Source organism: Lampetra fluviatilis, chromosome 30, assembly GCF_964198595.1.
Source record: "Lampetra fluviatilis chromosome 30, kcLamFluv1.1, whole genome shotgun sequence".
NCBI lineage: Eukaryota > Metazoa > Chordata > Hyperoartia > Petromyzontiformes > Petromyzontidae > Lampetra > Lampetra fluviatilis.
In genome coordinates this window covers 1066533-1202449 of record NC_136304.1, presented here as the reverse complement: position 1 = coordinate 1202449, position 135917 = coordinate 1066533, and the positions used below count along the sequence as shown (strand labels likewise).

General features: G+C 45.6%; 1 protein-coding gene across 1 annotated transcript; it reads right to left on the bottom strand.

Moving 5' to 3' along the window:
- Positions 1-80626: 80626 nt before the first annotated feature.
- On the bottom strand, positions 80627-102615 carry LOC144943289 (transmembrane protein 121-like). The gene is made up of 2 exons (XM_078870659.1): positions 102222-102615; positions 80627-81706 (listed from the first exon to the last, which is right to left on the bottom strand). The coding sequence occupies exon 2, from the start codon at positions 81659-81661 to the stop codon at positions 80627-80629; it is 1035 nt and encodes a 344-aa protein (XP_078726785.1). The 5' UTR covers positions 81662-81706; positions 102222-102615.
- Between the last annotated feature and the right edge of the window lie 33302 nt (positions 102616-135917).

The following is a 135917-nucleotide window of genomic DNA, read 5'->3' as shown; positions in this document are numbered from 1 at the left end:
CTCATGCGAAGGAGTGACAAAGATCGTGGCAACGAGGAACCATGTTGGGTGCTGACGACGTGGGGAGGCCTTCGCTGATGGAGATGATGCTGCATAATGTCTGCTTTACAAACAATATTACCGTAGGTGCTGTCAAGAACTACCCCGGTGTGTGTGGAAAAAAACATGTTTTTTAATTCCGTGCAGCTCCTGTTACATAACCATCAATTGCATTGAAACCGCCAAAGTGCGTCTGCGTGTCATTTGCAATCCAAGGATAGAGTGGCTGTGAGAGGGAGTGCGAGACGAACATGTGAAGTGTGAAGCACCCTCATTGTCCTGAAATATAAATAAACAGCCATAGTTCGTATCAAGGGACGCGGTGCGGAAAATGTCCAGCCTCTATGGCTTGGACAATATTTCATGCACACTCGATAAGGGTGCGTGACTCAAATTTACACTGAACTTCTCACACGTCGTAGCTTATCGCAGTATTATACAATTCCTTTACGCACCTCTTAGCTTATCACAACTCTTAGCTTAGTACAGTACAACTTCTCGAAGTCCTTGACTCTGCAAGTGACTAAAAATAAAAGGAAAAACGTAGAATAAAACTTTCAGCGATATTCAGTCTGCCTCTGCAAGACGCAACGCTACGCGGTTTATTACAGGGGCCACACCCCGGAGTTTGCCTCTGCAAGGCTGATTCGTGTGATGTTCGTGTCCTGCTATAGAGGGAATTCTTCCCTAAGACACATCAGACAGAGCCCAACGCTCCTCTCACTATCACGCCCCTCGAACATGCATCTGCTTAGTCGAAGTTGACCCTTTGCTATCATTGCCTGGATACCCTGACGTCAGCAGTTAGCAGCTCGGCCATACTTCCCCTCTTCCCCCGAACGTCATCCCAAGGCTTGCGAGCATTCAGCTGCACTCAATTGCCCCTTGAATATATATTTTGACTCGTAGGAGCTGGCCTCGAGATTAGCCATGTGACGTGGGAACGACCTCTCTGTCGAGCCTGGTTTACCCAGTTCGATCCTCACTCAATGAACGCAGTGGCGGTTATCTGACCGGGTTATAATTCCCCCCTTAGGTTGACTCAGTCGAAGTATGAATACCTGGTCTGGCATGTAAAGATTGCCACTGGGAAGACAAAGGCGGTCGGGTGTGGCTTTGGTTGTACCCCTTGCATTATCATTAAGTTTTACATGCTTAACCCAGATGCGTGACAGTAATTGTTAATAAGAATATGCAAAATGGTCATATTAAACCTTTTGACCTGAGCTGCATCGTCATATAACAGTACATGCTATCATCAAGTTAACGTTTAATACCATGATGTTTGAAAGTATGCCTATGCGGTAGTGCTCACTTTAAACTTTATACATTTTCCAAGCCAAGGCTTGTGAACAATGAACTTCCCAGATGCCGAGTCACCTTTGCGTGAGGGGCAGCTGAAGCAGCAGGGGTTGCCCCCTTTGGCCTTTCTTGTCTCAAGGGAGGAGTTTCACAGCCTTACGTCACTGCGCTTTTTTAGAACGCGTCTAAATCCAGATATATGTCAACAAAACTATTACATTAAAATTAGGCAAATCACTCTTAATTGTATTGTTTTGGAAAAGGCATATGTACAGCACACTGACACGGTGAGCCAGAAGCAAACCATGATAGGAAAGATTCATGAAAAAAATGTATCTGACTCGGGGCCAAGCAGGGCCATGGAGAGGGGCTAATGACGCATTCATTGCACGTGGTGCGAGTCGGCACACTGTGAGGGAAACATTGCACGGTGGCAAAATGGATAGCGCCCGTGGTCAGGTCCCTGGGTTGGTAGCTCAGTGTTGAAATACTGCATCACTGTCCATTCAAGTTATTACAAACTTAAAAGTGTTCTAAAAGGATATGTTGCAAAACAGAATTTTTTATTTATATTTTGGCGAAGTAGTTATTTTGCCAATTTTCAATGTTGACCATACACATGCTTAACTTGGAGCTCAAAATATAATGCATGAATTATAAAATCTCTTCAAATATTTCTCACTATCTGGTCAAAGTTACTTCACAATCGAATGCAGCCAGAGGAATCACTTAAGATTATAAAGAAATATCTGCACCTACAACTATTATGTACTCTCAAAACTTTTCTGTTTTAGCAAACAAGTTGTACCAATTATAGTCTCAGACGAATCCTGTATATGGAGCTGAATTAGCTCAAATTTGGCACAAAATTGCAAACTAACAAGACCAAATGCTATTGTAATCGCTGTCATTGGCAAACAATTGTGGAAAATCGTCATTCAATAAAAGAAAGCATCTATAACACGAAGCTGAATTTTGGGTTAGTTTACATGCATGCGGCAATGCAAGCACTTTCCTGTATGTCACGACATTATATTTCCCATATCAAATATTGATTATCTTTGAAGCATCCTACTTCATGGGAACATTGTATGTATATTAAACTTCTTTCACACCGTACGTAACCAACTGTGCTAATTGGAGGTGCGGGGGAAGGAAATCGAAGGCGAAAGCATTGTTCGTTGTGGAACAATGCACCGACGTGCAACGTCACATACCTGCCTTGACCAATGAAGCCAGCGCACCCCCAGTCCATTGTTCGGCATTGTGTAACTCTCATTTCATGTGGACATCCACAACTGTGACCACTGCACATGCCAAACTATATCCCAGGCCCCAGCGAGGTAGATATGTGATGTTGTGCTGTATTACAGAAATATGTTAAGGCCAAATTTATGCTGATCGTTTCACAGCAAGGACAAATATCCTTAATTTGTTTCAAATTTCCATTAGAAGTTAAGCTTAGAAATTAAAAATACCCATAATTATGAAACTTGGCAGCAATGCTAAGTGGATTTCAAAAGTAAAAAAACACTTCCTTTGTGATGCATAAGGTCAGGGTAACAATCACTGCAGATTACGAGAGATTAAAGATCACTTACTCCCTAATGCGTTTTCACTGCTGAATTGGCGCGTTACATTTCTTTGTGTTTTTCATGAGAACACCCCACATTGTGTACGCTGATGTAGATTAGTATGTCCGCTGTATATCACTGCACGTTTTCACAAGCACACATCGAAAAATTCGTACTGGGAGGCAAACCCTCTGGTAGACGCGCACCTAATTCATTCCTCACCCCGACGCCACGTGTGCGTGCGTGCCCGTTGTCTTTTTGCCGTTTGCCTTGCTCACAAACCCGCGCATCTGCCTCGTAAAGTAGCCGGGCAAACTGGCCGATGCTTCATGCGTGTTTTAGAGTGGACCTTGAGGCTCGTGGACGATGAAACATCTTCTGCGTTTGATCTTTAGCAAGGTTGTTTTTTTTAGTTATTTTGAAATCTACTCAGCTCTCCAAGCGTCATCGGGGTTGAAGGTTAAGCGCATGGCTCCAAAAGGGCTTGCGGCGTGACTTCGAGCGATGACGGGGGACGATATTGTCAGCATTTCTTTTTGGCATGATGATAACATTTTATTCTTTAGCTTTACAATGACATCTATTTGAGATATTTTGGTAGCCTTTTCAGCATGTCCCAATTTCCGTTTCATTATTTCAAGGATGGCTTGGAGAGGTTTGGATATATGGTACTATCAATCATATTATGTGAAATACTAATAGATTTATAATTCAGCTGAGCTCATATACCAACCTCTCACAAACCAAGACTTCAATTAAACATATGCGTCAAAAATAAAACACCACCACACAAAAAAGGAACAGCAACACGAGATGACACGAAGAAATTCGTCCACATCATGTCACCCACTCGATATGTTCAGACACTTTTAGCAAACGCAACTGGAGGAAGCAAAGTTGAGTGAAAAAACAAACTGGTCAATGGGCTGCGACCATCAATATATTGCTACGCTTGAGACCATGGTTTCTAGCCATTGTGTGTCTGGTTCACGTTCAAACTAATAATCACAGTATTCGAGGGCCCGTTTTGAAACTTGATGGATTTTGTTCAATAAAAATTGCAGGGAACTACACAGTTTTGGAGCGACATTGGGAAGCCGAATAATGTCATGTAATTTTAAACAATTCCCAACTAAACTGAATAAAGTATCAATACTATGAATGCTGCCCAGGGCATATTATTGGCGCCAATAATGTGTCTCGGCATGCGAAATTATGTTTAGTTCGATTATAGGTTAGGTTCTATATCATGGGTATATTGCGACGACACAGATGTTATTTGTGACACAATGTGTCACAGATGATAGATATAATGAACGACTTATTGATGTCTGTTTTCATTTGAAACCGACGACGACGACTCTCGTGATGAAAGCTGACCGCTGCTCACCGAGTGAGTGCGACTGGGAGTGGGAGTATCTGCAGACCTTGGGATAAATGCCGGAAAGCCTGTGGCTATTGGGAGGATCACAGCCACACACATGCCATTAAAGGAACATCACAGAATAAAAACCCATTGCAAAAAGTGTTCACTTCATATGAGCAAAAAGTGTTATCGACCCATGGGAATAATATCCTTTCATCTGCCGTGTAGGTGGTTCCACAGCGTTGTCAGCAAAGGTAGACCACATCGAAGCCAGATATGATGTTGACCTGCTTAAAACAACAAATACTTTTCGTGAAGCTTACATAGGCTGTTTTAGGAAGTGATGTTAGCGAGCACCTATTTCGGTTGGCAAGGCGCACGTAGAAATTGGGGCGGTGTGCACAGCACCACTCCCGGCCACCTTCGTCTTCCCAGTGATAATGTTTACAGAGTGCACCAGGAATTCATTTAAGGTCGAGTAGACCTAAGGGAAGCCCGGCACTTGTATTGTATTCACCTTTCTGGTCAGCGCGGTTTGGTTAAGGGCATGTCCAAGGAACGATGCAAATGTCACTCATCATTCACGTTAACCAGGAATAAAACCCAGGTCACTGGGTATGGAGCGCAGTGCATCACTCACCGCAGCACGGCACTAATCTAAGAGTGCTCTATTTGACTACTCGAGTATTCATGAGAAAGCACAACGATAACTATTTCTCAAAACACCTTGTATACTCACGAGCATAATAATATTACTGTACATGTACAACGCTAGCATGTGTGGTTTCGCAAAAGGGAGGTATGCAAATGCTCCACACAACGTTTTGTTAGTGCGCAAACCAAGGGTGCAATCAGCCGTCGGGGGAAAGAAGTGCCCACTCACTTTTCTGGGATGGGAACATTCCGATTACTATATTTCTTGGAAACCGAGAGTCTTGTCGGGTGAGGACAAAATAATTTCCATGGTAACGAAACGTGTCCGACTGAATGTCACGCCTTGAATAAGCACGCACCTCTACTTGGCCACCCCGCGTGGATGTGTTTATCATTAGACAGAGCACTTGTAGCCTCGTGCCCCTTGGCTGTACGTCTCGACCTGTCTGTTAGAATACGCAATTTGGCACATCCGACCGACACACATCCGCCCCGACCGTTGAGTCGATCAATTGTTCATTAATTGCGAATATCTTCATTCAGTTCGTTCAACGTTTGTCCGACTGATGCGTTCACGCAATCGATCCCAGTAAAACTATTTAATTAATTCCATTCATTAATTGAATTCATGCAGGGTGTGACTGTCATTTTCGATAGATGCATCCGACACCTTCACACATGCTCCTGCACCTCTCGGTCCCCATCCGGCCAGGTGGCTCAGCGCTACAGCGAGCGGCTCGCAATGGAAAGGTTGTCAGATCATATCCTGATTGGGATCCACTCAGCCTATTATCCCTCCAGGGTCAATAAAGCAGTGCCACTTTACCACTTGCGCGGAAGTCAACAGCACTTATCCTATGGATAGACTCACCCCCGCCGTAGGAATGTGGAAATTATAACACTGGTTCAGGCCTGCAAACGTGAGATGAGCACCACGTAAATGCTCATCAGAGGGGGGTCTCGGGGAAAGGCCACAGAAGGGACACACCGAGAACCACCAAAGGGGGCGTGGCCGGGGGCGGAGCCAGGCCACGCTGACAGTACAAGAGGGGCCCCTGGAGGGGACCTCGGGGCTGTCGTGTGGAGTGAGATTTTTATCGTGCTGCTGAAGTCTTCACCATCCTAATCGTCATCTTCACCATCCTCGTCGTCTTCATCCTTCTCGTCGACTTCACCATCCTTCTCGTCGACTTCACCATCTTTCTCGTCATCTTCACCGTCCTTCTCGTCGTCTTCACCATCCTCGTCGTCTTCATGCTTCTCGTCGACTTCACCATCCTTCTCGTCGACTTCACCATCCTTCTCGTCGACTTCACCGTTCTTCTCGTCGTCGTCTCCGTCTTAACTCAACATTTCAAGAGCCGCAATGCACTGTGTGGTGAATACGAGACCGGTGGCGGTCCTTGATGAACAACGTCACACGAAGCAGTCCCTAAATAGCCAGAACATTCAGATTTGGAACAGCAGGTTGACAACCCATGGTTTAAACGAATAGTAAACGCTTATTCATAATAAAGTTTTTGGGTTAGATCGCATTATTTATAAATGTGTCGTAACCCTCCACCACCCGACACGGCCAATCAGCAAAAAAGTGTCACGTTGACAAAGACAAATAGTTCACTACTTTAGCCCACCGGTGTGTTGAAGCGTGAAACCACAACATTCACAATTTTTTTTTCGTACGACGTTTCGCTGGTAATTGCATCCAACATCATCGGGCAATTCGCCAGAATGGTGAGGCTCTGCTCTTGCTTCCGGTCTGAAATAGAGCAGCAGCAGGGTGACGTCATCATTTAACTCATCAGGTGCAACGATTTGAGGCGGAAGTTATTTTAATTATATACTATATTAGTAATCAGGCAATTGTTACGATGTGAGTTGTAGATTAGTAATCAGTTGTAATGTGTGTTATTGTAATTATATGCTACGTTAGTAATCCGTTTATTGGTATTTGTTTCCCCTATAAGGAATTGTAATATGTATTCTTTAATAATACGCTTCCAGGCCGCACTTAGCCTGTAGCTGTCTGAGCGGTTAAAGTTATTTCTGTTTCTCTCAATTTCAATGAATTCTCTAATTAGTCTTTGCCAGTAGTAATTAGTTTTACACAACACTTCAACGTTATCAAAATCAATTGAGTGTCCCTGTTGGCAAGCATGTTCTGCCACTGCCGACAGTTGTGTTTGAGATAGTTTCATATTGCTTTGGTGTTCTTTTAGTCTTACACTAATGTTACGCCCCGGCTGGCCGTGTCGGGTGGTGGAGGGTTACGACACAGTTATAAATAACTTTATTATGAATCATATTGGTCGCGAAAGCCTACGTGTAAAAGCGAAGTAAACGCTTATGTAAGTATGTATGTTGAGCCTCTTTCTCACCATACGTGGTCAACCGTGATAATCGGAGGTGCGGTGCAAGGACAACAAACTAGACACAAAACAAAAGGAATAACTAACGGTACGCTGTGGTTTTGTCGTCTAGCGTGCACTGTGCTCCAGCTCTCAACGTTTCTTGACTTGGCTAATAATTATATCAGAAGGACCAGGGGACTGAGCCTTCGGTTGTGGGGGTGGGCGGGGGGTTTACCCCTAGGGCACTGATTCAAGCCCAGGATTCCAGTGGCTCAGGTCCCATGGCCAAGGGCTAGCTGAGTCACCTGCTTACACCGTATCTGCTTTTTTTCAATTAGGTTCAAGAATCTAGCAAATGCCAATGCTGAAGTCCTCCTTGCCAAAATACATATTCCTTAAAAAATGGCAACAGGACAAATTGCACCAGGACATTATTCAGATTGCCTTGTGACATATATATGTTTCATACATTTCCAATATTCAAATAGATATGGGCGGAAAACATTCCAGTGGTTTCTGAAATTGAAAATTATGGAGAAATGATGACACATCGCAAACATCGTTCGAGACAACACGACGGCTTAAGTAGACCTTCATCCAGCAGTGGATTAACAAATATCGATGATGATGATGATGTAGGACCTTAATTCTTATGTTTTATTGTTCAGAGGCCAGATAAACAAATATCCATTCTATGTCTTACTTCTGTATGGCATTTGGAAAAAGCACCAGGCTACAACTGTATGTTGAACTTACTCTTCGGTTATTTCGGTAAAGTCACGTAGTTAGACTTTACCGAAAGAACCAAAGAGTATGGATTCCTGCAGTCACGAAAGCTTCAAATCTATGTTGAACTTTTTAAGCCATTCCACGGCATTCGGGGTGGTAATTCAATGGGGTAGTCCGCTTGTTCCACCGGCATATGCGAGTTGTATTGGACAGTCATCCGTGACATGCGCCTGATGATTTGCATCTCACCACATTTGCCGATTGGTTGAGTGAGTGTTTGGTCTCCCAGTTATGTAAGAAATATCAACACCTTCCATGTGTTGACCGTACTTGGTTCAGAGCGATTCCCAACTGTCAAAAACACCCTCGGATCCTTTCAAGCATTCAACATTAACAGCGGTGTGGGTAGGAGTACGTTGTTTCATGCAACCAGCAGTAGGATCTGATATAACTACCCAACCCAAGCTATTAATATTTTGATACTGTACTTATGCTGTGTCTTAGAACTAACCACACGGAGACGTCGGCTGGAGGCAATGCCTTTATTGTAACAACTCTTAAACTATGTTAACACTACTCTGTTAAATACTACAGTAACACGAAGGGTTACGGCCCCGTTCACCCGATAGCCTAAGGGAGAGACTGCCTCCCTTCTAGCATACTCTACCCACTCCGGGCTACGCACACGCTGGTCCCTTGCGACGGTGGCTAGGGGAAGGCTGGACTGACCGATCCACCCAGGGTACGGGACTCACCCTGGTCCGCTTCAACCCCGGCTTAGCGAGAGCCTCGGGGAGGGTCCCAGGGGGTCCGAGCGACCTCGGCTCCGCTACAACCGGCTTACGAAAGCTACGGCTGAGGGTTCCCGGGTCGTTGGTCCAGTCTTCAGATCTTCAGATGTCTTCGAGCTTGAGTTGGTGAGTATTCTCCGGCCCATTCAGAGGGCCGGCCTTTTATCTCCAGGTCGGGGTCATCTCTCCGCTCATGACCCCCCCTCCAGAACCTTCTGGAAGGTCGTAGAGGGTCTTAATTCTTAAGGGGTCTTAGGAAGTGGTGGGGGGCCCCCATCCCACTCAGCCCCCAGCCCCTGGGGGGTCTGGGGTGTCAACCTCCGGTCACGGAGGGGCGGGGTATTGACCTTCGGTCAACCCATACCCACCTCGTTCTCTCTTGGCTGCCCCCTGTCGGCCCGTGAGCGTGGTGGCAGGTCAGCTGCCTACAGCGCCTTATTATGGCGCAACGCTTACATTGCCTTTGTATTGTTCGCCTTTTGGCGTTCTTTGGTCTCACACTAGCTAATAATTTTCAAAGACAATGCATATATTATCAGAGCATCTTTATTTGCATGTGTTGCCACAAGTATGCCTGGTTAATGCAGACTTGCTGTCTTGCAAGAGGTATTTACTTGGTGTTCGGACATCTTAACACCTCCTGTTTGATTTCCAGAAAGTGTAAAGTCTATTAACATTGTTTTTTTCTGATTTTGATACTGGCAAAGAGGTCCCATAAATAGGACCTGAACTGCCTCTTTGTGACTAAGGCAATCGTAGCTCATGCCATGATTGAAATCGTTTCAAATTATCTCCAGAAGACCCGACTTCTTAAGCATTCACTTCTCCAATGATTGGGCTCCTGATAAAATATCTAATGTAACCGGTCCTCACAACAAATCTCAAACCTGACACTGAGAACAAAGCCATAAAATTAAGATTAAAGCCATAGCAAACTGAGGTTTTTGGCATTTGTATTCCAGGATGAGGATTGAAACGGATGCATTCATCCTCTGGGCACGAACACTCCCGTACAACTAATGATTCATATGTACATTATTACTATATGTATGTATGTTGAACTTCTTTCTCACTGTATGTAGCCAATCGAGCTAATCGGAGGTGTGATATTACTAACATACTGATTACAGTAAATAGTCCCCGATTGAAAATGTATTATAAAAATAATAAAAGCTCTTTGTCAATCCTCTGCTGGATCAACACCTCATGCCATTCATGAGAACAAGTTTGACCATTCTTCTGTTTGACCATACTTCCCGTGCTGGGTGCTGTAGGATGGTACAGGTAGGGAGGCCCAGGACATCTTTGTAACTCGCTCACCACCCATGGTAGCCGTTTCTATGAATTAAACTCCGATCACCAGGTTAACAGTGTGATTATTAAATTACATAAACCTAGCATGTAATAATGTATCAAGTCACTGATTGCGACTGATTTTGGCCACTCACTACATGAGAAACTTTGCGACTAATAACCCATTGCATAAAACGTATGCAAATGTGTTGTATTACATGTTGTGCCGTTTGACTAACAGACACAAAACAAACACAGTGCATTTTGGGCAGATATTACAAATGGTACAACGGTAGAACGCACAAAACTGTAGATTTTTGTAATTAATCGTTAATCCAAATCATGATCATTTGAAACTGAACAAGAAGGTGTCTCTGAGAGCTACATTACACAAGAATAGCATCATTATTTGTTATTGACTTCCAGTGCTTTGACATTATAAATAATGCCCCACTTATATGGGATAGTTTAAGCATAATTATCAATCTACTGCTGAATGATGGCTTCCCCCTGCTATGTTGGTTACTGGTGGAGGTTTTATGACCATACTTCACAACACTGGTCAATACAGATTTGTGATGGGGGTTGCCCTGGATCGATATAGATATATCATTTTCCACCGGTTTTATCCATGGCTGGAAATTCAACTCGGCAAGCGGGGCTCATAGTGCATGCCTTAACCATTACGTCACTGATCCATCCCCAGATAATGTGAGATGTACTAAATACAACATGTATCCTGTAAATAGCTTTTATAATCAGGGGGCATCTTAATACACTTGGTTGTCAAACTCAGGTCTTCATGTCCCACCACGGTGGAGGCTTGTAGTGTTACACACATGGCTCTTAATTCGTGTAGAATTAGGTTTCATGATGTTTGCGGATTTCAATGATGAGGCACAAATGCCAAAGTGGAATGCCTCTTCGTGATCTTCGAAAGGCAAGGCCCAACGATATGTGAAGGCCATTCGTCTTTTCCACGAGTTCAAGGGGAGAATGTACGTGATCAATGGCCCGCCAATTTTGTTCCACCAACTGATCCTGCGTCTCAATGTCCACAGTAGGCGAACTCTGCTGATAATACACAGAATGTAAAAACCAGTCCAGAGATTTGTTATTTATACCAATCAAATGTTTCTGAAAGTATACACTCCCAGAAGGTCCTGTGGCTGATTGGATGTGTAAAACATACTTTTGCCTATCTATGTGGATGGACAGATATGGGAAGGACAGGTATTGTCTGATCATTTATTTTGTCCCTACACCATCTGGTTAAGGAGCTTTCCCTGCAAAGATGGAATCTTGAAATTATTGGCAGAATTTTATGCAGATCGCGAAAACAAAACAACAACGTATTCCAGACTCTGTGTCGCAAGACGTTAGAGATGTCAAGATTTGATTACTTGTGCTTAGCACTTCACAGTATGCAACAACATGTGTGACTCTAGTCACAAAATCATTACGAGAAAATTTAACACCTCCAGATGTGGATTGACATCTCAGTCATTCTAGCCTTCAACATGTGAGATGAAACTGATTTCAAGAAATGCAGAGCCATGACACTTGCATGACATGCATATACTCTGTTCCAGAGGTGGGACAAAGTCATTGTTATGCAAGTCCAAGTCGAGTCGCAAGTCATCAAATTCATGACTCGAGTCTGACTCGAGTCCAAGTCACATGACTCGAGTCCACATCTCAGAGGTGGGACAAAGTCATTGTTATGCAAGTCCAAGTCGAGTCGCAAGTCATCAAATTCATGACTCGAGTCTGACTCGAGTCCAAGTCACATGACTCGAGTCCACATCTCATAGGTGGGACAAAGTCATTGTTATGCAAGTCCAAGTCGAGTCGCAAGTCATCAAATTCATGACTCGAGTCTGACTCGAGTCCAAGTCACATGACTCGAGTCCACACCTCTGCTCTGTTCAATAAGATGATGAAGAACTAAATAGTTATTATTTTAAGCGAGCCACTCATGACAGCAAGTCTGTTATTGCAAAGGCTTTCTTGCATTGACCATATACATGCTATCAGAGCACGTGAAAGACAATTGATATCCAATTGTGTCCAGCTTGTGACGAATCTGCGAAGACATTTCAATTGAATTGAAGTGGTCAACTGTGCTCTCACAAATTCGGACCTTAATAAATAATAAAAGCACATGTAGAAATTATTTTAAAAAAACAGTCATAGAGTTGAAGTGGCTACATTGACATTGCAAGGAGACAGAAACATGAACGTAAAAAATACATATAAAGTACTTATACAATACATATAAAGTACTTATACAATACATATAAAGTACTTATACAATACATATAAAGTACTTATACAATACATATAAAGTACTTATACAATACATATAAAGTACTTATACAATACATATAAAGTACTTATACAATACATATAAAGTACTTATACAATACATATAAAGTACTTATACAATACATATAAAGTACTTATACAATACATATAAAGTACTTATACAATACATATAAAGTACTTATACAATACATATAAAGTACTTATACAATACATATAAAGTACTTATACAATACATATAAAGTACTTATACAATACATATAAAGTACTTATACAATACATATAAAGTACTTATACAATACATATAAAGTACTTATACAATACATATAAAGTACTTATACAATACATATAAAGTACTTATACAATACATATAAAGTACTTATACAATACATATAAAGTACTTATACAATACATATAAAGTACTTATACAATACATATAAAGTACTTATACAATACATATAAAGTACTTATACAATACATATAAAGTACTTATACAATACATATAAAGTACTTATACAATACATATAAAGTACTTATACAATACATATAAAGTACTTATACAATACATATAAAGTACTTATACAATACATATAAAGTACTTATACAATACATATAAAGTACTTATACAATACATATAAAGTACTTATACAATACATATAAAGTACTTATACAATACATATAAAGTACTTATACAATACATATAAAGTACTTATACAATACATATAAAGTACTTATACAATACATATAAAGTACTTATACAATACATATAAAGTACTTATACAATACATATAAAGTACTTATACAATACATATAAAGTACTTATACAATACATATAAAGTACTTATACAATACATATAAAGTACTTATACAATACATATAAAGTACTTATACAATACATATAAAGTACTTATACAATACATATAAAGTACTTATACAATACATATAAAGTACTTATACAATACATATAAAGTACTTATACAATACATATAAAGTACTTATACAATACATATAAAGTACTTATACAATACATATAAAGTACTTATACAATACATATAAAGTACTTATACAATACATATAAAGTACTTATACAATACATATAAAGTACTTATACAATACATATAAAGTACTTATACAATACATATAAAGTACTTATACAATACATATAAAGTACTTATACAATACATATAAAGTACTTATACAATACATATAAAGTACTTATACAATACATATAAAGTACTTATACAATACATATAAAGTACTTATACAATACATATAAAGTACTTATACAATACATATAAAGTACTTATACAATACATATAAAGTACTTATACAATACATATAAAGTACTTATACAATACATATAAAGTACTTATACAATACATATAAAGTACTTATACAATACATATAAAGTACTTATACAATACATATAAAGTACTTATACAATACATATAAAGTACTTATACAATACATATAAAGTACTTATACAATACATATAAAGTACTTATACAATACATATAAAGTACTTATACAATACATATAAAGTACTTATACAATACATATAAAGTACTTATACAATACATATAAAGTACTTATACAATACATATAAAGTACTTATACAATACATATAAAGTACTTATACAATACATATAAAGTACTTATACAATACATATAAAGTACTTATACAATACATATAAAGTACTTATACAATACATATAAAGTACTTATACAATACATATAAAGTACTTATACAATACATATAAAGTACTTATACAATACATATAAAGTACTTATACAATACATATAAAGTACTTATACAATACATATAAAGTACTTATACAATACATATAAAGTACTTATACAATACATATAAAGTACTTATACAATACATATAAAGTACTTATACAATACATATAAAGTACTTATACAATACATATAAAGTACTTATACAATACATATAAAGTACTTATACAATACATATAAAGTACTTATACAATACATATAAAGTACTTATACAATACATATAAAGTACTTATACAATACATATAAAGTACTTATACAATACATATAAAGTACTTATACAATACATATAAAGTACTTATACAATACATATAAAGTACTTATACAATACATATAAAGTACTTATACAATACATATAAAGTACTTATACAATACATATACCGCGGTAGAAGAATCAAAGGTTTCAAGGCTACTCATTCAGTGACACAATGCGGTGTTTTATGAAAAGTAGATTGGAGAAATAAAAACACGTGGATAAATGGTGAAAGCATTAGCCATCTCAAATTTGCTGATGACGTATTCATTCTAATGACCCATTTTAATGTACATATGTTGAGCTTCTTTCGCATCACACGTAGCCAACCGTGCTCATTGGAGGTGCAGGGTAAGGACAACAAACTAAACACAAAAAGCAGATCAAAATAAATTAGTGTTCAATCTAGATTTTAAATGCATAGCTCCAGTGGGTTTCTAATATCGGAAGGAAGAGCGTTCCAGACGGCCGCAGAAGCGCATCTGAAAGCGTGCAATGCAGTGACTGTCTGTCCATGGCCGGCCAAAAGCCACTGTGGGGATGACCGGAGTTCGTAAGATGGGTTATGCTCCTTCACGATATCAGCAAGGTATTGTGGTTCATTTGTGGCGAGAACTTTGTGTGTAATGAGTGCGAATTAATAATTCACAAGATGTTATTGAAGAATCTACATCATGGGACCTCCTTTGCCAGTACCAATATATGATAATAGGTTTTCCCTCTTTTTTCTGGCAACAAAACAGGTGTTAAGATGTTTAAACACCAAACTGAAACCTTTTACAAGGAATCATGTCTGCATTAACCACAATGCTTGTGGTGAGAATGCAAACAAAACACATACTCTGATAATATATGCATTGTCCTTGAAACTTATTGGTCCATCCATTTTGGCGTACTCTGGTCTAACACCGTTTGAGACGAGGCTCAAAAGAAAGCTGTCTCTGGTGTGGACCAATCAGTTTCAAGGACAATACATATTATCAGAGTATGTTTTTTGTTTGCATTCTGACCACAAGCATTGTGGTTAATGCAGACATGATTCCTTGTTAAAGGTTTCAGTTTGGTTTTTTAACATTGTAACACCTGTTTTGTTGCCAGAAAAAAGGGGAAAATCCTATTTTAGTCGTGATTGAAGAACTTAAGGAAGATGGAACATCTAAACTAAAGATAAACATACGATAAACAAAAGTCACGTTCAATAAGTTCGCTAAAATTCAAGAAGAGATAAATGTTGGATGGAGACCTGCAAAATAAAAACAGAGTACGAATATCTGGGGAAATTATTGAAGATGCAAAAGGATAAAAAAAATGTTTTAAATAAAAGAGGCAGACAAGAGAATGGAGTATATATTTTAAATAGAACTAGTTGCGAGCAAGATATCAATGTGCCTACGAATCAGTAGTAGTAGTGGATTAGTAGACTCTTCGTGATTCTTTGTCACGTGTAAAATCAGTAGATGACACATGGATCGAAAACATACGGTGAGGAACAATATGGAACAAAAAGGAAAAATACACAAGGAGCATGGATAGACGCAACCTGGGAATAACACTGAGAGATCAACGCAAATCAGAGACGTTTTTACTTTCGAACAGTGGACTTGGACAGGACACATTGTTGGTAGGAGAGATGATAAACGGTTAACAAGACCAGTGACGGAGTGGCTGCCGAAGTATGTAAAACATAACCGCCATAGTGGATTAGGAAAACACGACTGCTCAAGTCGCTTCTCTTCCCATCTCACCAGATAACTTTCCGCTCTGATTTGACATTTGAGGAGCGCCTTCCCTGAAGGCACTGGACGTAGTTTAAGAGACGGTGACATAAATGTGTTATTGAGATGGCAGGAGCGTGGACGGATTGATGAATGAGTGACCGCCGTAAAGGGGTACTTGGGGATTACGAAACGATAGGGGGAGGGAAGGGAATGGGCAATAAAGAAGAGGTTGGAGCTTTAAGAAAGGAATGAAAGGAGGCTCAGGAGGGGAACTGCTTCATGGAGAAGGGAAGTTGATTCCGTTGGGAGGCGGAAGGGAGAAGGAGCGAACACGGGATTGGGCACAGGGAGGAGGGACAGAGAGAGAGAGAGACAGTGAGAAGATTGGGGATGAAAAGGATGAGAGGGGACATAGAAGGAGATGAGAGAAGCGAGGGGAGGTGAGACTGTATATTCAATGGCAAAAAGGGGCTCGGCTGCCATAGAAACCCTGTCGGCCACCAGGTGAGGGGCTAGGCGGAAGGAAGGTATGTGGGGGGGGGGGGAGAAGGTGATGGAGGGGTTACGGGAATCTTCTAGGGGGTTCTAGAAAGGGGGCATAGCCGAGGGCGAGCGAGGCTGCACTAGCGGAATAAAAGGGGGAACCCGGGTAGGACTCGGGGCCGTTGTTGGAATTGACCCCTGGAGCCCGTCAAGTGCCGTCAAGTCTTCGTCATCATCTACAACATCGTCTTACCCTCGTCTTCAGCGTTGTGCGTCAGGCAGCCTGTTGCTGTCCTGACCCAAGTAGAGTAATCCCCGTGTCTGCGAAGACCTCCTACCGTAGCATCTCTGAAGTACATCTCTACACGAGTACAGCACTAACCGGTGTGGTGCAGAGCAAAGCCACAACATTTACAATCTGAGTACGACGTTTCGCAAGTAATTAGTACACGCAATCGACAGGAGGCAAACAAATTTGTGTGCATGCATAATGTTCGTTGATTACCATATAATAACCCAACCGGCAATGGATACACATTGCCATGTATATTCACATTCATTAATCCCCCCCCTCCCACTTCGCTCAAGAAGGGCTCACAAGTGATGTCACCACATCTACCCCACTATTTAAGGAACGGAACAGGAGGATTTCTCCACAAATCTGGCTGTCGCCTGATGAAGCTAGTTGTGATTACTGGCGACACGTCGTACTCAGATTTTAATGTTGTGGCTTTGCTCTCCAGCACACTGGTGTGCTGTACTAGTGACGAATTGGCATGTTCTGTTTACGTGACAAATATTACTGGCTGTGTCGGGTGGTGGAGGGTTACGACGCATTTATACTTACGCGATCTAACCCAAAAACCTTTATTATGACGTTAAAAGAGGTTTTGCGAAACGCAAAATCACTAATTAGCATTTTTATGTACCGCGATGATAATTGTCGCTTTTTTCCCCCACAATGAAATCTGATCACGCCTTTCCCGCTACAGTACTTTGATAAACTGTTTAGCGCACGTATGATTTTAATTTAATTCGACAATTTATATGCATTTCACAGCCTGTTCAAGGAAAAAGCACCTTACGACATTTATTAAATTACCTGTGAATTTTTTTGCCAAGGCAGCACTTAATTTTATATTATATCAGCAAAATGTCATTTATTTTTTACTTGACTTCGTTGCATTTTAAAACATCTGTAGTAAATCTTGCGCGTCGAAAAACCCGCCATGGTTTCACGGTTAGCGCAGTGGCCTGGCAAAGCGGAGGTCGCCGGTTGAATCTCCCGGCACGGCAGTTGGAACAACGGGGCAAGTTTTTAACTCCCTGGCCGTATTCATCGATGTAACGAGTTGGTTGGTTGGTTGGTTGAAAAAGTGTGGGTGCTCCCACATATTTCAGGACGTCTGGCCAGTATGGAATAGCAGGACAATATGCCCTCTAGAAGGGCTCTCTAAAGCCCCCTTTAGTGGAGACCCTTCCGTCAGAGGGGAATAAGTAAACAATTGCAGTGCTGCGTCTTTACGTTATATTACGTGTGACGTTACACGCTAGTCATGCTGCTGAGGAGTAGTATTTCCATTACGATTAACGTGAAATCTAACTTGTTAATGAGCATTAAAATTCCTGGAAATTTAGCCAGAATTGGGGCAATGTACCCGAGGGAGTATCAATCAGGAAGCTGGTTTGTCAAAGGATAACAGTCAAGATTGTCACTTTCTATATATTTTTACTTTCACTCCAACTGTGTTTGACATTTTTCACGTGTGGGCTCTCTTAGCTCGCTTACACGTCTTAATTCGTAATTTAAAATGCCATTATCAATCTGGAAGATTCAAAAGAAACGTTTAGAGACGCAGACGTTCATGCCCGTTGAAGAGGTGGTAAAGAAAAGGCACAGAGCTCTGGAGAGCCTCTCTGCATATAGAGCATTTTGACCCACTCGGCCACGCTTGGAGGAGGCAGGCGTAGCCACACTTTGCCCCACCAAACATGACCTGCCGAACTGTGGTCTACCCCTTTGTACTGCTGTGTGGACAGATGTAAGTTGGGGGGGTTCAAAAACTTTCTCTAACCAATTCCCTCTGGACTGAAAGTGCACTGTGCTATTATAGGTGATGTAGATGGGAGACGTAATAGTCGAGATGAACTCCGCAACCTGAGTTTGATTCTCGGCTATGGCTAACATCTGTCGTGAGTGACATCGGAACCGGTCCAGGCCCTCCGCCTTCACAACGCGCTTTGACCAACGATAAAGGTTTTGGTCCAGGCTGGCTGCCTTTGATCATCACGCGTATCTTTAGTGCATATACGTGGAGGAGGAGGCTCGTGAAGGATGCTACTGGGCATTTGGAGGCATTCGCCGTCCCACAACAGTGGAGGGCGGAGGAGCGATGCTCACAGCAACGGAGGACCGGGTGGCTAGAACGTAGTAAGTTTGCACATTGGGGAGCACAAGTGATGAACCTGCCAGTCAACTCAGTCAGTCAACGCATGGCACCTGGGTCTGTCACGTGACCTCTTGTCAGCAAGCCTCTGACACTTCACGTGATGTGGTGCACATCTGGTAACGGTACAGAACTTCGGAGGCGAGGGATTGGTGGATTGCTCTGTTGATAACAATAAATGTTTGCTTTTGATATTGCGCCCTGGGGTGTCCCAGGCCACGAGAGTAACATGTGTTATTGTCGTCTATGAATTACAGGTGAAACAGCGTAACGGGGGTTTCTGTAGAACTTTATAGTTATTTCTAGAAAGTTCTGAGCTCCGACCACTGAGAAACGCAGTTTTGTTTCATTATCCCTAAAAATATGGGAATATAATGTTCTGATTGGCTGTTAAGCAGCAAACCGTTGATAGTTAAAGTTTCCGCGACCTCTAAGTTTATACAATAAAAGGAGGAATCTGGCATCATTCAGTTATTTTTATCTGCAACTATTGGAGGTGGAATTTAAATCTTTGTCACTCCACCTACTTGACCGGTATTGCTACCAGTGTTAGATAATGTTAAATGAAGTGTAATGTGTAATGAATGTCAAAGTAACGTAACTGTAATCTTAAATAATGTTCCATAGTAGAAGTTTATTTGAGGCAAATAATGTTATTTTTAAAGTAATTGCGGTTGTGAATATGCCAGAGGACGCGTTACCTTGAATCAAATGTTAAGACACTGTTGAATGCAGCGGACAGAGTTAATAAAAAAAATTCAGAGCGCTCAACGAAGCGGACATTATTTAGTGTTACACTCATTGTGGGAGCGCGGGGATCTGGGATTGTACGACCGTAACAGCAGGTGCATCTCCATCGCTGGAGCACGGTGTGTCGCTGGCATGTCCTCTGAAGAGAGCGCGGGGCGGCGTTCCAGCGTGAAGGGGAAAGATGAAACACTGCAATTCACCATCTCCACAGGTTCTCCGTGTGGTCCTTTTGACATATGCTGTTGTTGTTGTAGTATGGTAGCGTTACGCGTGTGCCGCGCGGAGGTGGGCGATGGTCGTGCCCCCAGCAGCCGCCGCTGACACTTCACACGCAACAAGCGACTTGCATAAATATCTCAAGGGGCACCCCCAAGTGGCAGCTGTGGGCACTAACAGCACCTGGCCTGCAATTGAGGGCACTACTCTGCCAGTAGGATGCAATGATTGCTATGTGAAAATCCAATTGAGTGGTTTTCGGATATTTTTTTGAATTTTGTAAATTCGTACCATGACCCTAGGCACCGCAATGGTCTACCCGTTTCGAATGACGTTAGCTCAATGCACACCGCAGTATTAACCGGGGTGGCCCTCGGGTTCCATCCGTGAGACACTGCAATGAGCAGCGGTGACAGCACTCCCTCTGCTGGGCGATGTCCTCGCACCGCTCTTCAGCTCCTCGTCAGAGTGCACAGCCACTGAAACACACCTGGGTTGACATAAATTTGTAAATGTTTTGATTGTCTATTGTTCAATTTAGTTTACGTATAATTTTTAATCATATTTTACTCCATGACCTCTGCTTGCCTAATTTAGTAACTTTCCTTTGCTAAAGTTGTATTCAATATATATTTTTTTATGTTAATCCTTACGATCCACTCGCACAGCGTGGGGTGGGCCTTAATCCAGCAGTGGATTTAAGCAGCCCAAAAACTATAGTACTAATGTAATTAGAACGGTGTGATTTAAAGCTTTCGTGACTGCAGGGATTCATCTTCTTTGTTCTTTCGGTAAAGTCACGTAGAAAGGAAATAATAAAATAATAAAAATAAAACATAATAAAATACAATTCTTACGACGTTTCGGCCACAACGCAAGCAGCCGTCCTTAGGTGAAGAACAGGTCTGTCGGAAAGACAGCATCTAAATGAACACCACCAAGCTTGGCAGCGTATATTTAAGCTGGGTTAGAGGAGCAAGGGCGCATTGACAAAGGAATTTGCATATCAACCGAGGAATTTAGCATATTTATGGAAAATGCAGATATGGGGTTAGTCACTACTTGTGGAATGCGTAGGAGGTGGGGGGGGGTCTCAAAGTCATATTATGCCCGTGCATCATGTAGGATTAGCATCAACAAAGGGAGGAAGTAGGGTTAGCAGTAATAAAGGGAAGGAATTTTAATAGTAAGGAGATGCAGCAGCCAAACCACCACATAAAAAACTAAAATATAAATTATATTAATATCATCAATATCATCAAACTATATAAACTACATCAATATCATCAATATCATCAATATTGATGCAAATTACAGTGCGATTTTTTTTTTACAAATGTTAGCGCCTTGTGTGAAACCTATTCAAATCGTTATTTTTTTCGGTGTATGTAGTTTACATTCGTTATAATTCAAATGTGCAAAAATATATGGTGTTCTTAAGTTGTTCATTATGTAATGCGGGCGTAAACGACCTTCCGGATGTGACGTCATGGGGGGGGGGAGTTACGTCACGTGGGGGAGAGGGTTCAAGTTTAAAAGGGGAGAAACCGGAAGAGGAAGGGGAGTTGTCGGGGACTGGGATAGAGAAAGGCCACGTAGGGCGGAGGGTGAGAGAGTGGCGAGATCGCCACATACATAGAGAAAGGTTGGGCACCGTCGCCCAGCGGTGACCGACCCCGGAGAAGCGGGAGCAGCGAGGAGGCTGCAGAGAGCAGCCGGGGGCCTGCAAGGGAAGATCGGCAGCGGGGGTCTGCACGAAGAGTTCAGCAGCGGGACTGCTACGAGATAGAAGGAGGCTACGAGAGCGACAGCAGCCTGGGGCTGCCAAGCGGAGAGTCTTAAGGGGAGAGCCGTGTGGGAAAAGTATATGAACCCAAATAAAGGACACGGAGACAGATACAAGCGGTCGAGTCCTTTATTACAATTATATAACCCAGATCACCCGTGCAAAAGAGGTGATGCTGTTTCATGGGTCTCAATGGGTTTATTTCATCTCGTTGTAAAATAAATTATACCTTAACTCCAAAGTGTGTGTGTGTGGTGGACAAAGCCTAATTGATTTGCTCAGTCTGTCAACGCCGTGAGCATGCTGATATTGGCATGCTCAGCCCCGATGGCTGCATTATTCCTTGATTTTAGTCATTGGTGTTATAATGTAAGCATTTACTGTAAGCTTTATTGCATTGCTCAGGGAAAATTGTATCGGTAAAGTAAACTATTTGTCTTGTAGGTGTTACATACTAAGTGTTGGGCATTTGTGCACATTTCATTGTATATAGAAAGCGTTCTTGATATGTCTTTATTGATGTAACATGCGGAATATAAATTAATATTGATTGATTTATGCAACCAGTTATCTCGTGAAATTGGTAGAAAGATATTGCTTGAATAAAAAATATATTTCAAAAAGCATTAATTGAAAGTGTAGCCATTTTATTCAAAGAAAGTGAAGTGAACATGTCCAGCAATTAAAATTAGTTGTGTTAAATTATAATAAAATTACATACGTAAAATTGCGTTTACCACTTTAGCAAATCCAGCGATAGATCGAATGTGTTCTTTTTTACATTTGTTTCATATTTTAATGTAATTTCCATATTTGACAGGATTCAGAAGCCAAGTACAATTTTCATTGTAATTAGTCAATTAAAACCATAATACTCTTGAGGTAGACCTTATTTATATCCCATTTTCTGCAATAATTTTGTGACGGAAGAGGTAAGTGGATATGTCCAGTTACGCATGGATTTTAGACGCATTAGCCTCATTACACATTCATAAATGGGTCATTAAAGTCAATGGGAATCAAACAACAGACAATTTATAGGGCCAACTGACCACGTGAACAAGGCTAAATTTGGGAAAGCATTGACATTCTCGAAAATATATCAATTTTAAACACTGCGATACCTGGAATTTTCAGATGATTCAATGTAATATTATTCAGTGGAAACTGATAAAATCACCCAAGCTCTGCACGAAATATAAACCAGAAGGTCAGGCATGAAAATACAGACGCACACAGAGACTCATAGTTCAACTATTCAACTATTTTTTTTATTGTACCAGGTAAAGCCGTCTCAGTTATACAACTCTTTTTCAGAAACGACAATTTATATCTCGACGAAGTGGCGTATCACGTGGAAATGTATAGCAGCCAAATAGCTCTCAAAGGGTGATGTTGATTCTACCCGTGGAGGGAAAAATCGGAGGACCCGGAGAAAAATCCACGTGACCACGGGGAGAACATGCAAACTGCACATATACAGCAGGCGTCAGGATCGAACCCATGAACTCCTGTATACCAGGCGAGGTAGTTAACGTCTCGCCCCCGTGACTCACGCAGGGAGACCCACCGACTCACGCAGAGGAACTGACGCAAACAGAAGCCCACAGACTCACACAAAAGCCATGGAATCACAGAGACCCAGTGTGGTGAATTTCCCCTGGGTCCTCCACTCTCGTAATAAAACAAGCCAGACACATATATACAGGGTGCTTAGAAAAATGTTAACACTTATATGTCACTCTCGTTTTTAGTGGAAAAAGAACGGATAATACACTGTAACGTGAAAACAAATGTAATGTTAATAGCTTCAAAAAGTCATCATTGTCAACACTTCCCTGGAATCTTCTCCAGGTGGTCTCCACAGCTTGGAGGCACATTCATTGAGGTCTTGTTGCAAATTCTCAGGAGAGGTAACATTGTTTTGAAGCACCCTGTATATAATTGGCCAATCATCCCAATGTATCAGGGTCCTCCTGAAAAGAGTGTTGATGATGAAATAAATTATCAGTGAACCACGGTTTCAAAAGAAGATTATTTCCAAAGAAAATTAATTGGAGGAATGAAGACGTAGATGCAAGTAAAATAAAGTATTTCCCATTTGGTATTCGTTGACTAAAGTCGTAATAACAACCAAAATGTATTAAAGATAGGAAATTTTTGAAAAACGTAATAAATAAGGTTGCAAAGGTTCGCTAAATATGAATAACAGTCACGCGCAAACAAGTTTAATGAACAAACGAAAACGAACATATGTATGTGGAACTTCTTTCGCACCGTATGTATATACATACAGACAATGCAGCAGCAATTTCCCATGGTCTTCTATAGACACTTGGCATGGATGGGCTTTAGCCTTCCATATCATGTTGTTTTGTGTATGACAGCAACAAGGTGCGTACGTTAATGTATTATCTAAATATTCTTATTGTGCTCAAGGGCAGCGGTGTAGGAGGAAGAGGAGTGGTCACGTGTCTTTTTTTAATCGAGATTCTCTGAAATATGCAATTTAGGGTGCTTAGCGGATCCCAGGTGGAGGATGGAGTGGGAGCTCGGGTGAGCAGAGGATACGGTGAACTCCACACCGCAGCTTTAATCAATGCATCTTCCCCACTGCTTAGCAGCATTCTATAACACCACGCACACAGACTTGGAAAAGTGCCTTGTGTGGCATCTAGCTCCGACTACAAGTCCGGTGAGAGGTAGCAATTTTCTGTGGGCTTCAATGCCCTCAGCATCACAAAGTACCACGACAAATCTCTATCATGCCAATGCCCGGCATAGCCGTAAAACTAATTTAAGGATCGTTTTTGATTTGCAGATGACTATAGCCAACACTAATATGTTCACATATATCAGGAAAGGAGATGTTGTTTAGAGATATAAAGGAGGAGGCTTCAGAAGTCGAACTTACTGAACACGCGAGCATAGAAAGTTGTGCAAGAGATACATTTAGGCAAAATAAATGGGCATCATACGTGAACACACTGACAAAACTGAATTAAAGCTGAAATGCGCACAGAGAAGCATGGATTACTGCATGCTTATGATTACACTGACAGGCATAAACAATAACACGTGGATCAGACAGCGAACTCAAATTAGAGAAAGCACATCATGTATCGCTCGCCAAGGGAAAGCGAGTGGACTTGAGCAACACGCGCTGCTAGATAGGGAGAGAGGGGATACACAAACTGGTGACAGAATGTCGGCCATGAGGTAACAAGCAGGTGAGTGAGTGGTTTCTCCTCAAATCTTCTGAATAAAAAATTACAATCCTTGATTTTTAAAAACAATTACAAATGTCATTTAAAACATGCACGCATATTTGTGTTGTCTATTTATTGCTGAGTAGGCAGAGAAAATGTAATTCTCCCCCCTGACAACCAGTTTCACCGTTTGTTTTGCTTACCATTCGGTAGGGGCTTGAACCCAAGATATCATTTACATTGTCAGCAGCCAGCTTTACATTGGAGACCCCGCGACACGACAATACCACGACACATCGTACGAGTCCACAATACCTGCATCGTCCGCTTTGTGAAGCATCATTTTATTATGTATGGATGTTGAACTTCTTTCGCACCGTATGTAGTCAGTTGTGTTAATCGGAGGTGTGGGGGAAGGATAACAAACTAAATACAAAAAGCAGTTCTAAAGAAATGAGTTTTCAATCAACGTTTATAAGTGCATAGCCTCAAATGAGTAGCCACAAGGGAGACAAAGGCGGTCAGGCGTGGTGCTGGCCACCCACCATCTTGTGTGGAATGCGGTCCTTCCTTAGGTGCTACTCGCTAACAGCACTTGCCCCAATAGTATCTTCGTGTGTGCGTGTGAAAGTGTAAGAGCTTACTGATAATTATTAGTAAGCAGCGCTCTGCTCTCGTCATACATTGCTCGCGGAAGTTCTGCGGGTTCCTGCCAGTGCCAAACGAATTCACAAAGTTACGAGAAAACGTATATCGCGGTAGTGCCATATTGTGAAAATTTGTGTTGTAGCGTCTTGAGAAAAATGGCATCACGGCTGCCCTAGCCACGTGCACTCGCGGTGTTGTTAACATTGTACAACTGGCTCAGGATAGGAGTATTATGTAATACGAATGATTTTTGAGGATATCAGAGACATTAAGATAATATTAACGTGTAATTAATTGTAAGGTATGTCTTGTTTAATTTAAGAGGGATTATATGTCCCGTGAAGCGGATGCTATTTTTTATCTGAATGAGGCATTTATTTAGCGAATTGCTAACATACTTTTAAAACCAGCCTTGGCAGATCACTGCTAAGATAGTGCCATTATCGGAAACAACATCTGCATCCCTTTGTTACGTGAAAAACATTTCCCAACACAGGTAAATTGCCATGTTGATAAACATTGCTCTGTGCATTTACCTTCAATTAGCACTGTAGAAATTAATGATTATGATTGAATGCCTAGCCGTGCAATTGCATAGCTATTTAACATTACCGTTAGAGTACATGCTAAGCTCTACAGATAGACCGATCATTCGTTTATCCACCTCATATCATGTTATTTATGTTTATGATAATTTTTGATATCCATTGCTAATACGGTGTCTTCGTCTTTGTTGTTGGCAGTCGTTTGGTGCATTTTAATGTTGTGTAAGCTGTTTCCGTATTCGTCTGAATTTAAATCACAACATACACCTGGGTGTGGGTCAAGGACAAAACTTTGAATTTCAAATCAAGATTCAAATAAATCATTCACTTTCCATTGTTCTCCGGAAGAAGTGCTGTCATCATGCAGTTGTTCAGAATCATCTTCTGGAACACGGGTCCTCCACAGCAATACATGGGGCCCCACGTTGGCGAGATGTTAACTACCTCGCCTGGTATACAGGAAGTCGTACGTTCGATCCCGACCCTGACGCCTGTATATTCAGATTTTGCGTGTCTCTCTCCCCGTGGTCGTGTGAAATTTTCTCCGGGTCCTCCGGGTTTTCCCTCCACATTTGGAATCGACGTGTTTCGAGTATTTGGCTGCTAGAATTGTCCACACAATATGCCACTTCGATGAGCTGTCATTTGTGGTGAGGTAGGTCGCTTCTGAAAAAGAGCTATATAGCTCAGTGGGCCTTACCTGGTACAATTAAAAATAGTTTAGTTCGTAGTTTAGACCACCCGGAGAATCGAAGACACCCCCAGCAGGGTCAGAATGATCTCCCAGAAGCCATCTCTTCCAGTTCTAAATCAGCACTTTCATAACCATCTCCCTTCGAGCGATCTACAAAGCAACACTATATTATCCAAATAATACGATGCTCTTTATCCAGCGTCCACGCTATATATAATTACGTTCACATTTACACTCTCGTTTCCCGGCTTTTTGAGGACTGTGTTTAATCTGAAAAAATAGTTTGTTTAGAAATTACGCAACAGTTTGAGGTCCTTCTTATATTCCAGAGCGTCTAATAATTCTGAGAATGCAGTACCTCGTTTGCTTGACGCATCGCTTTCGTTTCGTTGCCCTTGCTGCGCTTTCACGATGCCAAATTTGTGTTGATCCATGCCTCTGTTGAGAAACAAAGCAGACGCTTACCCAAGTAATCATCCCAACGTGGGGCCAACGGTGGCATGTAGTGTGACCCATTGGACTAAAATTCGGCCCAATGTTCCTTCTTATTGGTTCTTTCGGTAAAGTCACGTAGAAGGGAAAAAAAATGGTAAAAAATAAAACATAATTAAATACAATTCTCACGACGTGTATTATTTCCCTTCTACGTAACTTTACCGAAAGAACCAAGAAGATGAATCCCTGCAGTAACAAAAGCTTTAAATCGAAATCCAACGTTCCTTGTTTACTGGGCCATTTGGACTGATTTGCCGAAGTGTCTAAAAGCAATTGCATCTCACGACTGTACCAATGCACGCAATAGCTTAGCGTTAAACTATTTTGGGACAAACTGCCACGTCAAAATACGTGGTGAGTTAAGTTAACAAAGAATGCTGCAAAGGTGGGCTCAAGATGAGCAGGAGTAACAGACGACGCAAGTATAACGAGTTAGCTCAACACAAGGAATCGTTGGAGGGATACTGCTGGAAAATAACAGCGTTGGGGTAAAAATGACGGGAAAATTAATCGAACGAGAGAAGGTTGGAGTGTTCTTTAGAAAAAGGTAAATTTGATCATTAGAAGCAACGTAGCATTACACCTTAAAATAGGAACCTTCTCAACATGGGTGCATATTACTCGCCGTGATATATTGTCAGTATGTCGGATCTGGTAATGAACTCAAATCAGCGACGTCGCACGTGCATACTGCTCACCGATATGCGATGAGGCAGGACACTTCCTGACAAGGGGCTGATGGCCCATGGTGGGAGACCGTGGCAGCCAGAGGACCGAACTCCCGCCACGGAAATAGAGGGACGAGTCGCTCATTTGTAAGATCGAGATGGACTGTGGTGTCAGTGGGGGAGTCGTGATGACATGGGGAACCATTCACCCAATATGGTTGATGATGATGGTGGTGATGATGATGATGGTGGTGATGATGATGATGATAATGGTGGTGATGATGACGGTTTGAGTGTTATCCCGTCGTGCATGTTGGGGTTTTTTTCTTGTTACCACAGCTTTGCAGTTTTACTCTCGCACTTTAAAGCATGTCGTGTAATTGCATTAGCATACAATTATATAAATCCGATCTCAGTTAGTCATTAGCAGGTTAAAACAAATCTATCTGGATCGGATCAATATAATTATGAATTAGACTGAATGAGTTTCGTCTTTAATTATTAAACAAATTCACACGTTCATCGGATATACAGTTAGAGATGGCGCAAGAGAAAGGTGGAGAGAGACGGAGCTCTATAGCGATACAAGTTTTGCTGGCTGTCTGGGTGGCTGGGAAGGACGGATGGACGGTTACTTGGCAAATGACGTGTGGGATCCTAGAATAAATAAATTATATATATACCTGAATCGAGCACCTATAATATTTAATACGTTGGTATGAGCAATAATGAGGCTGCTAAAAAAAAAACGCATTCATGCATGCAACTTCATCTCCAGTGCCGAGCTAGAGGATACAGAAAGAAACGCAAGCTTTTAATGAACACCATTTTCCACATAAAGGGGCTTTGTGTTCTGATTATCAAATCCAAAATTAGAAATATTCAAATCATAAATTAATGGACAATGCTTCTAGAAGGGTTACACAGACCACATAAAAGAGCTTGCTTATTCACATTTTTAGTTAATTAGTTTTACTATGGAAGTTCTAATATAATTACATTCTTAATTACAGGATACTTCGCAATGCATGTTGCATGAAAATATGTAATTAATATATTTCCGCAGTAATTATTGACTGATACGATACGTGAATTTCAAATATCCTAGGAAATTCTAAGTCTCGCTTTTGTAGGCTATGCAGCTACCACTGCATCGAAAGCCCATGATGTATGCGGAAGTCTTTCATTTCAAGTTCCAAAAACACACATTTACATCAACACTGAAGAGAGTTAAAACCCCTCTGGCTGACAATTATTCCTTGACAACGTGTATCTGTCTCTGCCTTCCCTTGTTAACAAACAGAAGGCTGACTAAGAACGGGAGGAGTCCCTACAATCCGTTCAGACGTCGCTCGTCACTAACGTGAGCCATGGCCTGACATGAACTCAGGTTAAAATAGTTTCGTGCACGAACAACTGCATCGCTGCTCTGCGCACGCTTAATGATCACCACATTTCAATGCAAAGATGTGAACAAATTATGCCGTGTCCTTGAATCTTCTGGATTTCAATGCAGCTGAACAGACATTTAAAAATGTAAAACATATATCTATATCTCTCCACACACAACGCAAGTAATAATGTGATGGCCGTTTAGTGATTTCAGTAAAAATCATGGTTAATGAAATTTCCCGGATTTAGCATTGAAGTGACAAAATAAAGAAATAGCCATCCACCGTGCTAATTCGCACCCCATTTTTTTTAAGCCTTAACAGTACATTACACGTGTTTTTCAAAATGTGTCTCTATTCAGTGGGGTTGATTCCCCATGATGGCGAACGTGGCGGGGAGGGTTGACGCGAGTTCAGGTTTCACTCAGAGAGGCCGGGAATGGGCATCTGTATTCGGGTGGTCGCAATTAATTTGTCCCAAGATCTCGTAACGGTGTTATATGTTGACCTTTATTTCAGTCTACCGCACAATGTTGATGGACCTGCCTCTCCCTGAGCTCAGCATCCAGGGCTTACAGGCAAATACGTTGCAGGCAACGTACTTATTTTGTTTAATTTTGTTTTATTTCTAACTACGTGAACATACCTATTACTCATATGGTCTGGGATGTCGACAAGAATATAACATGTTATCGCACTTTAAATTGATAAAAATGTAATCATGGTTTAAATGGGTGTAGCCATGGGATTTTTTTTTCATTTTCATCAACTTGCTCCATTTCATTTGCACAGTTACCAGTGGCACTGCTCTCCTCATCGCCAGAACAGCACCCACGCGAATACTCGCAATCTCGCCATGTATCTTTGTCTCATAGTTGCCTTGACTCTCATATCGTTGTGCTTGTTGTTTGTGTCCTTCTCCGTTTGTGGCCTTGGAGTGCGCTGTACACCTCTACGTCAAATAAAATGTTGCCATCACCCGACATAAACACACAGTGTTGCATTTGTGCTACGCATTGTTAATTGCTCAACAGATCTTAGATATGATTTCTAAATAAATTGGTGCAATGCATCATAGAGGACATATTTGTTCACTGAAACAGTCTAATTTCTGTCCAATGAAGCCTGTCTGATCATCATCATCATTAGCCATGGTCAATCCACTGCTGGATGAAGGCCTCCCCCAAGTTGTTGCAGTCTCTCGCGATCCCACAGCATCCAGCACCTGCACACGAGCTGATGTCGTCATCTCTACACCTCCTATTCACTCGGTAGACGTACTCTCGGATGTCATCACTTGGCTCCCACTCGGTTATAATCGCCGACTCTCAACCATCGCCCTCCCTCGTGACGTGTCCTCTTGCCCTTCCTTCCCCCGCACCTACGAATCGCACGGTTGGCTACGTATGGTGCGAAAGAAGTTCAACATACTTACTTACATTGCCCAAGTCCCTTCAGCAATATTAACTATTCCATTCGCTCTATGTCTTTAACACGCATACGTTTCATAATCCACCAGTTCTTCGTTCCATTTCTCCGTGCAATGTTTCCTGGCATGCATCTCTCGATACTTTTTCGTGCACATTGCAGCTATGGTTCCACTTTGTTATTTGGTCACGTTTCTGAACCACATCTCCGAGAAAGTGGCAGCAGGTAGCAATGTCAAATTGTCCTCGCGACAATCTGAAGTGAACATTCATCACTCTTTCGTTAGTCAGCCTGACATTGAAGACTGCAACGCGCCAGCAGCCCTAAACAGTGGCATGATTCAAGTGAATGAGATATGTTAAATTCAGCTTCCAGAAAATGTCAAGCACCCTAATTATTCAATACTATAAACTAATCTAAACTGTTTATATTTTACCAGCCAAGGCGCAACTTAACGTGGTTATGAATATAAATTACTGCCCCTGTGAATACAATTGGAAGGTGGGTTGTTACATAACAAAAACAACCATTTGGATGCCAGACCTTCACAGTGAACACATTACATTGATAACTAACACGCAGATTGGCTCTCGATAATTGTGACTGCGTAACACAGAAGCTCGGCTGAGATCATGAAACTCGCCCCATTGTAACAACCGCCGCATTCGGAGATCGCACCGGTCACCTCTCGATCACAAAACCAGCGCGCCAACCATTACACAACAGCAGCAGCAGCATCGCTCTTACGGCGTTCACACCCAAGCCTGATGGGCTTCCCACTCGGAGCCTGCACGACCATTTGTCCATTTTGTTCACCAAGCAGAAACGAAGTCTTTCCACTCTCTCGAGACACATTAGAGGAGAAAAATTGGTGCACAAAAAAATTGTAAATTTAACAACAAAAAGTAATGCTCGTGGGAAAAAAATGTGAATTGCAGTCTGGAGCAATTTTCAGCAAAATGTTTGACTGCATAATGAAACGGGAATTAGGCCCCATGCAGTGATCGAATTTGCAGCGATCATAAGGGAGAACCGCGGTTGATTAAATAAATAATATCTTGTTTAAACCCGTCAAAAATATGCAAATGACACCTTGAGAATTTCCCTTCAGAAAAAGATTTAGTTTGAAAAAGGAATTTTTCATGACCTTACGGATTTAATCATTTTGCATTTGTCAGGTGCAAAATTCACCTGAAATCCCATCTCAACTCAATCATTCGAATGCCCAACTGTAATTTGTCTTCATTTTATCCGAATGGACCGCCTGCTGACAGCGGTCGTTGTGCACACAAAGGGACACGGCTCTGGCAACTGGGCATTCGCCTGCCAGTAGGGGGGCAATGTCGCTCTTGATTTTGCCCATTCGGCTTTTTCTAATTTGGCTAATTTGGCTAATTTGGACCATGACACCGATACACACCTCTTTTGCCTCTCTGTGCCGTGAAGAAGAGCCACTGCCTGAAACGTTGCCTATTATAATACTACTTTCAAAGGTCACAGTGTTATTGACAAATGCATTTTGTTGTTAATTGTGCCTGTGCGCCACTGCCAACACAGTCGTATCAAGAAATGATGTTTAATTTTAGACCAGATGAAAATAGCACTGCAAGACGCCTGAGATATTTGCATCATGTTTTCTCTCCTGCATCTTAAAGTGTTGTCTTAACAGAAGACCTGTTGTATTCGGCTGATGAAATGATGTACAGTAGTTTTACCAACGCATTAAATTTAGTTTTAAACATAATGTCCTCAATTGAAACTAATTTCTTTACAACGGCTTTGTATGTGTGCCTTGTTGTCCTTCTCCGTCACCTCTGATCATCACGTTTGGCTACGTACAGTGCGAAATAATTTAAACGTACGTACATAATACAATGTCCAAGGAGATAGAGCGATGAACGTAACTTGTGTGCAGGTGTCACGTGGATTATTACATCGCTGGATCTTGAAATGTGGCAGCAGTTTTACAAGGCTTTCATCTAGCAGTGGATTAACCAACGCTGATGATGCATGTCACATTTACATGAAAAAGAGCTTTTGTAACATGCGCAAGCGCGCACACCCACACAACATTGCTGAGAAGGCATTAATGTAAGGCACTGTACAGTATTTACTACTATTCATAATAAAGGTTTTTGGGTTAGATCGCGTTATTTATAAATGTGTCGCAACCCTCCACCCCCCGGCATGGCAATCAGTAAAAAATGGATCACGTTGACAAAAGACAAATAGTTCACTACTTTAGCCCACCGGTGTATTGAAGAGTGAATCCACCACATTTACAATTGTAGTACGACGTTTCGCTGGAAATTACATCCAGCATCATCGGGTAATTTGCCAGAAGAGTCAAGCCATTCACCTACTTCCGGTCTTAAATAGTGCAGGATGACGTCATCGTTGTTGAACCCCATCAGGATTCGAGATCAGAGGCGGGGGTGGGGGTGATGCAATTATGTAATAGATCAGTAATCAGCCACTGAGCATGTGACTAACCTGTAAGGAATTGCAATGTGTTGTGTATTACTTAATGATACGCTTCCAGGCGTATCATCAACTTCAATTGATTATCTAACTAATCTTGGCCGGTAATAATTAGTTCTGCATAACACTTCAACGTTAGCAAAAATAAATTGAAGTCCTTGTTGGCAAGCATGTTCTGCCACTGCTGACAGCTGTCTTTGGGAGAATTTAATGTTCCTTTGGTGTTCTTTTACTCTTTCGCTAATGTTACATCCCGTCTGTTCAATATAGAAATTGATCCAATATACACCTTCTGTTGATAACTTAAGTAATGCATCTGTAGTACAAGACATTAGTTTAGAATTTTGTGTACCGTACTAACTCTCACTTTAATGTTTTGCTCTTGCAAAACACGGGCTAATTTGTCAGTAACTTCGAAAATATGTTCGGGTTCATAGGTCTAACCTCCGCTGTGGTGAACCACGGATTATGGGATCTCCGATGCGGTCTGCCCATATCAACTTGGGTTGTTTGGTGTCCGCTTTAATTGTCGTAAAGGCATAATTGAAAGGGCATGGGAAGGGTTCCGCCGAATGGAACGTGAAACGTATATTTACCATATATAATCACGTTGGTATTCATGAACATTAAAACACATTTTGATATTTAGGAACATAGCAGAAGGTAAGTCGGCTTGATGTTGGCAAGTGGTCAAAATTAATAACAGAGCTGTAGCCCAGGAAATGGGATGCATCGGAGAGTACTTTTCCGAGGAGATGGAGCAATACAATCAGCCCATGCACAGGTGCTAATTGGATCACATAACAAGCTTGTGAGAGATGGTGATTGCTTGGGGTGGTCTTCATGCAGGAGTCGATTTGTCATGGCTGATGATGATAACTCCATATGAAAGTGCTCGCTCTAAATTTGACGTCACAGTTCGCTACTTTTTCATGGATTCATTATGCTACTAACAAGCAATACTTCGTGAAAAAAATTCTAGAATTATTCTCTGCCATTTTTGACACTCATATAGTAAAATAACTTCACTCACAATGCCACACTTAAGCTAAAGGTAATTTTAGGTTCCTGTGGTTAACAATAATGAGTACATACCAATTAGGTTTAGGAAGGCAATGATTATTGATCCCTGCACAATGTTCATGTTAAGCTATGAGTGGGAATGACAGTCTATGTGTAAAATAGTGATTTAAATATTTACCCATTAGTTGCATGATTAGCATGCACATGACATGGACAATATCAGATGACGTAAGGTCTGGAACCTCGTGGTTATTTTTGATCTCACCTTGACTTTTGAGTGTCATGCAAGACATTTGACTGAGGTCTCCTTTTTTCACCTGTGAACTATTTCACGCATTTGATCAATGATCTCAATGCCGCATTAGGAGACTGGTGGTACAATGATTTTCTTTCATCAATACTTGATTACTGTAATGCCCTGTTTAGTGGTGCCGCTATGGGCAGGAATTCCACACAACTCCCCCTCTGCCCCCCCCCCCCTCTCTCTATTTAAGGCCTCGACACAGAGACGTTGTCTTTCTGTGTGTCTCTCTCTGTTTGTGTCTGTGTGAGGCTCTCTCTGCTTGTGTGCCTGTCTGTGTGTCTATGTTTTGTGTCTCTCTCAAATTTAGCAATCTTTTGGAGTAACGTAATCAACCAGGTGGGTGTTGACTGTTGTGTTGGCCGACTCTCTGTGTTGTGTTGCATTATATTTCCAAGTTTATTATGTTTTTTTGCTCAATCATTTGTACCTGATGATTGTTGCTTGTGTTGCAATCGAAACGTCGTATTATATTATTATTTAATTTCATTTCTTTCCACGTGACTTTACCGAAAGAACCAAAGAGTAGACTCTTGCCTGTTAATTCATTGCTCGCGATGTTACTGTGACTGTTACCGTGACTATTACCACAATTTTAACATGACCGAAGAAGCGAAGGCATTTCGTAGTAACACTTGTGTGTATAAAAGCATTTTGCTCTTGTATAATTTGAAAAAAAAATTCTAGAATGCCTTGGCAACAGAATAGAAATGTGTGATTCACAAGCATCACTGGAAACGTCAATAAGCAATTTTAGTTTTGGGGTAGAGGGATATTGCCCAAATTTAAAGTAGAGAGAGATAAAGACCAGATGACCCTGAATATTTATTTATATTTGGTAGCAGCATTTCACAATGGGATGCTTGAATAAAGACTTCAAATAATAAAAAAAACGTTGGCATAGCTTTAGTGTTCCATTGCGAGAGTACGCACACAATTCACTAAAGATACAACAACGTTGCCTTGTATTTGTCAAGCCCCACTGAGCTGAAAGAGGTTTGGCCAATTACATTTAGGGTTGTGTTGTCACGTGGGAAGGAACAAGGAACACCTCAAGAGAATACGCATACATATGCGTATGTGGTACCATATGTCTTCAAGTCTTCACCATATGCTTTGGAAAGGACTTTTGGAAAGCATAGCACTATCTATAGATGCAATATTATTAGTAGTTGTAGCCTAGGTGGTGTGTAATTGGTTTAATTACTCAACAAATGAAAAATGCAACTTGTGAACGATACAATATGTTGCTTCCCTTATTTTTGACCCTTTTCGAGCAGTTCCCTGTTCACGTAACATGTACATTATACACCGATAAAAATATATGTTTGTGCTGCGACTTCTGAAACCATGGTTGTAACTTAAAAACTCCACTCGATAACATCTGTACCATCACAAGACACCCATCCTGCAGAAATAATTACAATCTGAATCTATTTATTTTCGTGATTAAATTCAGAAAATGTTTCCATGTGTAGTGTAATAGCGCCGCCTATTTTCCAGCAACGTCAACTGCAGTGGACAAACAGCACACACGCCGGTGAGCAGATACACTGGTGTGTCGGCAGAGGAACTGGGGCAAGGGTCACGGAAGACCCCATCTGGAAGCCCCTGAAATCTGCTCGTGGGTTCGAGAAGGGAGGCATGGCCAGGGTGGAGCCAGGCCGCGCTGGGAGCATAAAAGCAGCTGAGAGCGGGGAGCTCGTGGCTGCCGGTTCTGGGAGTGGACTCGTCCCTTCGTCGCTGTCGTCGTCTTCGCCGCCTTCGTCACTGTCGTCTTCGCTGGATATTGCACGGCCGGATAGTTGTTGGCCGTCTCGGTCAGTGCCGTCGGTGTTACACGGTCAGGGTTGTGTTTAGGCTGGGCGAGACGACTAGGGAGAGCACGAGGGCGAGCCTGTGAACCTGAAGGTGTTCATAAAGAAGGTGCTCCTGAAAAACCTTGTCTCCCACTTTGCTGACACTACACAGGTATCAAAGGTGTTAATAGAATTGATGCCACCACATTTGCCTCCTTGGCATGAAATCTCCAGGCCTGACTTAACATACCCCTCTTGGAATGTTTGGTGTCACCATGGTGGGACAATCGATCCTCTAAGGTTGGCTACGTATGGTGCAAAAAAAATCAACGTTCAAGACATCCAAATGTAAAGAAGCTCATTCGCAGGCTCCATTTTCTAGATGATTTATTTCATAACAACGTATTTACAAAGCCAGAGTACGACTAACACATTTCACAAGGCTATGACTATCTGCAGCGCCGGTGGTTTCCACTAGATTAATCTCGAACAGTCCTTCTTGATCGTTTCTACCATGTAGATCTCGGACAGTCTTTCTTGATGGTTTCCACCATGCAGATCTCTAACAGTCGGCCCCGATGTCGTCTACCTGCAGTCGTCCTTCAGTCCCCGAGCCTGCGCGCTGATCGCGGACCTCGCTCTTCCTTATGTACCCGCTCAGCCACGCCCTGGTAACTTCCAGCACTTTAGATTATTCCAGCAGACTCCACCGTCTTCTACTTCCCTTCTCGAACCTTCCCTCGTACAGTACACTGACCCCAATAGAACCCTCGCCATGTGCACTACCCTACACATACAATCTCCACAAGAGCCAACCCTCCATGGCAAACGGAAAAATTCGCATGAGCGCATCTCAGCTCAAATAAACTCAGAAATGAAATGTCTGAATTCCCAAAAATATTGACACCGCTTTATGTCAAACGCTCCCCAAAACCACTACCAACCGACTTGAAACACTAATCCCCTCCTGTTGTTGTCCTCCAACCACACCTATTATAGCGGTTGGCTACATACGGTGCGAAAGACGTTCAACATACATACACACATACATTCCCTGCCACTCTCCCCCTTAAATCAATTTCCATACCTCCCGACCATCCCTTACATTTATTACGTTTTCACTCGTCGTATTTTGTAAAAATGCAGGTCTTGGCCATCGAGTGATAATGAAGATACACTTATGTAAGTGACAAGCTCAACTCAATTGCCACATGTGCCTCACCTCACCACTTGAATGTGCACTGCCTTTTGTGTGCGTGTTCGGAAATATATATTGCAAAGATGTTCTTTCATCTGCTTGTGGTGGGGTGCGTCACAAGATTACCGCCTACAATGAACCCCAAAGACAAAGATCCTCCGTATAGCCTTAACAGACTGTTGGGGAAAGTGCTGTCATGGAGCACCTATGAAGGCCGGAACGGTACACGAGGGGGTGGGTGGCCAGCATCACGCCAGATCGCCTTCATCTCCCCAGTGGCGATGGTTACACACCGCACCAGGTACTCATTTGAGGCTGAATCAACATAGGGGAGGCCCAGGACCGGTTCAGACAATCGTCACTGATGTTGGCCGAGAACGGAAATCGAACTCGGGTCATCGGGACATGCACGCCATCTGGTCCGAAATGGATTGATTACTTAAGATAGTCAGGATGGAGCAAGTAAATTGATTAAATACACGCGGTGAAAGGAAATGCACAAATGAGCAGTCACTTTTACCGCGAATTATCTTCTAAAAAAATTGCTGGAGTTTAATTTTATGCTTAAATATTGCCTGTCAGCTGTTCAGAAGGCAATCGATGTGAGTACATGTCTATTATGAGACGGATGAGGCGAGGAATGTTGTGGCAAAATAGGGTAAGCGATGTGGAAGTCCGAAGGAGTCACAGCAAGTAAGAAGTATTGCAGTTGTGAGGAGGAAGAACACATTTTTCTGGGTAGGACATACGTGCCAGATGGCATCGGAGTGGTCTCCACGAGTCTAGAGACCAAGAGGATGGCCAAAGACCAGATCTCGTGGGGGTCACGTGTCCACTGTGGAGAAGGGTTCAGGATCTGGCCGCAGGCAGACAGCTTTGACGAGGTGTGTGAGCATCAACATCTTGACCGTTGAGCGGGCAAACCACAGAAAGAGCAGACGCGTATAGCAGTTGTATCGATTGCGGTTGTTGGTCATGCCTGGCGATATCGACCCATTTCAGTGAGACAATACAAACAATGCAAGGTGAGGAAACTATTCCAGATCATCACATCTCATTTGTCATTGTTCCCGTGAAACTGCTAAGGTGTCGGTAAAAGTGGCAAGCACACAAATAATCACATAAACGTGGCATGGTTGGCTACGTTCGTATGCCTGTCGTACGCCTGTTGGCGTCCTCTGGTCTAACGCCGTTTTGAGACGAGGCTCGAAAGAAAGCTGTCTCTATCTTAATTTAGGAGCTTTCGTGACTGCAGGAATTATTCTTTGGTTCTTTTCGGTTAAGTCACGTCTAAAAATAAAATAATAAATTAAAATAACATATTACGACGTTTCGATTGCAACACAAGCAATCATCATCAGGTATAAAAGAAATAGCAACAAAAAATCTAACTAGAAAACTATAGACAGACATACAAGCAGACAGACATCACAACGGCACACAGAGAGAGGACACACATCGGCACAAAGAGAGGGGTTGTCTCTATGACGGTCCCTTAAATATAGAGAGGGGGGGCGAGAACGGAGAGAGGGAGGGGCAGAGAGAATTAGCATATCAATGAGTGTACGCCAACGTACTGCTGCTGCTGCAAGTAAGATGACAATGTGGAACGCGCACGCAAAATTGAAAACTAGGAGACAGGCACACGAAAATTAAATAACCCAGCAAAACATCTTACTTGCAGCAGCAGCAGTACGTTGGCGTACACTCATTGATATGCTAATTCTCTCTGCCCCCTCCCTCTCTCCGTTCTCGCCCCCCCTCTCTATATTTAAGGGACCGTCATAGAGACAACCCCTCTCTTTGTGCCGATGTGTGTCCTCTCTCTGTGTGCCGTTGTGATGTCTGTCTGCTTGTATGTCTGTCTATAGTTTTCTAGTTAGATTTTTTGTTGCTATTTCTTTTATACCTGATGATGATTGCTTGTGTTGCAATCGAAACGTCGTAATATGTTATTTTAATTTATTATTTTATTTTTAGACGTGACAACCGAAAAGAACCAAAGAATAAAGCTGTCTCTGGTGTGGACCAATCAGATTCAAGGACAATGCATATATTATCAGAGTATGTGTTTTGTTTGCATTGTGACCACAAGTATTGTGGTTAATGCAGACATGATTCCTTGTAAAAGGTTTCAGTTTGGTGCTTTAACATCGTAACACCTGCTTTGTTTCCAGAAAAAAGGTGAAAACCTATTCTCATATTTTGGTACCTGCAAAGGAGGTCCCATGATGTAAGTTGAACATACATACATACTAAGATCCCCCATATTGCCTTAACCGACGTTTGGGGCAGGTGCTGTTAGCGAGCAGCACTTGTGAAGGCCAGCACAGCACGTGACTGTGTGGGTGTCCAGTACCTCACCCGGTCACTTTTGTCTGCCTAGTGGCGATGTTTACACACCAAACAAGGTACTCAATTAAGGCTGAGTCGACCTAGGGGAGGCCCAAGAATGGACGGTTTAAATATCTGCCACCGTTATATTGGTCATTAGCGGGAATTGAACTGTTCGGGTCACTGGGTTCGTATTGCAGCGCACTACTACTCACCACACATATCCTGTAGCGAATGGACATGTCATCAAGGATTTTAGCTATCCATCAAACAAAGACGGTCACCGCATCGCTATACACTACACTAGACACGACTATACACTACACTATACACTACTATACACTATATACTGCTATACTAAGTTGACAACTCGTATCTTTAGAACTGTTGGTTGTTGTTGTGTTTAGTTTGCTGTCCTTCCCAAGCGCCTCTGATGAGCACTGTTGGCTACGTACGGTGCGAAAGAAGTTCAACATACATGCATACATACAGGGAGCGTGCGGGCGAACGTGTACACATACAACACAGTCATACATATACATATGTATCCAGCAGTAGCAGGAGCAGCATGTACACGTGCACGCACACCGACACAAAATTACAAACGTGCTTGGCTCGTCAAAGCAATATGACCCGAAAACGGATCATGCACAGCGCTGAGCAATCAGTCTCTCTTGCACGATCCTACACTTCAGTGCGCCTCATTTGATAGAGGCTTATAAATTGCCAACGCTTGATTAGCATATTGAGGGGGGGGGGGGATAGAGTTTTATTTATTTTAATCGCAGCACAAACACATTGCAAATCTGCGCGGTAGAGGCAACGATACTAAAGCGTGGCTATATATGAATATAAGAAATACGTTTGAGTCAGCTTAATGGCATATAAAATGTACGTTGAGTCATTGGTTTTCTCCAAAGCAGGTGGTGTCAGCTGAAACACATCTTCACGACCGTTGTTTGCTTCTTTAAACATGCATTTTTATCATCGTATGTTAATTTCGCATTGACAGCAATGAGCTTTAGGTTAAATCTATAGAATGCTAGTCAACAATAACAGGGCAATTGTCTGTACATTACCTGAACTGTTGTTTTTATATATTATCGTGGGGCAGTCGTGGAGTACTGTGAAACCCAGCAGTGTGGTTTAATTTCTCAGCCCCGACTAACATCGGTGGCGAGTGATATCTGAACCGGTCCTGCCGCCCTTCAGGAATAGTTCAGACATCAAAGGCAAAGATCCCCGTATAGCCTTTAACATACTGTGGGGGCAAGTCCCATTAATGAGCACCTATGAAGGCCGGCATGGCACACGAGGAAGTGGGTAGCCAGCGCCACAATTGGCCGCCTTTGTCTCCCAAGTGGTGATATGTATACATCACACCAGGTACTTGGACATCGAGCACATACTGACCAGCATTGTGAAGTATGGTATCAAGCCCTCATGAAGGATGAAACAAGGGAAGACTCTCACCCAGCGGTTGATTGACAGTGGCTTTAAATTATAAAGTCCATCTTAACTTAAAGCTTTCGTGACTGCAGGAATTAATATTATTTGGGTCTTTCGGTAAAGTCACGTGGATAGGTTCAAATGATTTAATTTTTTATAAGTTGAACCTATTTACGTGACTTTCCCGAAAGACCCAAATAATATATATAGTCCATATTATAACTTATGCAGCCATGGGTCGTTAACTTGTGAACATTGTATTCCAAAAATCTGTACAAAGGCCCTCTATTATACAATTAGCACTTCAGATTAGCACGGTTGGCTACCTATGTTGTGAAAAAAGTACAACATACATAATCCTAGAAACTAAGCTCTTTTAATTTTACCAGGTAAGGCCCAGTGAGCTATATATATATTTTTCATAAGTAACCTGGCCATAAGTGATAGTTCATGAAAGTGGCTTAACGCGTGGAAAATTATAGCAGCATAAAATACACGTGACCACGGGGAGGACATGAAAACACAAACAATAAACAGGCATTGTCAGCGTCTGGATCGAACCCACGACCTGCTGCATACCAGGCGAGAGTATGCAGGAGGTCGTGTCATTTTATTTTAATCTGGACGAGGAGCACATAGGTTCGAGAACACACGCATCGTTCAACTGTTCAGAAAAGTCAGCGGGCTTTGGCAGCGCACATCGTGGATAGAAGGGATGAGGGATTATGGTCGAGACGAATGATGGAGTGGCAGCCAAGGAATGGATCACTCTTGAGATGACCACCACCAAGTCGACGGGATGATGAGATCAACTCAGGTGCAGGGGCAAGACCGGCCGTGGCATCACATGGCCGTGGGAGATGGCTCCAGCTTGCGGAAGCCTTCATCCAGCAGTGAATTGATCATGGCTGTTGATGATTTCACTTCATGTTCATAAATACAACCACATTCGCATGGTAACGTTTCAATCAGACTGAAGTGACACTGTTGGAAAATAAGTCAGGGGCAAATCTCCATATCATTAAAGAAAGTAATTTTATATGTTATGCGATTGAATGTTGTGCTCCAACAATCACACATCCTCTCACCACGCTGTGTTTTTTTACGAGGTAAAGCCTACTGATCTATTATCTCTTTGGTCACACATGATAGCTCATCCAAGTGGCTTATCATTACCATATGTGGGAATTATAGTAGCAGCCAAATCATATAAATGCATGATGGCACTTTGAGTGGCAGATTTGTGTCAGAAATGTGTCACGTGTTAAATCAAAAATTAAATCAACTTGACTAATGGGGGAGGGCAAAACCGGAGGACCCGGATACAAACACACGCAACCACCACGGGGGAGAGAGACACGCAAACTACAAATATACAACAGACATCGTTAGAGTCGAGATCGATCTCATGACCTACTTGCGTACCAGGTGTGTGAGATAACATCTCGCCACCAGCGATGATAATTGATTATGATTTGAATAAAAACAATGTAAGAATTGCACAAGGATGACAATGTTAAGCGTGAAAACCCTTCACATCACCTTTGTCTTATCGTAGCATTTGCTAGATATTCGTATGATATTTATTACACACTTATATTCAATTTGCTGCGTTGTCTGTTAACATTCTTTTTCAATCTTTGACGCTTAATATCTTCAGATCTACGAAGCCGAACGAGCTGAAATTTCCTACACAGTCTCGTCTCGCGTGACAATTAAAGATTTTGTTAAACTAACCGGTCCATGTCCCGCCGATCCTTTACTTAATTTTAATCATTAATCCTCGCTCATTTGAACTCCCCCCCTCCCCCTTTTGATATCTCGAACGGTCGAGTCCAGCCACGAGGCCAAACGTTTCCGCCTGTTTTGGGAGCCCCTGGCCAATGAGAGGCCGCGCTTACAACGCCGCTCGTCATGGCGCCGGAAAGGCCACTGTGGTTTCCTCTGAGCGCGAGACCAACAATTACAAGAACAATAATCATGACTACTACTGCTGAAATAATTGCATAGTTATAATCTTTATAATATGTATCATTGTTTTGCTTTGCCACGCCCATTCCGACGCGCGGAGGGCAACATGGTTATTTATGCTGAAGTTGAGCGAGCAGGTGAGAATCGTGATCACGTTTTACAATTAAATGTCCGAATGTTATCCCTATTTTGATTGATAACATTTTCTAATTATGGTTGTGGATATAAATGCTTTAGATTAAAGTGCTTAATCTGCGCACGTTGAATACGGTCTCGCGATATGCACTGTTGTCCGTTTGCGCGCATTGTGAAAGCATTACAGTCTATATGTCTTACCGTCTTTCATACAGCAGAGCTTAATGATTGAAAATATGACAATTAAACACGTTATTACATGTGGTGGTGTTCTAAATCTCGGCATTATGTTTATTCTAGTGGTAATAGCCGTGATGCGTGCTAACTGCAGCGCTGCACCTTTACCTTAAATGTGTACATACCGCAGAACTGGAGAGTGTGAGTGTGGTCTTAGTAGTTGTTGTTGTTGTGTGAGTGTGGTCTTAGTAGTTGTTGTTGTTGGTGGGGGTGAAATGAACAGTGCCCTGCGCTACGAACCTCACGAGTGTTCAGCTCCAGGGCATCATTGGCAAGTGACGTATCGCTTTGTGACGACCTCTTCGGGGTTCACTCAGCCTGTGTCAACTCTTAGCAGCTAGATTAAGTCCACTTCTGCATAACGGCCTCCCCAATTTTTATGATTGAAAACTCTTTTCTTTAGACCTTCTTTTTGTGTTTAGTTTTTCGTCCTCACCCCATGCGTCTCCGATGAGGCACGGTTTGCTACATACGGGCCGAAAAAGGTTTTGACATAAGCGCAACACACAAACCGTCGCCATTGGTCAGAATCCTGCGATGCGGCAACTGCCAGGCGCCTTTCCGACAAGTGGATTTCCTCATTCCATCTCCACCCCTGCGTGTCCTCCTGGCTCCACGTCCCGTACCTTTGACTGCCACTCCATTACTGCTCTTCCCCATCGAGCGGCGTGTCCTGCCCAAAGCCCAGCAACGGTGTTCCTCTTCCCATTACCCAATTAATTTTCTATACATTGAAAATCGAATCATACGGAGTAAAAAAGAAGTCACATGTACAATGATTTCCCAAACAGTACAAGAAAAAATATATTACGTTTTTAAATTGCTCCAAAAGCAATTAATTCTTTTCCCCAAACTATGATGATATCCTGCCTCATGCTTGCAATTTCCCCAGACCCCAGGTTATCGTATTTAATAACCTTGAGGTCTCCTTGAAAGCTTCACCAACGAAGGGCCCATGAGACTGGCGCATGAAAAGCCGCTCGAAAACCGACTCCTTTATCCTCCTTTCCGTCAATCGAGGGGTCGGGGGTCTGGGGGGGGAAGAGATCGTGACTCATGATTTCTTTACAAACCTATCCATGGTAAAGTCCCCGAAGGCTGCTGCGTTAGCTTCAGAATGAGATGAAATGAATCCCCAGTCCCGCCAGTGAACACTTGACATATAATGAATCACTTGGACCACACACAAGATGAGTTATGCATTTCTCATTTTGTGCGTGCGTGAGTGTGGAACTAAATGTACAAAGATGTCTAATTGAGCAGAGGCGTGTTTAGTAAGCAAGGCGGCGTAATAACCCCGACGTTCAGCACACTGATGGAAAGACCAGGCATTGTTGAGACGTAAGATCAACCTACACATGCGGTGCGGTATCTGTAAACAAGAGATACAGGTGCATCCCTGCAATCGCGTGCTGATGCCACAGCCGGTGGTAGATATTACACCTACTCATGCATGCTGGCCATATGTCTTGGGAGAGGTAGGGGTACCCACACTTTACCCCAATCCAACCTGCCCGTTGACGAACTGGACTCTAGTGGACATCTGTGCAAAGAGCTTCATAGCTCATCGGATTTATCTAGGGAAAATAATTATTCTGATTCTGTGGTGTACAACAACTGCTGTGCTGGGAGATCGAATCGGTATGCACTGCACAAACCGTGGCAGACGTGGATTCCTGATGCACAATTTGAAAATTAAAATCTATGCAGCAGTGTGCCACAGTGGTCACACAGAACAGACGAAATTCTCCGATCCACAAATAAATACGAAAGAGACATCACAGCGATGATGAACCCCGCTGCTCCTGGCGCGGTTATCTGGCTCGATGACCAGAATGTAAAATTGAAGAAGAAGATGAAAAGAAGACCATCGCACCATGGTGGCATGGTGAATCACTCCACGTTAGAATATACGGCAGCAATGTCACCTCAGCTCTGTAATAATTGCCAAAGAAGGGGAGGAGATGAACTCCCTGCTCTCCGGCAGTTGGGGTCTGGGGGCAAGGGGCAGGGATGGAGGGGGCGGGGTAAATGAGTTATTTTCTAGAGCTCAGCCCAATACCGCCATGGCTGACATGAAGCCCTGCGTTTAACCGAGCGGAAGGTGGAACAGATTGAAGAACAACACAAATGAGACCGCTAAAAATTAGACGCGAAAGATAATTACGTGAACAAAGTTGCGAATCCCCGAATTGACGAAATTATCGAAGTTTTTTTTATTCATACCGTGCGTAACTTGTGTTTTGTATGAGAAAGTGTTGACGATTCAAGTTCAATGTCGCACTTGACTTTAATAATATACACTTCAGCACGTGCGTATATTCTAATTAGATTTCAATGCACATGTCGCAGCCACTTTGTTCGGCCGACCGTGTGAAATGAGGTTATCCAGGGGAATGCAAAAAACATTTTAGTGGTAGCTCACATTAAAATATCACACGGTTTGTTTTGCTTAATAGGTGATAGATATACTCTCATTGCTGATGCATGAGTGCACATTACGCGTTGACTATGCATGCCGGTGATACGCAGCACGCCTGCATTGGTTTCAATTGCAAAAAGTCATGAATCATTTTGACAAACAGAGCCAGGGTCAATGCGAGGGGTTGGGACACGGGCGAGAGGGGTGACTGAGTGCAGACGAAGGCTGAGCGTTGTTGGGCAGTGCTAGCTATGCACGTGACTCATAACTTCCCTGCGTTGTGGAGGCAGCAGCGCGGGTTGTTGGATCACACACGTGTTGTGAAACTCCCTTCCTGTGGGCGTCGGAGAGGTGCCATACCCCTGGCTCACCAGGAGAAGGCGATACAGCAAGTGGACTAATCCTCATCTGTCTCCATCTGTACCGGGATTGAGCCTTGTACCCCTCGTGCACGTGAGTTTTCTCCAGGTGTATAATAAAACTCATCCTTAATTGGCTGAAATTATCTTAAAATTTAAACCCAATTTATCAAGACCCGACTGAAAAACAGTCCTTGAACTTCGTGCTACTCTCCTGGAAAAAAAAAAACTGCGATTATTATTCTCGCAAAAAAAGGTCGTTCCTGTTTGAATCACTCTCCTGTCTCTTTCGCTCGTTCAGCACGGTGGAGCGGTGGCGCAGCGGTTTGTGCACTTCACCTGGGCCTCGTGACCTTGAACAACCAAGCTCCACAGTACATCACAACCCTCATACGTTGTAGTAATAGGTTTTTACCCTTTTATCTGGCAACAAAACTGACACCTTTATACAAGGGATCATGTTTGCATTAAATACAACACTTGCGGTCAAAATGCAAACAAAAAGACAACTCTGATAATGTATGCCCTTGAAATTGATTAGTCCACACCCGAGACAGCTTTTCTTAGAGCCCAGTCTCACATGGTGTTGGACCAGATGACGCCAAATAGCGCACAACTCAAAGACAACGCACCATCAGAGTATTGAATGCTCGAGGTAAGAATTTACATTATGAGACCTCCTTTGCCAGTAGCAAGATATACGGATCAAGCAAACCAACAGATCTCTCCGCTCCCCGTAAACCCAAACACTCCAACCAACAAAAAACAACCGCAAACCCACGGGAGATGCAGGCCATTTACATTTGCAGCACCACACCTGTAGACTAACCTCCATGTGGCAACTAGCTCAATCGGCTCCTTCATCATCACATTCAAATTACACCTCACAGCCACATCTCTCTGCCCTCACCTGCACAAGCAACTCACAACCACATCTCCCTGCCCTCACCTGCAGCAAGCAACTCACAACCACATATCTGTATATGGTGACGGTTGTGGCGAGGATGGTGGTGTAGACATTTTTTAAGGATGGCGTTCGTGCTTTTAAATGGGATTTTTTTTGTTTTTACAGACTTGAACCTTTACAATTTTATTTTCACGCCTTGTAATGGTCGATTTACGCCAGGAAGGTGCCACAGGTTCACTGAAAAGAAGAAATGACTTTACTTCACAAGTCTCATTCCCAGCCATGGCTATGATCAGTAGTGAGTAAGGTTGCCACACATGTAAGGTACTAAAACAAAGACATATTATACAAATATAAAAAATACCGCACGATAAGAGAGTCGAGCTGCATGCTAAGGCATTATTATTCGGAAACTGACAAAAACTAGGAATTTCCAGGGCAGATTTTCCATGATATTGACCTCAAAACGCAGACAATCCTGGGAACAGCAGCACCGGTAACAACCCAAATAGCGAGCGACATCTTAACTGGTCCTCAAAACAACTCCCATGGCGAGGCATTCATCCAGCAGCGGATTACTGGTGAGCTGTATATTATTCAATTTCAAACACACCGTTATGGAGGCCAAATTAATATGCACTCATTCGCATTGCGGTTACATGTCGTTTTATTGTTGCACAGGTCTTGGTTGCTATGGGGTTTTTTCCCATCAAAATATATTACATTTTCGCCCGCCAAGTTACAACGAATCCATCATTTAAGTAAGCCTTTTTTTACCATATGATGAATTTTGGAGCGAAAGAGTGTCCTGGAATTACTTTATATGCATTTACCGCCCTCTTGTGGTTAGAATAAGAAACGCACTGCGGTGACCTCTGGCATTCAGGTCTGGTCCAATACGTACAGCTGGGAATGATTCGTCTGTATTTTCATTGGCTAAACATTTTAATCGATCACTTTGATCCTGTTAGATTACTTCGGACCCATTTATAAAAAAAAAGTGTCCAAAGACAGGAAACCCCCGAAACGCAGTGATGCTGCTAACGTCACCGCTGTGTTCCATGCAGCGGCACGCATGGGAAGAGATGTTGTACTTTCCCCACCCACCAACTATGTGAGTTTAACACGTGGGTTCGTGGGTTTAACGAATTGGCATGTTTTGTTTTACGTGACAAACCTTACTGATTGGCTGTCGGGTGGTGGCGGGTTTAACGACACATTTATATTGACGCGATCTAACCCAAAAAATATATTATGGATATGTGAGGGTGATCTGATTATTTGGGCAATTGGATTGATTATCTAAATATTCGGATAGCTCGCTCCAATGATATGACTTTGGAAACTGACCCACAGTTCTCAAATACACTGGTTGTGAGGATATCTCCTCCCTTGATTTTGTTAAACTAATTAAAGCCTACGTGTTAAACTAATTCATATTAGTCGTATGAATTTACTGTACAGTATTCATAATTACTGTGAAAATTAATTACAATAGCATTTTATTTACAGCTTAGTAATTACTTAACTAACAACCACGAAACGTAATTCTGCAATTACCTTCACAGGTGGCAGCCTTAGTCAGTGCGCTGTGTTTAATTATTATGATGGATAAAGTGTTGTTGGGTCACGCAAATGCTGCTTTGTGAAACTCTCGTGTCGAGGAGGTGCCGTAATACCCTGGGCTCGTTGGGAGACGGCAGTACAGCAACTTGAGAACTGCATTCGTTCCATCTGTGTGGGATAGAGCGTTGCCCCCTCGCACGTGTGGATTGTATCCACGTGCTCTAGTTTTCTCCCACGTAAAAGACTCATCGGCCGATAACAGCTGTATATACAGAGGACCGCAGAACTTGGGGGAGGTGGCGGGGAGACGGGGGGGGGGGGGGTATTTTGTGCGGCTCACGGCCTGGCTGCCTTCCTGCTCCTCGTCTGTGTTGCCTCGTCGCAGCGCCGCGAAGTCGTCCCCCCCCCTCTCTCTCTCCACGGGAGCGAGTGAAGACTCTGTGCCCCTGTTAGTCAAACACCCTCCGTGATGCACAGTGGGTTTTAAAAGGCAGGGGGTAACGGGCGAGAGTGATCTACGCAAGTTGGAATTATCCATGAATGCTGCAGGTAAATGAAAAGTGCATACAATTTGGCAAGGTTTATTATGATTGCTATTATTAAGTAAAAGCTAACATGTATTCATTTAATATTTCTGCAACGACCTTTGTAAAATAAGTGTCTAATCTATACTCGCGCACTTAAAAACGTAATCTCGAATGCACTCATTCAAACATCCGAATCCCTTTTGAAATGAAATAAGTGAGGTCCTCGTGGGAGGAAAACTTTGCAATTACAATTGAATATAATGGTAGAAGACTGATATTTTTTTACATATATGACTTATTCAATTACATTAAGGCGAAATGCCTTGCATTTACAATAATGATTTTGAACATATTTCTGCAAGCTCTGTTCCACATGCTATGGCAATGAATTGCAAGTAAAATGTAAATTTCAACTCCACGGTTACATAAGTTCCTTCAAGGCTGGGGTCACAGCCACTCTGGGTGTCCGAGATATACCGCAACATTTCTAGACACGGGTACAAAACACCCACAACATTTTCGGATGAAATCATGGCATTTTTTGGTCCGCGTTATTTTCCATTCGACAACGGAAGCTTTAAGATCGCACGAACAGGTAGGCTTTCAGGTCTTGTGTCTATAGCCAGTAGTTTATTTGATTCAATATGATGTTAGTACCATAGAACTCCACTTATCCACGGCCCTATTACCCGTGGCTGGTGTTATTTGTGCCTCCTATTATTGGCGGCATCATTCTATATCCAGGAAAAGCACCGATAAGCATTTTCCAGTTAGGCGAATGCAGATGTGTGTCCGTGCCCCAACATTGGTCACATGATGTACTTCTGTTGAATCGTAACATATCACATAGGCATAACTTGGGCTTTTATCATTCCAAATGTTCTTCAGCAACGTGATTCATGGGCGGGTTTAATGTCATTGACCTGCTTGCATGTCTGCGCGACTCCTGTAATCCCGTTACGATGGAATTATCCCACGTGTGTTGTATATGGTTGTTTACTGATCCCTAATTCTGAGTGAAAACTGCTATTAAATGTACGTCCTTGACGCAGGGCTTAACTTTGCTGGAGCCGTCCGGGGCTGAGCTCCAGTAAATATTTCTGCTCGCAGGATGCAACCACGTCCAGGATACCACCTCCCGCTATGGCCGTGGTGCCAAATGTCACGTGCGGGTGCTGCTGAAATATAATTAGTGAGACATTAAGCCCTGCCTTTATCTTGTATTTTTGTTAAATACCCTTTGGATCCTGGCCAAAGGGACAATGCCGCAGCTGCGCTCGCTAATGTGGCTCGTGCGGCGATATCAAGCTGAGCAGCACAGAGGCGACGCAATTCGAGTGGGTAGAGGAATAATAATCAACACGCCTTTGTGACTAATCCGTGAATACGCGCTTCATTGGAGGCCCAATGCCCTCGATCTTCTGTACACAGCAGCCGAAGTGCTTCTGATAAAACATTGCACTCGGCACTGTCTTCTATCGAGTTCTTGTTTCTAAGCGTATAAACGTGACGGCCACTCAACGTGGGTTTTTTTTTCAAGTGAAGTCGTTTTAAGATGCAAGTGTTCCCATGCATGGCAGTGTGTGGGTGCCGTTGTCACGATGCTGACGAAAGTTAGACCAGCGTTCACACAAGCAGGCAGACATATGGATAGCACGCGGATATGTGCAGCCCCTTTTGTCAATCCACTGCTGGATGAGTGCCTCCCCATCCCTTGCGGGTCGTGGGGGTAATTTGTGACCATACTTCACCAATTGTGGGTTGATCAAGGCGTGAAACATAGACATGGGGGCCTACATGTGCAGGATGGATTTTTCTGCACTGTCGTCTGCTGCCTGCCCACGTTTCCTCGCAAGACCTGTGATGATCTGTTCGTGTTTGGTGGTCACCCGTCCAAGGACTCGCCAGGCTCAAACCCGCGTAGCTACACAAATGGGATGAAATCGGACACATTCTGGGTAAATTGGCCGTAAGCAAGCAAATGGTAAAGGTGAAATAAAGACTGCATAATGCAAAATAATGAAACTGCCAGTGTAAAAACCTTACCTTGATGCATTTAAGAGTGGCTGTGTCCTTTTAACTCCATTATAGTCATATGTGACGTGGCTTCATTGGTCTATAAATAAGATTTCTATGTCATTAAGAGGGAAAATACACTTTGGTCACCTTATTCAAATTTACCTTTAAAATCTATGACAAGTAGCCACATTAGTTTGCCCTTTTGATGCAGCTTGACTTAAGAAAAGTGAATGGTATTTGGCATGTCACGTACCCAGTCGAGATGATGGCTGATGGACAAGATGAGAAGTGACGGACTGGCAGATAAAAACGAGTGAACAACTGCTGCAGAGATCGAGGGGTGAGGTCAGTTCACATTCGCAGGAGTGAGATGGATCGTGCAATCGTCAGGTTGTGGATGGTGGTGACAGTGAAGATGCCTCCATCTGGCAGTGCATAGACAACGGATGTTGATGCTGTCACAGGTCACTTCGTGTGTATTTGTTAATGCGATTGCACGTGGTACTTGGAAGGGGACATGGATTTGGTGGCGAGATGGGTGGGGGGGGGGGAAACAACGTGGAATTGTAATAATAAATGTTCTTGGATTTTAATCAGGATTAACTGGATGCCTTCAACAAGAAAAATGGTGCAATCTTTGGCCGTTCGCCGTGTCAAGAGTCGCGCAAAACGGATGTAACGTGGGGAAATCGTTGTGATGAAGAATACAGCGGATGGCAATAATTTATTTAAATTACATTTTTGAAAAGCCCTCTCGCGAGATTAGCGACGTTATGGATCCAGCTTTAGATCATTGCCACGGCAGTCTGAGTCCGCTCCGTTGCTCTCGAACACGCGCATCCTCGCCCGCAGAATTACATCCATGCGTCTACCTAACGACGGAATGTCCCGTTGTGAATGCAGAAATTAACAACCGTAATGCCGCTTTGTGTCACCGGAGAGGCAGTGGGTATTGAAGAAGAGGGGATGTCGCATTTTTAACAGGAATGTATTTCCCACTTGTGAGCTGTGAACCCATCTCGGGCCAGAATTGAGGAGGATTTAATTAAGTACACGGATGGAAAGGCATAAATGTGCTAACAAGGGGGTGGCCAGGAAATGTTGAATGTGAAATTACTAAACCATACACTCTTTAGATGTATGTATAAAAGAATCGTAACCATGAATATTCACTGATTTCATTAAGGTATGACACACTCATGAATAATTTGAACTTCTAGCCCTTTTTCACCTCAAAAAATATTCAAAGACATCATAACAATCAGTGAGAGCATGAGAGCTGCAAAAAGGAAGCAGTTGGACATTGGCAAATGGTGAAGCTTAGAGAGATAGATAGAATCATAACTCGTGATATAGATAGACTCTGAGAATCGTGGAGGAATTTTATGCAGATCTCTACCAGAGCAAAACAATCATATAATCCAGGAATTAAATCATATTTCAGATGACGGGGTTGCAGAGGTCACATTAGAGTAAGGAAAGTATTCCCTTTGCAAGATGAACATAGAAATCCCCTGGACTAAATGGTATTTGGATATCAGCGCAGAAGTGGGGGACCAGTTGCTGGAACAAATTTATCTGACATGTCTCCTCAATGTTCAGCCAGAAATGTCACACCCCCAATAATCAATGAATGATTCTTTGATATTTATTCGATCCAAAGGGGAAGAAAAGACTGATTTTAAGAACGCCGGACTGATTAGCATTTCGTCTCATGCGTCTCAAGGATCCAGCTTCGGGAGGCCTTCATCCAGCAGTGGATGGATCGTGGCTGACGATCTGAATGACTTCGCAGCATTAGAGATCGCAGGTTGGTTGAGAGGGCGGTGAGGGGCGGGGGGGATGTCTGGATAAGTTAAAATGTGACTCGCCACTCGCGTTAGCCGTGGTCAGCAATCGAACTCGGGTAGCCGCATGAAGAGCAACACTGCCCCCCCAACCACACACAATGCATTTGAACTGCATGCATTCATACATAAGTAAATGATAAGGCTATGCAACAACAGATGTTGGTTTTATTTGCCAACAACAACAACAGCTTAAGCCCTTGGCTGACGGGATTTGAGAATGGCATTTGGCAGTCGAGGTGCTTCGAACGACGTGGGTTCAAACAAAAATCCTTGTCGAGGATTGTGTAACATTGACCTTAGTTCTCGTACAGCATTTCCGGAATCCAGAGGTCGCCGGTTCGAACCAATCTCCCAGCGCGGCATGTGAAACGGCGGTGCAGGTTTATTGCCCAGCAGGATAAATGGGTTCAAGGCCACAGTCGATCGGGAGGTCGCACACGGTGGGGTAAAGTGTGAGTACTCCTACTTCTCCCAAGATGTCTGGCCAGAGTGAAAGAGCAGGCCAACATTCTCTCCAGAGGGATGCTCTGGAGCTCCCTCGGGTGGAGGTCCTGCCAGCAGTGGTGTGAGCAAGCAATTTCAGGGCTGCGCCTTTACCGCTTTATCTATATTTGCCTAATTGTTATGGACCTCTGTTTACAAACATGTTAGTGTGAACATATACAATATCTTCCCCCCCACAATTTGTAAAAAATCACAACTATTATTATTATGCCCCCAAAAAAATCCCCCCCCCCCCCAGCAAAAACTTTCCACTTTGTGAATCTTGTTGAGATACAAAATCGCATTTCAGTTTCTTCGATCGGGTGGTTTTGGTTGGCCGGATAATCGGTTAAAAGCTCCCGGGAGATTACAATGACTTCACCACCATCAAGCGCATATTTTTTCTAGACACTTTTTTCAGACTTGGGTTATTCCACATCTGTCGTCCCATTGTGAAATGTATCCGAGATGATGCTTTAAGCTTATTGTTCAACGTGTGAATCACGGTCTCTTGCAAGTTTCTCGTTCATAATCTTCCCTAATGGATCGCACACAAGACGGAGAAACACTGCATGCCCAGGCGCACGCAGAGCGACGTCGAAAAGCGCTGATTGAAATATAAACGATGTAAAACACACCGACAATGGATTACACGTGGATTGTAATGGGAAAAGGCACTGGCACACACACGTGTGTAATGAGCGACTTCTTCTTTGTTACTCACAATGGGCACAACACAAGCCAATACCTCTTCCTTGTCACACTGAGTACAACACGAGGTATTAACGTCTCTACTGGCTACACACAGCCGATCACTCGGCATAGTCCCATCGCCTTCACTCGGCTACGACGACGGCGATGGAAGCCACGCAGGAGATCTTCCACGTGATCGGACGACGGCGAGAGATGTCGGCGAGCCGCGACGCTAGGCCCCGCCTCCGGCCACGCCCTCTCGTGGAGCCTTCGAGCAGGTTCCCGGAGTATCTCGGCTAACCCCACCTGTTACGTTGGCCCCAGATACGCCTCCTTCTCTGATTGGTTGGTACTTAACAGTGCCCGTGATTCACTTTCCGGCCAGCAGGTGTCACCCTGTCATTACACATGCAAGCAGTGGTCAAGGCACATGCATATACAGCAGTGTGTGAATGTTGAACTTAATTTGCACTGTACATAACCAATCGTCCTAATTGTAGGTTTCGGGGGAAGGACAACAAACTAAACACAAAAAGCAGTTCTAAAGAAATGCGTTTTTAATTTAGTATGGCACAGAGATGCAAAGTGTTTGCACGTGTTAACATGTAAGCCGCACAATTAATGATCCTGATTGTTTCAGGAGAAAGCCACCTCATGCTTTCGTAATTTTCAGGCTGCTCCATATCCTCGTGTGCTGCCATCACCGTTTTATTTTTATCCAGTATAGGGCTCATGGTGGTCATTAGGCCAGCAGCGGATAGACCATGGCAGATGATGTTCATGTTGATGCTGTGGCAGGGGGCCTGTAGCCCTTTCCAGGTCCTTCCACAGTGCATGGCTTCAGCAGAAGCCGACAGGCCAAGCGATGTTCTGTCAGAAAAGTCCACGCGACCATGGCAAGAACATGCAAACTCCAAATATACAGGCGTTAGCTGCGGGATCGAACCCACGACCTCCTGTATACCCGGCGAGGTAGTTAACATCTCGCCACTGTGCCCCCCCCCTATTGCCACCGTACGGCGTGCAGCATCAGTACTCGTTGCTGCGTCGCGTGGAGCGCGGACAGCAGGTGGCAGGGTTGGCTCAGAGGAGTCACGGGTGGAATTCCAGACCTCGTGACCAGCACGTCTCCCGTCTTGTCTTGCCCGCCAATAATGATCAGGAAAGTGCACCCAAAGAAAGTGCTTGGAGAGACGCATGCTCAGATTACATCGACAGGAGGAAGAAGAACACGTGGATTATAATTATTATCGGGCGTACGCAGGCAATTTACGTAATTTAAACTGATATGGAAAGCAAATGGACTTGGTCAGATTGAAAAATAATTTCCTAAGAACTCCTTTTTGTGTTTAGTTTGCTGTCCTTCCCACGCACATCCGATTGGCTACATACGGTGCGAAAGAAGTTCAACATACACACACACATACCACACGTAGCAAGATAGAGTTGGCGTCTGATGGTCAAGAAGAAGATATGCAGTGGGGGCCAAAGAAAGGGAATTCGTCCGACAGGAAGTGAGCCGATGGTGTTGTTGCGTAAGTCCTCGGCGGATTAATGCAGAGCACGGGCTGTGAGAGATGCAGCAGCAGACGAGCTCGGGGAGGCCTTCATCGACCAGTGGATTCATCATGGCTGAAGAGGAATAAATGCGTGAATAGAGAGGCGTGGAACGTTTTAATTCCCCACATTTGTAATTCAAGTGGCGCTTGCTCTGCGGGGGAGTGGGGGGAGGGGCGGTGGATAAGACTGGCAGGTGCTAGAAACCGTGAACTTTAAAGTTACGATGATACAAAGATCACTCGTATTGGACAGGGGTAGTTCCTTGGTTGATCAATTACGCCGCCTGCATTACGGGGATTACTGCTCCTGACGCTACAACGCTACCACTGCTAAACACACGCAAGCGAATAATCCCGCAGGTCACTCATTTATAATACATTTTACCAGCTGTTCTGGTTAACAACGACGGTTGCCAGCGACGGTGAACGCACTTGGTTATTGCCTGGTGATGCTGGGACCGTCATACCTCCGACTGCCTGCCCAACACAGCACTGGCTCCACGTGAAACATAACTTGGCATTACCCACAATTGGAGGTTGCTGCTGTGTCGTAATGGTAAGCACATTGGACTGGCGATCCAGAGGTCACGGCAGCTGTTAGAGTGTGAACAGCTACTTAAATCTCCCAGCAGTACAAATCGGTACTCCATAGACAATTGGGAGGCCGCTTGCCGTGGAGTAAAGGGTGGATGCGCCCACCTCTTCCAAGACGTCTTGCCAGTGTGAAAGAGTAGGCCAACATACTCTCTCGAGGTGGCTCGATAACTCTTTAGTAGAGGCCCTTCCACCAGCAGAGTGGCGCTTGTGTTGCGCCCGAAACGTCGTGATCTATTTTATTGTATACCTACCAGAGGTGTGGACTCGAGTCATGTGACTTGGACTCGAGTCAGACTCGAGTCATGAATTTGATGACTTGCGACTCGACTTGGACTTGCATAACAATGACTTTGTCCCACCTATGAGATGTGGACTCGAGTCATGTGACTTGGACTCGAGTCAGACTCGAGTCATGAATTTGATGACTTGCGACTCGACTTGGACTTGCATAACAATGACTTTGTCCCACCTCTGATACCTACGTGACTTTACCGAAAGAACCAAAGAGTATGAGCAAGGAAGTTTAGGCCGCACCTTTACATCTTTACCCAGAACTACATAGCTGTCGTGCCTGCATATTATGGGGAGGCAGGATTGCAAGTAGGACCTGGGTTCGATTCCAGAGCCTGGGCATCTTTTTTGCGTGAAGTGTTCCGCCCCTGTTCTTCAATGGGTTACTTCTAAGTCCTCTGGATTCCTCACACAATGGAACCGGTGTTGCCAAACATCGCAATTCTAAAATAAATGCCAGCAATTTGTTCAAATAGGATCGCACGTGGCAGAAACTTTAGAGGACTTTCCTGCACAATTATCTTGAGACTCAGTGAGGCTGTGTTCTTGAGTAAACAGGCGCAATAATACATTGAAGTGTAACCTTGAATTTAAATTTGTTACAAATTCTGTTGCTCCAGGGCCCCCTAAAAAATACTAAATAAACGCAATAACTGTTTTCTATTACGCATTTAAACGTACTGTTTGTTGCCGATTGCTTGGGGTTCCATTCCTTTGAACATGTGCTCAGCAACCACGATTTAAATACAGTAATAACACTTGAAGATTGTAATGACAATTGCAATCAGTAATTGTGTTGTAATTATTGTTGTACATGTAATATCTACATCATTAGACCTCCTTTGCCAGTACCAAAATATAATAAAAGGGTTTCCCCCCTTTTTTCTGGCAACAAAACTGAAAAAAACCCTATTATTATATTTTGGTACTGGCAAAGGAGGTCTAATGATGTAGATGCTCACCCCGAGCCCTCATTACTTTGATAGTGCATTGTCTTTGAGCTGCTCGCCTTTTGGCGTCCTCTGGTCGAGCACCAATTGGGTCGAGGCTCAAAAGAAAGCCGTCCCTTGGTGTGGACCAATCAGTTTCAAGGACAATGCATATATTATCATATTGTGTTTTTTGTTTGCATTTCGACTTCAAGTATTGTGGTTAATGCAGACATGAATCCTCGTAAAAAGGTTTCAGTTTTGTTGCCAGAAAAAATGGGAAAACCCCTATTATTATGTAATATCTACATTTGTTAATTGAAAGCCCTTGTCAATCCACTGTTAAATGAAAGGCTGACCATGCTGTGTCAATAAAAGGGGTTCATAAAAGAGGTTTCTTTGGGTTAGATCGCATAAATTATATGGGGTTGTTTGACCATACGTTACCGTGCTGGTTATTGGGGCTTGTTGCGCGGGGAGGTGTTCCCAAGATCCGTTCAGATATCACTCGCCACTGATTTTAGCCATGGCCAGGAATCCAACTTCGATCACCGGGTTCAGTGTGCAGTGGCTAACTAAAGTGCCACCACTCCCCTGGCAAGTGAGGGATAGTGTGCTGGAATACGCAAACTCAACACTGCAATCAAATAAATTGTACTGTCCAAAAACATTCACAAATGCGTTCATTCCATTTAATAATTGGTTCAAGTTTAGCTTTTTTTAGTTCATAGCATGAGATTTGAAGTGGCATTTTCGTATTCCACATGGCACTCTGTGCAACAACAGATGGCTCCTGTCTCACCCTTACATCACACTTCCAAGGTGGAGCCGAATCTCGTTCCAATCTCATTTCTTTCGTAGACAGCAGTTGTCTAACTGAATAACTACCGGCTCTTTTTACATGAAAAATAACGCTATATTCTGCCGTGTGTGTAATTTTTACAGATTAATGGTAATGCGATCGTGTATTCAGGGGCCTAATTGATGGAAACTGTTTAAAAATGCAATTATGATTTCAATTTAGCGATGCACGTTGAAGCACATATTGTGAGCGCAAATGAGTATGAATGCGATACAAATGGCTGCATAACGCCTTAAAATGTGACCATAAAATATGTGCTACAAAATCTGGGATCATGTGCAAAGGTAAAGGTGGCGGCCCTGCATTGCCAGCAACAGTTGTGACGAACTGACGTTAGCCGTGGACGCGAATCGAACTCCGCTTGCCGGATACAACGGGCAGAGCACCAGCCAATGTGCCACCACTCCTCGCTCCATCGTTTAGTTTTTTAAGCAGTGCTTTACAAGCATGTTGGCGAAGCAACTTTCGTCCGCAGAGCGTCCTTATCGATGGCGGTTTCCATTCTGCCATGTGGATTTAGGGCCCGGATTAGAGTTCGGATTAGTACTGGGAGAATGCTCGCACAACCCGGGCAAAATGATGGCCTGCCACCGCTGCCAATTTTTGCAAGAGTGCTACTTAATTACACCCAGCCAAGGAGCCAGAGCATCCCGTAATGAAGTATCGATCCGAGGCAGTAATTATCGACAGCCGAACTCCCGTCCCTTTTCTTGTGTGTGTGTGTGCGCGCAATGCCGCTTGGCAAATGCGAGGAGGCTCTTAACCGGAATGGCAAGCGTGGGAGGCAGGATGTGGCAATAGCTGCGCCCATCACCTGTGGTCAGAGTCAGAATGGAAATTCCATTCATACTGGAGGAATCCGATGAGCCATGAAGCTCCTTTTCACAGATGTTTTGTGAGTCAAAGCCACGACCAGCATACGTTTGATAGGCGCCAGGACTGTTATAGTTTTAGGAAGAGGGGCCTCTCTCTGTGTCTATTCAACTTCCTCCTCGGTGCTCGCTGACCGCCACCCGCACCCGACGCCAAAAGCTCCATTGATATTTTTCTCCAAAAGTAAATTTTTTATTGAACAAACGATTCAGGTACACGCAGATGGCATGCGTTGAGAATTGACACCAGGATAGACACAGTGCGGAGTACAATGATGAGTACTCACATTTTATATGTTGAAACTGTCTATACGATGTGTTTCAGTAATTCTACATACCTGGTGTCTTCTTCTCAATAAACTGCTGGATGAAGGCATCCCGACGTGTTGTTTGAATATAGCTCGCCATGCTGCTCAGTGGGATAGGGGGGCAGCACGGGTCCAGGTATCACTCACCATTGATGTTAGCCCTGGCCGGTAAATCGAACTCGGGTCAACGTATTCAGTGCACCGGCCACTGCTCCCACCAACCATTGTTATTTCGCTTGGTTACTCCAGTTCTAGATGTTCCATTTCATATCGATAACATTAAAGCTCAGTAAACGTTTAAATGAATTTAACAATTAAAATAGTGGCCACATAACTGCTCGTAAAACATCTCATGATGCTATGGCTATAATTACAACATTATTCTGCGGGATTTATCACAGTACAACAGTATTGTGTTTCATTCTTTGGTTCATTCGGTAAAGTCACGTATAAAGATAAAATAAGAAATTAAATAATAGCATACTATTATTTTATATTTATACGTGACTTTACCGAAAGAACCAAAGAATAATTCCTGCAGTCACGAAAGCTCCAAAATTAAGATAGTATTGTGTTTCCACCATTATAAATGATTATACCATTTTGCTGGGGCTGTCAAAATACAAGGCCGCAGGTCTGCAACCCCCTAAAGCATGTGTCTGTCCGGCCCTGGTCATAACAACTCCAGCCTCATCTATTTGTTATGTTCCCATGTGAAAACTCGAACCACAGTGGGAATTACTCAAGTCCAGTAAAGCAGCTATGTGGAGATCATGCATATTTAATGATGATACTGTGCATGGTGGCATAACATATGGAGCCTCGTTTGTTGTGTTTATTCTGGCCACGTGCGTACTGTTACCGCAGTGGCGATGTTCCTTGCCACCACTTCAAGTCCCGATCCTCCTCCTGGGATCGTGCTATCATCATCCTAGAATCCCACCCAGATGTGGAAGAACGCTGACGAAAAGAGTGAAGCAATGCGGATGTCCAGAATAGACACATTATTCGAGACCTCCTGGCTTTGGTACAACCATCAACCGCATTAGAACATCGGCAGGCCTGTGCGTGCATCTCCATTATTGGAAAAGTAAAGACGAACCACAGTAGCGCGATTCTGGCCATGTCACCCAAACGATGGGCCGCACAGTAAACCACTGATACAGCTGTCGTGGCTGTGACGGTTCCACCTGAAGACGGAAGCTTGTGTTGCCTCCGAAACGTCGTGATTTTTATTTTATTTTACTTTTATTAATTTTAATGTTTTACCTACGTGACTTTACCGACAAAACCTAAGAGTATGAATCCTTGCAGTCACGAAAGCTTCAAATCTAGAATAAACCACTGTCGTCGATGGAGGAACAGTCACAATGACACCAACTCTCTCTCTCCCCTGAAGCCTTCTTGCGGCGAGCCGACCTCGACATTGGCATTTAGCTTCTGAACGCATTGTCACCGTACGCAAGAATAGAATAGTGGCTACTACTACATGCTCGCCTTCTTATAAACTTGCCCGGGTGCGAACATGCATACTTCATGATAACGTCGTGGTTTTGAGCCACTTACTCTCCAGGTTAAGCAACATTAGTTACGATCATCATTGCAGGCACGTCTCCACTGCTGGATAGAAACACCGCGTGTTACGTGGCAATGTCGCCGCACTGCTTGCGACGCCACGTGGCACATTCCGCCGCGCTCTTGACACTCGCGATTCCATCGCGCCGCTTCCTCTTCGGCAGGGACACAATTTATATTTCCTACAAAGGGTTACCTTTCAAGTGGAGGTAACACTTCGAAGAAGACCCGCGGCTTTTGGCTTTTCAATCGCCTTAAATGTTCAGTTCGTGTAAATCAGGAGAGGTGACAGTGGAGCCGCTTGCTCTACTCGTCTAAAGCTTAAACGACACCGTGAGATGTTGAACCCGCGGCTATACTATTGTTACACCTGTGAAGGAGAACTCATCCTTACCTGCGGTAATGTGACGTCATATACGACAGATCCTATTGTCCGTGGGATTATCTGATATTTTATTCCACTTATCCGCAGATAATAGGATTTGCAGGCAATACGGAATTGGATGTGATAAGCTCTCCTCCATTCTTGTCACGTTCAGTTATTAACTGTGACGAAACAATTGAATTTGGTAAAACAATATTGTCCGATTATATATACATATGTATGTTGATCTCTAATGCATAGCATTATTAATTAACATATCCATTGTTCAAACCTTACGAATGGGTCGCGTCAGGCAGAATTTAATTGAAAAAAACAGTGGCAGAACATTTCCATTTACTCAAAAAAGATCGACCAAGCATTTTTTCAACATTATAATGTTTTGACTCTTACAGCTATGCACTTTTGTCCACCTGCACCAATTTGTACCACGGCTGTTACGTGTCAAGAATTAAACAAGCCAATGATTGTACTCGACGTGAAGACATCTCGCCTGTGTGGGAGAGAGAGCAGGACCCAACGCCCCATTGGGGTGGCTCTCTTGAGCTTCCGGAAGTGACGGCCATTCTGTTTGCAGTGGTGTGTGCGAGCAAATGCAGGGCTGCACATTTACTTTCATTGTTTTCAATGTCCATAACGTTATTGAGTTTTGAATAGCATTTCCTTTTGCGTAACTTATTGTTTCTCTCATTGTGTTTCACCCCAGATATTCCTCGCAAGAGACTCGTATCAATGGGGGGGGTCTCACCTATCTCTCAAGTTTCACGAATAGATGACCTCTTGACTGAGCCAGGGGACGTTCTGCTTGCTTGGCCAACTCTGTTGCAACGCCGTATTTTGCGAACGACAATGATGGTCATAAAACGTTTCAACCCTCACGAGGACAACGATGACTATCCTTAGAAACTTTCACCGCCGACGTGAAACCGCCTAGGCCTCATCCTCATTTCAGACGAAAAAAAATATTCTTAGTTGAGCCAATTTACAGGTTAAGGGCATTAATTGCATTGTCAATACTAATCACCCATATCCAACCCACACAGAGCCACGAGGGCATCAAACTAGAATCTTCACTCATGGCTGCTAATTGATTGCATTTTACGAGGTGCACTTTTTCCCCTGCTGTAGCTTGTGATCATCATAATGGTCCTCAGAACAGAATTATGGAGCATAGATTAATTTCATCTTACCTCGATGTGTACTTTTCATGACATTGTTAAACGTTGCCTGAGGCCTACTTTATTTCAGCGGAAGCATCAGCAAAAAGTCTGCAAGCTGGCCATTAATGTAATTATTTTTAGACGCTTATGTAACGCATTAACAAATTATAAATCTCTCAGGGGGCCATATATACACGTGGACTCCGCCCATCGTGTCTTCAGAAGTAATTTTGATCACATTTTGTTCAATATTATATCCGTTTATAGGCCCTCCAACTAGCTGGGGACCGAGATATAGGTGGATATGTGAAAAGGCCAGATTTGTGAATGTCTATAAAACATTTACAGTTACACCGTATGCTAATACTGCGCTGGGTATGGGCACTTAATTGGTCAGAGTGGATACGTGGTGGTCGGATATGCGACGTCGTGCCGTACGCAACATTTCCAAATACGGAGAAAAAATCTCATTAAAATGTATGCAGAGTCGTGAATTTCACTGGCGACAAAAACCCACAAGCGATCAATATGGAAACTGACTTTCTCCTTTTTTCAGCTCTTCACATTCCAGCGGCGTCTTGTCCTCTTGCGCAGTGCCCGCCGAAACGACGGTGGGTCTTCGGGGAGAGAAAGAAAATTACGTCGGCACCACTTACGCGCTAAACTCTCTCGTGGGAGAGGCACTCTGTTTATGGGGCCACGTTGTAATTAAAAGAGTTGCGTGAATTTACGAGAGCGGCAAGCCCCCAAAACTACAAGGGCATGGCCCATCAAAGGAGCTCCAAAGTGACGCGCGTAAATTGGACGATATATACACACCCTGAGCAGCAGTGGATCAGCCGCTATAAACCAACACCGCTGTGCGTGATGCTTAAAATAAGCCGCATCCATTACCCTCCCTCGCTCGGCTGTTTCAAATGAGGCAAAACAACACCCGGGGTAGTAACGGGTGCTCTCCCAAATAAGTGGATGTCAGATAATCAAGGGTGTGCTGCTTCGGTGGCTGGAGAGTCCTAACGCTGCATGTGCCTACAACAAACCTCAGCCAGGTTCGTAAAGGGCTTGCCTACGATTTCCGTACCCCCCCGCCCCCTCCCGCAGCCTTTTGTGAATTTTCTGCGAGGAATTACGGAGCGCGCCTCTTTCAAAGTGAATCTTAAGCACCCAGTGACCCAGTCTTGATCAAATTTCTTTCACGGTATGAATTACTAGCCGGCAGAAATGAATGTGACGGTTTCGGGAATCTGACAGAGCAATAAATATATCGGTTACTATGAATATATTTCATTTAGATTCATGCATTACAATTATGTTTTGCTATTTTTCTTATTTGTGCACCACTTTCCATTGCTTTTTCTTACATTTGACCGTGGATACAATTTTCGAATAACAGAGGGCTAAAAATGTTATAACATTGAAAAAGAAAATTGTGCTTATTGCTTTGGATGCACACATTTTTGTGTGCCCCCCCCACCCGTATTTGACTTCGTCATTAGCTCAGAATAGTAGTATCCGGTTCTAAAACAACAAAAACACTCAAGGGTAATCGGCTTCATTCTTTTCATCATTCCCAAGGACATACACGAACAAGCCAGTTTATTCCAGTTGCGTGCATTTCAATGTGCTTTCTCTCTCTCACTCTCACATGGGTCAATAAAAGACAACATCGAATGAATTGTGTCAAACAAGCAAATCATTCTGGCGAATTACCCGATGATGCTAGATGTAATTACCAGCGAAACGTCGTACTCAATAACTGTAAATGTTGTGGATTCACTCTTCAACACATCGGTGGGCTAACGTAGTGAACTATTTGTCTTTTGTCAACGTGACGCTTTTTTGCTGATTGTCGGGTGGTGGAGGGTTACGACACATTTACAAGTAACGCCATCTAACCCAAAAACCTTTATTATGAAACAAATCATGCTGCCGTTCACGAGGACACAGAGGCACGCATGCACGCGCAATGCTGTTGTTCCCATTGTATCGAGATGCGTGCCCACACCGCCCCATGCAGTTCACCACAGTGCAGCAGATGCATTGAAATTGTACGATTTACAATGAAGTTCTGGGTTCAGGGCCAGGTCGCATGTTTTTTAGGGGATTATGCACATTGTCTGGATCCGGCAAATGTATTCCAAAACGCATGATTGACCAAATGGTGTCTTCATGTTTTGTTTTGACCATAGATGATTTGCGGGCTCCTTACTCGCGGGCGACGCCTGACTCGCTCATTTAGGATCCCATTTCCCACACCCGAATCGACACGTCGGCGGATTCTTAATGGCGCTATTAATTTATTTGCGAGCGTGATGAAAAGCCCACAGACTTGCCGCGGATTGCCGTGCGGGTGGAGGGAGGGGGAGGTAATGGCGGCGGCGAGGGGGGGGGGAGAGTTTTGGGGCTCTGAAAAAAAATTGCGATGAAAATTTAAATGTCTGCTTTCATGGCTTACGTCCCAGTACCGCATATTGGCCCCGTACAGAATAAACAACGGATAGTAATCTGCTCCGGGGCATGCCAGCTTCCTCGGAGGGTTGTTACAGTGTTCAAAGCAAAGGCTTTTATTTATTTATTTCTACGTCCATCTGTCTCACCTTCGGGTCTGTCGGCCTGTGCCACGGCAGGTGTCTTTATTTTACAATTCTGAGATTCCAGTGGGAAATTTGTCGGATCGAGTGTTTGGATTAATTATGAAACGTCCTCGAAGCTAAACAGTGACTAGAAATACACATTCTTCAGACTTGAGTTACGTAAGCAATAATAACTTACACTTCTAAAGCGCCTTTCACCCGGAGGTCGGGGTGAAGTCGTACAAAGCAACATCAAACACGTATGTGTACTTCATTGCACGACTATTGCATATGTTGTTAATCCTGTGAGTCGTTCCGGCTGGTATTTGTCTCGGTATTTTCACCCAGCTCAATGGCAATGGTATGGCAGTGCGCATCTCGAGGTCAGAGACCCAGGGGAAGACCGAAAGCAGATTCTAAAGGATGGGAATTTACTTAGCAATAGCTGCTGGATCTGGCATAAGGAAGGAAGGGATGATGAGACACGGTGGTACAAACAGCATTGGCTGACTTTCAATTGAGATACTATACTTCCCGTTAATTTTTTGCAAAAACACATTACATATCGATGGCCTCATATCTGATTCACATGCTGAGGATGGACCAACATCTGTGCGGTAAAGCCTCGACATTCACGAGAAAATCTGCGCGCAAATAGAATTTGCGAATGTAGATACAGTACTGTGTTTATATTTGGGGGAAAAGGTTCCCTGGTCTGACAACATACGGAAGAAAATGAAAATGTTTCGTAACATTAATCCTGTACTGTACAGAAAACTAACATTCATATACTTACTCTTTGGTTCTTTCGGTAAAGTCACGTAGAAAGAAAATAAATTAAATAATAGAATACGATCGAAACGTCGTGATCTATTATTTTTCTACCTACGTGACTTTACCGAAGAAACCAAAGAGTATGGATTCCTGCAGCCACGAAAGCTTCAAATCAAGATCCATATACTTCATTAAAATGCGCAATTCATACAAATAGATAGTAACAGAAATTATTCAACACAATAGAATAAATAAAATACGTAAAAGTCTACTGTACGGTTTATTGACCTCAAGTTTTATTGACCTCAATAGAAAACGTCACGGTCGCTTGAACATTCATGAGACTCCGTCGAGGCGTCCGCACGGCACGCACGAGGGCACGCCTCGGTGCGCACGCCGATGCGCGTGCACGTGAGCGCGTGCGCGTGAGCGCGTGCGCGTGAGCGCGTGCACGTGAGCGCGTGCACGTGAGCGCTGTGCACGTGAGCGCGTGCACGTGAGCGCGTGCACGTGAGCGCTGAGCGCGAGCGCGTCGAGCGCGTGTTCCAACAACCCCGTAACGTCAATTCGGGAGTCATGGAGTTTCGCGAAAGAAAAACGCCGCGAATGAAGAGGTGTGACTGTTTAGTATTCTGTTTGCATAAAAAGGTAAAGGAGCAGTCCCTACAATTCCCTGTTCACGCCACTGCTGGCGGAAGGGCCTCGACGAGAGGGAGCTTTTGAGAGCCCCAAAAGAGTATTTTAGACGATTCTTCCATTCCGGCCTGACACTTTGGAAGAGATGGGAGCACCCACACTTTAATCCACCACAGGCAACCTGCCTAACAACTGAATGTGCTCAGCCCATTTGTTCTGTTGGGTGGACAGGTGGGGAGGGGGTATTTGTGAAACCTGCCACACCGGGAGATCGAATTGGCGACATTTGGAAAGTAATTCCAAGGTGTTAACCATTGCACTCCAATCCCCGTATGTGTACATTGCAGATACAATATATCTACAGCCAAGCACATGTACCCTCGAGCGCTAAACACAAATGAACACACACTTTGACATCATAACAGGCGTTCCAATACTATTCCACATGGTCAGGCCATCTGCTGTTCAAATATTAAACATTACCAACCCAGCTGTGTGCAAATACTACCCCCAGCTTGACTCCACACGGCACGGCAGAATCCAAGCCAACGCGAGCTCGCAGAGCCCAGAGGTCATAGACACGGAACCAAATCAGAGCGACTGCTGCGGAATCTTAACAGCAGCAGCAGCAACATTACCCAGCCTCTTACTGCCCAAGATTCAGCACCACCATCTCAATGCCCGTTCGCAGTGTCCACACTTGCCTCGACGCGTCCGCCTGCCTGTCGCACAGTAGTACGTGGCAACGTCAGCGTCAGAGAGAATGAAACAATGATCTGAAGTGGTTCCTGTTGCCTTCCATTGTGGTCGCTTTCAGAAACGCATTCGTTGTCGCCTGCTCTTGTTGAGACCGAGAGCCCCTTAGCGTGGCCCTGTCTCGTGGTCTAATGGGGGAGTGGAGGGCAGGCTCAATGCAGGCGGCACGGAGTGGCAGGGTCGATGTCAAACAAACTCTTATGCTGTTCTCTTCTTTGATTTGTTCGTTTTAACTTTCGTTTGGCTGTTTAAAATTCGCACGTCACATGTAAACACTGGAACTGAAATTACCACAAGTAAATAACCGCGTGGTGTTTGGCATTGGGCATGGGCGGTGTTAAACAGTCAAGGAAAGGAATTGATAATACACAGAGAGTGCCACCCTATCCAAAAAAAAACCTACACGAGCCTCTATCCAAATGAATCCAGTCCTGTGCACATCAACCAACAAAGCCACTCGTTCCCAGGAATTACCAAGCCACATTCCGGCCATCCCTAACCACAGAATATGGCGCTATTATTTTCACCCCGGTATCATTATGTTGAGTTGTCCCTTGCTAAAAGTAGACATTAAGTAAATTAATATTGCATCCAAGGGGGTTAAGATGACAATGGCCGATGCCCTAATGGGTGAGAGTGTCGGCCGTGCTCACATTAAGGGAAGTGAAAGATCCCTAATGGTCTGATAAAGGAATCTATTAGCCGGCAATCGGTGGACAATATTTTCAGTCAATGCATTCATGGTTCAGATCACGTTCTAGTAATCTTAGTATATGACGCATAAGACGCAGATTTAATAAATAGAGAACATATTTTGCATTTTTTTCCTGTTCCTTACAGAGGAAATGCATGCATTGTGGGGGTTTCGTTAATGCAGTTTTCAAAGTGATAATGATTTTGCATAGACAATGTAAAAAAATCAAGGCGAAGGTCTTGACCTCATCCTCCGCTGTCAACAACGCCAACTAATGTGTCTTCTGCGGAGACCTCTCCTGCCGAGCAATTTTGTCACATGGCCTCAATTTGTGTGCAGATTCGTGACAGTGATGGGTTATGTATTTTCAGGGATGGTTCCGTGTCAAGATAAAGGGGGCTCTTGAGATGCCGTGGGCCCCATTTCATGCACACAGTCAGTTGAATTGATTGCCAGCTAATACCAGTGAGAGACAAATTATTTAACGGTGCAGAATTTTATTGATACAAAATAAACGTTGGGCTCCAACACTGATCCTCATTGAGAACCATAAACAGCGATACAGTATCGTCTTCTGCCAGTCCCATGGCCTTTTGGGTGGTTGAGGTATGGTTGTCTCCTGCTCCGATATCTCCGCGCCGGCGTCTTTCCACGTCTCTCTGTCTTTCGACGTTTTACTTCCAGTCAGATCATGGGTTTCCATGGGTCTCCATGATCTGACGAGTGTTCTCTCCATCACTATCCTCTGCAGCTGGTCACCAATCATCCAGCTCACTGTAGCTTCTTTTACTTGGCCTGACTCACTATCCTTGAGTCTTTGTCCACATCGACCTATTTCCAGGTCTTCCTTGTATGCTGCATGCTCTTGATGAGAATATTCAAGCCTTCGACTAGCATAGCCTTGTGTAGATGCCTCATAGAACAATGTATGTGTATTTAAACATACAAAATATATGTAAATGCGTTTTAAATCTTAATATATAACTGCGTATATTTTAATAGTATAACCTGCCTTATGCGCAGCTTGCATTTTTTTGCAAGAGTTATTGAGATTATCAGCCTTAAACAAAAATGTTGACTGGCAAACAGGTACAGTAACTTGTAAGTAAGGCGTCACGGTTGAAATAAAAGCCCAGTGCCCGTAATAAATCTGTGTTGAGGTGAAAAGATATGCATATTGTACTGTACAAAGCCATTGAGTTTACCTGGAGATGGCTATTTAATCAGAGCCCTCGACCATTCCTGCTGCCTAATTGTATCCATTTGTCTCAAAAAAATAATCACGAGTGTCAAAATATTAATGGGTTTGCAGCAAATTATGCAAAAAAATATCAAATGAATTGTAGCCGTGAGTGGTGAGTAGGACTTTCATGTCTCTCGAATCGGTTGTGACTGCGTTTTTTTGCACGAGTTTATTTTGTATTCCTTCTCTCTCTGTCTCTGACCTTGTGACACTGTACATTTAATGGAGTGCACGGCTATCATGAAAAATGGTGCAATCAGAGAAATTGCCTGGTAACAGCCCTACCCAGGGAGGCCCCAATAGCCACCCACACCCTGAATTAACGTCGGCACATTTAGGCCGGTCTGAAGCATTACTCTAGCCTCAAGTGAACATTTTGGTCTCTTTATAGATAGGGGCTTTGCTTAACTCTGCCGGTCATGACCGCCTCCCCCCTGCTCCCCTATCTTAAATGTGCCAGAGGACCACTCACTGCTGGTGGCCCCCCAATGCTGGTGGTGCTGCTCCACTGCAGGTTCGAAGTGAACATTTTGTTTGGGAGGGGGGGAGACGAGGGGTGGGGGGCAAAATGCATGGAGAGATGCACGCTTGGAATAACACCGAGAGATGGAGAGAGCGCCACATCATGATTAAGTTGGCCCCAGCTCTAAGCAACTGAACCTGCGCAAGACTTATCGCTTGACAGGCACGATGGGTGATGGTCGAGGAGAAGGGGAGGAGGGAACGAGAGGATGACCACCGTGGAGACTGAGCCACGAGATCGGCTCCCCAGATGGAGGGATGGTGACAACGGACTTCATCCAGCAGTGGATAGATCATGGCTGATACTAATGGGGGTGTTTGCTGTCCATTGGTTGTAGTTGTAGACGCTACTGGGTGGTTGGGATAATTTGCTAATTTCACCAGCAACTGTTGCCACTCCATAAACTCTTCCACTGGCACAGTAAATTACCCTTCTTGGCAATCTCCACCACTGTCATTATGGCTGATGACTTGACTCTAATGAAATAGCCTGATCATAAGGATATTGTGTCATATTGCGGCTCCCACATGGTTCTAAATCTAAAGATTATGGTTCTATCATTGTGTGAATCATGCCAAATTGTTTAGTTTTTCTCCACATTTTTCCATCGTGCACTGAGTGAATTATTACACGAAGATTCTTAATGCACTTAACTCACGACTTAATCAGGAGGATCCTCATTATATTAATCCAATTCATTATTGAACTTTGATATTGCGTTGGCAGTGGTGCACAAGCACATTGAACAATCGATGACTGCGCTAAAGAGGAAAAATAATATATGAATTAGGTGATGCTTCTAACAATGCCCCTTCTACATAGCAGATAAATAATTTGATTATTTCTGCGGGAGGCAGAAAAAAACTGCTTCCGCCAGAGATTTCACACACATAGATCTGAAGCCTGCTTGCTGTACTGCAAATGATTTGTATAGGCCACCTCGTAGCCCTTTGGGTAGGGGTCTTGCACAAGATGATCTATGCGCGGTTCGCTCAAGTGCCTCCAAAGAGCTGGCTTGCAGGTGGCTGCCAACCATGTCCAGCTAACATTGGCCCGGCTAACATTGGTCCAGTCAATATGTCTACAATTGTCCAACGAACTTTGATAACACTCGTGATTGGCTCCGTCTGTCTGTAACGCAGGGGCACGATAACGTCCGTACAAATGAGCCAATGTGAACAAAACTAGAGTGGAATGTGCGTTTTTCTCAGAGAACAGAGAAATTCCCAGTAGCTACAAGACCCAAACCAGCACTAAAAGAAGCCGACTGGGCAGCCCGGCCCTGCCAGATGAGGCGCGCCCTGCTTCCTAAGCACCTGCCAACTTATACCATTATTCTCACGAATGAATTGCTTACGAGGACAACCGCATAATGGAAGGCATTGCAGAGTCCATGCGTATGCACGATTTTTCTTCCTTGTTTTTCCCTCCGTCCTCTTCTTTGTGCTCCACCTCGTGGCAATCTCCCACCGTCCCGTCGCCCTCGCCTCCGCACGTCCTGTTGCTTGCCCACCCATCCATCTCTCGGCATTCCACTGTCAACGATTGAATGACTCAAGGAACATTTTTGACATCCCTCAGATAGATGTGCTTCATCAACGTGGAATTCGATGTGGAAAATGCATTTATCCCAGTGGTCGCAAGCCTTGTAGCTCCATATTCGCGTTGATCGATGGCCGAGGGTCAGCTCAGGGCCACTGTGCCTGCCGCAGAACTTGCACTTGCACCATTCTCTTCCTTGGGTTTGTTTCGCTACCAGATTCATTCAGATTTCAACAAAATTTACAATTGTTCTGATGTGTATCGGTGGTGCAATTAGCCATGATAATAAAAAAACACACCTTCAGTTATATTTGTCCACTACCTATTCTACATTTTTTTGAAGTTAATTCGAAATGTAATGACAGTTTACATGATGCAAACTAAATGTAAATGTGCTGCACAGGTCTTAGAAGAGGTTTAGAATACCCAAACTTTGCCCGACCACATGCAGCCTAGGGATTGACGAACCGTGATGTGCCCCGTTATTTGCCAGGGTATTTAGGGAACGGGGCACTATCCAATATATATGCAAATGCATTTATTAAAATAGATTTTGTTTTCAGGACAACAACAATAACGCTTATAATTGATTTAGAGTTTTTGGGGTGAAAAGTAAATGACTTGTGTGCATGCATTAATGTGCAAGGTTTATTTTTTTTAAGTATTACATTTAAAAAAAAACCGACACATCCAGACGTTATCATAATAAACGGCTGTAATTTATTTCATATTGCCGCAGTTATTACTCTCTGCTTCGTCGTCACCAATGGAGCGTTTCAAATTCCAACTGAATTAAACAAGCTGTGCTTCGTGGGTCGTGTCTGCCCCCCCCCTCCCGTGCTCCCGGGCACGAGGCGGAGAAGACATTCATCTCAGGGTGCAGATGGCATCTGTGACTTCGAAACACAACTCCAGGCCCGGGACGTGGGCATGTAGTAATTTATTGCGCTCCACAAACAAAGCAACGGTGGCATGGCGTACTTCCAAACTGCCTCCATACTACACTGTTCAATAATTTCTGGAAACTCGACCGCTCTTCCATTTTTATTTTGTCCCTACCCAAACACCCCGTCAATATTTCACTTTGCGCTAACACGCAGCCGTAAATTAAAAGCTCAGAACCGCCATTGGTCAGCGCTCGAAAGGATAGACTTCTGATGATGGATTCTCGGACCATGGGAAACAACACGAGTCGTGTGATGAATCCCTCTACCTAGGACTCACTGCCACATAATTGTATGTACTATGAAAAAGGGCCATTGCCCGAAACATCGCCTCATTGTATATTTATTCCTATGAAGGCCACGGTGGTATTGATGAATGTGTTGCGTTTTTTGTCGCAGTATTTAATCTTCGTCACGCCTCATCCCGTCATGCTGCAACGACCACCAATGATGACGACCAAGCAATTATTGTTTGTTTAAACATCATGTTGAGTTAAAGCTACACGGCGCTAAGGCAGTTGTTTGAGTCAGCCAAATGACTACATTGGTGCTGCATCGACACCTTTAAAAAACACACTGCTGTTGTCGTGCGTGCGCCTGTGGCCAAATGACTCGGAATACGGCCGGTCGCATCAAATGTGGGAAGCTGAGCAGGGCTCGAGCCTGGATAGCGCCTGGGCGGGTGACGGCCGCGCATCAACTCGGTGGAGTGGGCATCGTGGCCAACAGGAGGGCAGCGCAGAAAAAATCACCAACCCAAAGTATCACGTACCCACACTGACAGGTGTGGTGAAGTATGGTCAAATAATCCCCACGACCCGCATGGCATAAGAAAACCCTCATCCAGCAGTGGATTGACTGGAAAGCTGTAGATGTGGTTTGTAATTGATTAACCTGGCAGCCAATGGAGAACAGAGCAGGTTTCTGGCCACCAAAATCTAATCTACTTTGTAGTTATAGAGCGCCTTGGATCATTGACAGGGATTGATGATGACTACAACGACGACGACGATGATGCCATCAGACCTCGATACCGTGACCTTGGTGTAACTATGTAACACACAGTCGTAGTACAGAATATGTATGTTTTACTTGGACTTGGGTAATTGAATGTCCGTCTTGATGGTTGTCACAGGACCTCTGGGCCAGGTGACGCTCAGTGCTAGAGTGAACGAGTCGCAAGTTTCAGTTCCTGAATGGGGGTTCACTCAGCCCATCATCCCTTCAGAGTCGGTAGGATAAATACTACTTTGTGAGACGTTAGCTGTGATCGTCCTAGGGATTGTGGCGATGTTGCAGTGACAGTGGTGCACAAGATGAAGCCACCGAACTTCCAACAATAACTCTCATCGCGCCCTCGGCAGCACGCCTCTGTGGCTTCGCGATTGTGAAGCGTTGTCTAAAATCGGGTAACGGTGCCGCCCGGCAACTGCTGCCTCCACGTCACCGCTGGCGGCCCCTGGTGGCCTTTAGTGCGGCCCCTGGTGGCCTTTAGTGCGGCCCCTAACGTGTGACCCCCCCCCCCCCCCCCCCCGTAGCATGTGGAAACAACCCTTGCAGGCGGTGTGGCGGACCTCACACTGGTGATGTCTTATCGGCGAAAGTACCCTCCCCCCTCACCCCCCCTCACCCCCCCTCACCCCGTTTGTAAATAATGAGTGAAGAACGCTGCTCTAGGGAGACCTCGAGAGCCCCTCCCGTGTGGTTCGTTTTTGGCTGTAAAATAATCATTAGCCAAATAATCCAACCTTAGAAAGAGAGAACGGACAAGGATAGCATTCTACAATGTTGATAAATTGTATACAGCTGTGTGGCTGTCGATTTAAAGCTTTCGTGACTGCAGAGAATCATCATGTATCTCCGCTTCAAAATAATGTATTTCTCTGACATGCGTTGTGAGTGTGTTTCTTTGAAGCCAAAATGCAGATGCAACCTTTTCCCGAATATACAGCACTTATCAATAATACGTGGCATGTTTCCGTTAAAACAGTGTGCAATCAAAACCTTTTCAATATTCTCTGTTGTGCAAAATTGCATGGCCTTATTGAGTATCCCACGGTATCCACATTCAGCACTAAGGAGCACCTGCACATGGTGCTACAATCCTGTCATTAATAAAGGGAAACAAATGATCCCTTGCGACATTCTAATCATCCCATCACTACAATCAAAGCGGATTGTACTAATTCTTACCCTTAATTATTTTTTTGCCAATTTTCCAATGCAATTTGCCAATTCACCCCTGCGACTATTAGCAGGTCTTGTTCCTTTCCAGCTTCCTTATTGCCGTCAAAGGCTCTCAGAAGTGGAACTGAGCCACGGTCATGCATTTCTCAACGATCTATCCGTGCAGTTACATTTTCGATGGAAATTCATAGCGGCTTATATTCCATAATCTTCCTATTAAGAGCAGACAACTGGCAGCAATTATAAAACGAGCCCTATTATTCAGGTGGCCCCTATTCATTGCATCTCAAATCCTATCAACTGCTTCTCTAAAAGTTTGCCGTGATAAGCATGCAGAGTTTATAGTAATTTGGAAGCCGGGTTTTTTTGGCTGTTGTCAAGCAACACATACATACACACACACGCGGGGTGATTAATGTTAATTAATACACAACCTGCGAGCAATCAGTAAATCATGCCGCATTACTTTATGGCTCCTTTAAGGGCACGGCGGGAATATTATTAATTTTCAATATGACAATTTCATGGCTTGTGAATTGCCACTCAAGGAGTAGACACCTGGATTTAGCAGCTGCCAAGTCAAGGTGCCATTGAGGGCCCCTTGTGTCAATGACAATTTGTTACTCACCTACTATAGCCCCCCTCTCCTTCGCAGTTTGCCCGATAATTAAAGCACCCTGAGGAATGACACCTCGAGCCGTTAACTTGAAGCTGGAGCGATATCGCGGCTTGCGAGAGAATCAGCTGGCACGAGTCAGCGGCGGCCACAGCCTCCCTTACGATGTTTACACTTCCTCGCAAGGGCCCTCTGTCCAGTGACCATCTGTTGTGGACGTAAGTAACGATGGATTAATTAGCTAACGTTTGCCAGTTACTGCAGCAGACACATGCGACAAGGGGTTGTCTAATTATTTTAGGGAGTTTTTTTGCACCTAATTTTATATTTTGGTGCGGAAATATTTTTTCTACTTTATTTCAATGGGTTTTTTTTCCGGGAGTTGGGGGAATTCCAAATGATATTTTTAATACTGCGAATAAACATTGGACAATCAATCTAGACTATTTAAAATGGATTGTTCCTCTTAATGATAATCGTATCTGAATAAAAAATATCTTTCGTATATATATTTAAAAAGCATTTAATTGAATGTTTATATCACACTTCATATTAACGAGAAAACACATTACACTATTCAGTGCAAAGGGGTTAAATGACAAACGTTAACCGATTAATAATTTTGCCATTATTTCAAAGGTTAGAAAACATGTTTCATTGTGGCACAAACTGGAGATATAATTCAAGGTGCCAGTCTCAAATGTACTCTTTCTCAGATGACCTTTCCACCAAAACATATTAGAGAATCCAAAGCAATTTCACATGAAGGTATCCAAAACACTCTTTTTATCCCCCAAAGGGAAGTAAATGTGTAAAACGTGCACCTTATATTAGCATGCGGATCCTGCTTGCTTAATTCAGTGTGCTGTTGGTAATAATTCAAGAATATTAAGACCGGAGGGAACAGTTGTATACCAGGGGGAGATACCAGCCAAATGATACAGATGACAATGTTTAGATTATGTGTTTCAGCAGTGAACACGTACATTTTTGTTCGATCGTAATTTGCTGCTCAAATGAACAATGAGGCAGTGCTCAGCTCCTGTTTACAGCCCTGAGCCAGTGGTGGGAATTCCACATTCCTATGGCGGGGGCGAGTCTATCCATAGGGCAACCGCTGTTGACTTCCCCACAAAGTGTTACCTATTTTATCGATCGCAGAGATATGATGGGTGGAGTCAATCCCCAAATGAGATTGTACTAGCAACCTTCTGATTGTAGGCTGCACCTGACTGGGTTTAGTGATTACGAATTTATATTTTTGTATTATCACTACCGTCGTTCTGAGTTCTTATTGGATTTTGGCAACACGCATTCACAAATGTTTCAATTTAGCTCATAACCGTGGGCACGCTTTTAGAATACAAAGTTGGGGCAATCAGTGCAGTATATCAGTGGCCACAGCCACAGTTAAGTGCAGGTTTAGTTGATCCCATTGTACACACGAGACACGTAACAAGGCATTGATTGGAATTGATTCTTACACGCATGATATACGAGTGGGATCATACATGTTTGATGCCGTTATTTACGAGTGAAACGAATTACGTGCCAACGCCAAGGAACGGAACCACATCCAGGAGATAACGGCCACCCAGGAGATGGAGCGATGAAATCAGTTCATGTGCGAGAGTCGGGCGAGTCGTCACGTCGTGGGCTTCATGAGAGGTGGTGGCGGCGGTGGCGGCTTGGAGCCGCCTTCATCCAGCAGTGGATTGATCATGGCTGATTATGATGATGATGTTTGCACTTGATAAAGATGACGTCTCAATAATATGCTTTTGTTACATTTGGGCTAATGAAGCAAATGGAATGCTACAAGTAAAAGATGGAACAATGCAAATGAGAAGGTAAAAAGCGAGACAAAAACTCATCAAATCACGACGTGAAGGATGACTCAAAGTCGTCAAAATCTTCTAACACTACTGGATGGGTGAACCATTCAACTGTTGATATTACTGATGAAGGCTTCCAGAGTTGAATCCACATTCTCTGGGATTTGTTTTTTTTGTCACCTTTGCTGAGACACGTGACTCAAAACATCGAGCGGCCAGCAACAAGTTGCGCCATGGAAAGCCTAATAAAGAGAGTTAACGTGTCTCTTGAATTGAGCAAGGTTATACGAACCTTGGTCAAAGAGGCGACACGGTGGGAGTGAATTCATAACGTAGGCAGTGCGAGCGGTACCAAGTCAGTTTAGTCGACCAAAGCCTTAACGTGGGAGGAGGAATCAATGAGCAATGTTCATGCGAACAGTCACCACGGCAGTCGTGTGTTGGACGTCCATCTCACCATGCGGGCATTTGTAATTTCTAGCCTCCAGGTGAATCCATTAATTCACACGTGCAGAGAAATGCAGCGCAGGTGGATTAAACGTAGCCTGCGGTCTCGATTGATTAATGCATAAAGAGCAACGGAAAACCAACCGCTGGTTTGCTCCTTGCTGTCCATTTAAATGCGCCATCTGTTGTGGTGTGGGAGAGATTGGTCACTCGGCATGGATGCAGCCACTGTTGGTGTTGTGGGTTTCCAGATACCCCCAAACACGTTTGGATATGGCTAAGAGATGCCCACAAAAATGTAGACAAAAAAATCGTGGCCAATATTTGAGTAATTCTAGATTTGAAGCTTTCGTGACTGCAATGATTCATACTCTTAGGTGTTTTTGGTAAAGTCACGTAGGTAAAAATAAAAATCATATGTGACATTATTGAAAAAACCTAAGAGTATAATTTTAATAAAACTGGGATGTATGTTGAAATTCTTTCACTCCGTACGTAGCCAACCATGCTAATCCGAGATGGAGTGCAGTAGAACTCATCATATCCATAATGACGTACATAGTGTGTGTGTGTGTGCGAGTACTATCTAAACTATTTGGTATTTTACCAGGTAAGGCCCACTGAGCTAGATGACTCTTTTTCAGAAGCAACCTGGCCGAAAATTATAGCCAAACAAAGTGACTTAAAAAGCTCTATTATGGAAGTGCCTTATGTGGCAATGTACAGCAGCCAAATACTGTAAAGGCATGTTGATTCTAAATGTGGAGCAAAAAGCCGAAGAACCCGGAGAAAATCCACACGACCACAGGGGGAGAGACACCGCAAACTCCAAATATACAGCAGTCGTCAGGGTCGGGATCGAACCCACGACCTCCTGTGTACCAGACGAGGTAGTAAACATCTCTCACTAGCGTTGCAGTGGTGTTTTTGATCAATGCCGCATGAAGGGGAACAAATGAGCAGGTGATAAAATCAACTCGTAAAAAAGAGTGTGACTTTGTCCAACTGAAACCTGCGGAGGATTTACAATTCTTTGGCAAGATCCTCACTTCCTCGTAGAGAATTGCCTGCGGAGTAAAATATTTGAGCTTTATTAAATCAAGAAACCACGTCATAGAAATACAATAAAGAAAAGTATTTATATACGTATAAATACTTAATTCACATTTTTTTTTCAAAGTGAGCTTAACATTTGTGTAGCACAGCAATACCTCTTCTGTGGCAATGGTTTGTTTAAGGGCATGTTTCCATTCATGTTTGGTTATTTGCATTGACAAACATTTTTAATAAATAACATTAATTACAAAGAAGAGTTGGGGGGGTGGGGGGTGGAGAGGGGAACGCTCTGCATGTTAGTTGGGCTGCTGTTAAAATCTGCATACTTCAGAAACACAAATACCACAATATAAATCCAGTCAAAGTGCGCACAGCACAGCGGTGTGAGGTAAAAACGCATTTCTGGTAGATACAAAACAATCGTAACCATTTCCGCCCCATCATTTTTATTTCCTCAAGTTTTTTTGTACGGCGTTTTTTTCTTTTTTGCCAAAGTCATATCCATCAGCATTACCTCCGACAGTAAGCAGAAACGTTTGCACATAGAAAATTTGTCACGTACAACATGTAAACAGCAATTCACGAAACTGTTCCGTCTTAGACAGGGCCATCGACTATTCGCAAGGGAAGCAAAGGAGGACAAAAACAAAAACGTTTAAAAGAGACTCGCCCCCACGCGCTTCCATCGCCCGATCATTCTTGTTGTTGTTAAGCGTTGACGTGCGATTCTACGCTTGCTTCTAGCGGCCCATGCGGGCCGCGCTCAATCAACGACCGGCTCCCGCGTTGTCGACAGCCGCAATCGACAGCAGCCGCTGCTCCCGAGCGCTCGGTGCAACGTGTGGCACCGGGGGGGGGGGGGGGGGGAGGGGGTCATTTCGTTTAACGTGAGGGCCTGTTTGTTGTCACACAGCCGGCAACGCGCGTCCGCGCGCGTTCATGACAAACGGAGACCAACGCACACTTCCAGCCGCCTCGGCACTCGACAGCTTCAAGGTACCGTGCAAAACAATAAAAAAACATCACCATCACCACCACCATCACCGCCACCATCACCGCCACCATCACCGCCACGGGTGGTTTTGACACGTTGCAACTATCATTTCTTTGTTCACATTTCTACGGTCCCCGAATCGGGGCGGCTTGTTCCGCCGTATGCCCATTCTCATTCCTGTCCAAATCACAATTCATTGAATCAGCATTTTCATTAACGGAAATGATGGTCATCAACATCATCAGGTCATTTTTATGGTCATCGGCAGTTGCGCCGACACCATCAGCAGCAGCATCATCATCATCATCGCAATCCATTCCGCTGGACAAAGGCCGCCCTATGCAGCATTTGCAACAAAATCCAGAGGCGGGTCTCGCCCGAGGCCAACGCTGGCATGTTTCCTGCCGACCAATCTCCCGGAGACGCACAGCTCCTTGCCACCTCTCTCCACGTCACTAAAACAACGCACGTCCAGCAGAGCCGAGCGCCGGCGCAATGGCCGCGAGGGCCACCGCCGCCCTCCTCCGTTCCTCGGCTGGCGCCGCCGCCACGGGCGTCGCTCCGATCACGTGTCGATCTCCCCGATGGGGCTGTGCATCTCGGGCAGGCTCTGCCGCGGCACTCCGTGCGGCCTGTGGTGGTGCGGCATCGAGTTCTGCTGCAGCTCGATGGCCAGCCCGGCGGGCGCGATGCCCGGCGGGGGCAGCAGCAGCGGCGGCGGCGCCGGCGCCGGCTGCTGCTGCTGCGGCAGAGCGTTCCTGTGCACCTGCCGGTGGTACCCGACGAACGTGGCCGACTTCATGACGATGGCCAGCACGTTCTTGCCGAGGAAGATAGCCGAGACGCGGGCGTCCCTGTACAGGAGGATGTTGACGAGGCGCACGAGGATGGTGACGACGTTGATGGTGACGAGGCTGAGGATGGGGTAGAGCAGCATGCGGTGCGGGGCGATGTGCTCGCCCTGCATGCTGATCTCGCTCAGCGACACGCACGGCAGCACGAGCAGCACCACGTAGCAGTAGAAGAAGGTGAGGCCCTCGGCCCACGCCGGCATGAGCGTCCGCTGCGTGGGCTCCCACAGGTTCGCCTGCACGTCCAGGACGTCGAGCAGGTCGACCACCACCCAGAAGATGCGGCTGCGGAGGTCCTCCTTCCGCCAGAACGCCCGCAGGTAGCCCATGTAGTCGACGGCGACGAGAGACACGTAGAGTGCCGGCACGCACACCGACAGCAGCAGCGTGAGCACCTTGCGCGCCGTCACGTCGGCGGCCGCGGCGGCGGCGCCTGACAGCGCCGAGCGCTCCGCCTTGTAGTTCTGGAACACGAAGTAGAGCTTGATCTCGAGCACGAAGACGTAGACGAACCAGAGCACCATGGCGTAGCCGCGCTTGGGGGTTCGCACCTCGGCGCCTACCCACACGGCGACGTAGCGCAGCACGATGACGAAGCACACGTCGCCCACCAGCAGCATGATGCACACGCCGATCTTGCGCGGCCCCGCGTTCTGCTCCACGAGGTACGCGTCCAGCAGGGCCATGCTGCTCACGATGAGCGCTGTGAAGAGGCAAACGTGGCAGCGGTCGGGCGCCGGCAAGACCATGGCGGAGAGCGCGGCGCTCTCTCGCGCGAGCCGGTGGCTCCGTGTCTGCGGGAGGGGGGGGGGGGCAACACGGAGAGACACGGAGAGACACGCGGCGCAAACGGGAACAGAGGTGGGTGTCAGTCAAGCAGACTCCCGGACGACTGATGGCATCGCCGGCAATGGCAATGATGAATCTCCACCCCCCCGCCCGCCCCCCCAACTGTGTAAATGGATTTGTTTACTCCTTACTCCCGTATCAAACCTCACGTGTTCATCAAAGAACGCTGCTGACCTCAAAAGGAAAATATACAGATGACGTTTCGGACCTAACTCTGAAAAAGGCCCACTTCTCAAAACATCACCTATTATATATATGTGTAGTGCGTGTTAACTTAGGCGCACACTTGTACTTGGAGGCAACATGTTTATTTAACACAACGGGTAACTCTGACAGGATGACAGCATAGGGTGGTGACCACCACGGCTAACTTAACCAACACTCGGAGAGACAATTCTATGGTCGGACCAGGGCAGCTAACTGGCTGCCTGGTCCACGCGTGAAGCCCGGAGATCGAGGACCGAGGACGGCGACTTCATTCCCAGAGTAGAACGCCGCGGTCCCTCTCGGGACCCCGCTTATAACTCCCCTGGCGTGGCCGGCTCCGCCCTTGGCCACGCCCCCCTTCCAGAACCCTCGTGGGGACTCTGGATCCCCATCACGTGATCCTCTCAGCCCCCCTGCCCCCCCTCGTCCAGTCACGTGCCCTCCCGGGTTCACCTGCGGTCACGTCCTGACGCGACACCCGGGCTCCGCCTTACAGTAGCACCCCTCACTCGGCACTGTCTTTACACTACGGTGGCCCCCTCGAGGCCATTACAGATGTGTGTGAGTGTTTTCCTTTTTGGGCAGTGTAATTGATGAAAGTGTTGCGTTTTTGTTATTTGTGCTCTCAAGCACCACTGCCAACTCAGTATCAAAAATAAGATTGTTTTATATTATCCCACGATTTTATTGTCAAATTAACACACATTAAATATCAATGGATACCAATTTGATTGTGATCACAGTATGAATCGTAATCATCATCAGAGACAAGGGTAGTAGCAGCTGCAACAGCATCACGACCACCGTCATCATTGCCCTCAAAGACGTTCTTTGGCACCACCACCACCGCCACCAGCATCAACATTGCCAGGCACCCTGTTATCCACTGCTGAATGAAGGCCTACTCACAAAGGACACAGGCTTTGACTGGGGCTTGTAAATTAGTGCAAGAGCTTGGCCCCGGCCCCTTGCAAGCCTCAGCACTGCTCCCAGCAGCCGGCCTCCTCCTCCTGCAAATGCCAGCGCCAGATTGAACCCTGCCGAGACCCGGGATGACGGTCATCATTGGCCCCTCCTCTCGGCGGCCCTGACCCTCGGTTATCATGCTGCTGCTGCTGCAGCATTCCATCTTCCTCTATCCTACACCCTGAATTAACTCTTCCATCTGCCCACCTTGGCTGTCGGCTTACGGAGAGGATCACGGTCTGTCCCTCTCTCCGTCTCCCGGACGTTACATTTTTTAACCCAGTTTCGTCCTTCGGTTGTCCCACCCTCCCGGCGACCTGTGAAATGTGCTCATTGTCACGTGTGCGGGAGAAGCAGAAATGCAGAGCCTTCTAGCCGGGACACCGTGTAAGTGAGTTGAGATTGGCTAGCGAGGGTTGGCCACATAGATACGAATCGTGTCGCGCTCTAACGAATGTGATTTGTCAGTTGTCAGCAAGAGGGGAGGTGCTGTCTTCAAGGACAGCTGCGCAATATCTTGTGATATCACAAAACGCTGTGCCTGTAGTCATCTCACACACGCACGGTCAGCACACACAGACCGTCAATATGCGCACAGTCAATACACGCTCATATTAAAACAGCGCGCACAGTACACATACACGCTTAATACACATGTAATCAGTCCGCAAGCATGTTGACACATTCAGTACAACACATGTGATCAACACCGACACACACACACCCAGTACACGCACACACCACAGACAGACTGTTGGGGCAAGTGCAATTAGCGAGCACCTATTAAGGCCGACACGGCACACGAAGGGGCCGTGAAGTCAGCACCATGCCTGGCCGCCCGTTGTCTCCCCAGTGCTGATGTTTAGACACGGCACCAGGTACTCATTTAGGGCCGAGTCAACCTATGGGAGGTCGAGGACCAGTGGGAAATTTTTTCCACACACACATGCATGCCGCACACACATCCAAATAGGCAGCGCACAAACATTCAGTGTCCACACGTACACGGTTAACACAAACAGTTTTCAAACAACACGCAAAAAGCACTCAGCCTTTGTGCATTATGCCCAAGCTATCAGCAGTTATGAAGAAATGCATGATCTGTTTTGAGGGCTTTTTTATCATCATTTACAGATTTGGCACACGTTCAATCGGCACACACAATATGCATCAATATTGAACAGCAAAAAATAAAGACAAAGATCTCCCCCGCCATGTAGCCTGAACAGACTGTTGGGGCATGAGCTGTTAATGAGCACCTTGGAAGGCCGGCACGGCACACGAGGGGTTGAGTGGCCAGCACCACGCCCGGCCGCCTTTGTCTCCCTAGTGGCGATGTTTACACACCGCACCAGGTACTCATTTTGAGGCTGCGTCGACCTAGGAGAGGCCCAGGACCGTTCAAGTATTCATCAACGATGTTGGCCATGAGCGAGAATCGAATTCGGATCGCTGTGTTCGTAGCGCAGCGCACTCACCGCTACACTACCGCTCCCCATATTCAACAGCGCATACATTCACACAGTAAGCACACACACGCAAGCATTCACATATACACACAGCACACACACGCATGCGAGCAGGATATCCTCATGTTCCACAGTGTGGCTATTCCCCGGGGTGTCATGGCATTTGAGGCATTTTTACACCTGCGGGAAATTGGAACATATTTAAGGTACAGGGTGTTTTAAAAAGATGGAGCCGATTTGAAATCGCCTTGCTTTGAAATTGGGTCCATCTTTTTAAAACACTCCGTATATTAGAACAATATTCTGCTCCTGGATATGTGTGACATTCGGTTGATTAGTGCATAGCACTGTGAGAAACGTTCAGAATGTACATCACGCTGAATTCTGGTTAATATCACAGCGGTAAATGAGTAAGAAATTGCGACACGAAAAGTATCGGTTTCTACTTCAGCTCAGGATGTGTTATGGTGTTTAGAAACTCTTACGGTAACTCTAATAGCGTCGTAAGTTGCCACAGCTTGTTCTCGCTTGGGTTTAATAATGTCCATCACTTAGAGCGACAGGATTCGCTATGCCACCCTCTTCTCCTTCTTTCCACCGCATTTAATGGAACGTCTCGAAAATCAATAGTCCATATCTGTACAGTCACACGCAGCCCTTACAGCTGTGGATGAGCTATACACCACACAGTTGGGAAAAATGGGTTCTTAAGCCAGAAGAACTGCACCATTGCAACTCGGTGCACGGCACAAAGGAGCGCGAGCGTTGTGTTTATTTACAGCTGCCGAGAGATGACGGACGGGACGCGAAGGCGGTGGCTTGCCATGGCAATTGCCGCCGTCTCTCTTTCCTTAAGGATTTGAGCGGACCCAGAAGAGGCATCTCGAGAACTCCCAGCTGAGACTTTCGCCGCGGGGCATCGCTATTAGCTTCTGGGTTAAGTCAAGACTTTAATGGATCGACTTCCCTGCCCGAGTGTATATATTTTTTTTTACTACTAAAAGTCTGACAGCATTGCGCGAGTGTTTTATTGTATTCCAAGGTGGCTATGGGGACGGTTAATATACTGCGCGTTAAAATACATGCAGCCTTGGCATGGACAGAGGTCGAAAGTTTGTATTCAGACTGAGAGAGTGTTTCTTCTCTCCGGCCCCTCTCCTCCGTGATGTAAAGCCATCTTGCTGTTCTCTAACCCGAGCCAGACGCCGCTTGATCAACGCCCCGAGCATCAAGGGGTGATTCGCGTTGCACGTAGCGTCTACCTGAGCCAGACCGCGGGCACCACCTCACCTACAGCAGGCGTTGTGCTAAGGCCTCTCTTTGATTCAGGTCTATTTGTTAGAGAAAAAAACGTCACACGAGGTTACATCACGCGTATTGAATGTGCAGTCACAGTGCTTAAACTTCTCAACGTAATTACACTTTTGAGTCTTGGGCTTTCACTCTCGTGTCGGTTTGACGTCTTCACGCCAGCCTCTTGGGGGGAGGGGGGAGGGAGGGGGGCGGTGGGGGGAGGGAGGGGGACGGTGGGGGCCAATCCCCCCCCCTACTCCATGAAGGCTCAGCCCCCTTTCTTAATTCTTAAAGTCGAGTGAAAAAATTTTGGCACCACAATCTAGTTAGTGACTGCTGGCTCACACACACGTACTGATCTCCTGTGGGTATCCTTCTCTTAATTGGGAAGCTTCACTTGATGCACAAACTGTCTGTAACAAGTGCAGGGGGGTTAAACACGACTGGCAAATCAGTGCAATTAAGCTGCGGGCGTTGCAGCCTCCCCTAATTGAACAGGAGGCATCAGAAAAAAAGCGGATCGTGTCGGCCACTCGTCCCAATGATCCTGTCATGTTCTGTTTCCCACTTCAACACTGACGATGACGCTCTTCATCCCGAGTCATCGTATAGCCTCCGCTCTCCTTCTTCGTGTGGTAGATGTAGAGTTACAAGTATCATTACACAACGAGGTGGCTGAGCCACGATAATTGCTGCAGGAGCAGCGGATTGGTGGCATCCCGGCTGTGACGATGCCCCCTCCGACCCCTCCTCCTCCGTGCTTGTGAATCCGGGCCAGCGAGTCGTCGTTATCGACTCCACGGCTCTCTTCTGGCTGGTGACCACATTCTCTACACAGCGGAGAGGATTTGTTGTATTCTCCTTTGTGCATCAAGTATCTGCTTCTGCTGCCATTGTGAGTGTTTAAACAAGGTCACGCTATGATTAGCCATCAACGCGAGTGTGTCACTTGACGCCCGTGCTGTCCGTTGTGTTTAGCGAGGTGCCTTCCCGCTCCCCGCGCCTCCGATGAGCACGGTGGGCTACGTACGGTGCGAAAGAAGTTCAACATACATCCATAAATACAAAGTAAAGCGTCCAGTGGACACAGCGACCTCCGCACGTTTCAGGATTTCCCTATGGGACATTGTGCTGGAGGACGCTCTTACATGGAACTTCTGTACAGAGCAATGGACATTAATATCCGGTGCCACTCTGCGACAAGAGCAAGGGGTGATAACCCCGGGGGGTCCGAGATAAACCCCCAATGTAGCTTAACGGGAACTGTCGCTGGGCTCAAATCCATCAATGTGATTAACATGCGAACAGAATTTGTTTCCCCTGCCGATGCCGAACATCCCCCTGCAGATGAGATGCGTGCCCCTCGGATGGTCCGCAGAGCATGAAACATGATTCGAGCAAATCATAAATCCTGAAAATATGCCGGCTTAAAAAGTGACAATGTATTAGACACTGCATCACGGGAGGCACTGCCCGGGCGGAGGACGGTGGACACAAACCCCGGCGTGCCGCTTTCAAACTTTAAAGACGGATTGCTGCCAGCCTTTATCTCAGCTCCGGCTCCACTCCTCATCGCTCGCAGCGCCAACGTGACAATGACGGGCAGTGCGGACGTCGTCAAACAAACTCTGCTAACGTTGGGACGTAAAGAGAATATTCACGTCACTATTTGTGATCGCCAAGACGAAATCACTTGCTCGCAAAGGTGCGAAGGAGCGTTTGTCTCCATTGATGGTCTGGAGGACATTCCACATTCCAGAGGTAGGGAACAGTCCATCCTGAGAACAACTGCTTTTTGTTCTCTCCCTGTTGTGCACGAATTTCCTCCGGCTTCTCCAGTTTTTTTCCCCAGAGCTAAAACACCCACAATGCCATTGGTTGTTGGCTGAACAGTCTCATGTAACAGGACCCTCCTGAAAAAAGGTGTATTTGTGGAGGGCTTTCCCGGGTAAACAAGGGATTATATATCATGACAGTGCTATTATTACGCGTTAATGATGATGAGGATGACGATAATCCGGCTCAAGCTGGAGTTTTAACTCGCATAATCATCATTGCTGGGAGACCAATTAGAGGAGGGGGGAGAGGGGAGGGGGAGATGGGTGGAGGGAGAGAGAGGGGGTAGGGTGGGTGCGTGTGTGTGTGTTTGTTGAACTTCTTTCGCACCGTACGTATCCAACCGTGCCAATCAGAGGCGCTGTTCCTCCTCCTAGCGCCCCAGAGTCGCCCTCTCTCTCTTCGAGAGCGAGCGAATGGTGTACGGGCGGCACGGTACAATTTTAAAAAATTTAATTATTTTATATAAAAAATAAAAGTATATCATAATATGCGGGTGCCATAGCCAAATTTAAGTTAAGGATTTAACACGAAGATTACTTGAAAATTAACTTTAAAAGACCAGAGCGACCGAGAATAATGAACTCAAATGTATTAATAAATGCAATAGCTGCTCCTTCCTCACACGTTAATCCCCAAAGTGAAACCGAATTTCCGGATTTAAATGGCAATGAATTATAATATAACATCAGGTAGCACTTACAAATTGCATCCAGGGTAAATATGGCATGTTCTTTGCTCATTTAATGAAACTAAAACAGATTTAAATTAATGAATTCCCCGAATCAAATGAATTATGCAAATTACTACTTTGAATTATTAATAATTGGATATAAATAATGCACAGGGTGCTTTGGTGTGAAAGATATTGGTATTTTTGTGAGCGATTAAAAAAAAGTCTTCAGACATTGCATTGTTATATATTTAATCAGCAATTATATCCCAATTATACTGTTGAAGCCATATCATGAGGGAAATAAATAAGGAAGCCAAGATATATGATTCATTATTATTTTATCATGATACGATACCTAGGTAAAATTTTATCCATGAAATTATTATCGTGATATCGGTTTACCATCACTTGGTAATTATGTTCCATTCCGTAGCAATAGATATTGAAAAGTTATACGACTGTAGTTCCCTCAACGTAAGTCGGCCACGAGCCATTATAACCATTGCAATATTTCACGCTGCTTATAAACATACACATGGCAACGAGTTACACTGAACGTAAACATATCAACTAGCAACAAACGATGACCTTGTACAATCACCGTGCCGTCAAATACGCCGTAAAAATACAAGTTTACACCTTTAATATTGAGTTATTTCACAAGTATTTTGTAACAGATGTAAAAAAAATAGCGATAATTATGACATCGCGATATTTACCAACACTGACAATGCGGATTATCGTGGATCCTACAGCATACCATTGATCCTACAGCATACCATTGATCCTACAGCATACCATTGATCCTACAGCATACCATTGATCCTACAGCATACCATTGATCCTACAGCATACCATTGATCCTACAGCATACCATTGATCCTACAGCATACCATTGATCCTACAGCATACCATTGATCCTACAGCATACCATTTATCCTACAGCATACCATTTATCCTACAGCATACCATTGATCCTACAGCATACCATTGATCCTACAGCATACCATTGATCCTACAGTATACCATTGATCCTACAGCATACCATTTATCCTACAGCATACCATTTATCCTACAGCATACCATTGATCCTACAGCATACCATTGATCCTACAGCATACCATTGATCCTACAGCATACCATTGATCCTACAGCATACCATTTATCCTACAGCATACCATTGATCCTACAGCATACCATTTATCCTACAGCATACCATTGATCCTACAGTATACCATTGATCCTACAGTATACCATTGATCTTACAGCATACCATTTATCCTACAGCATACCATTGATCCTACAGCATACCATTGATCCTACAGCATACCATTGATCCTACAGTATACCATTGATCCTACAGTATACCATTGATCCTACAGCATACCATTTATCCTACAGCATACCATTTATCCTACAGCATACCATTTATCCTACAGTATACCATTGATCCTACAGTATACCATTGATCCTACAGCATACCATTTATCCTACAGTATACCATTTATCCTACAGCATACCATTTATCCTACAGTATACCATTGATCCTACAGTATACCATTGATCCTACAGCATACCATTGATCCTACAGCATACCATTTATCCTACAGTATACCATTGATCCTACAGTATACCATTGATCCTACAGCATACCATTGATCCTACAGCATACCATTTATCCTACAGTATACCATTGATCCTACAGCATACCATTGATCCTACAGCATACCATTGATCCTACAGCATACCATTTATCCTACAGCATACCATTTATCCTACAGCATACCATTTATCCTACAGTATACCATTGATCCTACAGCATACCATTGATCCTACAGCATACCATTGATCCTACAGCATACCATTTATCCTACAGCATACCATTTATCCTACAGCATACCATTTATCCTACAGTATACCATTGATCCTACAGCATACCATTGATCCTACAGCCATATTGTGGATGGTTTTCTATTGCCCACTCAGGCAACAAAAAACCATCCAGTAGGGTGGCACATCTGCTCCTCGAGTCTATTCAATCGGCCCTCCTCGCTGGCACACGATACAACATTACTTCATCCTGTCTTTGCAGTATTTAATTTCATGAAGATGAAGAAGTAGTCGTCGCAAAAGTCGTTGATGCCACGACCACCTCATCATCGCCAACGCGTTCTGCCCTCCACCAGATCCCGCATCTGCCGCGCAGTCGACGCGCAGCCTCCAAGCTCGGCCCTGGCAGTCTCCCATCAGCTGCCCCTCAGCTCTTCCCATTGGTCGCCCATGACAGCTGAAGTTGACCAAATAAAGTACAAAACTTGATGCAGTGTATTTTTGTTCAAATATTGGTAACCAGTAGCTAAGTAATGATGCACTCCCAGGCCTCCAATTCACCCCCATATCCCCACGACCTAACCTAGAATTGTGATGAATTGCCACGACTTGGGGCATGAATGTTCATGATGATGATCGGGGCAAGTGACCTCCACCCCGCCAAATGTTCTCTGGGGGAAATGGCAGTAGCCGCTAGAATACTTTGTAAGTTGTCTTGCGGCAAATATTGCGTAGAGACCAACCCTTGATGAGAGAGCAGACATGAAGAGAAGATTCGATTATAATTATGGAACGAGACCAATATTTGGCCACAGATTTGCTTAAGCAGAAGGCCAAGCCGGTGAAGCCTATTGTGTGAGAGTGAGAACGTTGAGCGCCGTTGAGACGGCGAGCGAGGAGTGAACTATCGTTAGCCATGGAATTGTCGGATGTGTGATGGTTAGATTTAACATGTAGGTTTTGTGGCCGATATGATGATTCATCATTAATTTTTGGGTAAGGCCACGAAAATCTGGATGAAATTTTGTGTCATTCTGCCCCTCCACGACCCAGCGCAGCCAAACAAATCAATTGTCACCTGCATCATGCATTTAAATTTCACGGCCATATCAAGCAATTGGATACGGCCTTTTGACCGAGCCATGCCCCTGGCGTGTACACAACCACCCGGCTCGCTCCCACACGTGCCAACACGTGCCCACGCAACCTCCCCCCCCCCTCACCATAACCCCACCCAACACAATGTATCACAAACACTATCCCGAGGGGGCCCTGAGGCAATAAGAATAGAAGTATAAAAGTTGGCTGGCCTGGGTTAAGAGTGATCGTGTTTTCAATTTGCCATTTGTTTGTTTGGTGAAGTTAACACTTTTAAGGTTGTTTTTAAGGTTCGCCTAAAAGCACACGCGCACACCGCTTTGCGTGATGCATTCGCGTAATTTGAATGCAATGCTAATGTCGCGTCCCACACCATTAGTTACCGGTGGTCTTGTCTCATTAAATCACCCACCTGTCTCTATTGTTATGCGCAATTGCCTGCTGCTGGTGTACGGGCGCTAAAATAGTTTTTGGCCACTGGAGGTTTGCTAAATTAACCAGTTTTTTTTTCACGTCTCGGCAGAGATTTAATTGCCGCGTCTGGTTTTGGGTCTCGACGTCCGGGCAATGCGCATCACAATTCGGGGCTACTGTCGTCACCAGTGAGGACCTGTCATTGTGACAACACCAGAATCTCAATCTTCTCTAAGGTCACTTTATGTTTCAGATGTTTTTTTTTCTTCTTCCACTTTTCGACCTCTTCCTTCGCCACTGACGCCTCAACACTTTCAGGGCATCTATTCTCATCTGCCAATTAATGCACGTCTTTAAACTGACATTGCATTATTCCAATGTTAATAGATTATTTCATTATTTCATGCAAATTTGACAGCGTTACAAACTGTGGTACGTCTTGCTCGGAAAAACGCATAAATGATCCCACCTCACCACAATAATTCCAATCCCTTCGTTGGCTCCCAATCCATTCATCCAATGGTCCATATCGTTAACCATTGTATATGATGGGACCTTTTTGGCAGGATGAAATATAAGGAAAGGTTTTACCATTTATGGCAATAAAACAGTTGTGTTAGGATGTTCAAACACCAAATAGACACATTTTTGCAAGGAATTATGTCTGCAATAACCAAACGTACTTGTGGTGAGCATGCAAACAAACATGCTCTGATTATATTAATGGCATTGTCTGTGAAACAAAGATGGCTGTCTGGTGTAGGCCAATCAGTTTCACAGACAATGCATACACTATATTGTCATGGCATGTTTGTTTGCATGTTCACCACAAGTACGTGTGGTTATTGCAGACATAATTCCTTGAAAAAGGTCTCTATTTGGTGTTTGAACATCTTAACACCTACTGTTTTATTGCCAGAAAGGGTAAAACCTGTTCTTATTTTCCATAAATCATTGTCGTCTGCACTCATTCAAGAGGTAAGAGGAACAGCAACACCACGCACACTCTCTCCTGAAGCCCTCTCGTGACTAGCAGACCATGACATTGGCATTTAGCTCCTGAACATATTGCTGCCATACGCATGAACTGGAATTCATTTCAGGATCAACACTCGCCTTCAAGATCCTCCATGGACACACCGCTGCTTACGTTTCCCCTCTCATCTCTCCGCTCTCATCTCACTCTACTCCCCTCCACGCACTCTCCTGCCTCTCCCCGCTCATCTCACTCTACTCTCCTCCACACACTCTCCTGCCTTTCCCCTCTCATCTCACTCTACTCCCCTCCACACACTCACCTACCTCTCCGCTCTCATCTCACTCTGCTATCCTCCACACACTCTCATATCTCTCCCCTCTCATCTCACTCTACTCTTCTCCACATACTCTCCTGCCTCTCCCCTCTCATCTCACTCTACTCTCCTCCTCACACTCTCCTACCTCTCCGCTCTCATCTCACTCTACTCCCCTCCACGCACTCACCTACCTCTCCCCTCTCATCTCACTCTACTCTCCTCCACACACTCTCCTACCTCTCCGCTCTCATCTCACTCTACTCCCCTCCACGCACTCACCTACCTCTCCCCTCTCATCTCACTCTACTCTCCTCCACACACTCTCCTATCTCTCCGCTCTCATCTCACTCTACTCCCCTCTACGCACTCTCCTACCTCTCCGCTCTCATCTCACTCTACACCCCTCCACACACTCTCCTACCTCTCCCCTCTCATCTCACTCTACTCCCCTCTACGCACTCTCCTACCTCTCCGCTCTCATCTCACTCTACACCCCTCCACGTCCTCTCCTACCTCTCCACTTGCATCGCACTCTACTCCCCTCTGCACACTATCCACTTCAGAAACCAAACCTTTATATCGAATCCTCCTGTTAATCTTCACTCAGTGTGAGGTCGCTCATTCTGCGTAGTCTGTACCTCCCTTCCCCCAGCACTCTGTGGTGTCAATCTCCTGCCCCTGTTCAAGTCCGAGGCCATAGATTCCTTTCTCCCTCTGCCTATGACCGACTGCCGATTTCTCCTTAGAATAAACAACCCCACTGTGGATGCACAGTGCCGTGAGCCGCAATCACATTTAGACTGCATATAACAGTACAAATTGTATCACATTGCAGCATCTATGCTTACTCATTAATTATCGACGCATGGCGAATGAGTCTTATTGGAAGAATTACTTATTTTATTAACCCCCCAAAAAGATGTAATGGTGTTGAATGATTTTTGATTTATGATAAATGGGAAATCCACCTTCCCAGACAGTAAATGTATAACACCGAAATCGATCAAGTTGCGTAACACAATTCCTTTTGTAAGACAAAATAAAAATTGCACCAACTTAATCTGCCAAGAACTCAACTATTTTCACCATCTACAATTGAACACGTACCAGCATGCCGGTCCCAACGCGCTAGTCACACTCTGCACGCGTTTTCCTTCCACACTTGCCGCATGAAACACTACCCGGGAGAACGAATGTTCCAGTTGGCGCGTCAACAAAGCGCTCCGTACTTGCCGTGATAACAACACAAGTGACCTTGCAGGGGACAACAGCTCCACATTAGGATGGGGCAACACTAGACCATGCAAACAGCTCGTGGGGGGTTTTTTTTGTTTGTTTGTTAAATATATACGAAATTCTAATCACTTTGTGCAAAAACGGCCGTGGAAGACAGCCTCACATTTCTAGACAGCTGCGGGTCTTCAAGGGTTAATTTGATTTACAGGAAGCTTAATGTGACATTAAAAAATTGGATGGCTCCACGCCACGTAGCCACTCCTCCCCGTGGGTTTATTTATACATTGTCACTGGCTATTAATCATCAAATGTGGGATGCGCAAACACACCAGTAAAAGGTTAGAGGTCAAATTAATCTCAGCAATGCATTGTCCTCATTCGTTTTTTTTGTTTTGTTTGACTGCCTGTGAAATTTGTGTTCCAGAGAGTCAATCTCGTATTCATGACCCATATGCCCATTGCTCTGGCGGGTTTACGGCTAAAAGAAAATAGAATCTCCCAAAAAATATTTTTCGCCAGGGTGGAAGAGACATTGTTGTTAAAGTAACCATGATCGGCATTGTTAATAAGTGTAATTCATTACGTTGTTAAATTCACGATGTTTTAAATCTCCCACTGCCATTGTCAGATAATTGCCAGAATTTAAGAGCCCTCGGCACAAATGACTGCCAAGGTTCAAGCGACATTATAATGAGAACGGATTCTCAATCAATTTAAACATTGTTTATTTTTTATTATCTTCAGCACACATTTAGCAACATTTCCAATTAAACTTAACGATATTGATGGGATGGAAGAATACCAGTACATGGGGAAAACAATCCTCCATTAAAACAACAACTCTAAACCATAGCTTGATCTAAACCATGATTATCTGTATACCCAATCATGTAAACAGACTCCACACACATTTATCTGATAAGTTGAAGCCATCTTTTTTTTAGAGTGACAATGTTAGGTGTAGATACATCTACTCGTGCACGTTGTACATAATTCACTGTGGTGAATGCGTGTGACACCCACTCCTGACACATCCCGACATGGCTTCACATCCACTTGGAACGCAGAGTTCATTTTAAAGTCCCAAACAGCAGCACGAAGGCACAGATCACATCGTGGGGAATGAACCAAATGTGACATCACACGCATTTTTGTCTACAATGGTCTCTTCGACACAAGCAGTGAACCCAGTTACTGCAGCCGTCTATGCAGGTGAGTGATGCATGCCGAGAAAATATGATAAATAAATCCTAAATTAGAGGATTACCCGAACACAATTTTTAAGACCACATTATTACAGAAGTGGATGGGTGGCTGTCTGAGGTCAAAGTGCTGAGTTGGCAACCGCTGAGATTCTGGGTTCAAATCTGGGTTTCAGCCGCCTCTCATGAACCCGGGTTCGCAGTGAGTTAATATTCTCAGTCCAGTCACAAACGACTGCGCAGAGAAGCTATCATTACATTTGGTTTTGCATTTAATTCGTCTAAATTACAGCTCTGAGATACAAAACTTCACTGTAAAGTGACACTCATTTCAGGGTCTATCGAGGAAATAAAACCTCTCCTGCGGAATGCAACAGACAGAAATCACTTCGAAGTCTCCTGACAACATTCATTCTGCAGCCGCTCTCTGACACACGGTGCACACCGCTCTGCGAGATTTCCGAACGGATTCTTCATCGGGTAACAGTCGGAATACAACGAGTAGAAACAAAACATGTCTGAATATCAAACTATTATGAGGATGAGTTTCAAGAAACACACTAATATGTGCACTAAACTATCTCGGCTCGCTACTCTGCACAGTCCGTGACGCACGGGGGTGCATATCTATTATGAATAGGTGTTTAGCCAATAGCGTTTGTAAGTATGGAAGGAGCTGAAGTACCTGGGTAAACCCCATACAGATGGAAACAGGTGGCGATTAGTCCACACTTTACGGTACCGCCTTCTCCTGGTGAGCCAGAGTCGGAAGTTTCCCAACAATTGCGTGATCCACCAACCCTCGCCTCCACAGGCGAATGCTGCATGAGCAGCAGGGCCCCATCAGCGTGCGTAATGCGACACGTCCTGTGTGCGCGTGTCACCTGCAGAGCACCGCCACGTCTCGACGGTCCTGGCAGTGTGATCGACAGAGCCGCAAGGAAAAGGGGACAGGACCTGTTTAAACAAAGCTCAGCAATACACACAGATCCTGCCGTATGTTGGACTTCTTTCACGCCGCACCTAGCCAACCGTGCGAATCGATTCGCGGCGCCTGCGTGGATTGTTGCGGCAGCGAGGTGCCGTGAGCGAGCACCACGGAAGGTGGGCACGGTGCGCAACCGAGTGGTGTGGGCAGACATCTTTGCCTCCCGACTGCTGTTGTTTTCACACCACCACCCCAGGTTACTAATTTAAGGCCGAGTTAACCTAGGAGAGACCCCCTACCTACTATCAAACTTTTTTTTTGCTGTGGCCACAAATCATATTCAGGGTGCCCAGGTACATAGTGCAGTGCACTAACCCACGTGATACAGTTCCCACAACACACAGACAAGTATATCCCGTATAGCCTTAACAGACTGTAGGGCAAGTGCTGTTAGCGAGGACCTATGAAGAGCGGCACGGCACACAAGAGGGTGGGTGGCCAGCACCACGCCCGCCCGCCTTTGTCTCCCTCGTGGCGATGTTTACACATTTCACTTGGTCCTCATTTGAGGCTGAGTCGACCTAGGACCGTCACTCGTGTTGGCCGTGAGCGGAAATCGAACTCGGGCGGTAGCGCAGCACACTAACCGCTACACTACCGCTCCCCACACTGAACACACACATATGGAACAGCAGCAGCAGCAGCAGCAGCCAAACACAAATTGATCTTACCAATGCTTACAGTTGTATATATCTCTTGCGAAGGTTTGAAATGAACAACTTTTTGAGCAGCGGTTGCTCTCGCGACGAAGGCTTTAAAAAATGATATTCGAGCAGCGCTAGAGAGTTAAAGAGGTTGCTCAGAGGTTAAAGGTTACCTCGCTCACTTCCAGAGGCTTTCATCAGGCGACGCTCACCGGCGGGCTGGAGTTAACCCCCATTCTGACACCAGTCTCGGACATTACAATGAAGAGCCGAGGTTGGTTTTCATTGCGCGCACGCCCCCTTTTTTTGGGGGGGGGAGTGGGGACCGATAGGATGGATTGCGCAGGCAAGGCACACAGTGGCATGAACAAACAAGCCAGGCTTTCTACCGCAATTATACAGCGAGGGGGGTAGTGGGAGAGCTGGGGCAAACAAAAACGATTCAGCCACATGGCGCTCCGGCTCGAGTGCTCGTCTCACAGTCATAAAACTGTGAGCTCAAACCCCCGCTGAGCCCATCATCCCTCTGATCGAATGGGTGCCACTTTGCTCAAAATTCAATCTTTATTTTCACCAAGAAGAAATAGACATTAGATTGCGCGGAGAACTACACTCCCTCCACAGGAAGAGAGTGGTGCTTCTAGTACTGGTACTGGAGAGAGTTGTTCTTGTTTCCTCGGCTTGTCCTTCGCAGCTCTCCGCGCATGCGTTCGGGGCTTGCCGCGTGCTGCTGCGGCACGAAGTCCGACACTTCACTCCCAACAACTGCTGGCAGCATCTTCAGGAGCCAAATTCACTTCACGCGGCACAACGCGAAGAAACACGTCGGAGAGATGTAGCAGTTGTCCGGTCGAGCGCGTCACCTCTTGTCATGGGAATGTGGAATTCCCCCCCCCGCTTCCCACTCCCACTGGCCCCCCACGAGGACGGCGAATCTCGTAGTAAATAAACTCGGCCGAGGAAATCAATAGGCGAATGCTTTACCTTTGCCGTTCCCATCACACGGCCTCGGCGAGTGAAATTGCCATCATTACGCCCGTGACCACGCTCTCCACCTGCAGCGCAGTGGAACGCAGCAGGGTCTTTACAACGCACCGCTGCAACGGCCGGGCCACCCAATCTGCCCCGGTGATTGCGAGAGGCCGCAGGGGGGTGGGTGTCGGCCACGAGCAACTTGTTCGGCGCCCCGAGGTGGACGAGCGAACGGCGCACTCCGCTGCCTCTTCTCGCTCGCCTCCCCCCCCCCCACCGCTGCTCCGCCCCCCACCCCCGGGGAGATGAGCTGTTCGTACAGAATCGCAGACTCATTTCAAGGCCGAGTCAATTGCGGGCAGACACAGAGGCCAATTGAAACTGTTGGAATTTTCAGCCCTGGAGGCCAGAATTAAACCACAGATCACGGGGTGTCGGACACACCGTGGCTTGCGGCGACTGGACCATCACTCTTTGCCCGGACACTCCAATTTATATAGCCACAATGTGTTAGCATAGCATTTATATGCAGACACCATTACTTAAGGTTACACAGGAATAGAGGGATTTTAGGCAGGGGCGAAAAAAAGCGGGGAGCCCATAAAAGGGCATTCAAACATGAATCAACGGCTGACATCCCTCTGGAAATGAGATGGAGGTAAAAGGTGCGGCCCTAAAATGTCCTGCTCATGGTCTCCGAAAGAAGGGTTTTTAGAGCCCCCCCCCCCTTCATTCAGACGCTGTCTGCTCGACAGACCTGTTTCTTCACCTGAGGACGGCTGCTTGCGTTGTGGCCGAAACGTCGTGAGAATTATTTTATTATGTTTTATTTTTATTATTTTATTACTTCCCTTCTACGTGACTTTACCGAAAGAACCAAGAAGATGAGCCCCCCCCCCCCCTTCTCAAGAGGGTAGACGTCTTCGGAAGAGGTCGGAGTACCCACAATGTAACCCACCACACGTGACCTGTGGTGTGCACGATGTTTTCCTGCCCGGTGGACTGAGGCAGGGAAACTCAAGAACGTTGCGCCGTTGTTTCAACGTAAGGTGAACACTGGGAAGTTCTGGAGTGCAAGCCGAGAGGGCCAACCATTAAACCAAGGCAGGCTGGAGGTAATGTCAAATAATTATTACCTGAAATATTATATTCATTAAGCCGAGCTTTAAAATACATTGTGTACTCTCTGTTGGTCTAAATCGGGAATATCTCAGGTCAAGTTCAGATACTAATTGCCACTGATGATCGGCATAATCAGGAATCTAACCTAGTTAGCCAATAGCTTAGCTGGTAGTCGAGTGCATTTGACGACGTGCACACACACACACGCATCCTGTCAACATCTCTCCAAATATCCGCAAATCAGGCACACCACTCTGTGCACCTAGTTAACCTCCCTGGCATCGCAATCATTATTATACAGAGTGGACTGGATGGATGCAATGTGTGCCAAATTAAAAAGAGCAGTTGCCCAATTCTGATCCAGACCTCCAGTCTGGAAGAAGCTGCGCAGATTCGACCACACGGTGGGTTTTCTCTCTCTCTCTACTTATCTATTTCAGGCATTTTCAAACGATCGTTGCAAATTTCTCATTTCCAGTTTTCGCGTTTAGAAAAGCGATATAACCGATTTGCATGACTATGCAGGCAATTTAATATCCACAGAAGAAGCTGAGAGGATAATTTATCCTCACCGAATTTGTTTTAATGTGATTCAGCATACGGAGGTAAGCTTATTATCTTGCACCATTAAAACATAATTTTTGACTTTGATTGCCCAAAACGAGCTGCCAGTTTTGGCGCCGTACAAGTGTCCACGCGCCGCACAGCCAAGACGGTCAATTAGATTGATAAGTTTCCGTGCAATTGACTTTTAAACGCACCTGAGCACACCTGGCGCTTCGTTTCCTGAAAACCTGAGCCATGCTCATTTTGCGCAAGTTAATGTATCTCTCGAGTATTATATGCATATCATTTAATCCCCTCCGTTATTTTATCAGATTTTTTTTTTATTTAAAATAGAGTAACCATATCTAATGCTTCACCAAGTGTGCCTTGAATTAAAGAATGATTAATGATGATCATTTCCTTTGTGTTTAAAACACACCTCTTCAATGTGCCATTGAGCACCCTTGATATCATGCAATGTGCATCTTTTGTTAACACATTGGCAAGCAATCTCTATTACTCATCATCATCAGTCACTGCCGGATGAAGGCGAATCTGTTCATATTGATTCAAATACCTGTTCAGAGTCTACGAAAGCCAAGCATAATGCAATTTGATATTTGCTTGTCTTCTGGAATCTAAAGAGAAAACCTTGCCGAAAATCGGCTTGCTCGCTCGGTTGGCCATTAAATTGACCGTTGTTAAGTTCACTCTGAGCCGCGCGGACTCTTTGTAAACGTACGAAGAGAGGCTAATGGATCTGTAACTCTTAAAATCGGTTTTGTTTCGCTTTTTGAATTGGATAATTATGGAGTCATCCTTCCATAATGAAGGTATTTCGTGTTTGTCTAAACGTTTAATATTTATACAGTTTTGTGTTGAACTCGGACCCATATCATAAAGGGAGAGAGTCCTTGCCTGTGACATCGGCAATTCACCAGCATTGAGTCAAGCAAGCCTGACTTGGCTGATGTGACACTCTATGACGAATCCGCTCCAGAGTTTGCTCAAATTGAACCATGAAATGATGCACTCTCAGACGGCCGTGTGGCCGATGGGCTGTACAAGGGAGACGGATATGTGAAATAGTACCACTCTTGTTAAAACATTTCACACATCTGCCGAGTTTGATCCAGCAGCTGGGCTCTGCTTCTTTCATACGGTCCACATTATGGTCCTTCTGGTATGGATCCCTTTCTCTTTTTTATAGTTGAAAGGGAATTAACCGGAAGGAAATCTACTTTACTCTTGTAAACATCCTCTTGTAAACAAACTACAGAAACAGAAACTAATCCCCCAGAATGCCGTGCGAATTAAAGCAACCGTACGCCACGCGTGCATACTCCCCAACCACACTGGTTTGAGACATAGGCTAGCCGGTATTTCAAACCATTTTTACCGCATACTTATTTTCAAAGCAAAATTTGCGTTAAAATATTATAGTACTTACTAATAAAAGTAAAAATGCCACGTGATTCGTTTCACAACCGGATTTTCAGTTAAGAGACTTACAAAAATGGCAGCCTAGGGTAGGCAAGCACACAACTGTCTGGCATGTCTCAGATGACGACGACGACGACGTTTCACCATTCTTGTCAGTGGATTACATGCTGGTCAAAAGGGGTGGACAGGGCCGGTTCAGATATCACTCGCCACTGATGTTCGCCATGGACAGGGATCGTCGTGCAGTGCGCGAACCATTCCCGCCAACATACATTTAGGATTTCTTCGACAAAAATAGTTCACCTCCTCGTTGTCTGGTTTACTTGTGCACAGCGCGAATTAAAGTGCATGCCTCGTACGCCGATGCAAGGCCGACTTACACTGCAGGGCCATGAGAGATGAAGGGGCCTGGAGCGACCTTCATCCAGCAGTGGAGTGAGCATGGCTGATGGCGACGACGGTAATAATACCTCCTACAATCACCCAGGAATGTCCTTAACGCTCGTGACGTCACTCCACATCGAGCAGCACCCCTCATTAATATTCATAAGCAGGTGACGTCCTCCAAATGGACACCCTCTCACCCCTCATTAATAATCATGAGCGGGTGACGTCACTCAATATGGAGTACTTCCCCCCTCACTAATAATCATGCGCAAGTGACGTCACTCCATCGAACAGCCCCCCTGATTAGTGATCATGAGCAGGTGACGTCCTTCCAATGGACCCCCCCTCTTTATAATCATGAGCAGGTGACGTCACTCCACATCGAACAGCTCCCCTCATTAATATTCATGAGCAGGTGACGTCCTCCAAATGGACACCCCCCCTCCATTAATAATAATTAGCGGGTGACGTCACTCCACATGGGGGGGCGGCGAGGCGCCTCCTCCCCCCTCCTCGGCGTCAACTCACAACCCTCACTACAAAGGCAGAACCCTCACGTCACGTGATCTCCGTCACGCTGTTGAGACCTCGAAGTCAAAAGGACGTCATGATGAACAAGGGATTATCACCTTTAAATGAAATAGGTCCGTGTCACCGCGGCCTTACATATTGCACACGAATGGATGCAATGAATATCACGTCGCGGTCTGCTTTTCGCTTGCAAGTTTCAGATTTACTGCAATACACCCGTCCATGGACGGGCAAAAGGCTCCTAATAATAATGACGATAGTCGCTGTAAGAAAATAGATAAATAAAATGAAACTGATAGCAGTACCTGACAGACGCTGGTCAGAGGAGTGGAACGCTGGATGTTATTTCCGAACGCCTGCACTTTGTTCCATTGCAGGAGCTCAAACGTGTGCTTCCCAGTGACGGGTCGGAGTATGTGCCGGCTTCTCCAGACGGGTCCATGCCTCGCATAGCATTGCTTATTCCGTCCGTGTCCCCTTACTCCTCCTCTCCATTGCCAGGTGCTTCACCAGAGAGAGCAATCGGCGGCAAGGGGAGGAAAGTGAAGTCGGTCGGCAGGCATGGGAAATCCCAGGGGTATCAATTTAAAATGTGTCACATTCCGCCCGCTCTCTCGCGATTTGTAACATCTTCCTTTGTAAACAGATTATAATTCGGACGTAAATTAACGTGCACCGTTTAAAATAACAGGGATGTCATTTTACGATTACACACGGCGCTTTATAAAAGTTTAATATCGGTGTTGACTTTGACTTATTCATTTCACGAAAGGACAGAGCGTGGGTGCACCTTTAGCCGCGTGGCCCCGTAGGCTCCGTGCCAGCTGCCGCTGTCCACACCGGCGCGGGCCGCGTCTTCTCGTGGGCACGTCAGAAACGCAGCCCCATCAGTAACCTGGGCGGCGTTTTCCCTTCTCCGTTTTCATCTGCCACTCTCAAGGACGTGCCGCACAATCCAATTAGTCCCTTGACGTTTTTATTGAAGGCTTTTCTTAAGGCTCTGTGCTGCTTGGGTGGGGGGAGGGCAATGGAATTATTTAGAAGTTCCCATGAAACAGATTTAAGGCATCTCTATGATGTATTTCTTCAGATTCCCGCCCAGCACGTGCATGGGTTTCCAGGGACCACCGGCAAATGATGGTTTCTTCGTGAGCGCTCGACCGTTATCACTCTCCTTCAAGCCTATTAGATGCGTGCAGAGAAATCCCGGCGTGCTTGGAGATGACCACACGAGTCGCCTAACATGCCAGATGCTTGCTGTGTGCAGCAAAGTAATTGTCTTCCCTTTCCTTTCTTACGTTCAAAACGAGTGAGCCGACACAAAAATCTGTTTTGGTGTCCACTTTCAGAGGGTTGAATTCAGCCGCTTGTCATCGACGGGCTCCTAAACCCATTTGTATTCTCTCAAAGCCAGGCAGCGGGGCCTGAGATCAACGGCGAACGCCGTCTTCTTCATCGAGTTGAGGTCGTGGGACGGCCACCACAAAAGGCGCGATTCTGAAAATGAGCAGCCGTGATGGGGGCTTCTTGGCCGCATTGCCACTTGCTCCTTGATCCACTGAGCCGGCCACTCGCGAAGCTGCGTCGCCGCATCGGTCACCTGTTTGTAACAACAACAACAAAGGGGACGTGGTCGTTAGGCTCGGTGCAACGTGACGCCGCGCTGCGCTGTCAATGTAAATGCGCCTCATTAGCAAAGTGACTTTGCTAATGAGGCAAAGTCACTTTGCCCCCCCCCCCGCCCCCCAAACAAAACGGACAGGCTCGCTGCAGTCTGAGCGAGGTGCGGCTCCTCAGTGAGCCGTCTCGAGGCCGCTCGGAATATTTGAAATCAGATTGGAAGACTTGTTCTTTTAAGTGTCTTCAACGTCATGGTCATCGTCAGCCACGGTCATTCCTTTGCTGGATGTAGCTCTTGCAAAGTTGCTGTCATCTCTCACGGTTAATTGCTGGAATAATCCACTCCAGCACCCGATCCACATCCCCGGTGGGCCTCCGATTGGACGCGTTCCATCCCATTAAGTGTGCCAAAGATCAAAGGTGCGTGCGTAAAGTCGCCAGAAATGTGTGTAAGTATGCTGTGTATGAAAGTCCTATTTCCCTCAAATGCCACTGAGAAGTGATAACGATAGATGTATTGGCTTGCTCTTATGAATGCTGCGACCTATCGTGACCCATGGGGGAACAAAGAGGAAAGTAGATTGTAGCCGACACAGAACCACGGCACTTTGTCATTGTTCGGCTATGGGGGAATCTTCGCTTACACGCGTGATATTTTTCTTCTTATTATTAGAATTTCACATTGAAACATTTCGCAATGAAGCGTGAAGAAAGTACCTTCAGGAGGCCGCGTTACAGCAAAGCGGCCACGTGCCGAGTGCCACCCTGCGTTGGCGACGCCGCTGGCGGCGTCGTGACAGCGCGACCGTGGCGGACGGAGGGGAGATTGCGAGCGTGGGTGCACTCTCCTCCCCCGTGTCTCGCAATCCCAAAGTTAGTTGAAGTCGACCCAAGGCCTCGCGATTTCACAGCGCGCCGCTGCGTGGCCGCCTGAGCCGTTGACCGGCGCGAAAAAAAAATAAACAAAAATCGTGAGCCGGACACCCAAAACGCGAGCGATACGCAGCCGGTACCCCCCCCCCCCACCCCCTTGTACTCCCCCCCACCCCCTCCCCCCCACCCCTTGTACCCCCCCACCCCCTGTACCCCCACCCCTTGTACCCCCCACCCCTTGTACCCCCCCACCTCCTGTACTCCCCCCACCCCCTTGTACTCACCCCCCACCCCCTTGTACTCGCCCCCTTATACTCCCCCCCCACCCCCTTGTACTCCCCCCCACCTCCTGTACTCCCCCCACCCCCTTGTACTCACCCCCCACCCCCTTGTACTCCCCCCCTTATACCCCCCCCACCCCCCTGTACTCCCCAATTCTAAAAACTAAAACTATTTAAGCTATTTTTATTTTACCAGGTAAGGCTCACTGAGCTATATAGCTCTTTTTCAGAAGCGACCTGGCCACAAATAATAGTTCAACGAAGTGGCTTATCATGTGGAAATGTATAGCAGCTAAATACTCTTAATGCATATTTAGAAATATGAAGGGAAAACCCAGAGGACCTGGAGAAAAATCCACGTGACCACGGGAAGAGAGACACCGCAAACTCCAAATACACAGCAGGCGTCAGGGTCGGAATTGAAACCACGACCTCCTGTACACCAGGCGAGGTAGTTAAGTTCTTAACAGTTTGAATGATGTCATTAGCTTTCTTAATCCACTTTTTCCTCTTTATTTCTGTCAATGTAACTCAACGATTTTAAGTAAATTATAATAATTGTTAATATCTCACAGAGTCTCTACTCTTATGAACGTTACATTAAGGATGTATATTCAAACCTAGTTTGTGTAGTATTGTACATAGGAAGGAACATGTGATACCTGTAGACCACACACATACTAATGGAGAACACTAACATATTACACATTGGCATTGAACTTACTTGTAGTGCTACCCATACAGACATATCTACCGATTAAAATAAAATGTGTACTCTTTGGTTCTTTCGGTAAAGTCACGTAGAAAAAAAAATCAAATAATAAGAGAATACGACGTTTCGGTTGCAACACAAGCAACCATCATCAGGTAATAATGAATGATAAAACACAGACACGTAAACAGCACAGGCAGACACACATGCAGAGAGAGACACACAAAGACACACCGAGCGAGACACACACCAAGATAAAACACAGACACGGAAACAACACAGGCAGACACACATGCAGAAAGAGACACAAAGACACACACCAAGACAAATAGATTCGAATCTAGTTTGATAAAATGTGTATATTCGCACAACACAGAGGCATCATAATGTTTATACTTTCAAAGTAAAGCATTTATACTTTTCAAAGTAAATCAAATTTATTCATGAACAGCGACATCACGAATTGATATCCATTTCTCACACGTGGATGGAAAACTGAATTAATGTGGCACAATTTCAAACTCTACGACCGCAGTACAAGGAACACCATTTCCAAACGCAGGTTTGTGAGTGCAGGTGTCAAGGCCAAATAAAAACACACACACACGCGGCAACACATCCATCTCCCCACTGCTTGAATTGCATTACTGCAGGTGCCAGCGGTGAATTAATGAGGGCAGGCCGCATAACCGTAAGAGCATGCAAGTATAGTGTACAGTACGCCGATGAATTTTACTCCGATCCCCTCTGCTGCTTACCATGCAGCTGCATCGCCGAAGCCATCCCACAAAACACTCTCCAGGCTCAACTCTGCTCGGTGTCTGAGATCTGAAGAGATCGAACACTTCTGGTGATTTGGTCCCGGGGAAAGTTCGTGATTGAGTTTGAGTTTATTTGATTTCGGAACGCGGATGATACCGTTCCGTGGTGCGCGAGCACAGCAGCAACAGCAACAAGAATTTAAATATAAAAGAAAAACATCGGCACGTGCAGAGAAAGAGTCGAAGGTTCAGCAGTTCTACTGCTGGATGATATTTATTCTGCATGAGGACGACCGCTTGTGTTGCGATCGAAACGTCGTGAATTATTTTATTGTATACCTACGTGACTTTACCGAAAGAACCAAAGAGTATAGAGTAGAGGGTAATAATGATCATGACTTATTTTACGTGTCCAGGATATCTTCACCGTAGCCCTCTTGCCTGCTGCAAGTTCCTGGTCATTTGTATGTTGGAAGTCTGAAATAAACGATGGCTGTGAATCACCTACTTCTGGCTACAAAGAGATGGATCACAGGCAAGCGCCACTATGCCGGGACAACTGCTCGTTGTTTATTGCGAAAGTCAGCAGCCCACACTGCTCAACAACACCTGCCTGCTTAAATCCGGGGTGGCTTGGCACGTGGGAGGATCACAGAGATGATTTAAACCTCGAACTTCATCAGATCGCTGCCCCCCCACCCCTTCCCTATCGAATATATAATTACCAGATTTGTTTTATTGAGTAATTTTCCTTTCGTCGTACCCGGTGCTGTTGCATTCTGGCAAAAACTGCATTAACGCGAAGCAAATATGGAATCGTATATCTGGTCGCGTGCAGAGCACTGTCACACGAGTACACCCGGGGCATTAATTTATGTGCGTGGACGGACCGTATGTCGCGTTCACTTTGTGCGCGGCACCCGTATCTCGAGCTTGAAGCAATGGGATTCGAACGTTGGCTGTGGGTGTCTGAAATGCTGCAAAAAATCGCTCGTTTGTCTGCAGGCCTCTGTGCATCCTCATCTCCCGGACTCCAAAACGCCCACCACGTGAATGCATTACTTCCCCATGCCACCGACGCCGAACTCGCTCAATGCAGATTGTTGTTGACAGCTTGATTTGAAATGACTCCGACCAAAGCCAATTGAAACGGACAACAAGACGCAATGTTCGTTTGTTCCAACTTGTGTTGTTGTTGTTGTTGCCGCTGCTGCTGAATCCGTGCATTGGCATTAACCGTGCACCGTCCGTACGCAAACACATCCAGTTACGATGAGGGGGATAAAGGCGCTGCCCTGCAACGGCTTGCTCACGCCGCTGCTAGAGGAAGGCTCTCCGCTCGACGGAGCTCTCCAGAGCGCCTCTCATCAAGACGGAATCTTGACTTTTCCACGCCGGCCAGCTGTCTTGTAAGAGGGGGGGGGGGGTGTCCACACTGGGGTTGGGGTTGGGGGTTAAGAAACTTGCTCTATTGTTTCAACTGCCGCGATGGGAGGTGACGGCGAGGACGTCCACTGTGCATGCACACCACGTTGGCAGGATCCTGACACTGCTTTTTTTAGCACTACCGTATTATTATTAACGCATGTGTACTACTATATATTCTGCATGATATGACACCACACACACACACACGGAATGGCTGGAAGAGAAGGAAAAAGATAAAGCTGCTGATTAGATCGACCTCACCGAATTTGAAATATCACACCGTCGGTAATAAAACGAGTGAATCTACACCACACGCCGCTGGGAGCTGTGACGGCGAACAAAGCCGGCAACGACACAAAGCGAATGACAGCTGAGAACGAGGGAGACGACCGAGAGAGGGGGGAGGGGGATCCGAGACGTGAAGACGACCACGGCGGGGTGTGTGTGTGGGGGTGGGGGGCACAGAAAGACGAACTCACGCGAGAATCAAATCCCGTGCCTGAGTGGATGTCGACCGCCGTTGTGGGTCGCAACTTCGGCTCGATGTCTCCGCGAACTCTCAAAGTTGTATAAGTGCGGGTGGCTGTTTGAGGAATAATGCCCCCCCCCCCCCCGCCAATGAACCAGCGCGGCCAAAGATCCTCGATTGGTATTCAAGTGGTCACCGCCACCACTTCCACCGGATCGTCAGGAGCACGGAGCGAGCGGGCGAGGATCTCAGCCCCTGAGTTGCTCAATGTCCGCGCACAACGAAGGGGCGTTGGTTCCATTTTCCGCCACCATTTATTTGGGTCGAGTCCCACGGCCGGCAGTCCAAGCTGCTGCGTTGTTGTTATTTTGTTTTACTCGTGGCGGCACTGTCGTGGGAGCGGAGTGGACACCGCGCTTCGGACCCCAGAGTCCCCGAGTTTGATTCCAGGCCACGGCTAACATCAGTAGGGAGCGAAATCTGAACTAAACATATTTATATATTTGTTAAACTTTGACATGGACAGGTGATGTAATTGGAATAAAGTGGAGGCCTCTCGCTATCCGTGCACCACCGCGCCTGCACGCGCACACGATGGAGCCCCGGCGGTGAACGTCTTTGGCGAATTGGGGAAAAATATACAAAACAAAAGCGCGGAATCGTTGTCCCTGCATGGATGTTGTTGTTGATTTTCACCACACACACCCCCCCCCCCCTCACAGACAAGGGAATAAAAGGCAGCACGATTGATTTTCTCCATCACATGCCTAATTAAGCAGCACATTGTTCTCATGGCACAAATGCGCGAGAGTGAGATCACGACGATTGTATTTGTGCGCTGTAGTTCGTGAAAAACGATGGCGCGGTGAAATGACGCCGAGTGGAGGCAAATTGCGCGCGGGGGCAAAGATGAACGCGCGCCCGTCTCGTGCCTGTGGGTCGGTGTCCCGACTCCTTCTGGGCCTCCTACTCCTCGAGCAACTGCGCCCTTTAATGAGTATCCGGTGTTCCGTGTTTGGGATATTAATTCTTGGAAGACAAAGTGCAGATCGAGCACTCGCCAATTCTGAGCTTAATAGCTACTCACGAACGTCACCAGCCCAAAATAGCAAATACAAACACAATCCGTGCATACTTATACATCGCTCTTACATTCGTAATAATAAGGGAAAAAGTAAAATGTTGAATATTGCACCTGCTTAGAGGGTAATTTTAAATATTATCTAATCAATTGGAATAGAATTCACAGCTTGGCGAGCACCCAGTGGCAGGCAATTTCCACCACGGGGTGGGTGCGGAGAATTGTCACGTGGGCGTAGAGGTGAGTGGGTGGGCAGGCAGACGAGTGAGTGTGTGAGTGGGATAGTGAGCGCGTGAGCGATTGGGTGAATGTGAGTTAGTGCGCAGATGGGTGAGTGGGCGAGTGGGCGAGTGAACTAGTGGGGAAGTGAGCTAGTGGGTGAGTGTACCAGTGGGTGAGGGTATGAGTGTGTGAGTTGTCGAGTGGACGAATGGGTGAGTGGGTGACGGTGTGAGTGGGAGACTGGGCTAGTGGGGTGAATGGGCTATTAGGTGAATATGAGAGTGGGCGAATGAGTGAGTGGACGAAAATGCCAGTGAGAGTGGGCGAGTGGACGAGTAGGAGAGTGGGTGAGTGGGTGACTGTGTAAGTAGGTGAGTGGACGAGTGGACGATTCGATGAATAGGTATAGTGGGTGAGTGTGTGAGTAGAGGTGTGGGCACGTGGGAACAGTACGGTTGATCGACAGCTGCTTACTTAGATGTGGTCATCCTTGGTGAACAAGGAGAGTCTTTGAGCACAGTGTTCATCTGCAGCGCACACTGCACTAGGGAAGTGCCCCTCCAGCACCTGGCAAATGTACAGGCAGAGGGCATGCGATTGATCTATTTTCAAATCCGATTAAGTGCTTAGGGTCTGTGCGCATGCGTCGGGAGTCGCACAGCTGTAGAATTCCTATTCCACATCAATTGGATCTAAAACCACTCCCGTAACCACCACCATTTCAGCCAGGATGCCACATTATCCTTTGCTTTTGTTCATGTTTAAAAATTATAGAGAATAGCTCCATTGAGCGCAGAGGAGCTCATTTTGTATGGGGTGTTATATCCCCCCTCTCCCACCTCTTACCCCTCCTACACCGCACCGCGCTCCACCAAGAGCCTCCTCTTTGCTTGACAGATGAAGTTGTCACTTGAGTTGCCACCTCTAAGGTACAAAAAAAAATTAGATATATCATGGAGAAAGAAATAGAATATCTCACAGCACCGGAAGAGGAGAGCATTGCATGTACGTGAATTGTTTTTTTTATACGGGTGACATAAACCATTAATGTTGATGTCCTGGTAAGATTCCAATAGTTCTCGGGACAGCTCATCTAAAAAAAAAGAGGCCGATCCTGCGAAGCTCAGGGCAAATGGCGACCCAGGCGATAACGGGTAACACAGTAACAACGTTTCACTTGATGAAATAACTAATTACGTCGCGGTATATTTCAAAGAGGAAATTGATATTCACAACACAACCATCCTGGATAAAAATTGAATAATTTCAGCAACTCGGAGAATATTTTATTGGTTAGGGTGCATCATGATTTTCGTCATCATCATTATTATAAACAAATAATAACCAACCGAGGCATATGTCTGTATATAGCGAGATGGCAATTGTGGCATGGTGGCTCGTCGTAGTGCCTGCATGCCATGAACAAGAAGTTTTAAGAGCGCGACAATGCGGGTCCATGCGTCTATAATGCCTCTAATTAAGGAAATTATCCGAGCGGAGAGCTTTATTGTACAATAAAGTGTGGAGGGGAATAAAGCGCCGCTTATGAAGATGCGGGTCTGCTCGGGGAAGGCCTTCTCGTTATTTGTCTCCACTATAAAAAAGGTGGTGCTTCGTGAAAATGACCCAACACCCCTAGCAGAGGGAGGTCCATTTGAAGGCTTTGGATATCGGTGGTTTTTGTTAAGTCTCTACACCGTGAGAACGTTAGATGAGCTATGAAGCTCTTTTTCACAGCAGTCATACATAGTGTGAGATAAAGTTTAAGGTGCAGCCCTGACATTACCTGCTCATGTCATATTGCAGCAAAGTACCGTACGTCAAATGTATAAATGTGGACATATATAATTCACACACACACATGTAGCATTATCATACACTGCTGAATGAAAGTCTTAACACGTCATGCTACCCATGGGGAGTGATTTGACCATATACACTGGTTTGTGCGAGTTGGTGAATGGTGGGGGCGAAAGAGAGGTGGGAGGGGCAGATATCACAAGCATCTAAAACTGCGCTGCAAATGCACACTTTTTACAACGCAAATACCGTATATCAGTCTTGGATTCATAAATAATTGATTTCGATTCAATGAAATTAAATTGAAAAAAATAAACCAATTATTTTTGTTTACAGATACTTTGGCACGCTGTAAAAACGGCATCCAATTAGGTTTACAAATCTGGGCAGTCCCCATGAGCTGGGATCTCACCATCATCTGTCCCAATCACTCGCCACGGTTGAGCACCAGCGATGGAATGCCTCCCCCACCCTACAACCTTACACAAATCGTACATCACATATCAATTAGGAAACCTGACCTCCCAGGTGACTGACCTGGAACAGATTGGACATGCAATTCTCATTGATTGGCATATTAAAAAAAAATCTCCCTCTGACTCCCTACCCCCCCTACATTTGCAATGCATCGCAATAACATGAGAAACCACGTGTGTGCAATGTGTGTATATATATGGTCGGGTTGCGTTTCACATGTGAAAACAAATTAGATTTCACATTATCGGGTTTTTAATGACAATTTTGGATTTGTGGGGGTATTTTTCAGGTCATTAATATTGCGTACTAATTTTCCGCGTCTTCGTGCTGACAGAAGTGAGGTCAACCGATGCCACGGGACATTACTTTTGATGTAATTTCCCGTAATATCATATTTCATGATCAATCCAAAGCAAAATTAAATTCCAAACCATCTGAAATTCGGTATGCAAGTCAGATTTTTTTATTTTTCAGATTAATCTGAAAATCAGGAACACATACCGAATATGAATATACATGTGAACAAATTTAGAACCACACAAAGACAAACTAATAACTAGAAACTATTTTTTTTATTTCATCAGGTAAGGCCCAATGAGCTATGTAGCTCTAAATCAAAGCGACTTGGCAACAAATGATAGCTCAATGAAGTGGCTTATCATGTGGAAATTTATAGCAGCGAAATATTCGAAACGCATGTTTCGAAATGTGGAGGGAAAACTGGAGGACCTACAGTAAAATCCCTGTGACCACGGGGAGAGAGACAAGCAAACTCCAAATGTAAAAGGCGTCAGGGTCGAGATCGAACCCACGACCTCCTGTATGCTAGGCGAAGTCGTTAACATCACCTAGCCACCGTGGTGTCTAGATAACGATCCCTCAAATAGCCTTTAACAAGCTGTTGGGACAAGTGCGATTTAGCGAGCACAGATGAAGACCATCACGGTGCACGAGGAGGTGGTGTGCTCAGCACCATGCCCGGCCGCCTTCATCTCCCTTTTGCTGATTTTTAACAAACCGCCCCAAGTTCACATTTAAGGCTGAGTTGACCTAGGGGTGGTCCAGAACAGGTTCAGATGTTCGTCACTGACGTTGATCGTAAGCGGTTTGTAGCGCGGTGCACTAAGCACAAATATCGCTTTAACAGACTATTGGGGCAGGTGCTGTTAGCGAGCACCTAGGACGGCCAACACGGCACACCAGGCCAGGCCCGATGTCTCCCAGTTGGTGATGTTTACACATCGTACCAGGTACTCATTTGAGGCTGAGTCAACCTAACCACACGCACACACGCACAAACATACACGCTGGGACATCACTTATTTTATGAATGCATTTTATAAATGCGGTTCATCCGAACAAAAGGACCTGCCCTCCAATGCAATAACCGACGGCGATGCCACATCACATTAGAATGCAGCTCATCCAGTCCTTCGCTTATGTGAACCAATACACGTTCACCACTGTCATTAATACAGGCAGTGTTCTAACCCTTGAATCAATGAGTGTGTGTGGGTGTGCAGTATACATATGTAGTGACATAGAATGGGTCACTACGGCGCGTAGCGCTGGTTACTGGTAGAGAGCGGGGATTGTGGGTGTAGTAGCACGGGCTACCAGCAGGGCAGGTGAAGGGTGACCTGGAGCGCGTAGCGCCGGTTGCTGGCAGTGAAGGGCATTTGAGGATACAGCGGCCGGTCTGCCAAAAGGTCACGTGATAGGCACGGATGTAGGGTAAAGGTGACAAGAGGGGTCACGTGGCACAGAGCCCAGAACCTTCTGGTAGGTTCCAGAACAGGGCGTGGCCGAGGGCGGGGCCAGGCCACGCTGGGGAGGATAAAAGGGAGGCCCCGACGCTGGGTCGGGGCTGCTGCGGATTGGGAATGGAGCCGTCGTCCACGAAGTCTTCACCTCCTCATCGGTGTTGGGCCAGGCAGTGTGACGGCTGTCCTGACCCGTATATAGTTATCCCCTAGACTGTGGAAAGTGTCGAATAAACGAGTATGCCTCCTACGATTAGTGTCTCTGAAGTGACTCAATACACATACAGTGGTGGGTGAAAAGGGTATAAACGAAGACACGTTTTTTTTAATGTAAACCTTGAATAATGATGATTTAACTTACATTTACACTGCTGTCCACACCGATACTATATTTCTTTACGGGACATGTCATCCCGATTGTGCCACCAGAGTTGTGCGATGGCAAAAATAAATCCAACAAGAACTTGATCCGCCCCCTGTAAGAGAGACACGACCACCGAGATGCCTTCCAGTGACCTCGTCTCTTTAGATCGGGGCGGGGGCGGCAGCAGTTGCCCTCCCACCCTGCTACACAGCAACTGTTTATTGGATGAGTCAAACATCTTTTTTCATTCTAACAGCTGCAATACATCCGAGTTCAATGTTAAAATGAACGTAATATCGTGCATTTTGTGATGATCATTCGTCACCGCACTGAGAAAATCAACTCTCTACGCTCCAGAACGCGGTCAGTCACAAGCGGCTGCGCGGACTCGACCCAGGGTCTCCGCGGTGCCCCTCAGCTCTCTGACCTGTGAAGCACCCAGACACCGCTGCTTTTACATTTGTATAACGCAGCACGGTGATGATATGCTGTTGCTTAGCTGTTTCAAGCCGCACAAGGCAACATACTCACACATTAGCATGTGAACCAGTCATGGGCCTCCCACATTAGCACATGCGAGTCTGCGTAACTTTCGTCTTATTTGGTGCATATGTGTGTGCGTCTGTGTTCTTGTTTTGTGTGAGTACGGCCATGTGCGCATGGGTGCGTGTGTATTTATGTAAATACGGTGAATTTCTTTCGCACCGTACGTAGTAACCCGTGATAATTGGAGGTGCGGGGAAGGACAACAAACAAATCACAAACAGCACTTGTCAATGAATGGGCCTTCAGTGCAGTGAAGAGTGGTGGTGGTGTAGTGGTTAGGGGCACTGCGCTATGAACCTAGCACCCCCAAATCGATTTCCAGCCACGGGCAAAATCAGTGGTGATAATTATCTGAACCAGTCAACGGACCTCCCCGAGGTTTACTTAGTCTGAATTGAACACCTGGCGCAGTGTGCAAAGATCAGTATTGGGGAGACAAAGGTGGCCGATGCTGGCCACACGACCACCTCATGTGCCGTGCCAGCCTTCATAGGTGCTCGCTAACAGCACTTGTCCCAATAGCCTGTGTAGGCCTTACAAGGATATTTGTCTTTATGCAGTGACCTGCGCACTGCTCGATGAACCTAGCGGCGTGAGTTCAATTCCTGGTCGCAGCCAGCATCAGTAGTGAGTGATATCCATGCAGGCCTTAATAGGTGCTCACTAACAGAACTTGCCCTGGCAGGCTACGGAGGCTGCAGTGTATGGGGGATCTTGTATTTGATTCATGTGTATGTGCAAAAGCGATTTTTAAAAAAAATGTTCACTACACACACATCGTCTCAGGTTCAAATTCGGCCATGCGCAGCGCCAGCGGCAATTGGTATCTTAAACCTGACCTAGATTTTCTCGAGGTCATCTCAGCCTAACCTGCTCACCGGGTGCATTGGGAAATACTGGGGAGGGGGGTACAGAAACGCCGGGGTGAGCGTGGTTCTATGGGGCCACGCGACACCTCTACAAGCCACGCTGGCCCCAGCAGATGTCTCGCTAATGGCACGTGTTTTGGCCAGTCGTTAAGGCTAATGGGAGACTTTTGTCTCTGTCTTTTATGCGAGGGGGTTGCCATCCTGGTTTCCATTCACGTGGTTCAACGCACGGACAAGCAGCGCATCTGTGCAGACCGGAGTCGTGGACGCGTCGCACGGGGAAAATGCGGAGTGACACCAAATGCAGTTTGAAAAATTGCCTCCCCAAACAATAAAAGAGATGAAACAAGGTATAATAACTCTACTGACGTCTCAGCGGTGAACAGAGTTGACGCTTAAACATGTAATGACTTGTTTTGCACAACCAGAAGATGCGTTTTGTTTTGGGGGTTTTTTGATGAAAAATGCGTCCAGTTAAAAGGACGGATCCATTTTAATGATGTCTTTCAATTCAAAATAACTTTCAACGTCACTCCGGAACACTGCGCCTGCTGGCATCAAACACAATTTGTCGCTACAAATAATGATGACATCAAAAACATACCAGGATATTCGTGAACATGCGGATGCTGCCGCGGCGTAAGCGGGGTTGGGGGGGCCAATAAATGGAATCGCGATCGAAATGTCGCCGGGTCAATCTCCCGTCGCGGCGTGTGAAGCCACGGACAAGTTCACGACACCGCTCCCTCGCCCACCACACCGCTGGGTAACGCCTCAATCACGTGGCGCGCGGTGGGCTAAAGTGTGGGTCCTCCCACCTCTTGCAAGACGTCTGGCAAGCGTGCGAGAGAAAGGGCGAACAAAAACCAGTAGGCCAAAGTCTCCCCCTCGTGACGCTACCCAGAGACCCGCTGGTTCACAGTGGTGTGAATCTTAAACGTGTCGCTGTGTACCCGTTTCGCTTTGTATTCTTGGATCTTTCACGTAGAAGGAAAATAATAAAATAATGAAAATAAAACATAATAAAATTATCACGATGTTTCGGCCACAACGCAAGCAGCCGTCCTCAGGTGAAGAACAGAGCTGTTGGAAAAACAGCGTCCTAATGAACACTGCTAAGCTTGGCAGCGTATTTTAAGCTGGGTGGGGGGAGCAGAACGCCTTGACGAAGGAGTTTACATATCAACAGAGAAATGCAGCATATTGACGCTAAAGAACTGCTTCTACCCTACTACCATACAATAAACCGATGTGAAAAAACTAAAATATAAACTACATCAATATAATCAATATACTCTCCAATAAGCTGAGTTTACATATCAACAGAGGAGTTCACTTTGCCCAGGTTCAATCTTAATTTTTAGAACTTTCGTGACTGCAGGAATTATTATTTGTTTCTTTCGGTTAAGTCACGTCTAAAGATAAAATAATAAATTAAATTAAATAATAGAATACGACGTTTCGATTGCAACACTAGCAATCATCATCAGGTATAATGAAATAGCGACATAAAATCTAACCAGAAAACTATAGACAGACATATTAGCAGACAGATATCACCAAGATACATAGAGAGAGCAACACAGGTAACAGAGAGAGGTGGTCGTCTCTGTGGGGTGGTCTTAAATAGACAGAGGAGGGCGGACGCAGAGAGAGGGAGGGGGGTTAGAGAAAAAATTAGCATATCAATGAGTGGACAACAAAACGTGGTGCTGCAAGTGCGATGACACGGCAAGCAAGCCTGAAAATCAGGAGAAGGACACACTAAAATTAAATAACCTAGTAAAATATCGAAATGTAATGTAATACAACACAGAGGGTCGGTCAACACACAATTAACGCATAGCCTGGTTGATTACGTATTTCAAAGATTGCTAAGTTAGAATTTAAGTGTGAACATTCCAAAGAAAGGACACAGGCAGAGAGAGCAAGTAGTCAGAGAGAGAGAAAAAAGAAGATAAGTTTAAAACTTCCCCGTAGAAGTGGTTCAATCTTAATTTTTAGAACTTTCGTGACTGCAGGAATTATTATTTGTTTCTTTCGGTTAAGTCACGTCTAAAGATAAAATAATAAATTAAATTAAATAATAGAATACGACGTTTCGATTGCAACACAAGCAATCATCATCAGGTATAATGAAATAGCGACATAAAATCTAACCAGAAAACTATAGACAGACATATTAGCAGACAGATATCACCAAGATACACAGAGAGAGCAACACAGGTAACAGAGAGAGGTGGTCGTCTCTGTGGGGTGGCCTTAAATAGACAGAGGTGTGTTGGTGCACACCTGGGATGCAGCTGTCTGGCGGGTCATACGTCGGCTCGTGAGCGCGGAATCATGCACGGTAAAGATGTTTGCGTTATGTCCCTGTCTTTAATGATATTTTGAAGGACATTTCCGCAGTGAACTGCCATGGGCATTATACGGGGGGGGGGGCGGCTAAAATCTCTCGGGTTTTAAAAAAATCTGTTCAAACAGCAAATCATAGCTTTACTGGTTCCAGGGCCTTTTCTTGCACATCATCTACATTTTAGAATGTCCTCATAACCAGTCTTAATATTCCACATGTACATACTTTAGCATGTTTTATGGCCATGCTGCAGAATTATCTCTGCCACAATTGTGAATGCAACGACTAAGCTCTGTTATGCCTGATGCTATATATATACCGTTGATATACTTACGTCGTTGACAGGATGTTTTACACAGTTTTTTTTTATTTAAATTTGAGCACTATTTATTGTGTATCGTATTTGCAGTCAGTTCGTGGCAATGATGGTTGTTTTGGTTTGCTCTTGTTAGCTTGCGCATTCCCACCCTTCAATGTCACGCCACGGCCACCACTGCCGACCGAAGTCTTGATCCACGACCGTGTGATTGTCACGGAGCTGCTTGTCTCTGTGGGGCCTCGGCAGCTGGAGCAAAGTCCTGAGTGTGAGCTCATTTCCACTGCATAGGGGCACCCGGTCCAAACTTTTCAGTGCGCCACCACTTCCCAGCGTAACAATGCTAACCCGCAGCGAATACATTGTCAGAATCAAAATATGTAGTTGTACTGGAGGAATTACAAGCATGGCTCCCTATGCGCATCCAGCCTGTGAGTATGTACACACGGTATGAGTGGGGCAAGGCTTTAACAAGAGGCTATACAGATAGCAAAATAGAGGCAGACAGAAAGACTGGCCGGCTAACACGTACACAAATGTACAGACAGACAGACAGGGGAACACGTGGACAGACATGAAGTCAAAAAGACAGGCAGGTAGGCAGACAAAGGACGCAGACATTGAAGAACACGGAAAGATGATGTCAGGCGGACACCAACAGACAGATAGACACAGAGAGAGGAAGAGATGGACAGACAGACTCAATTGCTAATCCTACAATCAGTGTAATCGTCCGTGAGGCGCTTTCAAAGCCTTCAGCTCTACTCAAGGTCAGCCGTCTGCGCCGCTAAAGAATCTCCACAAAGAAATGACACGGGTTTTTTTGTTGTTGCGCTAGACCTATTTTCTCCCCCACATCACACGCAGGCATTTCTTGTCAGGTCTCATTGACATAACACGGAGCCGAAATGAACAGGAGCGCGCCGGCAATCTTCGTCATGCTTAGTGTCAATCGCGGGACACACGCCGCTGCCGAGCAGCAGAATGGAGACAACAACGGGCCCTGATTTAAGTCGGCCAGACCCAGATGCCTCCGCTCATGCGCAAGAGGTGTCCAAAGAGAACAGCTAATCCGTTAAAGAGACGCCACAATTTCTGCCGCTGTCGTCAAACGTCTTACTTTAAATGTCACGAACGGGGCGGGGGGTGCTGGTGAGCTGCATGTGTTCCACAGAGAGATAACTAACAAACAAGGAGAAGAATCATCGGTCGCGTTTGCTCGAAATTAGCGGGACACCACATGGATCTGTGAGAGAATCACAATGGATAGTCCCGGGGGGCGCATTGACTGAGCCGTTTTCTTATAATGGTCACATGGATACGGACGCCGGACTGGAATAAATAAGTTGTCTTTGCTTTAATTACAAACAAACAAACACATGCCGCATAGTGGGCTTTGCAATATTGCATTTCTCTTCCGCGAAAACTTCTCACAAACATGAAACAGTGAAAGGCCGTGACTTGGCACTGGTGAAAGTGGATTTCAGGAGCAGCTTAAAGGAAATAACCCGAGCTTCGTGGGCAATGCATTCGGTGAATTTAATAAGAAACTGACCCGATGAAATTATTTAGAACCAGACGAAAGTTTGCCAATAAACTGGAACCGATCTTGTCTTGGAAGAGCCTTCTTCACGTGTTTTATCTTCTCTTGAACACTGGCAAACGGCGTAACCTCTTTCTCGGGGTATGGATTATTCATTAAACCAGGTGCACCATGGCTTACGGCCCAACCATCAATTCTCCGGGGAGCGAACACTGGCGATGCGTCAAATCTGCCCTGCTGCTCGCAGTGAAGCCGAGGAAACGCCAAGAGCCATGCGCACCGGGGCCGCATTAACGAATATTCTGAGCTGGCAACCTCTGCTCGGGCTCACCAGGAGCACGAAAGGACGCGTGTTGGGTGGCTGCGCACACGCTTGTGTGCAGGGGACCTCACAGCACGGAGTTCAAGACCAGCCACTCCTTTAAATTCCACATTGGTGAAAATGCAGCCCTTAACTGGCTTGCCCATGCCGCTGCTGGCATCGACGCGAAGGAGCTCTGAAGAGTTCCCACTCAAAGTGATTTGGTCTACTCTGTTGATGCTGGCCAGATGTCGTATGAGCAGAGGGAGTAACCACACTTCACCCCTGCACCACACACAACCTTCTGATGGATAAACAATGGGTACCCGTTTATAGTGCTGGGTGGAAGATCGAATGGCACCGGCGAACTACGAATTGCATATCCACAGTGCGAGCCATTACACCAGGCAATCATCTTTTTAAACAATGTATTCAATTAAGAATTGTTGTAATTATATTTCAATTCTCTACGGATAACACATCATCGACTGCCAATACACGCACCAGCTTAAAAGGCAGGCTACAGTCTACATTATAGACTGCCAGTACACTCACCAAGGCTAAGAACCAGGCTACAGTCTACATTATAGACTGCCAGTACACTCACCCAGCTTAATAAACATTTCTGTAGTCTACATTTTCGACTGCCAGTACACTCACCAAACTTAATAACCAGGCTACAGTCTACATCATAGACTGTCAGTACACTCACTCCGATTAAAAACCAGGCTACAGTCTAGATTCGTGTTTTTGTTTTTATTTTTTAAAATTTTATTTTTATTGTTTTTATTTGTATTCACTTTTTTTTTATTATTTCTATTCACTTTTTATTATTATTTCCTATCTACGTGACTTTACCGAAAGAACCAAAGAATCGGTGTTGTTGACCTTGTGGACCGTCGAGGGCAGGCAGGCAACACCACCCACCGTTGCACTGCACTATGTCCCCCACGTTCGCCAGCAAGCGGCAACCACATTCCCACACGGCAGGTCGAGGCCCTCATCAGCTCCAGATCGTTGTCCTTCCCCCGCACCTCCGATTAGCACGGCTGGCTACGTACGGTGCGAAAGAAGTTCAACACGCATACATCCAGCAGCGGATTGACAGCAGGCGGCCTGTACTGGCACGATAGTCAGCCGCGTGGTAACGTCACCTGCACCCAGGAGGCTGCCGAGCTGCCCAGGCAGAGGTGTCCTTGGGGGACGGAGGGGGCCGGGGGGGGTGGACGACTTGGAGATGGGAGCACGGTAGCGCCACGGATCTGCGCTCTCAGCGTTAAGGTCGGTGAAGGCGACAGGGGCTCGCGAGTCACAAATCACTCACGGGCGCGTGTGATCCATGGCCTCGCTCCAGGGGAAAGTCACCCGTCAATGTGCCGTGCGTCTCATGATGCATGGGCATCGGGCAGGGCAGCGCGATGCAAAAGAACCCGCGCACCCGATAAACGCAAAGATCCCCCGTATAGCCTGAACAGACTGTTTGGGAAAGTGCCGTTAGCAGGTAGCACCCTGAGAAGGCCGGCAACGGCACACGAGGGAGTGGTGTGGCTAGCACCACGCCCGGCCGTCTTTGCTTCCCCGGTGGCGATGTTTACACATCGTACAAGGCACTCATTTGAGGCTGAGTCGACCGAGGGGAGGCCCAGGAGCGGTTCAGATAATTGTCGCTGGTGTTGGCCGTGAGCGGGAATCGAACTCGGGTCACTGGGTTCATAGCGCGGCGTAGCGCTAACCACTACACTACCGCTGCTCGCACGCACGCGCACGTAACCCATCTCCCGAGGTTGTCACTTGGCCCCCATCTGACACGAAAGGGCACGTGTCTTAAATTCCACCTCTTTCTACCCAGTGGTGTGAATGGCTACAGCACAGTTGGTGGATCAGCAGGTCGCGTGGTGTGGGGGGTAAAGTGTCTGGCCAGCGTGTAAGGATAGGCCAGGATACCATCCAGAGGGGCTGTAGAGAGTTCGATATCGTGCAGGCCCTTCCGCTAGCAGCGGTGCGAGCAAACACACGTCAGGGCTGCACCTTTACCTCCAAACCTCCTCTCCATCTGTGTGCTTGCTGCTCAGAAAAAGTCGAGCAGAGAAGGAACATCGCCTGCTAGCGGAGCTTATTCCTTCCCCCGGTCGCTCCAAATGATGAGACGGTACACTTTAATACGAACTCGCCGGACACGCAAGTTGCGATAGGTGAGGCTCCCGTGACTGTGACATGTGATTGGGTGAAGCGGTTCAGCCGCACTTCCTTATCGTCAAAGTCCAGCCGTGGGATTTGCCCCACTTGCTGCACTGTATAAGCTCGCACTATCACGAAGCAGTGAGTGTGTGTGTGTAGAAGCAGGTGCGACATTCAATGGATCACTACAATGGAATCGTGGTGAAAGTGTGTACACGAGTATGCTGTACAAGCACATCAACCGATGTGGCTCCGTTCAGTCTGAGCGGCTCATCCGGCTTTACACAGAACTCCTAGCTGCACACGCAGTGGCGTCAGCAAGCCATTGCAGGGCTGCGCTTTCACGTTCTACTCTGCGTGGTTCTCTCCAGAATGCGCCGGTCACATAGCCCGGCGCGGCAGTCGAAACAATCACGCACGTTTCTGACATCCCCCCTCCTCCGGCGCCTGTGTCCAACCCATGTGTACACCAGGGAGTACACCACGGATTAGCCAATCGACAGGTCCACCGTGTGGCGGGGTAAAATGTGGTTACTCCCATCTCTTCCAAGCTGTTTATCCAGCGCGACAGAGGAGGCCAAAATACCCCGCCAGAGTTTGACATCGCGGGGGCCCTTCCGGCTAGCAGGGGTGTTAGCGAGTCATTGCGGGTCTGCGCCTTTCCGTTCTACGTGGTTCACTCGGATGCATCCATAGCGATCATTACAGCACAAGAGGTATCAAAGAGCACTGGCTGCAGGCGTGTGGGCATGCGTAGCGGTCGCAATAAAAGCCAGACCCGCAAGGGGATGAATGGGGGGAGGGGTGGGGGAACCCAGAGACATTGAAGATCGTGTAAATGAAAAGTGCAGCCTCACGCGACTCGGTCACAATCAAGACGACCTTTTGGTGAGATGCTGTAATTAGGCACGGACTGCTTCGTTACTGATTGGACAGTTGAAATGCATGAAACTGATCATAGGCAGCCGCGCGTGTTAAAGCTCAATCAAGTGAGGCTGCTTCTCACTCAGTAAAGGTTCTTGTTTTATGGTTGACTTTATCCCCATCAATTTTACATCGGGTACGGGATGACTTATTTTTCTCCCTTCCCTTTTCGAGGCACGTTTTAAACGTTGACATTTGAACAGCTGCACATCTTCGCAAAGGAGCTGACACGATATAGCTGTGTGGGGTCGAAGGGATAGTTTTTTCCAAATGTGCTTAAGGATGAGTTGGTTGTTGTTTTTTCCAGGATGCTGCCACTCTGATGTAATGGTCAGCAAGTTGGATATTACAACCCAGAGGACTCCCATTTGTACGATCTGGCAGTGCAACGGTTGAAGCTATTTTTATTTTTTACGATAAAATATGAATCGGGTTTACGCTTTCTGGCAATAAAACAGGTCATAAGATTCGAAGCTTTCGTGACTGCAGGAATTACTCTTTGGTTCTTTCGGTAAAGTCACACAGAAAATAAAAGCTAATAATAATATAATACGACGTTTCGGTTGCAACACAAGCAGCCATCATCAGGTAAGAATGAATGATAAAACACAGACACGGAAACAACACAGGCAGACACACGAACCTGGCCATCCGAGTTCGATTCCAGCTCACGGCCAACACCCCTGACGAATATCTGAACCGCTCCTTGGCCTCGTCCCCTAGGTCGACTCAGCCTCAAATGCGTACCTGGTGCCGTGTGTGAACATCGCCACTGGGGGCAGACCAAGGCCGCCAGGCGTGGTGCTGGCCACCCACTCCTTCGTGTGCCGTGCGGCCTTTTAAAGATGCTCGCTAACAGCACTTGCCCTAACAGTCTGTTGTGGCTATACAGGAGATATTTGTCCTTGTACTGTTATATGCGGGGTGGGGGATGGTGACATAAATAAACTTACTCATACAAACTGGAAGGAGCGGGGGGGGGGTAAAAGGAAAGAGAGGACCACTAAGGAAGGAATAACTTACACGACGTTCATTGGTGAACTCGTCAACCCATCATCGCGCCCGACGAGCGGTGATCGACTCCTGTCCATCCCCAGGGGAAGGGGAACGCTTCTGGCTCTCACCCCCCCCTCTCACCCCCCCCCTCTCACCCCCCCGACCCCCCCCCCCGATCTCCCAGCATACGCAACCTCACACCAGACTCCGACGTAACAGTGGAGCGGGCGGGCCGCGTGTATCGGAGCGAAGCATCGGTGACACCCACCCCTTCCGAGACGCATGGCCATCCGTGGAAGAGTAGACCAAACACCCTCGAGAGGAGCTCTGTAGAGTTCTCTCACTGGAGACTCTTCCGGCAGCCGGCAGTGGCGTTGCGGTGCTGCACTTTTAACTTTTTATCCATCCACTTTGGTTTCATCCGATGTCAAGAAATGTAATTAACAAACCAAAAATGTCAAACATTCTTAAGCAGGACTCTCCTGAAAGTATTATTAAAGTATTACTTCCATTACAATTTAAGTGTGTCGGATCGGACTAAAACTTGTCCGACTGATCAAACTCACGAATCGCGACAGTAACTGTGTTCATGAAAAGAGCCGGGTGACGATTTATATGTGTCATTCCTGACTGTGATGTATCAGCATCTACCCAATGGACACGCACACACAGTTGGGATAGCATAGAAGAAGGAAACGGGGAAGTCGAGTTGCCGACTTGAGTTTCCTTACTGCAGGAGGACCACTCCACTGACAAAGACAACTCCAAGTGCGGGATTGCTGCGTCCACGGCAAATGTTACACCAAGCGAACATCGGCAGAGAAGAGCAAGCGAGAAACAGAGAGAGATGGGGGTAAATTAAAAAAGAATTCCATACTTGTCTAAATTAATAGCGGCCGCAAAATATTTTGCGTGACGAACGGCGTTTGGCGTAAAACATGAAGCAGGCAGCTGTCTGCGCACCGGCCAGACCCGGCCCCAAAATTGCAAAATGGGATTCCAATGCGATCGTTGCCAAACGCACTGAACGATGAACGACGAATTGACACCGGCGGGGAGTAAAATGAGCGATAGTAACGATTACAAATTTTTTGTGTAACATGGATCTATAGACGGCGCTTAATTCGCCACTCGCTGCTTGCTCGCACTCGACGCGTGGCCGTGCGACGGCTCTTGGCTCGCTCCGCGCAGCGCGAGCCGAGGCCCCTTGGCACCAGAAGCACGGCGAAGATGAAGCCAGCGTCGGCTGTTTTTTTTAATATGTTGGTTAAAAGCAAGCGACGCTGGCAAATGTTAATCTACGCTCATTTAACCAGGCGAAAAACCAACAGAGGCAGGGATAATAGGCGGGTCAATTCAATTTTATTATTGCATAAATACGCGGCGCTTTGCTGGCACAAATCTGCCGACCAAAGTGCCATCGCATCGACACTGATAAAGATAGACAATTCTGTCCAGTGAGAGAGAGAAAACAAATTGTACTATTAATTGCTGTTTATAATATAGGTACAAAGGCAAGTGATGTCTGTGTTCGTTGGTGTTTGCAAGTCCAGACTTTTATAAGTTTATTCACCAGCGGCAAAATGCCCTGGAATTTTGCCGCTGGAACACGGCGTGCGCATCTAGGCGCTTACTGGGTCCCCACAATGACAACAAGTTACAGAACAAAACAGGGCAAGGCCAGAACAGAACAGTCGATGATGATGACGATGACGATGATTGCTGGAAGGCGTATTTTGCCCACAAATGACAAACTACTCCCTATTACCGATTAACTGAACCTTCTTAAAATATTGATGTATATTGATTATTGGGTGGAATGTTGGTGGCAGTACTCTAAGTTCTCCGCTATGAACCTGAATTCGACGTTCAGCTATGGCTAACATCAGTGGTAAACGAACCCACAGGTGTGTAGTGTAATAGCGCCGGCTGGTGGACAGTGGCGGCAACTGTGGTGGACAGACAGCGCACACGCCGGTGTGTGGGCAGAGCAGAGGAACTGGGGCAAGGGTAGCGGAGGACCCCATCTGGAGGCCCCTGGAACCTGCTAGTGGGTTCGAGAAAGAGAGTCGCGGTCAGGGCGGGGCCAGGCCGCGCTGGGAGCATAAAAGGAGCTGCGAGCGGGGGGCTCGGGGCTGCCGGTGCTGGGAGTGGACTCGTCTCGTTGTCGCTGTCGTCTCGTCGCCATTGTTGCTAAACGTCTCTGCTAGATATTGCGCTACGAAGGAGAGCAGTTGGCTATCTCAGTCAGCGCCGTGAGTGTTAGACGGTCGGTGTTGTGTACATGCTGGGCTACAGTAGAGAGTGTGCGGACGAGACCGTGCAAGTTGTGGTTCATAAAGAAGATACCTCTTGTAAACTCTGTCTCCGAATCGTTGACACTACACTTGTGAAGTGGTCCTGGATGCCACCACCCCACCCCCACCCCACCGCCACCCCCCAATCCGCTCACCCCTCGCCACCACCCCTCCTCCCCAACTGGCAGTGACCAGCACGAGTGGAGGTTTAGACAGCGCCCATGACAAATACAGCAGGCAGAGGCCTTCGTCAGCCAGCGGATTGACAAGCAGGCGATACATTACCATAATTCAAACATTGTTATCATTTTGCTGATTTATATACCTACATTTACAAAGGTAATTTCCACGTGGCCATTTTGGATTTGAGAAATATGTTACTTAACCCACTACGACAGTATAGAACACTACAATGACAAAGAGACCCCCAGTATAGCCTTAACAGACTGTTGGGGAAAGTACTGTTCGCGAGCGCCTATGAAGGGGGGCACAGTAGACGAGGCGATGGGTGGCCAGCACCACGCCTTTGTCTCCCCAGTGGAGATGTTTACACATCACACCAGCTGCTACTTTGAGGCCGAGTCGACCTAAGGGAGGCCCAGGACCAGTTCAGAGCATTGTCCCTGGTGTTGGCCGTAAGCGGGAATCGAGGCGGCGTTTGTAGTGAAGCGAGCTAAACAATACACGGCCGCTTCCCACAGTAATACACGTACGCTCATTCCCCGTTGTCAAGAACACTTCCGAAAATTATTGTCAAGGAAGGTTTAAACGATTCAATAGGTATCAGCAAATGAGACAGATGGGCAAGATGTATTGTGTACCTTTACCCTTGGTGCAGGAGAACTATAATTGATTGATCACAATTATAATCGATAATGAATGTAATGGATGAACCCAAGCGTGCATGAGTCTGTGCGTGTGTGTGTCGGTGTCTTTGTGCCTCCGTGTTTCTGGGTGCGTCGCGACAGCTTGGTGGTTAGTGCGCTGCACCGTGACCCCAGTGACGCAGATTTCATTACCGGCCAGGAACATCTGTGCCCGGGCAACGCAATCAGGCAGGTCAACGCAACCTTAAAAATCGGGGAGCCTGCCACAGTTTTATTTGACACCATCAGTGGAGGAGGCAGAGGTGGCCTGGTGCTGGCCCAGCCACCCACGCCATAATGTGCCGACAACACTTTGCTTAGATGCGATGAAGGCAACGATTTCGCACGAGACTAACGCAAAGATCCGCCGTATAGCCTTCGCAGACTTTTGGGGCAAGTGCTGTTAGCGAGCACCTGTGAAGGCACACGAGAGGATTGGTGGCCAGCACCACGCCCGACAGCCTTTGTCTCCCCAGTGGCGGTGTTTACACATCGCACCAGGTATTAATTTAAGGCTGAGTCGTCCTAGGGGAGGCCCAGAACCAGTTCAGATAATCGTCACCGGTATTGGTGGCTGTGAGCGGGAATCAAAGTCGGATCGTCGTATTCGTAGCGCAGCGTAGTGCTAACCGCTGCACCACCCCTCCCAAACAGACCAACACAGGTCACCCACAAAGATTAGATTAATTCTCGCAACGAGGTGTCTTTGTGACTTTCTCAATTTAAGAATCGATTCTTCTTCATGTTTCTTTATTTCCATTTCTTTGGCGTTGTTTCTCATTATTTCCATGCCATTGTAGAGTTTTGTTTGCCCTGTTCACCTAAATCTAACATGAGCGTATCATGTGCATTAATCTGAAATAATGGTTTCACAAATACACACGCACGCACACATAAATTAATGCATGAACTGTGAGTGTAAGAATCAATTTTAATTGGAGCTTCCTTACGTGGCTAACATGTATGCAACCACACGCATTATACATTCACTTTTCACTGGGCGGTAGTGGCTACGCCGCACTTGCCCTGTGATCCAGCGCCGCTGTGGAGGCAGCGAGCGTTGACGGATCGCCAAAATGTCGCGAAGCTCCCTTCTCGTGAGTGTTGAGGAGGTGCCATAATCCTGGCGTGTCAGGAGAAGGAAGTAAAACAAAAGTGGACTCCTGTTTTATCTGCATTGTTAGAGGGTGCCCTCCTCACACACGTGGCCTTTCTCCAGGCACTCCGCTTTTCTCCCGCACGTAAACATGAATTGGGCGATAATGCCTTAATACAGAGAGGGCTTCAGAGCTTAGGCAATTGTCTAGAACACTCGTCCTTCCGACATTAGAAAGCCACTGGAGCTATGCACTTTAAAAAAATCTAGATTTAAAACTCATTTCTTGAAAACAGTTGTTTGTGTTTAGTTTGCTGTCCTTCCTACGCACGTACGGTGTGAAAGAAGTTCAACATACACACATTGTTTGTGCCTGTGGCTCCTGTTGCATGTCAGTCGTTCTCTCCCTTTGCAGGTCAGCTATTACTGTGCGGTACATTGCAAGTTGAAATTATTGTTACTCTGAATATGCCCCATTCACCGACACTGCAGTGGATGACATTGTGCCACTACCAGGAACATTCAGGAGGTCTGCTATTGCCAAAGCTCACACTCTTGAAGGGATAAGGGCTTCGGAGGAAAGGATTGTGGCCGCCACGGATGGCGGAAGGGCCTCCACTGGAGGGAGCTTTAGAGAGCCCTTCTCGAGGGTATTTGTGTCCGACTCTTCCACGCTTGCCAGACACGTTGGAAGAGGTGGAAGTATCCACACTTTACCCCACCACACGCGACCTGGCGATCGACTAACTGTGATGCACAAGTTCATTCTGCTGGGTGGACAGGGCCGCGGAGAGGGTGGGGATTACAAACTTAGCAGCTGTTTGAGCTGCCGTGCCGGGAGGCTAAATGGAACTGATGACCTTTGGATTGCGCGTCCAGCGTGCTAACTATTTTACCCAGGGCAGCACCGAAGAAGAAACGTAAACACCAGCACTAAACCCCCACATCTCATTGTGTTAACTGTGCCACCCCTGAACCGCAGTTGTGCCGAGCGCAACCAGCACATTCTCTCGAGTGGCGACACGAAGGAGCACATGGCCCGCGGAGTCACGACTTACAATCCTGGCTGGAGATCTACTCAACTCATCATCGTCTGAGGGTGATTGAATAGAGTACCAATTTGTGGGATGAAGTCAGGAGCGACTGTCGAAAGGAGAATTAGATCCTAGCCGCTGGAATGTGTCTCAGCACCGCGATCGGCAGACACACAGCCAGCAATGTTGTAGCCCCAATGCCAAATTAACCAGTCCAGTGAGCTTCTAATAATCACTGCAACACCCACCCCTCCCCCCCCCAGCATCCTGTGGAAGGGTGATCTTTACATCAGTGTCACGGTGCTCAGACTGCGCTAATTAAATCACAGCCGTCCGTGCAGAGCACGATTTCCTGCACGAGGCAATGGAAGCAGCCAGCCCTTGTAACTCGATTTGCCACGTGTCCTGGGTCTCCCAAGCATCGTGGTCCTTCTCTGAGAACGAACTTCTGTCCTTTGGAAATCTCCAAGTCGTCCCGGGAAAACACAAATGTTCGGGTTTCGTCAGGCTCGTAATCATAATAACACAATGACAACAACGATTCTCAATGCAATGCATTTGCATGCAGTCCTCTCCTCTTCTCGCACTGTGACATCTTCTTCTTCTGCTTCCCATGATAGGGTTTTACTTTCTTCGTAGCCCAAAGGTAACGCGAGAGAATGCGCACGCAGTCACGGTCGTGCGGAATCGTATCGACAGATCGAAAACTGGTATCGACACCCATTTGGTGTGTCAGGGTGATCAATGGCGTGGGGAGAGGGGAATTCCTGCTAATTCTCTGAGCCATCAATCACTGCCGGGGGGAGGAGGGGGGATGTCTGCTGGGAAACACGCACGCCTGCGATACGATACGACGCGATACGAGGAGTGGATCCCGCCCGGCAGGACGTGCATGGGGGAGACGGAGCGATCGCAGTCGGCTCCACGGGGGGGGGGGGGGCTGGACTGTTGCGTCGCTCGATCGCGAGAGACGGCCGTCACGGCGGCTTGGGGAGTCCCTCATCCAGCAGTGGAATGAACATGCCTGGTGATGATAATGATGCGGCGACAGCGGCTTCACAAACTAATGAGAAAATATAGATTTTTGTTCAGTCTTCGTCAAGGTTTGTCAGTGCAACTTAGTCGACTTTCTATTCTTACAATGGACAACCTCTCAATTCTCTTGCAGTCATGGGTGTTGTTTCACCGTCGTTCACCGAGCTGGTTAGTGAAGGGTGGATAAGGTGGGGGCGGGAGCGGGTGGTGCCCAGCACTGATTCAGATATCCCGTGCCATTGACGTTAGCCGTGAGCTGGAATCGACGCCAGGTCAGTAGTTCACTGCGCTAACCACCGCGCCACGGGTCCACCCACTTAGTTTACATTCGTGGTGATTCGGCTCGCCAATTAGAGGTCACGACACAGACCCAGGCCGAGTGGGCCAACAAACAATATGAGCGACACGTGCCGTGTTCTACAGCGAACGCACGCAGTGTACGACTTGCAGAGTGGAGTGCGCTTTATATCGGCCAAATAAAGCGAGCGCTATTTAATTCCAATGGGAAATACCTCTGCTGTCATTAATTTACATTTTATCTTGACAGACAAGAAAGAAAATTCATAAGAAGCCTTCTGCAGCCTTTGATAAAAAAAACATCAGGTAAGTTCTGTTCAGTAAATGAATGAGGATACCTGTGCACGCACAGTCCGAGTGTTAATCCACTGCTGGATGACGGCTGCCCCCCACCCCTCTGTAATTGGACATCATCCAGTGTAAGTTAAAGGTAAAAGTTTGACGACGACGTGTTAATGAATCAATCGCAGCCAACACGCACCAGCAGGCACCACGCTGGCACGCACGCCCAAGCGTCCTGACACCGCAAGGGGCTCGTGGCGGCGACGACGCCGAGAGGGCCCCGTCAGAGGTTCGCGTCGCTCAGCGCCCACCCAGCGGCGGCTTCTCAACAGCGGAGCGTCTCGCGTGGCCGCGTGCGTCCCGCACTTCACATCGAGCGATGAACGGAATCGCCGTGCGGAGGCGGTCGGAGATCACGAGCGACGCAGCGGGGCTCATATTTTCAATTGTAATGCGCAACATCTTTCGGCTGATATCCCATCGCCGGGGGAGATGGCTTTTTAAGCGGTGCCGCGAGAGACCAAGAGCACGCAAGCGCACCCTGCAGGGGGAGGCGCTGTGCACTCACGCGCTAGTCTCGAGAACGAGACGGCTCACATGTGTGTGAGGAAAGAGAAAGATCCCGCCCATGTCGCCTTCAGAAGACTGTTGGGGGTAAGTGGTGGTAGCGGGCACTTGTGGAGGGCGGCAGGGCACACTAGGGGCGGATGTGCCAAACACCACGCCAGCCCAGTGCTGGTATTCACACACTTGCACCAGGTACTCATTAAAGACTGAGTCAACCTAAGGGAGGCCCAGGCCTGGTTTAAATATTTCCCACTGTTATTGGTTGCGAGTGGGAATCGAATTCGAGTCGCTGGGTTCATGGTGCATTGTGCCAACCGTTACAATACCACTACACACACACACACATCGGGTTTCACCAGGGCTATGGTGGCACATGCCCGCAATCCGGAACTTTGTCTGCAAGTACTGGTGGGTGACAGGTGCCTGAGACTCCAAGACCCACTGAAAAATGCAAGCGAGCCAACAGATGGCAGTGCAGGAAGCGGGTTCACGAACCCATCTGTGAGGTCCTTTGAATCCTATAAGATGCATTTTTATAGCGCTGTGACAACCCACCGCTGGATGAAGGCCTCGCCATGCAGTGATGGTGAGGGCGGTTTGACCATACTTGACCATTCTCGTCAGTGCGGGTTGGTGAAGGGCGTTTCTGATTTCACGAGCCACTGATGTGAGCCGTGGCTCGGGAATGTAATCGCGGGTTTGATGCCGGGCCCACAGGGCCGTGTGCACATCGCCGTGTGCGCGAGTTCTCTCCAGAGTCCTCCAACACGCAAAGCGCCGCTTGGAAAGAAATCGGTCTTAAAGTCACGACGCGCAAGGGACCTTGTGGAAGGGAATCTGAAGGCCCAGCGACGCTTTCCGGGGTGGACATATTGCACTGTTTATTGTTTGAGACATGCAGCGTAATTGATCTACATTGTAAGTAACACAAAATAAGATGGGTATGCAAATTTTACAAACACGGCACATTTTCTGCCACGCGTGGCTTCGAATAAAATAGATCACAGCTGGCTACATTTGTCACAATATTAAATCCGTGTAAAATAGCAACACTGTCGGGTGGCATGTAGCAATGGCCATCATTGTCACATCAACTCCTTAGACACGTATTAGTCGAGCATATGTCCACGTGTGTATATGTGCAGTCCGTTCTGATATCAAGTGTGTTTTCATGCCGTGAATTGAATATAACGCGATGAATGTATTGGGGAACACTTTTTTTACATATATATATAACGCGGATAAGAATTGGATATAACGCGTATTCTTGGGTCTTTCGGTAAAGTCAAGTAGATAGGTTCAAAGAAAATAACAAAAAATAATAAAAAAAAAACGACGACGTTTCGATCTCAACACACCGTCGGGTTGACTGCCCACCACTCACATTGTCATTGGCTGCTGACATTTGGGCTACGCCGATTCCAAACCCTTGTAAACAGTTTGCCTTGGAGCTAACCCCCCTTTTCCTGAAGACGACCGCTTGTGTTGCGATCGAAGCGTCGTCGTTTTTTGTTATTTTTTGCTATTATCTTTGAACCTATCTACGTGACTTTACCGAAAGACCAAAGAATATGAATTCCTGCAGTCACGAAAGCGTTAAGTCTGCATATAACGCGATTCGAATGAACAGGGCTACGTCGCGCGGATAGGAATAGGCGGTTGTACGGCAGCCTCGGCGTAGCATCATACACGAGGCGGCGGGGTGCTGCTGTGTCAGAGCACGTAGCCAGCATCACCCCACGCCCACGGTTAACATTCAGAGAAGCACCAGGTAATTAGACGATGTGACGCACACCGTCTCGGCCAAGTTGTCACCATTGACTGACTTACAGAAAGAAAGAAAGAAAACCTCATAAATTTGGGGTTTAACTTTCATTATCCTATCCAAGTTCCGGGAGGTAAAATCTATAATATCGGATAGCCGACGACTGGCAAATCACTCTTACTCGAGCGTGGATGAGCAGTGTTTCGAGTTGGATAATTGAGGCCCTTTGAAGGGTTCACAGCAATTGTTTCGTGGGCTCATCTTTGGCAGGCCGTTCTCAGACACAACGTGGGACACGCTTCCCACTGTGGTGAGAGTTCTGAAGGGGGAATTATTCTGGGCGCCGTGGTGGCGAGATGTTAACTACCTCGCCTGGTACGCAATAGGTCGTGGGTTCCATCCCAACCCTGACGCCTGTTGTATATTTGGAATTTGTGTGTTCTCACCATGGTCACGTGGATGTTCCTCCGGGTCCTCCAGTTATTCCCTCCACATTTAGTAATCGTGCATTTTGAGTATTTGGCTGCTATAAATGTCCACATGATAAGCCACCTCGTTGAGCTATCATTTGTGGCCAACTCGCTTATAAAAAAAGAGCTATATAGCTCAGTGGACCTTACCTTGTAAAATAAAAAAGTTAAAGTTTTAGGTTTGTCTCATCACGTGACACCTCAATACCCGACTCCCGTAGCGTGATATCAACCGGGATATGAACAGTGAGGACATTAGTACCTTTAAGTCAAGAATACTGTAGCCAGTCGGACAACCAGCCAAATGGAGAGGGCCCAACACTGACGCGGCTCAGATGTAGCAGTGGAAAAGGAGTGAGACTGAGCAGTGCTGGCCTCTACAGCCAGAGCTGCTGAATCAGGATCCTGCGTCTGCCTGCACAGCCTCATCCCCAGGTGAAGGAGCTTCACCAATCACTTCACCCATGATGAGCTGTGCTCGTGAAGTTTACATCGTATACGCTTTGTATAAATCTTCAGTTGCTCTCTGATTATTTGGGGGGGGGGGGAGACTTATGCCTTATCTAGTTCACATTCAAATGAATAAACTCATCTCTAGTTCACATTCAATTGCTGCCCGTCGCTGGCTTGCTTGGCATTTGGGGACCCTTAAGGTATTTTGCTCAGCAAATGTGATTTTTATTTTGATATTTGTCGAAGGATATTACTGGTTTGGCTGCAACAATCTGCCGAGTCTGAACTGAAACTACTGCCTGTTTTACCATTGGAAAAAAACGTTTTAAAAAATCATCGTTAATTGTTTGTTTAAAAAAAAAACTTGTAATGTTATATTAAAAGGGGGCTAGGGACATTTGATAAAAGGCAAATAATGTTTTTCTCTGGCTCCAACAAAAAAGCTGATGACTTCAAGATGCATTCGTTCCAAGTGCTTTACACATGAAATGGAATTGTGTTTTCACTTTCCCATGACGCTCTCCCCTCTCACGCATCACAAGCAGTCAGACATGCATCCGTTGCCAATAACAAGACATAGGCTGGGAGAAAAAGTACTATTATATTGTTCAAATTCAAACACTTCAAATGGAGGAAACAAATAAATATATAAGCCATTCTCCCTCGTCACAGAGTATCATCCCCATCGTTGGCAACATCGCATCATTATCATCAATCGCATGACACATTGCCTTCCAGCATTTTGGCTTGATGGTATTCATCATTCAGTAGGTTTGTTTGAACTTAGCATTCAGCAAAGAGCAAATTAATTATTTGGTTATTGAAGGGCTATATTAGGTATCTGTGCACATACTGTTTATAGGGACGCGTCATTTCAATTAAAGCTGCAATATATTAAACGGATGGAGTTGAATCATAGGCAAACTATTTAATATATGAAAGGCACAGTAAAGACTCCACACCATCGCAGCCTTGTCAATCGCATTCTACAACGACACAAGCTTATGAGAGTAATTCTAGATTTGAAGCTTTCGTGACTGCAATGATTCATATTCTTAGATTTTTTCGGTAAAGTCACGTAGGTAAAAACATTATAAAGTAAAATAAAATAATGTTTTTACCTACGTGACTTTACCGAAAAAACCTAAGAATTATGAGAGTAAATTGTCACAAACAGGCCAAGTCAAGACCAAGCTGTCAGGAAAGGAAATCTGATTCTTGAACACCACGGCAACCGCCTATTAACTGCATATTGTTCATACGAAATATTGCGTACGAACCGCGGTGTGTGGGCATTACTCTGCAGGCAGCAGCAGCATGCTCAAGAATGATGCGCGTGTTTGCTTTCAAAGCAAAGCTAAACTGCCATTTAGTTTCTGCCATTTATTAACCTTTTATTTTATGCAACTAAAAAAAACGGGGGCTTGGGTCATCTGAATTAGATTAATAAGAGAGGCTCGTATGGAGATTAGTGACCGAGCAACCAAATTTTCGACGAAAATGTCTCAAAGCAAATTATGCAGGAATAAAAAAGGTGAAGTTGCAACCCTGCAATTACTGACCGAGGCCACCGCTGACAGAAGATGCCTCCGCTACGTTGGCCTCCTCTTCTCCACTGCTCCGGATGTCTTATAAGCGGTGGGAGTTCTCGCATTTAGCCCCACCACACACGACATGCACACCGACTGACTGTGGATGTACCCATTCAGAGTTGTGGCTGGACCGCGTCGTTTATGGGTCAGATTTCGCTTTGCGTCTTTACGCTTCCTTATTTTGAAGCGTCTCGCCTTCGTCGCTTTGTTGAGCCGGGGTCGCGCTTGCAAGTGAGGCTATGTCCTGGTGGCTTGCGCTCTTCGGCTGGTTGACCAAATGAACTTGACTCTGACAGAGGCAGTGGAGGGTGGGGGTGGTTAAGAAAGTTGCCCAATTTTGTCAACTGCCACGCTGGGAGGTGGCACG

Bases quoted from the DNA above. Each gene is read 5' to 3' on its own strand.
- LOC144943289 (XM_078870659.1), bottom strand. From the start codon at position 81,661: ATGGTCTTGCCGGCGCCCGACCGCTGCCACGTTTGCCTCTTCACAGCG.